This window comes from Rattus norvegicus, chromosome X (assembly GCF_036323735.1).
Source record: "Rattus norvegicus strain BN/NHsdMcwi chromosome X, GRCr8, whole genome shotgun sequence".
Lineage (NCBI taxonomy): Eukaryota > Metazoa > Chordata > Mammalia > Rodentia > Muridae > Rattus > Rattus norvegicus.
In genome coordinates, this window is record NC_086039.1 from 157,020,984 (window position 1) to 157,154,829 (window position 133,846).

At 40.8% G+C, this 133,846-nt stretch overlaps 4 protein-coding genes across 10 annotated transcripts; 3 read left to right on the forward strand and 1 right to left on the reverse strand.

Moving 5' to 3' along the window:
- Positions 1 to 26,512: 26,512 nt before the first annotated feature.
- On the forward strand, positions 26,513 to 28,160 carry LOC120099185 (protein Mis18-beta-like). Its single transcript, XM_039100173.1, has 2 exons — positions 26,513 to 26,570; positions 27,709 to 28,160. Exons 1-2 carry the CDS (start codon positions 26,513 to 26,515, stop codon positions 28,158 to 28,160), a joined length of 510 nt encoding a protein of 169 aa, XP_038956101.1.
- A 7,211-nt stretch (positions 28,161 to 35,371) lies between these two features.
- Positions 35,372 to 55,733, forward strand: Opn1mw (opsin 1, medium wave sensitive). The gene is made up of 6 exons (NM_053548.2): positions 35,372 to 35,508; positions 40,690 to 40,986; positions 43,830 to 43,998; positions 45,195 to 45,360; positions 48,612 to 48,851; positions 55,526 to 55,733. The coding sequence occupies exons 1-6, from the start codon at positions 35,412 to 35,414 to the stop codon at positions 55,634 to 55,636; spliced, it is 1,080 nt and encodes a 359-aa protein (NP_446000.1). The 5' UTR covers positions 35,372 to 35,411; the 3' UTR covers positions 55,637 to 55,733.
- A 107-nt stretch (positions 55,734 to 55,840) lies between these two features.
- On the reverse strand, positions 55,841 to 90,005 carry Tex28 (testis expressed 28). 5 transcript variants are annotated; one of them, XM_039100082.2, is made up of 8 exons: positions 84,744 to 90,003; positions 83,589 to 83,665; positions 82,346 to 82,366; positions 81,402 to 81,429; positions 75,967 to 76,056; positions 72,055 to 72,779; positions 57,269 to 57,404; positions 55,841 to 56,426 (listed from the first exon to the last, which is right to left on the reverse strand). In XM_039100082.2, the coding sequence occupies exons 5-8, from the start codon at positions 75,976 to 75,978 to the stop codon at positions 56,070 to 56,072; spliced, it is 1,230 nt and encodes a 409-aa protein (XP_038956010.1). In that variant the 5' UTR covers positions 75,979 to 76,056; positions 81,402 to 81,429; positions 82,346 to 82,366; positions 83,589 to 83,665; positions 84,744 to 90,003; the 3' UTR covers positions 55,841 to 56,069. The 5 variants fall into 5 exon arrangements, with proteins under 5 accessions (XP_038956010.1, XP_063136382.1, XP_063136383.1 ...); XM_063280312.1 differs by lacking the exon at positions 82,346 to 82,366; XM_039100083.2 differs by lacking the exons at positions 55,841 to 56,426; positions 57,269 to 57,404 and adding an exon at positions 58,384 to 58,869 and having other exon boundaries at positions 84,744 to 90,005.
- Positions 84,472 to 117,527, forward strand: Tktl1 (transketolase-like 1). Of its 3 annotated transcripts, none has more exons than NM_001109534.1 (13): positions 84,586 to 84,719; positions 88,409 to 88,526; positions 90,624 to 90,721; positions 92,194 to 92,385; positions 92,464 to 92,591; positions 94,199 to 94,392; positions 95,557 to 95,721; positions 101,078 to 101,234; positions 110,856 to 110,986; positions 113,750 to 113,833; positions 114,733 to 114,829; positions 115,007 to 115,126; positions 116,703 to 117,522. In NM_001109534.1, the coding sequence occupies exons 1-13, from the start codon at positions 84,586 to 84,588 to the stop codon at positions 116,873 to 116,875; spliced, it is 1,791 nt and encodes a 596-aa protein (NP_001103004.1). In that variant the 3' UTR covers positions 116,876 to 117,522. The 3 variants fall into 3 exon arrangements, with proteins under 3 accessions (XP_063136378.1, NP_001103004.1, XP_038956008.1); XM_039100080.2 differs by lacking the exon at positions 84,586 to 84,719 and adding an exon at positions 91,095 to 91,144 and having other exon boundaries at positions 88,501 to 88,526; positions 116,703 to 117,527; XM_063280308.1 differs by lacking the exons at positions 101,078 to 101,234; positions 110,856 to 110,986; positions 113,750 to 113,833; ... (1 more) ...; positions 115,007 to 115,126; positions 116,703 to 117,522 and having other exon boundaries at positions 84,472 to 84,719; positions 94,199 to 94,521; positions 95,557 to 95,693.
- The last annotated feature ends 16,319 nt before the right edge of the window (positions 117,528 to 133,846 follow it).

The following is a 133,846-nucleotide window of genomic DNA, read 5'->3' on the forward strand; positions in this document are numbered from 1 at the left end:
CACACTGAAACTAGCAGAAGTTATGAACCAAATGGATTTAACAGACATCTATAGAACATTTCATCCTAAAACAAAAGAATATACCTTCTTTGCACCTCATGGTACCTTCTCCAAAATTGTACGTGTAATTGGACATAAAACAAGCCTCAACAGATACAAGAAGATTGAAATAATTCCATGCACTAAGGCTGGTCTTCAATAACAACAAAAGGACAGAAAACCCACATACACATGGAAGTTGCAAAATGCTCTACTCAATGATAACTTGGTCAAGGAAGAAAGAAAAAAAGAAAGAAAGAAAGAAAGAAAGAAAGAAAGAAAGAAAGAAAGAAAGAGGAAGAAATAAAGAAATTAAAAACTTTTTAGAATTTAATGAAAATGAAGGTACAACATACCCAAACTTATGGGACACAATGAAAGCTGTGCTAAGAGGAAAACTCATAGCGCTGAGTGCCTGCAGAAAGAAACAGGAAAGAGCATATGTCAGCAGCTTGACAGCACACCTAAAAGCTCTAGAACAAAAAGAAGCAAATACACCCAGGAGGAGTAGAAGGCAGGAAATAATCAAACTCAGAGCTGAAATCAACCAAGTAGAAACAAAAAGGACCATAGAAAGAATCAACAGAACCAAAAGTTGGTTCTTTGAGAAAATCAACAAGATAGATAAACCCTTAGCCAGACTAACCAGAGGGCACAGAGACAGTATCAAAAATAACAAAATGAAGAGGGAGACATAACAACAGAAACTGAGGAAATTCAAAATAAAATAATCAGATCCTACTACAAAAGCCTATACTCAACAAAACTGGAAAAATCTAGATGAAATGGAAGATTTTCTAGAGAGATAACGGGTACCAAAGTTAAATCAGGACCAGATAAACTATCTAAACAGGCTCATATCCCATAAAGAAATTGAAGACATTAAAAACCTCCCAACCAAAAAAAAAAAAAAAAAGCCCAGGGCCAGATGGTTTTAGTGCAGAATTCTATTAGACCTTCCACAAAGACCTAATACCAATAATTCTTAAACTATTCCACAAAATAGAAACAGAAGGAGCACTGCCTAATTTGTTTTATGAAGCCACAGTTGCTCTGATACCTAAACCACACAAATACCCAATAAAAAAAGAATTTCAGACCAATTTTGCTTATGAGTATCAATAAAAAACCCTCAATAAAATTCTCACAAACTGAATCCAAAAATACATCAAAATGATCATTTACCATGATCGAGGAGGCTTTACCCTAGGGATGCAGGGATAGTTCAATATAAGGAAATCCATCAATGCAACCCACTATAAAACAAACTCAAAGAAAAAAATTACATGATCATGTATGTCATTATATGCAGAAAAAGCCTTTGACAAAATACAATACCTCTTCATGTAAAAAGCCCTGGATATATCAGGAATCCCTGGCAGATACCTAAACATAATAAAAGAAATATATATCAAGCCAACAGTCAACATCAAATTAAATGGAGAGAAACTTGAAGCAACCCCCAAATCACATACAAGACAAGGCTTCCCACTCTCTCCTTATTTATTCAATATAGTACTTGAAGTTCTAGGTAGAGCTATTAGACAACAAAAGCAGATCAAAGGGATACAAATTGGAAAGGAAGAAATCAGGTATCACTATTTGTGGATCATATGATAGTATATGTAAGTGTCCCCCAAAATTCTACCACCCCTGACACTGCTAATGATATTTTGCTGTGCTTTCAGAAAAGAGCCTAGAATAACCATCACCAGAGAGGCTTCACGCAGCAACTCATGTCAACAGATGCAGAGATTCACAGCCAAACATTAGGCAGAGTTTGGGGAATCCTGTGGAAGAGGTTTCTAAGAGCCAGAGGGGATTCTAAGAGTCAAGGATCCCACAAGAAAACCTACAGAATCAACTAAACTGGGCTTATAGGGGTTCACAGAGACTGAATCAACAATCAGGGAGCCTACATGGTACTTAGACCCTCTGCACAAATGTTACAGTTGTGTAACTTGATCTTCATTCGAGACTTCTAACAGTGGGAGCAAGAGCTGTCTCTGAATCTGTTGCCTGCTTTATGACACTTTCCTCCTCATTAGTTGCCTATACAGCCTTAATAGGAGAGGAGGTACCTAGTCTTATTGAAACTTGACATGCCATGGTTGGTTGATACCCATGAAAGGCCTGATGTTTTCTGAAGAAAAATGGAGGATTGGATGTGGTAGGGAGATGGGGGAGGGGGACTAGGACGAAAGGAGGGAGCATTAACTGATTTTATTCTTTTCTTTATCTTCATAGCTTTTCACTTCTATGTTATGTTTTGGGATAGCAACTTCTCAGATACTTGACTTTCTCATCATTTTCCATAATTTAATGTTCACTGTCATTCTTCAGACTGTTCCACAAGTCTAGACATCATCATCTACCATCTTGGCATAGATTAATTGACATAAGTTCTAGAATGTTTCTTGTCAGATAATCACTTATTCCCGAAATAAAAATGATTTCACACAAAGTAGTTACTAAAGACATGCCTTAGGCCTGCATAAACTCCAGGAGCTCACCATTGTAAAGAATGGCTTAACTGCTCTGTTCCTCAGATTCAATTAATTTGAACTATTTGAATTCTTTTGAGATCTATCTGTTCTCTACAGCATCCTTTGGTTTGGCAAACATGTGTAAATCAATGGAAAAATATTAGCTTCTGACAGAGGAAGATTTAAAGTACACCAAATGATATTAGAAATACAGCTTTTATTTTGAAACAGGGTCTTGACATGTCACCCTAGGCAACCCTTGAACTTGTAATTCTGCTTGTCTCTACTTCCTGAGTGCTGGGATCACAGGTGTGGGCTGCCACATCTGGATCTAGAAAGTATAATTTTGTCAGTGATAAGACCATTTGGGCACAAAGAGAACTGTAATGAATTGTTATGAGCCAAGCAGTCTTTCATTCAAGGAAAGAAAGGAGAATTTGCTGGAATATTTGAAGAAAAGATGGACAAAAATAACAGAGTCTTATTCTTGAGGCAAAAGTCAGGAGAAAGTATAACCTGGCTAAAATTACAACCCATGACTTTGATTTTGTATGTACCATGTCCACAATAGAAAATGCATGTTTTCTAGTTCCAATTAAAAATTTACCAAAAATGGCATTCTATTTATTATTCCACAAAAGAAGTTGGACAATTCCTTAATTGTCTCAGCCTCACTCACTGGACTTGAAACAGAAGACACCACTGTTACAACTACTATGTCACTTAGTGGGCTTTGCCTCTGTCTTAGTTAGGATTTCTGTTGCTGTAATGAAGCACCATGACCGAAAAGCAAGTTGTGGAGGAGAGAGTTTATTTGGCTTACACTTCCATCATTGAAGGAAGTCACTGCAGGAATTTAAGCAGGGCAGGAACCTGGAGGCAGGAGCTGATGGTCATGGAGGGGTGATGCTTACTGATTTGCATGGTCAAGGCTTGCTCAGCCTGATTTCTTATAGAACCCAGGACCACCATCCCAGGGATGGCAACACCCACGATGGGCCCTCTTCCACTGATCACTAATTGAGAAAATATCTTATAGCTGAATCTCGCAGAGGCATTTTCTCAACTTAGTCTTATTTCTCTAGGATTAGTGTAGTTTGTGTCAAGTTGGCACACAATGAGCCAGTATAGCCCTTTTCTCATGATGTTACAGGATCTAAAAGTATGTTTGTTAAAGATTCTTCAGGTATATTAGCTTTTGTCTTCTCTACTGAAAGGAAAGTGCCTCCGCCAGGCGTGGTGGAACTAACTCTCTTCTGTCTCTGGACTCTTCTGCTTCAGACGGCCTACTTTCAAACCTGGGGCTTCATTCAGGGAAAATCCTCGTGCTGGGTTACCCTCACCTCTGACCTCTAGAAACATTAGATCTTAATAGTCCTTGTCTTGCTTGGCTTTGACAGGACATAGCCTCCAATTCTTCAACAGTACCTCTAGAAAAAGTGATGGGATATTATTTTTTGAGAACTAGCGTATCTGACAATGTTTCTATTCTGACTTTTGATGCCATTGATAATTTGGCTACTGTCATGAGTGCACTATGCCAGAAACATAGAAAATACATTTGTGTCTCTCCAAAATATCAAATTCTATCACACATACACAGAATTTATAATAACAATTTACAAAGGTTAGTTGTTTCAACTATAGCAATTTTTCATATTACACCTACCTTGTTAGCCTGGCTGAGGCAAATGTAGGTTCTTGTATTCCAATCTCAATTACTAATATTAACTCTCGTATCACAAATCACTCATCACATAGTAAATGCAGCTGCATATCTGCATGCATATATACTGTTTATAGAACAAATACAAGAGGCTACAGCTGGATTCAAGAGGTTTCAAAAGTGGGCTAAGAAAGAGTTTGTAATTGATAAAATAATGAATCAGACCATTGCAGGAGGGAGATATTGATGTTGGAGCTACTGGAGTCAGGGTTTGAGAACAAAGCTGTTCCAGTTTTCAGGTGAAAGTCTAAACCAGGGTCCAAGGATAGGAAATGGTGGATTCAGGTCCAAGTACAGATATGTGACCAGGTGAATGGTCTGGCAGCCATGTAGACTGTATGAATAGTGGGAGACTGAGCTGAGCTGAACTTCCAGAGACAGTCAGGGAATTGTCTACTTGTTGGTCTTGACATATACAGTAAGTATCAAGATAAGTTGATGTGGGGCCATGCCATCATATTATGAGGTGTACATTCATTATGGGTCTAAGGTGAGGGAACAATACCATTTCCTTGGTCTGCTGTGTCTAATAAGTCCTTGGGCCGCTTTCCCTGATAAGATTTTAATATGCCCAGTGTCCCCATAATCTCAGTTCTCCATTCGCTTACATAGTGGTTTCCTTTCTATTCTCAGTAAAAAGCCATTCATCATCCTGTGCCACATGGAGTTACCTGGCAAATGAAGCAGTTTCTGTGTACATCCAGGGGCTCCAGTCATTCTTATTCCCCAAAATGGAGTCAAAGGATACTTCTAAAATGGAGTTTCCTAAGGCAAGGCATAGCTTGAAAAACCCCCACATTTTTTATACAATGACTTAGAGTAGGGTATAGCCTGAGCCCAACAACCACCACTTTGTAAACTGAAGTGGAAAGTTAAGGGTTCTTTGGAAAGTCAGTTGTGTTGGATGGTGTTTTGCTGGGGCAAGCATGTGAAGGAGTGTTTTCCTGAGGTGGACACAGGTGAAAGGATGTTTTGTTAAAGCAAGCACATGAAAGAACATGTGATGAAGGATTCTTTGCTAACAACACACATGCATTGGTCTACCTTACATTGGATAGTTGAGCTCCATTTGTCATGACTCCGTAGAGAGAAATGCACCAAAAATCTTCTGGTGATGTGCTGGCAGCTTCTTGCTGCTCCATTGGACTCTGGCCAATTCACAGAGTGATGTCAGCTGATACAGACTCATGTAGAGTTTTGCTAATACAGACTCACATGCTGAGGCAAGACCCATGGAGGACATGTCATGTTTGGAGGGATATAAATAGGACAGTGACAGAGGCTTGGCAAAGAAATTCTCCTGGTGTCCCTAGTGGTCCTGATTTCTCCTGCTGACTCATGCTAATCTGGCTGAAGCCTGGTTGTTTTTCACACACACACACACACACACACACACACACACACACACACACACACACACCACATGACAAAATGAAAATGAAAATGAAAAAAAGACGTAAAAATCAGAGGATTTATTGAGAAGAGGTAGTGAGAGGGGGTAAGAGTGATAGAGATTAATGGGAGTAAAATGACCCAAATGTATACATGTATAATATTTTCAAATAATAATAAATAAGGAAAAAGAGAAATGAAGAGAAATGGAAGAAAGAGACAAGGCTGGGAAGAAGAAAAGTGGACAGGAATAGAAAGGGACTTTTCTTTTCTTCTTTTTTAAATTAATTTATTCTGTTGTGTATTGCATCCTGATTGCAGTTCCCCCTCCTTCCTCTCCTCCTAGTCCTCTTCCATTTCCCTTCAGAAAAGGGCGGTCCTTCCATGGATATCAACCAAACATGGCATATCAAATTACAATAAGACTAGGCACCTCTTCTCCTATTAAGGTTGCATGAGGCAACCTAGTAGGAAAACAAGGGTCCCCAAAGCAGGCAAACATGTCAGAAACAGCTCCTACTCCCACTGTTAGGAATCCCACAACACACCAAACTACACAACTATAATGTATATGCAGAGGGCCTAGGTCAATCCCATGCAGGCTCCCTGATTGTTCAGTTTCTGTGAGCCCCTATGAGTCTAGGATGATTGAGTCTTTGTTCTCCATTAATTTATTTATTTATTCACTTTACATCTGATAACAGCCCACCTGTAGCCCCCTCCTCACATAGCCCCTCCTGCTTGCCTTCTTATCTGAGATAGGGAGGCCCACCCTGGATACCAGCCTACCCTGGCATATCAAGTCACTGCAGGACTAGGAACAACCTCTCCCACTGAGGGCAGACAAAGTAGCGTAGTTAGGGGAAGGGGATCCACAAACAGGCAACAGATCAGGGATAACCCCAATCCAGTTGTAGGGGGACCCACATGAGGACAAAGCTGCACATCTGTTACATAAGTGAGTGTGTGTATGTGGGGTTGGTCCAGCCGGTGCTCACTCTTTGATTGGTGATTTAGCCCCTAAAGATCCAGGCTAGTTAACTCTGTTGTCGTTCTGTAGAGTCCCTATCTCCTTCAGGTCCCTCAATCTTCTCCCAAGTCTTCCACAAGACTCCTGGAGCTCTCTAATGTTTGGCTGTGGGTATCTGCATCTATTTCTACAGGTGGCTGGATGGAGCATCTCAGAAGACAGTTATGCTAGACTCCTGTGTGCAAGGATTCTGTGGATATTTTTGTGGTGTTCTTGACCTCTCTGGCTCCTGTAATCCCTCTTCCCCCTCTTCAGCAGGATTCTTCGAGCTCTGCCTAATGTTTGACTGTGGAGGTTTGCATCTTTAATGCCAATCTATGAGTATAGCAGAATAGCATTAGGAATCATTTAATTGACTTTCTCCACCATTTGTATTTGGTTCAACCATGGGTCTGTAGGCTATCCAGCCTCTGCTCCTGGCATTCCAGGCACTGTCAGGGGATCTGCTCCCTCTGGTGGCACAGGTTCTAAACTAGTCATTGGTTAGCCATTCCCACAATTTCTGTGCCACCTTTACCCTGCATCACATCATGCTGGGCTAGTTTTCAAAATATATAAAAGATCGTCACCGGGTTGGGGGATTTAGCTCAGTGGTAGAGCGCTTGCCTAGGAAGCGCAAGGCCCTGGGTTCGGTCTCCAGCTCCGGGAAAAAAAAAAAAAAAAAGATCGTCACCAACCACACATCTGACAGAGGGCTGATATCCAAAATATATAAAGAACTCAAAAAACTAGAAATCAACAAACCAAATAATCCAATTTAAAAATGGTGTACAGAGTTAAACAGAGGAATCTCTAATGACAAAAAAGCACTTAAAGAAATGTTCAACATTGTTAGCCATCAGGAAAATGCAAATCAAAACAACCCTGAGATTCCACCTCACACCAGTGAGAATGGCTAAGATCAAAAACTCAGGTGACAGCAGATGCTGGAGAGGATGTGGAGAAAGAGGAACACTCCTCCATTGTTGGTGGGGCTGCAGACTGGTACAACCATTCTGGAAATCAGTCTGGAGGTTCCTCAGAAAATTGGACATTGAACTGCCTGAGGACCCAGCTATACCTCTCTTGGGTATATACCCACAAGATGCCCCAACATATAAAAAAGACACGTGCTCCACTATGTTCATAGCAACTTTATTCATAATAGCCAAAAACTGGAAACAACTTAGATGAACCTTAACCAAAGAATGAATGAAGAAAGTATGGTACATTTGCAAAATGCAGTATTACTCAGCTATTGAAAATAATGACATAAAATTTGTAGGCAAATGGATGGACCTAGAAAAATATCTTTACTCTAATGTAAGTTCTAGTTATTGGTTATTAATCAGCATATCTATTCAAGCCCTAAAAATAAGTAGTCCCAGTTTTGTTTTATTATTTCTCTTCCTTCCTTTTTTTTTCTTGGTATAGTGTCTTACTGTGTAGCCCATAGTGGTCTTGAATTCAGTTTGAAGCACAGGCTGATCTCAAACTAAAAATAAATAAATAAATAAAAATCCCCCAACTAAATATAGTAGCACACATCTTTAACACCAGCACTCAAGAGGCAGAAGCTGGAAAATTTCTGTGAGTTCAAGGTCAGCCTGGTCTACATAGAGAAGTCCAGTCCATCTAGGGCAACACAATGAGACCCTGCTCCCCATAATGAACTCTCACAACTTAACAACAAAAACAATCCAAATTGGGCTGGAATGATGGCTTAGCCATCAAGAGCTATAGCTCTTCTTGCAGAAGACCTTCATTGCCCAGCAACCATATGGTGACTTAGAACTGTTGGGATCTACACTTCTGGGAGATATGATGAACTCTTCTGACCTATCACTGGCTACTCTTCCAGAGAACCTGGGCTTGATTCTTAGCACCCACATAGCAGTTCATGCTTGTCTGTAAATCTAGTTCCAGTGAGTCTGACACCATCTTCTGCCCCTTGCTGGTGCTTCATACCTGTGATACACATACATACAGGCAGGCAAAACACCCACAAACATAAAAATAAAATCTCGAAAAAAGTAGAAAGAATGACACAAAAATTCCATGCACTTCATTCTAAACTCAAGACAAAAGGCATTTCCTCCAAAATGAAGCAGAACTTCATTATTAGAAAACATTGGATTATCATAATATAGCCACAACATCTAGCTCCTGTCATATCTTACAGATACTCAGTAATAGTGATGCTTAAAAATTATTTCTGATTAAGTTTCCGTAACCTTCAAGACACGGTATGACACACCTATAATCCCAACATTTGGGAAGCTAAGGCAGGAAAAGCAGAGTTCCAGGTCAGCCTGAGCTATAGAAAGAAGGGAGAAAGGAAGGGAAGAGAGGGAGAAGGAAAAAAGAACAGAAGAAAGACAAATGACAGAGAAAAGAAGGAAGTCCCATATCTGGTGTTTCTAGGAGATGTATCTGTGTCAGTGTGATTCAAGTTTAACCCACACAACTCATAAATACAGTGTAGGTTTTTGTTGCTTTGAGGTATGGGCTCACTATGTTGCCCACAATAATCTTGAAATGTTGGGCTCAAGTAATCCTCTGCCTCAGCCATCCAAGTACCTGGAACTACAGGTGCTTGTCATCATACCTGGCTGACTTGCAGAGTTTTAGCCCGTGGGTAACTAACGTGCTGTGCCTATTAAAGTAACCACCTACATACTCCTTTCCTTTTGAAGCCTGGGAACTATACCTCTGATGGCTGGCTGCTTCACTGCACTTGGACACATGCTCAGTGCTTCCTTGGCTGAGATCACAGCCTACACAGGTTAGAAGTTTCCCCCAATGTCACTGGCCTCAGGCTACTCGATATCTAAGGAGAGCACTGGCATGGAAAGTTCTTACCAGGCACTTGGAGGGGCTGGGTGTTACAGTCTCCCACTCTCCTCTCTAGGAAGACTGCTACTAATGAGGTGATATACAGGGAAGATGGGAAAAGGTCTTATTTTCAGCCATTGAGTTGACTTCTAGGTTCTTTGTCTATAGAAGTCTGAGAGTCACTAGTCTTTCTGGTCCTCTGAAGTTTTTGGTTAATTACCTTTACATTTAGAAGTACAGAGCAAAAACCCTGATTCTAGAAGGGGGAGGGGGTGGAGGGATGGCTTAGTTGGTAAAGTGCTTATCTGAAAGAACAAACTGAGCTTCATTCCCAGAAGCTAATTAATAACAGCCAAGTGTGGCTGCTTGTTTTTGAAATTCCAGTGCTCAGGAGAAAGACAAACAGAACTCTGGAGTAAACTGGCCAGCCAATCTAACTTACTTGGAGAGTTCCAGGCCAAAAAGAGAGCCTCTGATCTCCACACAGATGAGCACACCTATACATATGAATATGCATGTACATTTATACAAACACAAAGTCCTGTTTCTGGGAATCTCAGTTATGTTCCAGAATATAAACATGACACAATCCCTTGGGACATTTATTTCCAGCTTAAAAACTGAGTCCAGACACTCGAGCCTCGCTGGAAAGGACTGTACCTGGTGCTGCTGACCACCCTGACAGCTGTCAATTCTCAGCCCTCACCAGCCGTGTACTAGCTGTTGGGGCTGAGAGCTGGGACCTAGAGGGAAATTCAGTCATGTTTGTCCTGGGTTCTATCAAGATAGGTGTGGGATAGGCTTGATTTCCATTACAAATGATGTAACATTGCATATGTTAGTACTCTTAACACTTCTTGGGACTGTGCCTCAGGGATCACAGTCCGTATAAGCTTAGAAGTTCTAAAAGCTAGTCATGACCTTGGTGGATAGGCTTGGATAGTGTCCAGGTTAGAATCCTCATGTTAAGACTACAATACCAAGCTGTTATGCTAGATGAAGCTGAGTTCTCCATGAAGTTCTAGGATTAGAACTATTAACAAAAAAAGAAGAAGTGGGGAATGAAGGATTAAAAATTAATAATAAGCCGCCTAGCTACCCAAAAAGAAGAGGTAGGGTCTGTGAGAACATGAACTTTTCACCCCTCCCTTGCTGTACAATGGTTCCCGGAACATTCTTGCATGAAAAGTTTCCTGGAACAGCCACAATGACCCATAGCCTCCGGCCACAATGGTTCAATGGCCCTGAAAATGTCACTACCCCTAATCACAATGTCACAAAGTCCTGGGTGTGTTGCCTAGTGTTACACATGACTAGCATATGGCCTAAATGTATGGGCAGTTTGTGGTTTTGGAATTCCCCTCCTCCCTCCCTCTTGATCCCCCTGGTTTGTGGTTTTTTCCTTTATAAGCTCTGTGAAAATTCAGGTCGGGGTCGAACTCCTCTACTCCCTGTGTAGTGTATGAGTCTCGACCCCAGCATGCTGGCCTGAGCTCTCGTTTCATCTCGCCTACAATAAATCTTCCTCGTGTGATTGCAAAAAAAAAAAAAAAAAAAAAAAACAGGAGACCTAAGCTGGTGAGATGGCTTAACAGGTAAAGACACTTGTTGACAACCATGATGACCTGAGCTTGATCCTTGGGATATACATAGTGGATGGAGAGAACTGACTCCCATAAATTGTCCTCTAACTTCCACACATAGGCTATAGCACTCATGCATGCACACATACAAACAAACAAGTAAATAAATATAATAAAATATTTTTAAAAGTAATTCTGAGACCCTGTCTCCTTCTGTTACCCTGTCTCAAAAAAGAGAGATGGCTCAGTGGTTAAAAGCACTGCTGCATCTGGGTTCTTTCCAGCTTCTGGCTATTATAAATAAGACTGCTATGAACATAGTGGAGCACGTGTCTTTTTTATATGTTGGGGCATCTTGTGGGTATATGCCCAGGAGTGGTATAGCTGGATCCTCAGGTAGTGCAATGTCCAATTTTCTGAGGAACCTCCAGACTGATTTCCAGAGAGGTTGTACCAGTTTGCAATCCCACCAACAATGGAGGAGTCTTCCTCTTTCTCCACATCCTCACCAGCATCTGCTGTCACCTGACTTTTTGATCTTAGCCATTCTCACTGGTGTGAGGTAGCATCTCAGTGTTGTTTGATTTGCATTTCCCTGATTACTAAGGGTGTTGAACATTTCTTTAGGTACTTCTCAGCCATTCGATATTCCTCAGCTGAGAACTCTTTGTTTAGCTCTGCCCCAATTTTTTTTTTTGGTTCTTTTTTTCGGAGCTGGGGACCGAACCCAGGGCCTTGCGCTTCCTAGGCAAGCGCTCTGCCACTGAGCCAAATCCCCAACCCCCCCCCCCAATTTTTTAATAGGGTTATTTGATTCTCTGGAGTCTAACTTTGTCAGTTCTTTGTATATATTAGACATTAGCCCTCTATCACATGTAGGATTGGTAAAGACCTTTTCCCAATCTGTTGGTTGCAATTTTGTCTTTTGAGAGTGTCCTTTGTCTTACAGACACTTTGCAATTTTATGAAGTCTCGTTTGTCAATTCTTGGTCTTAGAGCATAAGCCATTGGTGTTCTGTTCAGGAAAATTTCCCCAGTGCCCATGTGTTCAAGGCTCTTTCTCACTTTTCCTTCTATTAGTTTGAATGCATCTGGTTTGATGTGGAGGTCCTTGATCCACTTGGACTTAAGCTTTGTACGTGGTGATAAGAATGGATTGATTTGTATTCTTCTACATGCTGACCTCCAGTTGAACCAGTACCATTTGCTGAAAAAATGCTATCTGGGTCTTCATTTCTATTGCACTGATCTACCTGCCTGTCTCTGTACCAATACCAGATAGTTTTTATCACCATTGCTCTGTAATACTGCTTGAGGTCAGGAATGGTGATTCCGCCAGATGCTGTTCAACAGAGGAATGGATACAGAACCACATGAACCTCAAGCAGAAAGAAGACCAAAGTGTGGTTGCTTCTGTCCTTCTTATAATGTTGTCTATAAATTGGCAGCTCAGTTCATAGGTTAGCAGGTATCAGTAGCTCAATCCATTCTCAAATACCTCACAGATACACCAACAGTCCAGTTTGGTAGAGTCAGAATAGCAAATATGAATCAATAGTAGTACTACCTAGTGGAGACAGCCAGGCCTCAGCCTTGGCCTAATTCAGTAGGAGGAATCAGGAGGGAGGCCAGGATAAGTTCTAGGCTGTGCCTCGTTCAGGGAAGCAAGATCAGTAAAGACATAAGACCCACAAATGTAGTATAGTTAACTCTGTAAGCAAGTCAAGCTCAGCGTCTTTCAGTGTCCATAGAGCCCTATTTATATACTCCAAACATCATGTGTACTCCATGGGTCTTGCCTCAGCACGTGAAAAGAAGTGGCAGGAAACTGTAGCACACTATCAGAAGTTTTTCTGGTGTGTTTCTCTCTTGTAGACAAGACAAATGCAGATCAACTACACAATGTAAGGCAGACCAATACATGTGTGTTCTTAGCAAAGAATCTTTCATCATCTGTGCTGTCAGGGGCTTGCCATTCTTCCTCCTGTGTCTGCTTCAGTGAAATGTTCCTTCATGAGTCTGCCATAGCCTTTCACCTGTGTCCACTTCAGGAAAACACTCCTTCAAATGTTTGCCCCAGCAAAACACCATTCAACACAACCAACTTTCCAAAGAACCCTCAAGTTTGCACTTCAATCCTGACTATTTTGTCATTCTTTCTTTCATTCAGAAGAACCCAAGAATTCTGGAAAAGACCATAAATGGGGTCAATATTGTAAGAGAAACTTTTGTATGTGTATGTAGAAAAATGTACAGTTTCTCTACCTGTCAGCTGACCAACTCAACACCCAAAGGCTAGCCATCTAGACCCAGTGTCAGGGGAAGGACTTTTGACCTTGGGTCATGTCTCCTTGGTTGTTCCCTGTAGACTGTTGCTTGGGAAGATGCTTCAGCTGAGAGAGAAGTTTTGTTTTCTCTGTTGGGGGCCAATGCTTGGGGTAGTTTGACTGATCATACTCATGAACAAGAGACTGCCAAACCATCAACAAGTAAACATGTCAGCCAAGGTGGAAGAAAGATTGCTGATCTGTCTATGACTCCAGAGAAACTTAAATTATAAAATCATTGTTAGAACACATGATCAGAGAGTATGCAACTAAAACAGAGAGTGGGATAATGGAGATATAGAAAAGTAGAAAATCTAATAACAACACTAATAGCATTTTGTTGGCTTTTGCTATTTTTTGTTGTACTCATCAAGTTCCTAACACATGCAATTTGTTGTGATTTCTTTTCTTGTTCTAAGTAAACCTACATGTTTGCAATTAATGTTGTGTTCTTTCTTTTCTTTTTTAAAAAGATTTATTTATTTATGTATTTATTTATTATAAGTACACTGTAGCTGTCTTCAGACACACCAGAAGAGGGCATCAGGTTCAGATCTCATTACAGATGGTTGTGAGCCACCATGTGGTTGCTGGGAATTGAACTCAGGACTTCTGGAAGAGCAGTCAGTGCTCTTAACCTCTGAGCCATCTCTCCAGCCTGTGTCCTTTTTTTCTGAAGATGGACATACACCTGTATGTTGCTTCCTACACAGTGTGAATCTTCCTTCCTGTGTACATGGTAACTTAGATACTGTAAATAAGTTAAAGAAGTTAGTTTGTGGATAAAATCAATGTTTTTGGTGTACAAAAGTAACTTCCAAATGCTTCAAAAAGAAGAGAAAAATATCATGTTATAGAATTTTTGGTTGTGATACTCTAATAAGTAAAATTAATAAGTAAAATTAAAATATTTATAAACAAGCATACAAAATCAACTATAAACCAGATGTAGTGGCTCACACTTATAATTCACCTGAGACTGAAGGATTGTCATGGGTTCTAGGCCAACTTGGGATACAGAATGAGACAACAGTAGCAAAAATGCCCAGCTACACTAATAGTTAAAGTCTAAACAGTAGCCCAGTTTCTTATGCACAGCTTTTCCATCAGAAATGGGACAAAATATATTTTTCTTTAGTTGCTCTATTGTCCAGGTCGCTAAGTCACAAAATAAGAAACAAAAAAAGTGCATGTTACTATTAGGTCAAAACTGAGTAGTCATGATGAAAAAGCTTCAGGGATTTCCATTATGTTAAAATCTATCACCAGTATTGAAAAGGCTATAACAACAGGACACAAATAAATGGGAAAGTGGAAAAAGCAAGAAGGAAATTCACTGACCCTAAGCATCTCAATTCTTATGAACCCACTGGGATAATGGTAGGAATGGACAATTCGTGACATTTCATGACTTTCCACCATTCTCATAACTCCATCAATGCTTAAGTCAAAAATTCATTGCAAACTGGTATAACCACTCTGGAAATCAGTCTGGAGGTTCCTCAGAAAATTGGACATTGCGCTACCTGAGGACCCAGCTATACCACTCCTGGGCATATACCCAAAAGATGCTCTCACATACAACAAAGATACATGTTCTGCTATGTTTATAGCAGCCTTATTTATAATAGCCAGAAGCTGGAAAGAACCCAGATGCCCTTCAACAGAGGAATGGATACAGAAAATGTGGTACATCTACACAATGGAGGACTACCCAGCTATCAAAAACAATGACTTCATGAAATTCATAGACAAATGGATGGAACTAGAAAATATCATCCTGCATGAAGTAACTCAGTCACATAAGTACACACATGGTAAGCACCACTGATAAGTGGATATTAGCCCAAAAGCTTGGAATACCTGTGATACAACTCACAGACCATATGAAGCTCAAGAAGAAGGACGATCAAAGTGTGGATGCTTCAGTCCTACTTAGAAGAGGGAACAAAATAATCATGGTAGGTAGAGGGTGGGAAGGACTTGGGAGGAAGAGAGGAGGGGGGTGGGAAAAGGGGTGCAGGATCAGGTGTGAGAGGAGATGGGGGAGATGTACAGAGGGTCAGGAAATTGATCAGAGGTGTGTAGCAATGAGAGATGGGGGACTTGGGGTAGCCAACAGAAAGTCCCAGACACCAAGAAAGCAAGAGGCCCCAAGACCCAACGGGGATAATGTTAGCTAAAATACCCAACAAAGGGGAGAAAGAACCTCCTGAGACCAATCAAAAGGTTAGGCACAGCCCCTGGTTGATGAATGGGGGCCACTCACCCTTCTTAAAAATTTTAACCCAGAATTGCTCCTGTCTAAAGGAAATACAGGGACAAAGAGTAGAGCAGAGACTGAAGGAAAGGCCATCCAGAGACTGCCCCACCTGGGGATCCATCCCATACGTAACCACCAAACCCAGTCACTCTTGCTGATGCCAAGAAGTGCTTGCTGACAGAAGCCTGATATGGATGTCTCCTGAGAGGCTCTGCCAGAGCCTTACTGATACAGATGAGGATGCTTGCAGCTAACATTGGACTGAGCACAGGGACCCCAATGGAGGAGTTAGAGAAAGGACTGAAGGAGCTGAAGGAGTTTACAATACCATAGGAAAAACAACAATATCAACCAACCAAATCCCACCAGAGCTCCCACGGACTAAACCACCAATCAAACAGTACACACGGAGGGACCCATGACTCCAGCCACATATGTAGCAGAGGATGGCCTTGTCCGACATCAATGGGAGGAGAGGCTCTTGGTCCTGTGAAGGCTTGATGCCCCAGTGTCAGGGAATGTCAGGGCAGGGAGGCAGGAGTTGGGTAGTGGGTGGGGAAGCACCCTCATATAAGCAGGGGGTGAGGGATAGGGGAGAGAGTTTGCAGAGGGGAAACCAGGAAGAAGGATGGCATTTTAAATCTAAATAAATAAAATAACCAATAAAAACTTTTACAAAAGAATTGGTTGCAAGAGTCTTTGTCACTGTATTCATCTCTGAGTGACAGAGACTTATTTTTGTGTCACAGTTTTAAGGGTTGGGGTGCTAGATCAGTCAGTAAAGTGCCTGCCATGTAAGCAGAATAATCTAAGTTCAATCCTAAAACCCATGTAAAAACGGAGTATGGTGGCATATGCTTGTATTCTCAGTACTGGACAGACAAAGAGAAGGGGATTCCTGTGGCTTGCTGGCCAGCCAGCCTCGTCTACTTGGCCAGTTTCAGGCCAGTGAGAGAGACCCTCTATCTCTAAAATAAAGGTATACAGTACTAAAGAAATGACAACCAGGATTGCTTTCTGTCCTCCACATACATGTGTACACACACACACACACACACACACACACACACACACACACACACATGCATAAATATCTAAACGTGTACAGCCATGCACACAGGAACATATGCATGTACGTGTACACACACAGAAAATTTTGGAGCTGGTGTAGCGGTAATATACAGGTAACATGCCCATAATCCAAACACTTGGGAGGCAGAAGCATGAGAATGGTTGCAAGTTTTAGGCTAGTCTGGTGTGCATAGAAAGTTCCAGCCAAAGTCAAGTTATATATAGCTGACTTAATAAAGTGTTTTAAAGAAAAGTAAGTTTTAGACTCCACTTACAAACTTGTGGTAATGATTTTACTTCACTTAGGAAAATAAAGCCAAGAAAATAATCAGAACTTCCAAGTTGTTTCAATATTGCTTTGTAAGGGAAGCCCATGAGGGACTGGAGAGGTGTATCAGTGGTTTAGAGGATTGGCTTCTCTTCCAGGGAACATGAGCTCAACTTCCAATACCCACATGGCAGCTCACAACATCTATAACTCCCGTTTCATGCATTCTTAGCACCATCTACACATCTTTTACTATATATCTATTACTGTATATGTATATATTTACATAACTTCTGCTCCCTTCTGGCTTCTGTGCAGGCACAAATGTGGTGCACAAACGTACATGCAGGCACATGAATTGATTTTTTAAGCTGATGAAATAAGCTAGAGATGCAACTCAACGGTAGACACTTGCCTAGAATGCATGAGGCCTTGATTCAATCCGCAATAGCTGAAGAAGTTCTGCAAATAAATTAAATTGCTTTCTTAACTTCCATTTTAAAGATAGCTTGATATCTTCTTTGCAATTTTATCTTTTTGCAGTTTGAAATCTAATGCAAATGATGTTTCAGGGATGGTTTTTTGCACAACTTTAGATATATTTGTTATTAATTTCTTACAGAAGTCTTTATTAAATGGGTCTTTGTAATACTTTTTTCATTCACAAAATAGCTAAAGTTATTTAACAAAGGAGTTGAACTAAATTAACTTTTAATGATGTCTTTAATATCATTTTCTTTTTATTTTTTTTTCGGAGCTGGGGACCGAACCCAGGGCCTTTCGCTTGCTAGGCAAGTGCTCTACCACTGAGCTAAATCCCCAACCCCAACCTTCCCATTTTAACCATCCAACAATGGCAGTAACTTATGTAGACCCACCCATTTTGTAAAGCAAGTAAAGGTTTGAAGTGTCCTATTTCTTTGTCAGTTGTTAAAATGGTAATTTTTAAAATGCATATAACTGTTTTGCCTTCATGTACATGTGTGCAATACCCTTTGAGGTCAGAAGAAGGCATTGAATCTCTGGAATTGCAGTTTTAGACCATTGTAAACATCCATGTGGGTAGTGAGAATGGAACCTGGGCCATTTAAAAGAGCAGCAAATATTCTTAACTCCTGAGCCATCTCTCCAGTCCCTCTCTGTCCAGCTTGGATTCATGATCTGTGATTATATTATCCTTCCATGTTGCCTTACCATTATTTTATCTTGTTTACTTTGACTAATCAATGAATAAATATTTACTTGGACAATATTAAAAGAATAAAAATACTTGTGTGTACTTTTCTTTTTGAGATAGGGTGTTATGTATAACAAGCTGGTCTTGTTTTTTTTGTTTTTTTTTTTGTTTTTTTTTGTTTTGTTTTGTTTTTTTTTCGGAGCTGGGGACCGAACCCAGGTCCTTGCGGTTGCTAGGCAAGCGCTCTACCACTGAGCCAAATCCCCAACCCCCAACAAGCTGGTCTTGAACTTACCCCTGCACTTCTTTTTTTCCAGCCTTCAGTTCCCAAGTGCTAGGATTACAGATGGGTGCCACCACACCTAGTTTATGTAGTTGTGGGGATCAAGCACATTGTGATATGTGATAAGCAAGCACTCAACCCCCTGAGCTACAGCTCAGCCCTAGTTTTCACTTATGCATTCTTAGCACCATCTACACATCTTTTACTATATATCTATTAGTGTATATGTATAAATGTACATAAATACATGTAATTGTGTATTAAGTTAAAAATATTTATAAAGCTTCTTACAATAGAGGTCTGAATGAGCAGAGCCCCTTTAAATAACTAACATAGAAGCTAAAAAGATGACTTAGTAGTTAAGAGCACTCACTGGCTGCTCTTCCAGAGGACCTGGGTTCAATTTCTAGCATCCATATAGTAGCTGACCACCATTTTAACTCTAGTTCTAGGACATGTGATGCCCTTTTCTGACATCCTTGGGCATGAGGTATACAGACATAGAAGAAGAAACACCTATACATATAAAATGAAAATGAAAGAAAAAAGTTTAAAAACCAATATAGAACTTGGGCATGGTAGTGAAATGGCTATAATTTCAGCATTGGGAAGGTAGAGGCAGGAGGATCAGAGGTTGGTTACATGGGGAATTTTGAAGCCAATTCAGACTACACTAGATCCTGTCTCAAAATAGCAAATGAATGAATCAGCAAGTGAGTGAATTATCAAGATATTTTAATTTCATCTTTTTTTATTCTGAGTTTCATTTCTTTTTCTTGTTTTTTAAATTATTTATTTACTTATTATTCTTATGTGCACTGGTGTTTTGCCTGCATGTATGTCTGTGTGAGAGTGTTGGATCTTCTGGAACTGGAGTTACAGAGAGTTGTGATCTACCATGTGGGTGCTGGGTATTGAACCTGAGTAGAGAGCAGACAGTGCTCTGAGTCATAACTATTGAACCATTATCTTCTACCCCAATATCTTTTCAATACCAGATATTTACCCAAACCCAGAGGGTTTTATTTTCACTACACAAGGAACTCACAGTACCTCCGTTCTGTCAATAGAGATGCCTGAAAAACATGGACATACATACATATACACATATACATATGTATATATATTTATATGTGTGTATAAATAAATATGTGAACTATTGCCACTTATAAGAAAAAAGGCATCAAACTAAACAACGGCTAAAGTTTCACTTTCTGGAGGATCTAATTCTTACTCAATTTTCAATTATCATCTTACTGTCGCTTCTGGTAAAATATTGTGAGTCTGTGCACTGCCAGAGCCAGGATTTTATTTGTGGAATCCAGATCAAATGTAGGTATCTTTCTCTATGGACCTCCACTTTATTTTTTATTGTTTTAATATTTTTATTGTTAGTTTTTATGTGTGTTTTGTCTACATATATGTTTGTGAACCATGTATGTACTTAGCAGAGGCCAGAAGAGGGAAATGACTACAGTTATAGATGGTCGTGAGCCATCAAGTAGATGCTGGAAATCAAACTCATATCTTATGGAAGAATAGGCCATTCTCTTAACCGCTAAACCATCTCTCTAGCCACTCTGCCTTATTTTTTTTTAAGGTAGGAGGCTCTCACTAAACCTAGAGTTCTCTTTTCATATGGAGTTTTACATGCATGTGACATCACTCCAGTTGGGTGCTGTGAACTCAGGGACTCATACTCACACAGCAAGCACTTACCATTGACCCATCCCTCTAGCATCCCATATCTTTTTTAATCAAAAAATAGTCTCACTGCATAACCCTAGATATCCTAGAACTCTATGTAGAGATCAGGCTGACCTGGAACTCACAGACATCTACCTGCTTCTGCTTCGTGAGTACTGGGATTAAAGATGAGCCTAGACTCCTTTTATTTTTTAAAATAAAAAAGCAATGAGAAAAAAATAAATTTCTGGGTTCAGGAAACAGTAGGAATACAACAAAAATCCTAACATTTCGTATTCTTCTAAAAGCATAAAAAATACAAGGAGAAAACAAATGTTTTTCTCTCTCCAAGTACCCGACAATCTACAATTTTCAGGAACGCAGGATGCATACAACTGGCAAACTCCAGATCAGGATGCGGAGCCCAGGAAACCAGAAAAACCAACTACTCCACGACACCAGGGTGTGGCAAGGCAGTGGGAAAGTACTAAGGGTCTCAGAGATTACTAGGACGAACTAACTTGGACCCAGTACAGCAGGACACTGCCCAACTGTACTTGAAAACACCAGCTGAGATGAGGCCCCCAACACATATACAGCAGAGGACTCCCAGGTCTGGGTTCAGTTGGAGAAGATGCACCTAACCCTGAGAGACTGGAGGCCCCAGGAAGTTTAGAGGTCTGATGGGGTGGGGACATCCTTGGGGAGACATCACGGGGTGGGGTGGGGAGGAGAGGTATGGGATGTGGAACAGTTGGAGGGTGGACTAGGAGGGGAATAAAATCCGAAGTGCAAAAATAAATAAATAAATAAATAAATAAATAAATAAATAAATAAATAAATAAATAAATAAATAAATAAATAAATAAATATTTTTTAAAAAAAGAAAGAAAAGAAAACACCTGCGTGCAGATGAGCTTAGGTCCAGTCAAATGGCTCAGAGAAGCAAAAGTGAAGAAAATATGGGTGGTCATGGTATGAAAGCCCAAGAGGCGCTGAGACCAGGAGAGGGCGCCCGAGAACCGAAGCAGCTGCAGATCTCTTGAGTTCCCCAGGGTGTTGCCTGTGCTAAGGCATCTAGGAGACCAAAAGTATTCAAATACCAGCAGCGAGAACAAAAGCAAAAAAAAAAAAAAATAGTTAAAGTGCTGTATTTGCACAAAGGAGAAAAAAAGCCCATAAAGTAAGCAGTCTAAGCAGTAACAAACAGAAGGTCACCAGCAATGGCTTTAAATGTTCTCAGTGACTCACTGTTCTTGAGTTCATGGATTTTTTTTTAATTTATTTAAAGATTTATTTTAATTATTAATAAAAATTTTATTTGTTTTACATCCTGATTGTAGCTTCCCCTCCCTCCTCTCTTCCCAGTCCCTCACTCTCACCTTCCCTCACCATAATCTACCCTTCCTACTCCTCAGAAAAGGGGAGTTATACCATGGATATATCAACCAGCCTTGGCATAACAAGTTGCAGTAAGACTAGACGCATCTTCTCCCATTGAGGGTAGACAAGACAGCCCAGTAGTGGGAAATAGTTCCAATGGCAGGTAACAGAGTCAGAGACAGCCACTACTCCAGTTGTTAGAAGTTCCACATGAACAGTAAGTTGCACATTTGTTACATATATGCAGAGGGCCTCTGTCCATCCCATGCATGCTCACTGGTTAGTGCATCAGTCTCTGTGAGCCCCTATGAACTCAGGTTAGTTAGTTCTGTAGGTTTTCTTGGGGTCTCCTTGACCCCTCTGGCTCCTTCAATCCTTCCTCCCCCTCTTACACAGGATTGTCCAAGTTCCACTTTATATTTGGCTGTTGATCTCTGCATCTGTTTCCATCAGTTGCTAGATGAAGCCTCTCTGATGAACATTATGCTAGGCTCCTGTCTGCAAATACAGCAGATATAGCACTAACAGTGTTTCATGGCATGAGTCTTAAACAGTCATCGGTTGTCCCCTCCCTCAAATTCTGCTCCATCTTTTACCTCTGCTCAACTTGTAGGCAGGAGAAATTGTGGGTCTAAGGCTTTGTTGGCGAGTTGGGTCCCAATCTCTCCATTGGAAGTCTTGCCTGGTTGCAGGAGATGGCTGGTTCAGTCTCCATGTCTCCCATTGTTAGGAATCTTAGCTAGGGTCACCCTCATAGATTCTTGGGAGTTTCCAGTGTCCTAGGTCTCTGCCTGGTCCCAGAGAGTCCCCACTATCAAAGAATGGATAAAAAAGGTGGTACATTTACACAATAGAGTATTGCTCAGCCATTAATAACAATAACATTATGAAATGTACAGGCAAATGGATGGAACTAGAAAATATCATCCTGAGTGAGGTAACCCAGACCCAGAAAGACGACATGTTATGCACTCATTGATAAGTGGATATTAGTCATAAAGTACAGGATAACCATGCTATAATCCACAGACCCAAAGAAGCTAAGTAACCAGGAGGGCACAAGGGAGGACTCTTGAATGTCACTCAGAAGCAGAAATAGATTAGATATTGAAGTGGATGGAGAGAGGTGACTGGGTGGGGAAAGGTTGAAGATAAGAATAGAAGGGATGAGGTGGGGGATGTAAGGAGAGTGTACTGAAAGAGACAAGTAGATTGGGGAGTTGATATTCTTCATGGATTCTCTGTGTTTAAATCAATTCTTGCTATATGACTTTTTTGTTCTGTTTTGAGTGTGGGTGCCACGCAGCCCAGGATGGCTTCAAACTCACTATGTAATACTGGTTCAGGCCAGAGGAGACTATCAGGTTCCCTGAAACTGGAATTATAGATGTTTAAGAGCTAACATATGTTTACTGGGAACTGAACCCTAGACCACTGAAAAAGCAACAAGTGCTCTTAACAACTGAACCATGTTTCTAATCCCTATAAATTATTATTTTTTGGTTCTTTTTTTTCGGAGCTGGGGATCGAACCCAGGGCCTTGCGCTTCCTAGGCAAGCGCTCTACCACTGAGCTAAATCCCCAACCCCAATTATTTTTGATATATAATTTGTCATGTTGGCCAGTGGATATGCATTCCCAAGGGACTTTTGTGTTCTTGCCATCAGTTCTAATGCAACCAAGATGCTTGCAGCTCACCACACATTTGTTTTAACAGACAGTACTAGGAAATGTGAATCTAGTAAAGCAATTCACAAACACATTTTTAAACATGAGTTCCTATTAAAATGTCCAATTTCCAGTTTTTATTAGATTTCTTTCCTTTTTACACTGAAAACCAGGATCTGTGGAAATCATTTCTTATTTTCATTGGCTTACAATGTGAAAGCTTGAAAACAATACATATATGAAAGGGGGAAGACTTCTCTGGGTACAGTAGCTGCTCCCACCTGAGAATTCAGAAGAGATCATCCACACTTTGGTCGTCCTTCTTCTTTAACTTCATGTGCTCTGTGGATTTTATCTTGGGCAATTCAAGCTTTTGGGCTAATATCCACTTATCAGTGAGTACATACCAAGCATGTTTTCCTGTGATTGGGTTACCTCACTCAGGATGATATTTTCTAGTTCATTCCATTTGCCTATGAATTTCATGAAGTCATTGTTTTTGATAGCTGAGTAGTACTCTATTGTGTAGATGTACCACATTTTCTGTATCCATTCCTCTGTTGAAGGGCATCTGGGTTCTTTCCAGCTTCTGGCTATTATAAATAAGGCTGCTATGAACATAGTGGAGCATGTGTCTTTGTTATATGTTGGGGAAGCTTTTGGGTATATGCCCAAGAGAGGTATAGCTGGGTCCTCAGGTCCAATTTTCTGAGGAACCGCTAGACTGGTTTCCACAGTGGTTGTTACCAAGCACAAGGTAGTTAGAAGTGACTCACCTGACCCTACCCAGCTTTAAGTTCATAACCAAATATAGTGCAATGCATTTTGTATTTGGTCTGGCAAAAACATGGCTCACACTCTCAGATTTATATTTATCTACTGGTAAAAATGAGAATAGTTGAACCTGGCAAATATTAGTGTCATTATTGTAGACCCACCCTCCCTACCTCCTTGCTGAAGGATCCTGTCTTTGTTCCCCAACTGTTAAATTCAGTAGTGAGGATTCTAACTTCATCAATGAAATAACCTACTAATGGAGTCAAAATTTGATAGAATTCTTGGGAGATTACCAAAAATATGTTGGTGAAAATGAGTTGCTAGGTATGTACCTTCAAAGGGTATCTTGTCCCTAGGCCTTTCGTTTTTCTCTGATTACCAGCTGCCATCAACTCCTATAGGTGCCTACCTCCATGACGTGTTTGCCCTGATCCAAGCCTACAGGAGACTGAGCCCATCCACCAAGGGCTAAAGCCTGCCTTCCTTATAAATTTTTAAGGGTATTTTTAACATCAATAAAATCTCTGATTCTCATGTGACTTTTCCTTAAGGAGACATGAAGAAATGTCTACTCACTCCAGATAAAGAAGGCACTGACAGACCAAAGAAAGTGTTACATCTTGGGAAATAAGTGAGTTCATTGGGTTATTCCCAGGAATGTGGGTGACTCAAAGAGAGCTACACTAGTGGAAAGCCCCTGGGCAATTTGTGGGCAGCTACACCACTAAAGAGTCCCACCAATAACATAGGTGACTCACAGGAAGCTGTAGCACTAAAAAATGCCACCCACAGCATGCACAATTCATAAAAATCTATACCACTAGTCCCTTCAACCTTCCATCTCCCACACAGGACCTGTGAGCCCCATGATCTGCCTGTTTCTCTCTTCATTAGTGAAGGTTGTTTTGGGGTCATTCACAGCTATTCTGATTCAATATTGCAATTGCCATGTCCATACAGTACTAATATACTCCTATCAGAGGCTTCAGTGCCAAATGTTTGATGACTTTTTTTTCTCAACCTTTTCCCTTGCCTTCTTTCACATCCACCATGGGCTGTGGGAGGCTTAGGCTTTTTGTTTGTTTGTTTGTTTGTTTGTTTGTTTTGGGGGGATTTTTGTCAACTTGACACAAGGTAGGGTCATCTGGGAAGAGGGAACCTCAACCAAGTAAATGCCTCCATTAGTCTGTGGGGACATTTTCTTGATTATTTATTGATGTCAGAGAGCCCAGCTCACTTTAAGAAATGCCACCCTGGGTAGGTGATTCTGAGTGTTATAAGAAATAAAGGTAAGGGACCAGGGAAATGACTCAGCAAGTAGAGGCACCTACTGTCAAAACTGACAATCTGAGTTCAATTCCTAGGAGCTAGCTACATGGTAGAAGGAGAGAACTGACTCCCACACATTGTCCTCTGACCTCTGCATACACAAAAATATTAAAATATAATTTAAAGAAGGCAGGCGAGCTATGGGGAGCAAGATAGTAAGCAGTGTTCTTCCTTGGTCTCTGTTTCAGTTCCTGCTTCCAAGTTCCTACTTGAGTTCCTGCCATGACTTCCCTCCATGATGGACTGTGATATGGAACTATAAGCCAAATAAATACTTTAGTTTACAAGTTACTTTTGGTCAGTATTTTGGGACACAACAGAGCAGCTAACTAGGACAGGCTGAGATGCGGTTGACAGTATAATGAAGAGTCTAAAGATGTTTTAATATTTAATTGTCATCAAATGAACACAATATAAACTTTACCATGTTAAACATTTCTAACCGTGTAGTTCTGTGGTGTCACATATGTGCACATAGTTATGAAACATCACAACCCTCTATCACCAGAGCCTAAACATCTTGCCAAATAAGACTCTGGTCCCATGAACCACTAACCCCATGCTGTTCTCTCTAGGCCCTGGCATCCATCCTTCCTTATTTTTATGAGTTTGGCTACTCAAGGGACTACTAGTAAATGGAATCAAATTGGAACTGAGTTTGAAAAATTATCCCTTTTAAAACATTTATAAACTAAACAAGAGATAGTAATCAACGGGGAATTCTGTACAATCTAAAGGCTTGATTCTGCACTAGATTGCAAAAATAAATCTGGTTTGGAATGTGACACTTTTTCAAGCAAAAAAAAAAATGTCGGGGGTTGGGGATTTAGCTCAGTGGTAGAGCGCTTGCCTAGCGAGCGCAAGGCCCTGGGTTCGGTCCCCAGCTCCGGAAAAAAAAAAAAAAAAAGAAAGAAAAAAGAAAAAAAAATGTCGAAAAACTAAATCTCCAGCACCAGTATAAAAAGGCTGGCATGGTAGTGCCCAGCACTGAAAAGGTCAGAGGATCCAGAGGCTTTTTTCATTAATTTTTATTACATGTATATTCCTAAATATAACCTGCTCAGTCTGTATGTTACTTGAATGGCATAACCAGTTTTCATGTTCTTCCCTAGGGAAGACTGTTTCTCTTACTCTCAATGTTGCTTAGTGTCCTTTAGTTCTTTGTCAGGGAGACCAAGGGTATAGCTTGATAGTAGAATGCTAGCCCAGCATGCATAAGTTGCACCCCAGCCTCAATATCCTTTTCAACTTCAGCCTGAGTCAGAAAGGCAACAGAATTTTTGTGTGTGGAGGGAGAAAGCTGAAATTGTGGGTTAGCAAAAGATGCTCCTATATATAATAAGGACACATGCTCCACTATGTTCATAGCAGCCTTATTTATAATAGCCAGAAGCTGGAAAGAACACAGATGCCCTTCAACAGAGGAATGGATACAGAAAATGTGGTATATCTACACAATGGAGTACTACTCAGCTATCAAAAACAATGACTTTATGAAATTCATAGGCATCCTGAGTGAGGTAACCCAACCACAGAAAAGCACTCATGGTATGCACTCACTGATAAGTGGATATTAGCCCAAATGCTCAAATTACCGAAGATGCAATCCTCAGACCACATGAAGCTCAAGAAGAAGGACGACCAAAGTGTGATGCTTCAGTCCTTCTTAAAAGAGGAAACAAAAAATATCCATAGGAGGGGATATGGAGACAAAGTTTGGAGCAGAAACTGAAGGAAAGGCCATCTAGAGCCTGCCCCACCTGTGAATTCAGTATATATATATATATATATATATATATATATATATATATATATATATATATATATATATATATATATATGCACTTCTTGGCATCAGCAATATTGTCTGGGTTTGGTGACTGTATATATGATTCGAAGAAGTGCATGCCGACAGGAAACTGATATAGCTGTCTCCTGAGAGGCTCTGCCAGAGCATGACAAATACAGAGGCAAATGCTCGCAGCCAACCATTGAACTGAGAATGGGGTCCCCATTGGAGGAGTTAGAGAAGGGATTGAAGGAGCTGAAGGGCCTTGCAATCCCATAGGAAGAACAACAATGCCAACCAACCAGAGTTCCCAGGGACTAAGTCCCTTACAGCTGGTTCTCATTGAAGCATTTTCTCAACTGAGGCTCCTTCCTCTCTGATGACTCTAACTTTTGTCAAGTTGACACACAAATCTACTAGTACTTGTTATTGCTTGTTTATGTTGTTTGGAGGGTTTCATTCCTTCTCACCTCACCATAGCCTTTACTTTCTGATTTCCTTGCCCTGTTCTCCACCCTGCTTATTGTAACTTCCTTTAAGAAGGCACAATGGGGGGGGGGGGCAGATGGCAACTTGCTCTCGCCACCGTCTCCCTGTCGTCAAGACCCAGTTTTGAGTCACGAACAATGTTGTTTTGTTAGAGCCCCTTTTGGTTGGCATAGAAGGTTCTCTCAAATCCAGCACATACAACCTTTTATTCTGTAATTCCTGTGGGGCTCCTGTTGGTTTCCATTTATATTCTACCCATACTGCTCTCGCTGCCTTGAGAGGCCATTTCTGCCTTTCTTGTGATAAAATGCTGTGTTATCTGTTAAAAACAAAGGCCATAGTAAACACATCAGAGATGGGTATTCCCAATGTACCTTTACCAGAAAAGATTGCAGAGCAGAAAGAGAAGATAATGGTAGTGCACACTTGTTTCAACTCACTGACGAAGATTCTGAAGGGAAAACTCCTCATCAGTCTAACCAAGAAAACTGAACAAGCAAGGAAACAGCACAATCTTGGGCTTCACAGAATGATCAAAGATCTTGCAACATGTGACTCTATTACTTTAAATTTATTTTAGTACATTGATTACATAATGCCTATCTCTGAAAATATATTTCACTACTAATAACCAATTAGCATGCAGTGTCACTTGTGTCCACTGATGAAAAAAATGAACAGTTGGCCTGGATAAAGAGATGGAGTTAATAGAGATGGTATTTCTACATGCCAGTGACATAATGATAAATACTTGTATTTGTTTTGAGACAGGGTCTTTCTCTATAGCTTTGTCTGCCCTGGAACTTTCTATGTAGACCACGGTAGCTTTAAACTTACAGAGATCCACATGTGTCTGTTTCCTCTGCTAGAATTAAGGAAGAATGTCATTGAGAAATCATTTTTTGCTTATGTAAAATAGATATGTACATTGGAAGGTGGTGGTGCGTGCTTTTAACCCAACACTCAGGAGGCAGAAGTGGGTGGATCTTTCAATTCAAGGCCAGTGTGATCTACGGAGTAAGTTCTAGGACAGCCAGGTCTACACAGAGAAACCCTGTCTGGAACAAAACAACAACAAATATATATTGTAATAAGTAACAGTTAATAAATAGAATACAATGCACAATTTAAAAAAAGAAGGCAAGATCCTCCACTTCTGTGAAACAAATATTAAATATAGTACTCTGTCATCGTGATACAGGCACGACTACTTTGCTTAAGATCACAAAAGTGAATGTGGTAACAGCCAGAAAACCAGGGCCTTACAAGGCTTGTAGCAGTTTGGGTGAAATAACTGGTTCAAGGTGAGAATTTTGGATGACTGAAGAAGCAGGTTGTGGGAATTCACACCAGGTACCAGAAGCATGTTGTCAGGTTCTGAGATGAGCCATGCAGAAAACTCACAAAAATAATGAAATGATCCAATCTTCACCTTTTTGTTTTTTGAAGTAGCTCAGGCATTGCCTTGAAGTGGAAATAACATAGAGGATTCCTTGAACCCCTGATCCTCCTGCCTCCACCATCCAAATGCTAGGATTAGAGGTGTGTGCCACACATGATGCTGGATTCCGCAGTAGCTCTTTTGCTTGCTTGCTCTCTTGTTCTCTCATTCTCTCATTATCTCTTTCTCTTCTTCCCCCTCTCTCCTATTGGTTTACTTAAGATGTGTTTTCCAGGGGCTGAGAAAATAGCTCACTAGTAAAGTGCTTGCCATACATGAATTAGTGAACTCTAGATTCAGTGAGAGAATTGCTTCAAAAATAGGATAGATAGAAAAGACACCCACCAATGACCTAGGGGTTCAACACACAGACACAGACACACACACACACACACACACACACACACAAACACACACACACACAAACAAACAAACACACACACATTTTTAAAAGCCAGGAACAGAAATTGAAACATAGTCATACTTTACTATGTAAAAAAAAATCAATGTATTTGAATCTATTCCAAATCCAAAGTTATGGGCAATGGATAATTCTTACAGACATGATGCGTAGTGAAAGAAACCAAGCAAAAAAAGTATAAATATTGTATAATTTCACTTCTAGGAGGTCCCCAGAGCAGCCAAACTAACATAAAGTAGAGGAATGGTTGCCAGTGGTTGAAGGGAGAAGGAGCAAGTAAATAGTGCTTAATATGTTCTGAGTTTCAGTTTTGCAAGATAAAAAAGTTCTGAACTTGGCTGGGCTTGGTGGTGCCTCAGTGTCATGAACATATTGAACTGTACACTTTAAAACAATAAACACAGCTCCTAATATGTTATATATATTTTTCCATGATTTTTAAAATATCAAAGAAAATTATCAAATGGTTCCTTGTTCTTTAGCAAAATCAGCTACTGTCTGTTGCTGATAAAGTCCTTGACCTGCCAGACGAAGATGAGAGCTGAATGAAGGTGACAGGCAGCTTCCAGAACTCCTAATAGGCAATCCTTTATAGAGTCATTTAGAAATAGTCAGATTAGAGATAAGTGTGACATCTAATCTTCCAGGCTTCCAGGATACCAGCTGGTACAATGATGCTGGGATGAGGCAGAAAGGAGGATGCTGACACCAGAGTTCTTTCTTTTTTCACCCACACCATTGCCCTTGTTCCTCTACATTCCCATTTTTCTCTCCACCTTCACTTTTCATTTCCATTTCCAAGGCCTCTCTCCTTCCACCCACCCTTTTGCTAGAGCCCAAGGAATTGTCACTAGAGCTGGGGGACTCACATGCCCTCACACATGTTTGGGTACTTTCTAAGGTAGTAATCTGCTTTAAGCTAAATAAAGACTTGATCTTCTGTTGGCCCTAATCATCAATTAGTACCCAACAGTGCAGAAACTCCAAGACTTAGAACTCAATACCTTATTCTACCTTCTCTTCCCCCTCCCACTATTAAACTCCTTCCCCAGGGTTTTGAGGCACTACAGTAAGATATCATAAGCATAATATTGGACAAGTACAGGCAAGGAAAAACTAAGAGCTAGCTCTGGAGCTCAGGCAAGGTGGAAGTTCTCCCAGACACCAAGTTCCTGTGCACGTAGATAGTGCTTCACCTTCACAAGAAGAGATTATTAGGAGTTCTCAGAGCTTCCTGCCACTTTCTTCAATTCAGCTTTTAGTCTCTCTCTCTCTCTCTCTCTCTCTCTCTCTCTCTCTCTCTCTCTCTCTCTCTCTCTTTAGGACTTCTGGCGGATACCTGTCTCTTCCATTGAACTCTGAAGTTCATCAATAAGACCAACTACAAGACAAGGAATCGTTTGACCTTTTGTCTTTGACATCTCCAAAATAGTGATAAAACATAAAAAACCTACCATCCTAGCCATTTTCAGATGGACAGTCCACTGGGACTAACATGATCTTTTTGCTGGGCAGCTGTCAATACCTCCAACTCCAGAATCTGTTCATTTTAGACAACTGAAAGGCTGTACCCATAAAACACCAACTGCCCTGCCCCCTAACTCCTGCCAATCACCAGCCTACCTGCTACAAATATGGCTACTCTCGGGACCTCCTAGAACTCAAGTACTTGTCTTTTAATGCCTGGCTCATTTCATGGGGTTTCATGACTTCATGGACATTCATGTTGCTGCATGTATCAGAATGTCCTTTTTAAAAGATGAGTAATGGATATGCCATGTTTTGTTGAGTCATTCATCTGTTGCTGCACACTAGACTGGCACCCACCTCATCTCAGAAAGGAATAAGGCTGCTGTCAAGATAGCCGTACAAGTTTTTCTTTGAAACTGTCGTAAGACCCCGAAGTGGCCTCACCTCAGGAGGACAACCCACAGAGCACATATTAACAAAGTAACTGCTGCAATAGCATGAGGATATAAGGTTTTTAATCCATGTACGTGGGGTTGCTCATCCACGCAGGGAGAGGCAACCCTGAACCCAAAAAGTGCACAACTTTTATTCGTTACAGAGGGCAGACTTCAGCAGCAGGGTTAGGTGGCCCATTCTCATTGGTGGTACACAGGACAAAGGATCTGGTCAGGTATTGGTTGGCCTGCTCAAGGGGCTGTTCTTAGCTCAATTAGTCACTTTCCTCATCCAGCCCTATACCTGGCCTTGGTGAATCACTGGGAAAGAGCTAAGTTGGCACATCCCTTGGGGGAGGCGGTGAACTGGGTGGTCAAGCAGGGTCAGGATGACATAATGCCGCTGTTCTCAGAATTTACCACAGGGAGGGGTAGGGGGTCTTTCTGAGAACAGTTGTTTTTGTTTTGTCTTAATTAGCTTAGTCAGAATTGCCTCAATATCTTGATCACCAAAACTTTATTATATTACTGGGCATCCTGACGTCAGCTGTATCTCTCAGAAAGATCACAGGTTTGTCAGGGGCATCCTGACGTCAGATGTATTTCTCAGAAAGGTCACAGGTTTGTCACAGGCATCCTGACGTCAGATGTATTTCTCAAAGCCTTGTTTTTACAGCTTTGTTTTTCACATCTGTGAAACTTTATTTCTTCAAAACCCTATTTTCAAATCTTTTGGATCATATGATAATTCCATGTTTAAACTTTTTCAAAAGGGGGCTGGGTCTGTTAGTAGGGTACTTGCTTGGCATACAAGCCCTGGGTTCAACCCCCGGCACCACATAAACTAGGTGTTGTGGTTACAATCCCTGTACTTAATGGGTAAAGAGAAGCAGATCCAGAGCTCAAAGTCATCATCAGCAAATTTGAAATCATCCTGGAAACCATGTCACAAACAAAAACCTCCCCTATTTCTTGCTGCCAAACTGTTTTGCACAGTGCTTGCACCATCTCTATCTAGTTCTAGAACACTTGCTTGACCCCCAAGGAATTCCCAGTACCCATTGGAGAATTTTTACACTCCAGATTTTATTCCCCTTCCAGTCCACACCCCCTGACAGTTCCACTTCCCATACCTCCTCCCCATCCAACCCCATCCACCTCACCAGACCTCCCCACTTCCTGGGTCCTCCAGTCTCTTGAGGGTCAGGTGCATCTTCTCAGACTGAACCCAGACCTGGGAGTCCTCTGCTGTATATGTGTTGGGGTCCTCATCTCAGCTGGTGTATGCTGCCTGGTTGGTGGTCCAATGTCTGAGAGATCTCGGGTGTCCAGGTTAATTGAGACTGCTGGTCCTCCTACAGGGTTGCCCTCCTCCTCAGCTTCCTCCAGCTTTTCCCTAATTCAACCACAGGGTCAGCAGCTTCTGTCCATTGGTTGGTTGCACATATCTGCATCTGACTTTTTCAGCTGCTTGTTGGGTCTTTCAGAGGGCAGTCATGATAGGACCCTTTCTGTGAATGCCCCATAGCCTCAGTAATGGTGTCAGGTCTTGGAGCTGGTGTCAGGACCTTGAGCTGGATCCACCTTTGGGCCTGTCACTGGACTTTCTTTTCCTCAGGCTCAGTATCTATGCATCACATGTATACAGAGCCCAAAGGTCCCAGAAGAGGGCAATAGCTCCCCTAGAACTAGAGTTACAGACAAGACTCAAACACTTTGTAAGTGCTTGGAATGGAACCTGCGTCCATAGTCCTGTGATCCTGTGATTCATTTGGCTGCCAGAAAACATGTGACACTCTGTGATTCATGCTGCTGTAGACTGCTATGGACAAGGAAGCTTCTTTTGCAGTGGTTTCAATGACTGTAGGCTCATAACTGAGAATTGGAGACATTGAAGGTTTCTCCAACAATGTCTCTCTCCTATGCCACAAAAAAGAAATAATCTAGACAGGAAGCTTTTGAAGTGTTCTTTAAAACTGTGATAATGATGCTTAAGTGTAATTTTTCACAGTTTGATGGCTTTTTGTGATGGTGGTAAGTGGGGAGAACTGAGTTTTCTTTAAGGAGCTGGCCACAGGGAGTTCGACCATGCTCCAATGAATATACATATATATTCATATATATATTCACACACACACATACACACACACACACACACACACACACACACACACACACACACATATATATATATGCAGCACAAATTGGACTTGATAGGGGTTTTTAGGAGGAGGGTGCAAGGGTGAAAAGGCAGACCTGAGAGGAATGGAAATCAAGTGATCAGGGTTCATTGTATGAAATTCCCAAATAATTAATAAAAATATTATGTTGGGGAAAAATAAAAGTAGTAAGTCTTTAAAAATATTCTAGATATTGGTAAAGGAGAAAGGTAAACAAAGGAGGTTGGGTTTGAGCAGTGCCTGTGTTGAAATCTTATACCTAATTCTTCTAATATATAAATCAATACATGCTACTAAAATATTTTTAAAGTCTTAATCAAAAGATTTATCATGAATAACCAAAATTAAAGCATGCAGAGCGGTGTTTAGAGTAATTTTCCATAAATCTTTCAAATGATTAGAACTTCGATGCATACATTCTAGGCTTCCTAGTAAATTTTTCAATAATATAAACGAATACTTTTCAAAATCCTGTATCACAAATGCCATTTAATTAAAAAGATATCTTCAATCACCTCCCCCTACACACTGCAGGAACTTAGAAATAAAGACAAAATGACAAAAAAAAGTTACTCTCATCTCCCTTCCTCGAATGTACTGGTAATAACTTATTTACTTTCTGTCTCTACGGATTTGCCTTCTCTTTATACTTGACATCATAGAACCATATCTAAATGACTTTTGGTGTGAGTTCTATGTAAACATATGCTTTCCAGGCTGCTGCTGGGCAAGCTGTGACCAGGATTAGGTTACACATAGAGCCTCTAGCTTGGTTCTTACATGGGTACATCAATTAATTCCAAAAGTCATTCTTGGGATGGGTAACTGCAAAGGTTCTACCTGGCTCCCAGGTTAAGGGTGGGGTCAAGAGTAGAATGATATTGTAGAATAATAGCACAGAGAATGGAGATATTAATTCCACCAACCCACGAGTCTTTACTGAGCCCAAGAAACTAACTCAAATGAGATTCCTTAAGGCAGCTGGATTCCAGGACCAAGAAGAGAGGAGCTGGTAGAAACCTTAAGAAAGGTTGTGCTTCCTGAGGATGCCACAGCAAGAAAGCAGGAGTCTTTGCTTGGAAGTGGCCATGTTCAAGGAATTAGTGTCTCCTACTAACTGTGAAGCCAGCAGCAGCCACAGTGCTATGAAGACAGTGAGGCACCCTGCCTAGACATATTGTGCACTAAAACAAGCAAAAGGGAAGTACCAAGTAAGCATCTTCAAGTGCTGTGCTATGCGTCTGGGAAGACCTACATGGGTTCCTAGTGACAATAAGAGCTGCAGCTGGCAGGGGTGGAGGAGAAAAAGGGCTAAAACTGAGAGAGGCAGTCAGCTCCTACCCCCTTTCCCATGGGGTTCCCGCTAACACACACTCTACCCTCGGGGCCCACTGACAAACTGCAACACAGTTGTGTTTTTGATGTCTGCCTGAAAGGTTTCCAGGAGCGGCTTTCAGCAGAGCCAAAGAAAGGAAGTAGATGAGCTGCTTCCCTACTCACATTCTGGTCCACAAACCCCATTTGCCTGACCCATAGTAGTACAAAGAGATGGAAGAGAAACTCTTGTAAACAAGCAAGGGCTGCAGTGGCTCCCACGAGTTCTATTGCAAGCCAGGAACGGGAAGGGTAGGGTGTGTGCATTATCCAGGTTTCATTGCAGGCAAATGGCCCTGAGCCACCCCTGTGGGTTGGACTCAGAAACATGGAAGTGAGGGTAGGGGGGGTGATCTAAGTCCTGGGCCCAATTAAGAGATCAGATGGTGAAGGGTTTGGGGGCCCTTAAGGTAAGGAGGCCTTGGCTGATCCTGCTGGCTGATATAAAGTCCTGTAACTCCATAGGCAATATGCCAAGTCTGACAGGTTCCAGAGACAGTTTTCCACAGCCATGGCCCAACAGCTTACAGGTGAACAGACACTGGACCATTATGAGGATAGCACCCAGGCAAGCATCTTCACCTATACCAACAGCAACAGCACCAGAGGTGAGCAAAAGGTGCACTGGAGGTTCAGTCAGCAGACCAGGTCTCTCCTTAAAGGTTCCCTAGAACCTGGGTTTGGCATTGCTGGAGCCATCACTGTAGGAACCGGGACCTCATGCCAAGTATAGCTATGTTTCTTACTTCACCTCCGCAGGATTGTTTTGGTACCTGTGGCTTCAATGAGACCCAACACCTCTGTTTTCTGATGCCAGAGGGTTTGTTTTGTGAAAAAGATTCAAGTGTATATCAAAGTAATGGAAGAGTATCATGAACTCAAGCCCTTATCATAAAACCATAACTTCCATAGGTTTTATCTTAGTTTATCTGTCTCCCTTCCAACCCCTTTCCTCCTGATTATTTTTATTTTAAAACTTACATATATTATATATGAGAATGCATATATATATGTATTTAAGTATAGAGATACCTCTATATAAGTATATATATATATATAGAGAGAGAGAGAGAGAGAGAGACAGAGACAGAGACAGAGACAGAGACAGAGAGAAAGACAGAGAGGCAGAGACAGACAGACAGTTGCATATAGACATCAGAGGACAACTCGGGAACATATGTATAGAGGTCTGAAGATTACTTTGGGCAGTCAGTTCTCTCTTTCCTGGAACGTCAAGCTTGTCAATAAGCACCTTAAGCCATCTCACTGGTTCCTCCTGATTCCTGCTTCTTAGACACAAATCTAACACATCATGTGTTATTTAAGTTTATTTTTTATTTATTCTTCAATCATATATTCCCCTCTCTCCACTCCTCCCAGTCTCTTCCCTCTAAGATGATAGGGTTCTACAAAACATAACTATGATGTCATCCTAATACCAAAATTTCAACAATGTTTCCTGGATAGTTTGCATTATCTTAATTGTTGCTAGAAAGATCTTACTTTCAACTGGTCATGGCAGAAGATGCTTGTATTTCCAGCACCTGGAGATAGAAACAGAAGGATCAGAAGTTCAAGCTACATATGGAGTTTGAGGCCAGTCTGTCATATATGAAACCCTGTGTCAAAGTAAATTAGCCAATAGTAATGGTGTACACCTTTAGTTCTAGTACTTGTGAGGCAGAGATAGGTGGATCTCTATGAGTTTGAGGCCAATTTGTTCTACATAGGAAGTTCCTGGCTAGCCCAAGGCTACATAGCTCAAGTTCTCAGCTACATAGCTCTCAAGACTGTGTCAAAAAGATCATGTTTTGTTTTGCATTCAAATTTAGTTATATATCAGAGATGGTGTATACCAGAACACCCACATAGAAGTCAGAACTTGTGAAAGTGCTGAGTTCTTTTCCAGCATGTGTGTTCCATGGACCAAACTCAGATTGTCACTGAGTTCTATCGACACACCATACTTTGTTTGTTCATTATGTTTTGTATTTGTATTTGTATTTGTTTTGAGTCAGAGTTTTCTTATTGTTCTGAAACCATCCTGGAATTTATAGCCCAAGGTGGCCTTGAACTCATGATCTTCTGCTTCATACTCCAGATTTCTGGGATTATAGGCATGTACTACTATGACCAGAAAAAGTGTTTTATACTTTTTTTTTAAAAAGTTGACTTGAATCAAGGACCAAATGAAATGAACAGATTCATGTTGATCACTAGATCAAACCCACTACCTCATGGATGTACTCTCCCATGTATCTACTTCCCCAACCCAATTGCTACATCTTTCATTTCCTTGCAATTTTTTTTAAAAAAGAAAATAACGCTTTCCTTTTCGGCTTCAAACATTGCTGGTGACTAGCCTCTGAGTTGTATTCATCATCACCTTTTTTTCCTGTAAATTAACAGTTGATTTGAAAGTCTGACTGGTATGAGAGGTATCTTTTGGCAGAAGTAATAGAAATAAAAGCAAGTTCTGTGTCAGGAGCTTCTGAGCAAAACCTTTGTTGGGGCTCAACTCAAGCAGAACACTCTCACCTTGAGTAAAAAGTATTCAGTATTGATACAAAAAGAGGTCAGGCTGCTCTGCAGACGGAGTAAGAGAGGCAAACTTTTCTTTGCTTGCTGGTTTAGCCTGAAGATTTTCTCCTGGATATAGCTTTGGTCTCAAAAGATGTTCTATTTTTCATTTAAGACACTGGTTAACCCTAGAAATCCAGGTGCTGCAGATCTATACACAGAACTGAATAGACTCTGACTCAAAGGTTAATGCAGTAAGGGGGAAGACCGAAGTCAAGCCGTATCATCCCATCCCAGTCATGCTCTCAGACACCTGCAGGCCAAAGTAAAGAGACAGAACTCTCAGCATAAACAGCCTTCAGGTCCCTGAGCAGTAACCTAAGAAACTGTTGCCACAACCCACACCTCAGAGTTGTTCTCTGCATTGAAGGTAGTAAGAAATGACCTTCAGAATTAGTGATATTTGAGCTGAAGAAGAGAATGAGAGCACTTACTGTTCTTCCAGAGGACCCAAATTCAAATCCCAAAACCCACATCAGGTGTCTCAGAACTGAAATCTGTAATCCAGATTTCAGATCCAGAGAATCCGACACCTCTATACTCTGAGGATAAATCTTATAAAATAAGAATTAGCAAGAATTAGCAATCTTTTTTTTTCTTTTCTTTTTTTCGGAGCTGGGGACCAAACCCAGGGCCTTGCGCTTGCTAGGCAAGCGCTCTACCACTGAGCTAAATCCCCAACCCCAAGAATTAGCAATCTTGAAGTTAAGTGAGAGCCAGCAAAGCCAAAGTTCTTATTTAGTTTTCTTGCAGTTGTTAGATCAGCATCCAGCTACTATCTTTTTGTCTTAGTGATGACACCCTTCAGAAGCATCTCTTGGAGAATAGCAAGTTGCTGGTGCACAATGCCTACACACATAAATAAAATATTTTAAAATCTTTTAAATAGGATTGTTAAAGACCTAATATTTGTACATGCCTTTTCACACTTAGGATGTATGTCCTTAATTGTGTAGTTGAGACACTGTGCTTTCAATTCCCATCTTGGAGCAATGCAATTGATTGGATGTATGCATTTAGGGTCACTTGGTGGATTTTTTTTGTTTGTTTGGTTTTTGTTTTTTTTGGGTTTTTGTTTTGTTTTGTTTTTGCTAACCAGAAATAAATTTTTAAACAATAGACATGCGCCAGCACGCCTCAAATCAGATATTACATTTTAAGTTTAAATTTCAGGTCAGGCATAAGCCACTTTGCTTGTAATCCTAGTACTTAATAAGTTCAAGGCCAGCTTGCTGTACATACCAAGTTCAAATCAGCTAGGTCTACATAGCTAAACCCTGTCTCAAAATTCTTATTTTATAATTTTGTAATATGTTGGTTATAAGTTTCCAAAGGAGGCAGGCATAGTGGTACATACCTTTAATCCTAGCAATCAGGAGACAGAGCAGGCAGATCTCTATGATTTTGAGGCCAACCTGGTCTACATAGTACAGCACATCCAGGGCTCAGTAGAAATAACTTAACCACAAATAAAAGAAAGATTAAATTTAAATTTTAATAATAATAATGTGTTCCAAAGGAAAATCTAGAACATAAGATACATTTGAAGAAGTCCAGCTTCCATGACCCAATTGTTTCCTTCCCTGTATTCCTTACAACTTTTTTATGTGGGAGCTGACTTTTGATAGCTTTTTCTTGTTTATTTCTTTATGAATCTTTTTCAGGTGGTGGGACAAGCTGCTCTGGTGTCATTACTGCCTGGGCCTGGATACTTACTTCTCTTTATCAGTGCTTGCCTGGTTTGAAGTCTATCATATAGAAGGGGCTCTTGCTTAGAATCTGCAACATTCAATTGCTCTAACCTCTTTGCTTGTCTATAAATTAGAGGTTCCAAATACCACCCAGTTCCCCCTTCTCTGCTCCAGTTAATCTGCAGTGCTTTCTCAGGGGAGATATATTGACAGTCTGAGGGTTCTCTGTTCTCAGGTCTTTGTTTTTCCTTCACTGGATATTTTCTTTTTTTACTTTTCAAATGTTATCCCTTTGCCTGGCTTCCCCTCTAGAAACCCCCTATCACATTCCCCTCCCCTCTGCTTCTATGAGGATTGCTCCCCCACCCACCCACCCACACACTCACTCCCTCCTGCCTCCCCTCCCTGACATTCCCCTACACTGAGGGTTCCAGCCTTGGCAGGACCAAGGGCATCTCCTCCCATTGGTGCCTAACAAGGCCATCCTCCATTACATATGTGGCTGGAGCCATGGGTCTGTCCATGTGTACTCTTTAGATAGTGGTTCAGTGACTGGGGGCTCTGGTTGGTTGGTATTGTTGTTCTTATGGGGTTGCAAGCCCGTTCAGCTCCTTCAATCCTTTCTCTGATTCCTTCAACTGGGACCCCATTCTCAGTTCAATGGTTGGCTGCTAGCATCAGCCTCTGTATTTGTCATGCTCTGGCTGAGCCTCTCAGGAGACAGCTATGTCAGGCTCCTGTCAGCATGCACTTCTTGGCATCAGCAATAGTGTCTGGGTTTGGTGGCTGTATATATATAAGCTGGATCCCCAGGTGGGCAGGCTGTGAATGGCCTTTTCTTCAGTCTCTGCTCTAAACTTTGTCTCCGTATTTCCTCCTGTGAGTATTTTGTTCCCCTCTGGTCTTTTAAAAGCCCTATTTCTTCGTACTATTTTCTACAGCATAGAGACTAAGACTCTGTGAGTCTGGGGTTATGAATGGCCTGTTCTTACATCTCATATTGGGGGGTTCCTGGAAAGCTGTGCAGGGATTCCTTTTAGAATCAAATGGGGCCTGTACACAGACTGAAGCAGAGGTACCACAGGATGTAAATGTGCTGGAGATGAGATTTACCTGTCCTGTTTTTCTTGATCTGTTATGTTTTAGGGGGTTTGGTGGGTTTTAGGGGGTTGATGGGTTTCGTTTGCTTTTTGTTGTTTTTTTTAAATTTTTGTTTTGTTTTGTTGGAATGCATAGACTGGAGAATTCTGGGTTTCTTTGTGTTTTCCTAATGCTGTGAAGCCTTATTATCCAGTAACAGAGATTGGGTCTTGTGACCCTATCCAATTTTTCTGGCAAATGGCAGCAATGGCAAATGTCCCCATTTTATAAGGACACACATCCAACTGGATTAGGGCCCACCCCAATTGATTTATGTACAGATCTCACATAGAGCAAGGAACGGTGGGGTCAAGGTGCTAGTGCAGCTGCGTAAAGCTTTGTGCAACTTCTCCTATATTCTGTACCTCTTCCCCACAGGTCCCTTTGAAGGTCCCAATTATCACATTGCTCCAAGGTGGGTGTACCACCTCACCAGCACCTGGATGATTCTTGTGGTCATTGCATCTGTCTTCACAAATGGACTCGTGCTGGCAGCCACCATGAGGTTCAAGAAGCTGCGTCATCCTCTGAACTGGATTCTAGTGAACTTGGCAGTTGCTGACCTAGCAGAGACCATTATTGCCAGCACTATCAGTGTTGTGAACCAAATCTATGGCTACTTTGTGCTGGGCCACCCTCTGTGTGTCATAGAAGGCTACATTGTCTCACTATGTGGTAAGCTAAAAGAGACACAACCTGGTATAACTAAAGGAAATCATACTTCAAACCCTGAGGTTTGAACAAATGGTGTTCATATACAAGGCACACAGCATGACAGGAGATACTCATGGTAGAAGCTGGATCACAGTCAGCACAAGGGTTGGAGGACAGGTTTACAGGATTCTGAAGATTTCCATCTGAGCACACATTTTCAACTTAGTTTGCTTGAGTTCAACATGAAGACAAGTTCTGATTGTATGTACCCAGTTTGTAGAAAGAGATAGATATTGAGCCAGAGAATTCCAGAAACATATGGAAGACAGCCTCTGGGCACCTTGAATATACTCCTACCTAATTCAGGGATATATGTGTTTTCATCCTATCTCTCAGGCTGGTTAATGGCACTATATGAGCTGTTCTCAGAGAAAAACAGTTCCCAGAGCTTTTTATTTATTGACCAGATTCTAGACACTTTTCTTTACAAACATCGCTAAGGCTGGTTGTCTATGATTTGCTTAGGATAGGTAACAAGGGATGATGAGATGGTTTGATGGGTAAAGAAGCTTACTGCCAAGTCTGATGAGTTGTGACTCCTAGGATCCACATATTAGAAGAAGAGAACAAACTCCAGGAATTTGTCCTCTAATCTCCATATATACACCATGACTATACCTACATACAAACCCTAAAAAGTAGTAGCTAAGAAGTACCAGTATGCTAGGTTCTATGCCAGAAGTGGGCCAGTAACCAGATGGGGACCACACAATGCCTCTGTTTCCCCCTCTCTTACCTTATCTCTAAATGGGGAAGGAGAATCCAGGAGTAGTAGCCAGTCTGGAACACAGGCTTTGCTCAGCATATATGAAAAGGGAGGGTTTGAATGTCATGCATATAAGCAGACACTTTGAGAGGTTCAGACTGGGGGTGGGTGACCGACAAATGGACATGGTTGGAACCCCACTTACCTAGCTATATATCTATAGCATATATCTATCAGTAGCTGTCCCTGCTTTTGGTTCCCTCACCATTGTCTCTCCTTGCCCCTCATCCATTTGGCAGATAAAGTTCAGACCAGAGGGAGTATGAGGCAGTATCCCAAAAGCATAGGGGTAGAATAATCAGGAAAGATCAAGTAATAAAATTTATCTCCCAGGACCAATTGCTTTCAGTTATAAATATGTGCCTTGGTGGGTTACATGGCCCTTCCTAAGTGGCATCCTGATGTCTGGCTCTGCTTCTGCTAGGCTTGCCTTTGTCCTACTCACAGTGATTCTTGGTTCACTCAGGTGTCCAGTAGCCAGCATATTTTGGTGTCACAGATGCCTTCACCATCAGAAATGTTTACAAACGCACAAAATGAAATCCATAACATTAGAAAGTTAGCAATTACATTGAAAAACAGTTATCAAGGTTTTAACTATTAGTGACATAGTCTTTCATGGAAAAAAATATAAGTATTTCTGGGCAATGGTGGTACACAATTTTAATTCCAGCACTCAAGAAACAGAAGCAGGCAGATCTCTGAGTTCGAGGACAGTCTGGCCTACAGAGCGAATTCCAGAACAGCCAGGGCTACATAGTGAGACCTTGTCTCAAAAGAAAAAGCAAAACCAAAATGTATTAAACTATGGACTGAAATGGAGCTGGAGAGATGTCTCAGTGGTTAAAAGTATCAGTTGCTCTTTCAGAGGTGCTTCGATTATGTAGCATGTACAATTGCCTAGTTATACATGCACTAGGCATACACACATGCATATATTGCAGGCGGAACACCCATACACTCAAAATAAAAATAAGTACTTCTTTAAAATTCTTCACTAAAACATTAGCAACAGAGTTATGAACTAAAGTATTTCAAACAAGGATATGTTCTGATTACAAAAAAAAACAAAAAAACAAAAACAAAAAAACAAAAAAACCTCAGTTGAGCGACAATGAATAATAATGTAAGGTGATAGGATGAGAATATCTGTCACTTTTCTATCTAGGTGACTGAGTCAGGGGTATTACTAATACTGCCAATTTCATAATAGAAGTTAATACAGAATGTCCTTTAGAGGTTAGGTGAATGAAAGATGGTTTTCTCCATCCTGGTTTATGGGTCCCTGAGGCCTGTGTACATACCTTTGAGTGTAATACAGAGTGGGAACCTGTGCCACCCTACAATTAGAGAGAACCTGAGCTGTCCCCAAACATTTAAAGAAACAGCAAATGAACAGGAATGGTACAGATCACATGTTCTGTTTCTTTGGAACAATAACACCTCAGTGTGATCATGCCAATATGGACATGTGTTTCCAGGAATTTCATCAATGACATCAGAGGAAGACAATCTCAGAGGCCAAGGAGACAAAAAGTGTTTGCAGGGACCCTATGGACAAGGCAGCCATATCATAGTTCTCTCTTGCCTTCTTTTTGGTGATGAAGTATGCAGGCTGAGGTTGAGGAGAGAGAGCTATGAGAGTTCTAAGTTACTAGCCTCAGGATTCTATGACTCAGTAACTAAACTGAGAACTAAGACATCCTGCTCCAGAGCACAAGCAACTACAGTTAGAAGGAAGGTGAGAGAGTAGAAAGACAGAGAAGAAGAAGTCAAGTCACTGGGTTTAACATGGAAGCAAAGCAGATGAGCCTAAAAGAGATGGGGAAAGAAAGTGAGATACATATGTCATTAAAATGGATTGAAAAAATATCCATTTACCTAAAGGTCCGTGGTACTCTGAGTCTAAAAACATTTCCAAGGATTTGGTGTGGAAGCTAGGAGTCTTGAAAGCTGCCAGCCAGAAGGAGGAGGAGGAAACTGTATGAATAATTCTTTGTTTGGCTTGAAGCCCTGGTCTATCTCTTCTTCTCTATAGGGATCACAGGCCTCTGGTCCTTGGCCATCATTTCCTGGGAGAGATGGCTGGTGGTCTGCAAGCCCTTTGGCAATGTGAGATTTGATGCTAAACTGGCCACTGTGGGAATCGTCTTCTCCTGGGTCTGGGCTGCTGTATGGACGGCCCCACCAATCTTTGGTTGGAGCAGGTAAGGGTGTAATGATGCTAGAAAGGTAGCCCCTGTAAGAGCAAGTGTGGAAGGTCAGACTGTGATCTTCAGGGAAATCACTTCTGGTTTCTGAGCCTGTGTGGCTCCTTGCTTACAAGAAAGAGGGAGGAAATTCCCTCCAGGCTCCCAGTGACACATGCACATGAATGTATGGATGATGTATTTGCCTATGGCATCAAAAGAGGCCTTGTGGCACACTCGCTAGGTTATGAAAATGTTTAGCAAGTATAAGAAACAAGAACAGTAGGAATATTTAAAATGCCCATCCTAGGGCTATGGTGTAAATGAACACTGAGTACGCTTAGATTTCAGGGCCCTCTAAAAGCTCTGTGCCAGGCCTTTTTCATACATTTTACTCACCACCTTCAGAGGTTTTTTAGAAGGTACAGGAGGTCATGGAAGCCATATATATCCTTGCCAGACTCATTCTTTGGGGGAAATACTCAAAACTGGTAAGCCAATGGCTTAGATGTTTGGCTGGGAGGAATGAGACATGGGCAATTGATTTTACTGTTGTACATGACAATCTTAAGTGTGTGTCCCTGTGGTATTTGGACAGGGAATGTTCTTTCTTTGGGAAGCTTCCATCATTCTGTGAAATAAGCCTTGTAAACAGCTTGTCTTTCCCCAGAACCACAATGAATGCCAGTAATTAAGAATGTCCTAGTGCTAGTACTGGTGGAGGCTTAGACTGAATGTTTTCATTTCATTTCCATAGTTACCAAGTGAGCATGCACCTTCATTACAGCCCTAGCACAAACTAGCTTCATAAAAATTCAGATATTCTTAGGTGTTTCTAAAAAGGAAAAGAAAGAAGAAGCCTCTTCACCTCCTTATGAAAATATTCTAGAACCAAGTAGTGATAATTGCACAACCTTGAAAAAGTCTTTAATGTCATAATGGCAAATTTTATATTATGCATATTTTGCCACAAAGAGAAAAGATGGACAAGGATTTACCAAAATCCTACTAGAGAGTTTTAAGATGATCAGAATACTCTGGAAGTACAACACTGTGTAGATATGAAATGTTATTAACTTGTTTACTTCTAATTGGTTAATTTCTTCTCAATTTAAAAACCCTCTGATTCAAGTCAGGGGTGTGCTCTGGCTGGTTGGGGAGGTTACAGGTTGTTCCAGCTTGAATTGGGATGGGCTGCTGGCCCTTTTCTTTAGGTACTGGCCTTATGGCCTGAAGACATCGTGTGGTCCAGACGTGTTCAGCGGTACCTCGTATCCTGGGGTTCAGTCTTATATGATGGTCCTCATGGTCACGTGCTGCATCTTCCCACTCAGCATCATCGTGCTCTGCTACCTCCAAGTGTGGCTGGCCATCCGAGCAGTAAGCCCTTTACCCTCCTACCCTCATCCCAAACTGGCAAGATATGTAGGCAAGCTCAGAGGCACACCTGGTAACTCTCCTGCCTCCACACCGCTCTGATCTCAAATCAATCAGTCCACCAGACTCTCTTAAACACACCCCCCCCTGTATTTTTGGAGACAAGGACTCAGTTGTGACTGGCCTGAAATTTGCTATGTAGATTGGTTTAGATTCAAATTCACAGAGATCTACTTACCTCTGTCTCTTGAGTGTGTACTCCCATGACTGACTAGCTTAAACTTCTTTTTATCAGCCATGAGTCTTTAGTTGCTGTTAAGAGACAGCATGCTCAAAGCTTACTCATATAAAAACATGTAATTGGGGTCTTGCTTACAGGTTCAGAGGCTCAGTCCATTATGATCATTGTGGGAATCAGACAGGCATGGTGATGGAGTAGTAGCTGAGGACTATATCCTGATCCGAAGGCAAAGAGAAGAATGCTGGCCTGGTGTAGGCTTTTGAAACCTCAACTCCAGTGATATACTCCCTCTAACAAGATCAAACATGCTCTAACAAGGCCATCTCTCTTAATCCTTCTCAAATAGTGCTACTCCTTGATGACTAAGCTTTCAAACACCTATGGAAGGGGCATTCTTACTCAAACCACCACATCATATAAGCAGATCCAATCCCTATAAGAAAATATTAAGAACCAATGGTATGGGACAGGTATAATACTTGCCTAGCATGTATTGAAGCCTTGGGTTCCATCCTAAGCACCAAATAAATTGTGAGTGGTGGCTCTTAGGCAGTGAAGGCAGGAGAATCAAAAAAGTTTAAGGTTTTCCTCTATTATATAGCAAATTCAAAGCCAGCCTGATATCTACATAGAGTAAGGAAATGCAGTGAGTTCCTTTTGGAGATAAATTTAAGGGATTTTTATCATTTAAAAAGTATGTACAATATTTTTATCATACTCTTTCCCGTATCCCAACTCCTCTCAGATCCTCCCCACCCAACTTCATGTTCTCTCACACTCTCTGTCCCCTCTCCCTCTCTATCCCTCAGGGAGAAAAAAAAACAAAGATCAAAATAAATTAACAAGCAAAATTCATTAAGACAAAAATTACCCAAACGAAAAGTTCACAAAACCAAACCAAACAAAAAAACAAACAAACAAACAAATAACAAACCAATCATGGAGTCCATTTTGTGTTAGACAGCTACTCCTGGGCATGGAACCTACCTTGGAGTGTGACAGATATATCTAGTGACATTCCATTAGAGAAAACTGATTTCCCCTTTCTCAGCAAGTATCAGTTGCAAATAACTTCTTGGTTAGGGATGGAATTTTGTGCTGAAATTTCGTATGGATTGAACTTTACAGATCTTCTGTGTGCCATTACAGCCCTTAATGCAGAAAAGGAGTTAGAAATATTGAAAGATGTAGAGGCGGTGAATAGTTCCAATGAAACAGTATCATCAGACCCAACAGGATTGATATACACATAAATGAAGTTCTTGTAGTCTCATAACCTGGCTTCCTTGTTCTCACTCCAATGAGATGGAAAGTGACTGCCTGCCCATACCTAGAGGACTCAGTAAGGGGGCAGAGTTGTCTGTGCCTTCCCCCTGGCCCTCCCATGGAGCATAACCTACAGAACACCTGCCTCCTCTTTGCAAGTGTTTTAGTTACTATTCTATTGCTGTAAAAAGACACCATGACCAAAGCAACTTTATTTTTTAAAAGTGTTTGATTAGTGGATGCTTACAGTTTCAGAGGTTGAGTCCATGACAAATGTGGTGGGGAGTGTGGCAGCAGGAGTCAGGCATGACACTGGAGCAGTAGCTGAGAGCTTAATCCTACTCTGTAAGTTGAAGGCAAAGAAAGATAGATTGTCCCTGGCATGGGTATTTAGAACATCAAAGTTCACCCTTCATAATGCACCTCCTCCAAGAAGGCCATACCTCCTAATGTTCCAAAACAGTTTCATCAACTAGAGACCAGACATTCAAATACATGAGCCTATGGGGGCCATTCTCCTTCAAACCACAAGGAGGCTCTTGGGGAAGATCAAGAAGTGAACTCCAGAATGCCATTTACACCTAGACCTGCTCAATACTGTCCTATGTCTGGTGTTCCATTTTTAGGAAGCCAATTCTGTCAAGAGTTCCTATCTCACCAACATTCCTATCCAGGCCAGGTTATCACTGGGGAGACTCTACAAAAGATGAGAGTAAGAGAATGTGTAAGCTGGGTACTGAATGCTGAGAGCTCTGTGCTCCTCTAATGGTCTCCTTCCCCAAAGCATAAATTAATTGTCCCTTGGTTAAACAACTTTCCTACCATTTACTTCATGTACCATTTGTTCAGTGCCCCAGCACTGTTAGCACAGGTGGCAGGAAGTCCCTTAAGGTGGTGCTTTACCAATATTAAGGTGTTTTGTGCTCACTCCTGCATGAACAGGTATTTATAAGCTCTTTCTGAAGAAGACCATGAGCTCTACCAGTAGGCACCATTCACCTTCATGTCTTGTAATGAAGGCTGCAAATTGGCTCCTGGGGGGTCGGTGATCCCATATCAGAATCAATGTATCTAGTTCCCAGTGTTTCCCTCCAGCTTTAGTAGTATTAGCTATTGGCTAGAAGAGTCCATCACTGCTGTTCCAGCTCTTCCTGTATTATAACCTTCCTGATTCCTTTTACAGCTGTCTGTCATCAGTAAGCCTTCCAAGGTAGATAGTGGCTAGCCTCTAGCCTCTAGCAAACCTGTAGAAGTGTATACGTGGGTCTTGCATTGCCACTGGGCACCTGACAATTACCAGGCCTGGTTTAGTTAAAGAAAACTTCACTTCTAGCGCTCCATTCAGGACTCCAGACTCAAACCTGAGCACAGGACTAGATCTTGGAAGGAATCAGATACAGACTAAACTCAGTCTCCTTAGTTCTCCTTCACAAGCTTCTGTGAAACTATAAACAACAACTTCAAAGGTCTGGTGTAAGGGTTGTCCTTGGCCAGGTCAGCCACTTGTTCCCACAAGGCCTACAAAAAGACAGCTCCAGGACCACTCTGGCTCCCAAGTCAGGTCATTCTCTGATTTAGGGTGGGAGGCACGATTGGAATACTAGGTGGACCATTTCCTACTCCCCTTAGATTCCTAGGTTTTCCTCTCCTTGATAGTATCATAACTTGGTACCTGAGCAATGCTAATAGTCCCTCCATATATAGAGGCCTATCTGAATAATCCATTCACTGTCCTTGTCTTCTTTAGGTGGCAAAGCAACAGAAAGAATCTGAGTCCACCCAGAAGGCTGAGAAGGAGGTGACACGCATGGTGGTGGTGATGGTCTTCGCATACTGCCTCTGCTGGGGGCCCTATACTTTCTTTGCATGCTTTGCTACTGCCCATCCTGGCTATGCCTTCCACCCTCTTGTGGCCTCCCTACCATCCTACTTTGCCAAAAGTGCCACTATCTACAATCCCATTATCTATGTCTTTATGAACCGGCAGGTAAGCAAGAGCCTGTGCATATCAAACCCAAAATGGCCCAGAACTCAGTGAAGGTTCTTACCTGGAATCAAATTATCAATGAAAAATCTTTATAGAGAACCTGGGAGTCGGGGTTAATGATGGTCCTTCAAGTAAATAAGCATGGAAAGGCTCTACATGTTACCCACCCTAGTCTGACCTCAACTCAACCATGACCTCTGGTATCCTTGCACTATCTCCACTTGAGTCTAGTAATTAAGAAAGTTTGGTACACTGCAGGTTCTTCACTTCTGATAACCCCACAACTATGGATAAGAAGCTTCTAAAGGCGCTACTAAGCATTCAATGAGCACACAATGATCCTAGCTAATTCTGTTCCTCTTGTGTTTACAGATTCAACTCTAAATTTTTTTCATTTCAAACCTTGATTTTGGATTTTTGCCTCCTTAAAAGTTTAGCTTTTCTTGGTTACACTAGCTAAGAGTTCAAGAGCTTTTATGAGCTCACAAATTAGTTTAGAGAGAGCATGCTATGGCGTTACCCAAGGTCTTCTCTGATGGTAACCATCCTTAGCTGCCATATTGGACTGTGACACAAGTTGCTTGTGGCTCTTAGAATCCCCTGGTTGGTGAACCTTATGAGGCTCAATACCTTCTGAGTGCCATTTGCCTTCCTCTTTCTTGAATATATCATATGCACTTCATTAAGGAGCATCTACTGTGTGAGTTATTAGTAATCAGAAGTGTTCAATGGAGCCTCTCATTTCATTAGACTCAGTGAATCCTTCCAACTGACTTTTCTTTCCTCTCTTATCTTTCTTCATCTGGTGCTTGGGATGGAACACAGGCCCTGGTGCATGCCAGGCAAGTAATCTACCCCAGATCTCCTCTTCTAAAAAGCAGTACTAGAAAGAAATCCTTGTTAAAGACAGGAAACCAGGGTAGGAATTGAAACACATTCTTCTGGGCAGGTGCACAAATGTTGCTTTCACCCATTCTGCTGTATTCCAAGAAATCTGGAACAGAGCATTTCATTCTTGTTCACTGCTATATCCTTCCAGAATAAAGTTAGGGTCAGGCATAAAGTGAAAACTAAGTAGATCTGCCAGCTTTTCAGCCACATTCATGTTCTTATTCAGCCTATCTCTAATGTTCTCAATGTCAACACTTAAGTATTTTCATTTTCAGGGCTTTAATGTTACAGGGAATGGAGTTAGTCACAAACAGAGGTGAAATTTTAGGACACTTTTAGTTTGGGTTCTCAAAGCTTTGTAGTTAGGATCCTTAGATGGCATTGTCTTTTTTAATCACTGCCTAAGTATCCTGAGGCTATCACAACAAATTCCACAAATTTCATGGCTTAAAATGACAGAATTATATAGCTCAGTGGAAGAGTACTTGCCTAGTATACACAAAATCCTAGGCTAAGTTCCTACCTCTACAACAAACAAACAAACAAACAAACAAACAAACAAAGAAAATAGAGCTGTAGAACAAAGGAAGCTAGGAGAGAGACATTAAATTTCTCACAGTTCCAGAGGCCAGAAATCTGAGGTTTGGGTATCATCTGACCTCTGGAACTGTGAGAAACTTACTGTCTTTCTCCTAACTTCTCTTGTTCTACAACCCACAAGCATGCTGCTCCAATATTATGCTTCACATAGATCTTTTTCTGTATGTGTAGTGCTGTAGAAATTATTTAATTCTGACTTGGTGTTTCTACCCTGCCTTTGATCATTTATTTAGTTCCCAAATAAAAGACACACACAACCTTTATATTTACAATACGCCTTAGACAGTACAAGAGCTAGGCATATACCTAGCCTCTTTTTGATATTAGAATCAACTTCCTAGATAACTCTGAATTATAACTTACTACTCTGGGCTGCTCTTAACTCCAATTGACCCCCCCTCAGGGACACGTTTTCTTGACTCCTAATCTATGGTGGCCTCTCTGTCCTCCTTCTGCACCTTCTTCTTCTTCATGGTCTCTCTCTGATCCCCAAGCCCAGGAAACCTAAACCCCACCTATGTCATCTATTGGCAGTTGGCCTCTTTATTCACCAATCAGAAATAACTTGGGGCCAACTTGTATATTCAGACTCTCTCCTCTCTGTGAAAACCAGGACTTTAGGGCCTGCCCTTAGCATTACAATAGACAGCAAAAGACCAAACTTGAACAATTCCCTCTTTAGTTCAAAAAAGGCTCTTTTCTCTCAGATACAAATTATTTAAATTATGCAAATTGAGCTGGAGAGATGGCTCAGCAGTTAAGAGCACTGATGGCTCTTCCAGAGGTCCTGAGTTCAATTCCGAGCAACCACATGGTGGCTCACAATCATCTGTAATGAGATCTGATGCCCTCTTCTGGTGTGTCTGAAGACAATGATAGTTTACTAACATACATAAAATAAATAAAAAATCTTTTTAAAAATTATGCAAATTATAAGGTATAGTATATACTTATATAACATCCAGTCCATTATATTTGGCAATTTAGTTGAACTATTTTATCATCTATCCTAACTTAATGAGTTTACAATCCTGTACCTCAACCATGTTTGATTTTTAACTTGTATTACCACCTGAAAACCATCCTTTTTCATCTAGAACACCTTCTTTAATGCTAAACAACTTAAGTTCAATTGTGAGACTATAACTAGTCTTCAACCCCATCAAAGATTTAAGAAGGAATATATATTTGAGTATGGAGGAATGTAGCTTCCAAATTTAAACAATTAGCAGAGATGGCTGGACAGTCCCCAACATTCCTTATAACATTGTAGCATCTATCTTCAGCCTTCTGACCCACACCTGACAGACCTTAAGTGAAGCAGGAATTATGAAAGACTAGTTTATCCTGTCTCGGCAGAGCTTAGCCGTTGACTACCCTGTGTCCATTTGTCATTTTTGGACAGCATTCTGTTTGTAGATGAAGTTAGGTCATTTCATGTCCATTGGGTAGCTTACCACAGTTGAAGCTACTCCACACGGAGGTATTGATGCCCATCACCTTCCTTATAGTGGAATGGAGGTACTGTCAGGAGCAGACATGTCTCATAGTCGAGAGATCTTTTGATAAGGAAATAACATTATATGCCATATTCTGTGGCTCTCCAGTGCTTTTGAGCTATTTGAGCTAAACATCAATTACTTTTAGCTATTTACTATTCGAATAACCTTGAAAACATTTTATTGTAATTAACTAAATTAGAATCTAATATGACCATGAGTGACTATCTGACTCTTGTATTACTTAATTATTCCAAACAGTTTGTAATACCAGCTATTAAAAGGGCTGGGTCTAAGCCTTGTATTCTTTTTTTTTTTTTTGGTTCTTTTTTTTTGGAGCTGGGGACCGAACCCAGGGCCTTGCGCTTCCTAGGCAAGCGTTCTACCACTGAGCTAAATCCCCAACCCCAAGCCTTGTATTCTTAAATGAGTTGCATAGGCATAATGCTTATCTAAGAATAACAAAATTAATTTTAAATTTCATATCAACATACAAAGATTTATACCAATGAAAACCTTAAACTGCATTGATATACAAATTCTGTACCAATGTAGTCAATTCTACATTGGAATATAAAAATTTCTACCAATGTAAGATTATGGCTATAGAATGATTTAACAGTAAATTTAATAATACATCCATATTTGTTTAATTTGTTTTAATATTACTGTATTCCCCTTTTTTAATTCAACCCCCTTCTCTTTACCTAAAAAAGACAGAAGGATAGAGAAGAGGAAAGAAAACATAGAAATCCCTAAGTCTAAGCTTTCTTTTAGTTTCCTCCCTGTCCAAAACTATAATTATTTGTAAATTATTCCTTAAAATGACAACATATCTATAATTCATAAAATGGTGAAAACCATCCACCCCAAACTTAAGAGATTGGGACGATGACCTTTTATGATTGCTTCTTGCTTAATTGGGGTAAAGAATTCCTGTTTGGAGCCCAAGGGAAAATGGTTAGTTTTTTAAAAGCAAGCTGTAGCATTTTTGCCCAGTTTCTGTGTTATCCAGTCTCAGTATTGTCTGTCAAGCCTGTGTGTGTGTGTGTGTGTGTGTGTGTGTGTGTGTGTGTGTGTGAGAGAGAGAGAGAGAGAGAGAGAGAGAGAGAGAGAGAGAGAGAGAGAGATCATTTGGGCTAGCCCTTTGAAGTTGATTTGCATGCATATTTTGGAGAAATCAGTAACTGACCACAGTCTGTGAGAGTGAATCACCTGGGCTGCTTGCTCTGTGAAGGCATTCATGTCTCAGCTGATAAGAGGTTTTTCAGAGTCAGATATAATTTTTATAAGTTTTGTTGGTAACCATGTTTTTTCATCCCTGTAGATACATAAACATGACCACACCCCCATCTTAAAACTACTGCAGGTTTCCATTCTGATGTCAACACAGCTTTTTGGATAACCAGAGTTATCAAAGCATTTAGTTTGTCCCTGGGGATTTTCTTTCTCCTTTTTAGTTTAACAAGCATCTCTTTTAAGGTACAATTGCCTCTTCCTATAACTGTGTGTCCTGTGGGATTGTGTGGTATACCAATAACATGCTTTATATTATAATATGCAAAGAATTGCTTCATCTTATTGGATATATGTGGGAACATTGTCAGTTTTGATTTGTGCAGGTATCCCCATAATTGTCATTATTCCCATTAAGTGTGCAATTACCCAATCAGCCTTTTCAGAACTTAAAGCAGTTGTCCATTGAAACCCTGAGTATGTGTCAATGGTATGGTATATGTACCTCTGCTTTCCAAATTCTGCAAAATGGAAAAAAATTCAACTTCCAGATGTCATTTCTTTTGGTACACCTAGTGTTACTACCAGCAGGTAGAGGAGTTTAGTTGTATAGATAACACATAGGACACTTGGCCAACAAGACATCATTTGGTGCCCAGCAATGAAAATTTTTTTCTTTAAACCTTTCCCATTAACATGTTTTTCATGAAATTTTAAGGTTTCTAACACATTTCCTATTAGTAACTGGTCAATTTCATCATTTTCTTGAGCTAATGGACCAGGCAAACCTGTATGAGACTGAATATATAATATAATATAAAGTGGATGGTTTCTACTTTTGATGGCTTGTTGCAATTGTATAAATAACGAAGTTAATTCTGAGTTACCAGGTACAAACTCAGAAGTTTCTATATGCAAAACAACTGTTTCTGCATATAAAGAATCAATAACTATGTTAAGAGACTTAGGATAATCTAATAATACCATAAGGATAGCATACAACTCTGATTTTTGAATCAATATATATGGACTTTTTATCACCTTGCTTATTTTGTCTGACATAATAACCTGCCATCTTCATCTTGTTTGCATCAGTATAAAATGTTGGTACCTCTGGAATTGGTGTTCTGTTTACTATATGTGGAAAAATCCAATTAGTTCTTTTTATAAACTCCATATGCTTTTAAGATATTTGCTATTAATTTCACCCAAGTAGTTACTATAAATTCTTTGCCAATCTTCATTGATCACCCATAATGACATAATTTCAGCATTTGTAAGAGATACTACAATTTGGGCTGGATCTTTTTCATGACAATTGACGTAGTCTTATTCTACCTTTTATAATTAATTCAGAAATCTTTTCTATAAATGTCTTCAATGTTTTACTTTGTTTATGAGCTAAGAAAAGCTATTCCATAAGACTATCTTCCCCTTGCACAATGAGCCCAGTAGGAGAATGAGTTAAAGGTAAAATGACCATAATACAATCAAGTTTAGAATTGATTTGATTCACATAAGCTTCTTGCAGTCTCTGTTCTAAAAGACTTAACTCTTTTTACTGCTTCAGCTGTTAGACATGTTGGACTGTTTAAATTGGAATCTCCTTGTAATGTTTGAAACAAATTACTTAACTCATATGTACTTAATCCAATTGTAGACCTCAACCAGTTAATATCTCCCATTAATTTTTGAAAATCGTTAAGAGTTTGTAATTGATCCCTACCGATCTGTACCTTTTGTGGTCAAATTTTTTGTTGACTGATTTTATAACCCAAATAACTAAGTGGATTTCCTCTTTGTATTTCTTCTGGAGCAATCTATGGCCCCCAGCATGGCAGAATTATTTGTGTTACCTTAAACATATTCTCTAAAACATCTTTGTCAGAAACAAGCAACAGAATGTCATCCATATAATGATATATAATAGATTGAAATAATTGCTTATGAATGATTTCTGATGGTTATTGCACAAAATACTGACATAAAGTTGGACTATTTAACATTCCATGTGGAAGTACCTTCTAGTAGTATCTCTTTAATGGATGACTATTATTCAAAGTAGTTCTAAATCTTTTTCTCATGAGAACACTGGTCACTGGACTAGTAACAATGCTAATCTATGAACTCATTGAAACATACACATGCAAAGACCCCCATCCCAAAAGAGGCAGTCACAGGTTCCAGTAATTTGAATTTGCCATATTTTAGAAGAGGTCATAATTCAGCTATAATCACCATTAACTGATGAATTGGATGATTCAGACCTCCTCCATTCATATGTGTAAAGAACAAGCTGAGCCTTCTTCATCCCACTCCTAATATTCTTAATGGGAGAAGGGAAGTTGTATATCCACAAAGTGACAGTACAGAATGACCCAAGCTTCACTTTTAGCACAGTATACTAGCCCTTTCTGCTTTGCTGAATAATGGTTTTTGTCCTTCTAGTTTCGAAATTGCATCTTACAGCTCTTTGGAAAGAAAGTTGATGATAGCTCTGAACTTTCCAGCACCTCCAAAACAGAAGTCTCATCTGTCTCTTCAGTGTCACCTGCATAAAGTTTGCCTCCAACCTGTTGCATCTACCAAAGCTTTGGCCATGTCCCTTCTCATCCATCCTAATGAAATAAACATAATTTCTCCTTGCCCAAACCATCAAAGCCCCAGAGATGTCTACAGTTTGAGGTTATCTAAAGCGGCTGGATATTCAGGCACCAGACCTGGAGGGAATACAATGTAGGCAAAGATACCAGACCATATGTGGGGTTTTTTTTTTCATTTTTAATTCAGTCCCCATGTTTGCAGATATTATGAAAAGAGCATGAAAAACTGGAATAAGAAGGCAAGTTGGCATCTGCATGTATGTCACTGGGCTTGCAGTTACAGAATTAAGAAAATGAGACCAACAAAGTACTTTCTAAAGAGGTCTTACTGGATGCCATCAACAACTTAAAGGAAGGAAGAAATTCAGGCAAATGGCACTTCTTACCCCTCAGTGTCTAGCTGATGGAGGTTTAGCATCCTTTAAGTCTGATCTCCACTTAAAGGGGACCCAGGCCTGCCAGTCAATAATAGAGATGACATGCCGCTTCTGCCAGGCCAAGGTCCCAAGCCCAATGATCATAAATACAATGAAGATGCGCAGGCGTGAGTTGAGCAAGGGCAAAGGGCAAGAACACAATGTAGAGACCACGACCAAGAGGATAGTGGTCAGAGTGAGAAGCAGGCTTATGAATCTGAAGAAAAAGTCCTTGGGGCGGGTTCTGAGGCTGGCCATCATCTCCAGTTGGGTAGCTTGCTGTAGAGTTTCTAGCTTTGTTATTCTGTTCTTGAAAGTCTCCATTACATCCTGTAGGGAACACATACATACACACACATATACTCACCAGAAGTCAGACATAAATGTGCTTATCTAGCAATTATTTGCTTACGGGTGTACAAGAAGTACTGTTAAGATGTTTTTCTCTTTTTTTCTTCCTTGTTTATTTACTTATTTATTTGAGGCAAGATCTCACTCTATAATTCCAGCTGGCCTGAAACTTGTCAGATAGACCAGGCTGTTCCCAAACTCACAGATATCTGGGATCTCTCATGTCCTGGGATTAAAGGCATGTGCTATTTTACCTGATAAATTGAATCTTTTAGGAGAGATGGGTAGACTCTCTTGGGTATGCACAGCAGAGACAGACAGTTGCTGTGGAATGCTGGGCTGATGGGTCCTGGTGAGAATTATCTACTGCTAATACTGAGGACCTAGGTGGAAAAGGTCTAACCAGGGACAAGAATAGGAAACAGCTATGGTTGTGGAAAGGACTGAGGGGCAAGAAGCTAGACTCCAAGAAAAGATTCCCAAAGACTCTCTCTACTAGTCATGCAAATACCCCAGCATCCCTTGGGCTTGTCAAACCTCACCCCTGATTTATAGGTCACAGAATCCAGGGTATGGCTCAGTGATTGCCCCTACAAGATGAGAACCACTGTCCTAAGCCTCCAAAGCACCTTGGCTGCATGATAAGGAATGGAGCTCACACTGGCGTGCAGGGTGGACACTGCTGTCAAAGGTACAGGTTACTATTGTACCATCAGGCCAGACACAGATGTATCTTCTTTTGCCTTGGCTTGGGTGCATCCAAATAGATCTATTCATCCCCACATCCTTCTCACTAGTCCTTTCTCCCCAAACACCCTCACCCATATTTCCTTGGCTCTTTCATAGGACAAATAGGCCATTTTCTCTTCAGTGCATGCCAGATGCTGTTTGAGGTGGCAAATCTCATCCAGGTATCTCTGCAAGTGATCATTCACATGTTCTTCCATCAGTGATTGTCTAGGATACAAGAGAGAAATTAACACTCCCTCTGCACCCTTACTCAGAGCTCATTGGCAGTGAGTACCCTGAAGCTGGATTTACTAACAACACCCTACACACACACACACACACACACACACACACACACACACACACACACACACATCTAGAATTCTGTCAAAGGAGGGGTGGATCCTCAGATCCTTGACCTCTGCCTGGGAATACTTACACTAATAGATCTTATTTACAATTATTGTCAACTAACTATTTTACCAAATATGCAATAGATTAGAAAGTATAGAAATGACAGTTTAAGCTATCTGTTTGTATATGTTATCAAATCCCCCAAATGCTCCCAGGAGCAGTGTTGAGGATGAAGTAGTTACTCTATAAATGAATCTTTATTATAAAGCATGGAGAGTGACAAAAGTCCACATTGTATAAAGTTCCATTTCTATGCAATCCATAAACACAAATCATATGAGTGGGTGCCAGGAACTGGGAATCAGGGGTGATAAGAAATGACTGCTAGAAGGGTTTATTGTTTCAATAATGATAAAAATGTAAGATTAGATAGTAGATTAACTCTGAAGATACTAAGACCCCACTAAAATTGTATGTTTTGGTGGGGAGATAGAATCTCACTCTATAGCCCAAGCTAGCTTTGTACTTGTGATCCTCCTGCTTCTACCTCCTGAGGTCTAGGTTTGCAGGCATGTGCCACTAGACCAAGCTGAACTGTATTCTTTAAATGAGTAAAATGAATTGGATGTGAACTGTAACTCAATAAAGTTATTTAAATAAAGCAAACATTGGGTTGTATTAATGGTATCACAACTCAATAAATTTAATTAAAATCATGGAAATACAATTAAAATGGTGCATTTCATGAAATGTAAATTAAATCTCAACACAGATGTTGAAAAATATAAGCAAAATTATATATACAAACATAGATAAGAAAAGTATTATAACATGTATAGAAAAGATTAACACCCCAATGAGGGTAATGAGGTCAGACAAAGGGGCTGGAGTAAGAGGTACCAAGAGAGTGTCTATGAATCTCTGTGAATGCATGCAGGTGCGTGCGTGTGTGTGTGTGTGTGTGTGTGTGTGTGTTTTACTGAGTTTGAAATCCAGATCCTTGCACATACTAGACAAACACCTGCACAACTGAATCTTTTGAAGTTTTATTTCTTTAAATAAAATATTTGAAGAGAGTGTGTGGCAAGTGTTAAAATTTGATTTACAACAGAAAAAAATTTTGAAGTCTTTCCTATAAACCCCATGAATGATAAATCAGAGAATAGAAGCCAAGCTACCACAGAGGACTCCCTGATCTTCCTATTCCAGGCAGAGCAGAAGCAGGTCTGACCTGAGTTAGTATTGGTGACTCCTCCATGAAGCATTTAGAAAGGCAGGGTTGCCACAAAGGTCAGGGAGGAGAGTCACACTCTAGCATGACAGGCCCTGGATTCAATCTCTAGAATGACAAACAAAACAAAGCAAAATAAAACAAGCTTTACTCTACCTAAAATAAGTAATTACTTTCAAAGGTAGTGTTGGCACATTTCTGTGAAGTGGCTATTATCATCTTCAATTACAATCCAATGGCTTTCACCTTGGAGCTGAAGTCCAAGACTGAGAGCTAGATACAGAAGGGGTCATGTAGAACAGACATGCTAGTTACTGTGTCACCCCAAGCCAAGATACAAAGTAAAGCCATGGGATTAAAATAAAAAGGGGGGCATGTAAAACAAGAGAATTTCCATGATAGTTGACTCAACTAGAGTCCAGATTAGAAAGTGTTTGAAGAAGGTATAATGGCAACAGGCATCAAATATAATTGGATAGTGAAACAGGCGATGGAGTTAGTGCTGATAGAGTAAGAACATTAATCAGGAGCTTGAGGTAGGTGATTATAGGGTAAGAGCAGAGTGGAAGCTGGAAAACTGAAAACTGAGGTGGAGTGAGTGGCCAGGGAGTCACGAGGATGGATGGAAACACCTCATCAGAAGTCTGTCTGGGGACTGATAGAATCCAGTAATGCATGTGGGATGAGAGTTATATGAAAGACACTGTTTGCCTAATATCCCACCCAAAAACCCCATGTGGTATCACACACCTCTGATTCCAATACTCAAGAGACCAAGACAAGAAGATAATAAATTAGAAGACAGTCTGGGCTACATAATGAGAACTATCTCAAAACAAGTAAACAAATCTCTAAGGAGCGTAACAGGCTTAGAAAGCAAATATTGCTGTTGTTACCCCATGGTCAGAGATTCTATTCTTACTGCTCTTCTTAAGGACCTAGGTTCAATTCCCAGAACCCATATGGTAGCTCACAACTGTCTGTAACTCCAAAGCCAGGACCCCTCTCTGAAGACTGCACAAACATGATACACAAAAACTCATGCAGGCAAAACAGCAAAACACATAAAATTTAAAAAATAAAATCTAGCTCTCATCCCTTAATAATGAAGCTACTTTTTTTTTATTAACTTGAGTATTTCTTATATACATTTCGAGTGTTATTCCCTTTCCCGGTTTCCGGGCAAACATCCCAGTCCCCCCTCCCCTTCCTTATGGATGTTCCCCTCCCAACCCTCCCCCCATTGCCGCCCTCCCCCCAACAATCTAGTTCACTGGGGGTTCAGTCTTAGCAGGACCCAGGGCTTCCCCTTCCACTGGTGCTCTTACTAGGATATTCATTGCTACCTATGAGATCAGAGTCCAGGGTCAGTCCATGTATAGTCTTTAGGTAGTGGCTTAGTCCCTGGAAGCTCTGGTTGCTTGACATTGTTGTACATATGGGGTCTCGAGCCCCTTCAAGCTCTTCCAGTTCTTTCTCTGATTCTTTCAACGGGGATCCTATTCTCAGTTAAGTGGTTTGCTGCTGGCATTCGCCTCTGTGTTTGCTGTATTCTGGCTGTGTCTCTCAGGAGCGATCTACATCCGGCTCCTGTCAGCCTACACTTCTTTGCTTCATCCATCTTGTCTAATTGGGTGGCTGTATATGCATGGGCCACATGTGGGGCAGGCTCTGAATGGGTGTTCCTTCTGTGTCTGTTTTAATCTTTGCCTCTCTATTCCCTGCCAAGGGTATTCTTGTTCCCCTTTTAAAGAAGGAGTGAAGCATTCACATTTTGATCATCCGTCTTGAGTTTCATTTGTTCTAGGCGTCTAGGGTAATTCAAGCATTTGGGCTAATAGCCACTTATCAATGAGTGCATACCATGTGTGTTTATCTGTGATTGGGTTACCTCACTCAGGATGATATTTTCCAGTTCCAACCATTTGCCTACAAATTTCATAAAGTCATTGTTTTTGATAGCTGAGTAATATTCCATTGTGTAGATGTACCACATTTTCTGTATCCATTCCTCTGTTGAAGGGCATCTGGGTTCTTTCCAGCTTCTGGCTATTATAAATAAGGCTGCGATGAACATAGTGGAGCACGTGTCTTTTTTATATGTTGGGGCATCTTTTGGGTATATGCCCAAGAGAGGTATAGCTGGATCCTCAGGCAGTTCAATGTCCAATTTTCTGAGGAACCTCCAGACTGATTTCCAGAATGGTTGTACCAGTCTGCAACCCCACCAACAATGGAGGAGTGTTCCTCTTTCTCCACATCCTCTCCAGCATCTGCTGTCAGCTGAGTTTTTGATCTTAGCCATTCTGACTGGTGTGAGGTGAAATCTCAGGGTTGTTTTGATTTGCATTTCCCTTATGACTAAAGATGTTGAACATTTCTTTAGGTGTTTCTCAGCCATCCGGCATTCCTCAGCTGTGAATTGTTTGTTTAGCTCTGAACCCCATTTTTTAATAGGTTATTTGTCTCCCTGCGGTCTAACTTCTTGAGTTCTTTGTATATTTTGGATATAAGGCCTCTATCTGTTGTAGGATTGGTAAAGATCTTTTCCCAATCTGTTGGTTGCCGTTTTGTCCTAACCACAGTGTCCTTTGCCTTACAGAAGCTTTGCAGTTTTATGAGATCCCATTTGTCGATTCTTGATCTTAGAGCATAAGCCGTTGGTGTTTTGTTCAGGAAATTTTTTCCAGTGCCCATGTGTTCCAGATGCTTCCCTAGTTTTTCTTCTATTAGTTTGAGTGTATCTGGTTTGATGTGGAGGTCCTTGATCCACTTGGACTTAAGCTTTGTATGGGGTGACAAGCATGGATCGATCTGCATTCTTCTACATGTTGACCTCCAGTTGAACCAGCACCATTTGCTGAAAATGTTATCTTTTTTCCATTGGATGGTTTTGGCTCCTTTGTCAAAAAAATCAAGTGACCATAGGTGTGTGGGTTCATTTCTGGGTCTTCAATTCTATTCCATTGGTCTATCTGTCTGTCTCTGTACCAATACCATGCAGTTTTAAAAACTATTGCTCTGTAATACTGCTTGAGTTCAGGAATAGTGATTCCCCCTGAAGTCCTTTTATTGTTTAGGATAGTTTTAGCTATCCTGGGTTTTTTGTTATTCCAGATGAATTTGCAAATTGTTCTGTCTAACTCTTTGAAGAATTGGATTGGTATTTTGATAGGGATTGCATTGAATCTGTAGATCGCTTTTGGTAAAATGGCCATTTTTACTATATTAATCCTGCCAATCCATGAGCATGGGAGATCTTTCCATCTTCTGAGGTCTTCTTCAATTTCTTTCTTCAGAGTCTTGAAGTTCTTATTGTACAAATCTTTTACTTGCTTGGTTAAAGTCACACCGAGGTACTTTATATTATTTGGGTCTATTATGAAGGGTGTCGTTTCCCTAATTTCTTTCTCGGCTTGTTTCTCTTTTGTGTAGAGGAAGGCTACTGATTTATTTGAGTTAATTTTATACCCAGCCACTTTGCTGAAGTTGTTTATCAGCTTTAGTAGTTCTCTGGTGGAACTTTTGGGATCACTTAAATATACTATCATATCATCTGCAAATAGTGATATTTTGACTTCTTCTTTTCCGATCTGTATCCCCTTGACCTCCTTTTGTTGTCTGATTGCTCTGGCTAGAACTTCAAGAACTATATTGAATAAGTAGGGAGAGAGTGGGCAGCCTTGTCTAGTCCCTGATTTTAGTGGGATTGATGAAGCTACTTTTTAAAGTAGATTTGGATCATAGAGAAAAATCACAATTGGTCAAAATGCAGAGGTCACTGACTGTGGGTGCCTGTCCCCAACCAATATATTGCAATACAACTCCTACACTTAAGACTCAGGGAACATGGTGGAAGAGGTGGCAGAAAGATTGTAAGAGCCTGAGGACTAAGATGGGTGCTTTAAGATAGTCTTCTTTAAAAAAGAAGAGGAGGAGGAGGAGGAGAAGAAGGAAGAAGTTGTTGAAGAAAATGATAAGATCATTTGGGGAGTGATTGCATCTAGGTAGGTATTGGAAAATACTAAGAAATGAATATAATTATGATACATGAAATTTTCTAAGAAATAAGAAAATATATGAAAAAAAACAAATGGGCAGGTTTGGAGAAAATAGTTCAGGACTGGTTTTGAGATCATTTCAACCTAAGATAGAATATTTCTAGCACCTGATTTGACAAGCCATTGACTCAATTTGTACTTTAAAGGTTGAGGGTAGAGAAGAGGAGAGAGAGAGAGAGAGAGAGAGAGAGAGAGAGAGAGAGAGAGAGAGAGAGAGAGAGAGAAGCCGTGGCAGGACAATGGAGGCTGACATTAAGATTCTGCTCTGTGTATTTACAGGTTGTTATTAATGTTCCTAAGGGATGGATGGTACCAGGCTTTGTATGTTTAAGTGGGCAATTATATCTTATCAATTGGATCTAAGATTATTGTGTTGTGTGTTCTTTTATGTGAGGGTTTGAGTGTAGGAAAGTGTGCGGCAGCTGGAGACACTGGGCCGCAGTGGAGTTGGGATGTGTTTCCGCCAAGATATCCAGCAGATATCTTGGGGCACCGCAGTGCAGGACCTAGCGGGATAAAAGACAACCATACTTTTTTACTTTTATATTTTTACAACAACAGATGGTGAACCAATGTAATGGGCAAGAATCCAGTAGTAATCCTAAGTGTTGAGAGAAAGTTTTTATTTTCTAAGTAAGAGGAGGCCAGCACCATGTTAAGTCATGTGATATCTCAAGCGCAGGAATTTAACAAAGAAACAGGGAAGTAGCCTGGCCTGGCAGGCTGTAGGTCCCAGGCTGTGTGATAAGTAATGGCAGATCAGAGAGTTAGAGGTTAAAAGCTGCTTTTTAAAGAAAGTTGTTTAGAAAGTCTTTCAGGATACTCATATTCTTTTTAACGTGGGCTCCACAGGAATTTTGGGTTGAAATCCTAGTTAGACAAGCTACTTCTTAATTACAGGTATTATTAAAAAGTGATTAAGTTTGTTTTTAGAAAGAAGAGAGTAAAGAGATTACCTGAATCAGGTGGGGATTTTCATCCACGGTTCAGAACTTAGACAGGGAAAAATTAGTCACTAACTCCAAGTAGAGAGTTGTGATGAATGTCTGTAACACCAGGCAGAATGAGTGCAGACATATATTATAGAAGTTATTAAGGTTAAAGAAAAATCTGTGGCTCTGGGTAGAGAGCTTAACAGATGGATATATTTTGGGCTAAAGTCCTGAGTTGCTTATTGGTTTTAGAATTGATAGAAGGTGTTTAAGTTTGTTTTAAGGAGAGTAAAGAGATTACCTGAATCACGTGGAGATTTTCATCTATGGTTCAGAACTTAGGGAAAAATTGGTCACTAACTCCAAATAGAGAGTTGTGATAAATGTCTGTAACACCAGGGAGAGTGAATGCAGACATATAGAAATTATTAAGGTTAAAGAAAAATCTGTGGCTCCAGGTAGAGAGCTTAACAGATGGATATATTTTGGAATGAAGTCCTGGTTTGATATGTTGCTTATTGATATTGGAATTGATAAAAGGTGTTTAGTTTGTTTTATGAATTACCCCGCTAAAGGCCATATGGCTCATTGATGCTGGCTAGCGAGGGTTTGTGGTTACTTTTGATATTTACCACAACAGGAAGCTCGAATTCTCTTAACGTGGGCTCCATGGGAATTTTGGGTTCATTTCCTGATATCAGAGTACAAAAGCCTATCAGGTTCATTGTTTAGCTTGCTTCCTTTTTTAAAAAATTGTTTAATCTTCATAATGGGTGTGACTTTGAGTTTTATGGTTATATTACTCTGGGAGACAGTGCAAGATACAAGCTTTTCTGGTTACAGACTAAGGAACACAGTATTTTGGGAGAAAAATTTTGTTTTTGTGTGTTTAAAAAGTGTGATTACGCTCTGGAAACCTCACAGAGTCATATTGATCAAATTTGATAGAGGTAGACCGCCTGAAAAAATTGATTCAGGAGAATCAAACAAAAAGATATCCTGATTCTAAACTTTTGTCTTGAGAGTTGTATTTTACAGAATGTGCCTACTTGGATTCCTGGTCCCAAGGACTTTCAGCTGGGTCCAGTCAGGACACATCGGCTACAGCATTTGCTTCATTCTTCCTACCCCCTACCCCCAAAGATATCTCAATGGCCATGTACAGCTTGAAGAAGTTATAGAGAAGTCGTCGCCCCAATTCCCTGGACTTTGGGGATCTGAAAGTGGTTATTCTAAAGTTGTTTTTATGGGGAATTTAGAAATGGTTGTAATTTAACAGGGAGGAATTAGGTAGACTGAGTTATACAGTCATAATCTCATTTGTTAACTAAGCTAAAATCCTATCTTTGCTTTGATATAGAATTTATTTGTTAAAAGTTTAAAAGTACAAGGTTTAAAGCAAGTCCTTCTATTGATGTCATTACAAACTTCTGAGTTGATTACACATGTGAGTTAAGGGCCAAATAGCAAACATATTGCTGACTTTGTGAGAGTGCTTTCAAGATATTATTAAGATATAATGACAACAGTCCAGATTGTCTTATATAGGTAGATGGTTTTCAAAAACGTCAGAAACCCACAAAATTTGAGATTTAAGGTTATTTATCTTTTGTTGAGACATATCTGCTCCTAACAGTTCCCCTCTGGTGGATTTAACGAAGAATTTAAGCATCTCTACCTCCAGGTGAGGCAATACTTTGTGGCTAGGCAGCCACTGGACAAAACTGCCTGTTTCATCTGCAGACTAATACTGTCCAGAAAAGGACAAATTATGCAGAGTAGTTGACTGATAAACTCTGCCAAGACAGGGTGATCAGTCCTTCAAAATCTGCATTTCAAGAGTCTGTCAGTTGATTTTGGGCCAGAAGGCTGAAGACTTGTGCTCACATGTTGCTAACAGGGGACTATGCTAGGGGAGATTTGTCTCTACAACCTGTCAGTTCTGGAAGCCGTGTTAGGCATCCGGTGTGTATAGATATTTGGTCATTCTCAGATTTCTGATGGGATTGAAGACTGATTATAGTATAGTCTCACAGCCTATTAGGCTGTTTAACTCTGAATATACATATTTTATTGGATAATTATCAGATAGTATACAAGCTAGCCAAGATATAATATAGATTTTAAGCCTTTCTTAAGCTGGAATAGATAACCGAATGTTCTGTTTAATGGATATAGTGATGGACTGGGTGTTGAGTATATCATATGTTTTATAAATTGTAGAATGATAATAATTGTACTCAATTTATATATAAGTGAAAAGGCTTTTTAACTGGACAAAAAGGGGGAAATGTTGTGGTTTGCCTGGAGTTATCTGTATTTTGATGCTAATTGCACTGCCCCCAGGAGAGCTGCCTAGTCACATACTCAGGAATCAGGTGACTTCACCAGAACCTTCTCCCCATTGAATTTTACAAATACAGGTGAGGGGCAGGTACAGGATAGAAGGAAGCCTGTCATTGGAGGAGAGGGCAGGATGGGTGGAGAGAAGTTAGAAGGAAGGGGAGGAGACTAGAACAGAGGAGAGGAGAGGAGAGGAGAGGAGAGGAGAGGAGAGGAGAGAGAGAGAGAGAGAGAGAGAGAGAGAGAGAGAGAGAGAAGCCACGGCAGGACGATGGAGGCTGACATTAAGATTCTGCTCTGTGTATTTACAGGTTGTTATTAATGTTCCTAAGGGATGGATGGTACTGGGCTTTGTATGTTTAAGTGGACAATTATACTTTATCAATTGGATCTAAAAAAAGGTTGAGGGTAATAATAATAATGAATATTAAATGATAAAAAGCTTACTAAATTGTAACTGTGAAGTGGCAAGGTAAAGATCTCAGTGGGTTAACGAAGACTAAAGAACAGATAGCAGAGGAATGAGAAACTCTAAGAATTTGGGCAAGGATAGTAGCAAGAGAAGTCAGAGCTTGAAGATGCCAGGGATAAGTGATGTCATGGAGGACTAGCAAAGTTTCTGCAATGACTCAGGGACAACTAGCTGACTAGAATAGAATAGAGGTAAAAAGCCACTGGGCCTGAGAGTCTAAAGTGTCTAATGGGATCCTTGACCTTTGTAACAGACTGTGCTACCTCTACTTACCGCAGGAGTTTCCTGTCAACTGGCATCAGATTCATCAATCCAACATCCTCCATTTTCCCTCCTCCCCCATGACAGTCTGAGATGTTCTAGTCACCATCTGGTGCCTACTGGGCTTTTTTTTTGTGAAACCCAGAACAAATTGAAGCAGAATGAGCTGTAGAACTTGGCTGACTGAGGAATTCCCATATGTAAAGGTCATATAAAATAGGAGAAACTAGCAAGAGAACAAGAATAAAAACAGGACTCAGAGAAAGAACAACATTTAAGAAGCATCGTTGAAAGAGAGTAAAATTACATACTGCATCATCACAGCAAAACCAAGGAACAGCAAAACCGAGCAAGTTCAAGGTTAGCCAGACCTACACAAAGAAAACCTGTCACAAAACAAACCCTATAAATTCCAAAAAAGAGCCATAGGAAAATAAAACTGATAATATTCAAAACACCACCATCAAAAACAGCAGCAGCTAATGGATCAGCCTGGCTCCATCTTAAGACTAGAAGCCGGGGTTGGGGATTTAGCTCAGTGGTAGAGCACTTGCCTAGAAAGCTCAAGGCCCTGGGTTCGGTCCTCAGCTCCAAACAAAATGAAAGAAAAAAAAAAGACTAGAAGCCATCTTATTACAAGGTCAAAATAAGGTCATTCCTGTTTTCTGCAAAACTCAAGTTTGGCCATGTCTTGACCCACTTTTTGGAATTTAACATGTTTCACACAATATACTCTAACTATACCCTGACCTTCCACTCTGATAAGATGTTCTGCCAAATAATATTCAGATGTCCTGAAAAGTTCCTATATAAACAAAAATCCTTAGAAACCTCCTAACCTTGCAGGGTTTGTGTGTGTGTGTGTGTGTGTGTGTGTGTGTGTGTGTGTGTGTGTGTGTGTGTGTGCTTTATATAAACCCCATATTCTCCTATGTTCAATGCTATTCTCTCAGACCTCACTTCAGGAAAGTATCCCTGTCTGACAGAAAATAAAGCTTGTTTAGTTTGACCAAAACTTTGGGTCGATGGTATTTACTCTCATTTGTTAGGATTAACACAGCCTTTTCAACACACAAGAGAAGCCAGAATGGATAGCTTTCCATATGCATAGTATTTAAAAGAAATAAATTCTAACCCAGAATGCTAAGTCTAGCAAAGATATCCTTTAGAAATAAAATAGAGGTACAATGGCTCTGCTGGTAAAGGAAATTGCTGCTAAGCCTGACCACCTGAGTTCAATTCCACATGGTGGAAGGAGAGAACTGACTCCTGAAAGTTTTTCTGTGACTTCCACATGTGCCTAAATAAATAAATAAATAAATAAATAAATTTAATTAAAAATCTTTTAAAAGGAGAAAGAGAACTAAGTATGAGCATTTATCATTCTTCGCTCCTGACTGTGAGTGTCCTTAAGCTCCTTCTGCCATGAGTTTCCTAAAACGATTACCTTTACCCTCCAACTGTGAGCCAAAATAAGCTCTTCATGAGAAAAAGTAACACACCTTGGAAGCACTCCAAGGTAAGGAAGCCAGACAGTTCATAAAGAATGAATGTGATAGCTGAGGATTCTGCCCATTGCCATGGAGGAGCCATCAGAGATATTTGACCCAGTTATGGACCCAGAAACTCCTCATGAAGAAGAACGATTCATAAGTCCCACAACCAGAAGGAATGTTAGCAAGTGTCTTGAAAAAGCTGACCACCAACTCCAATGCCAAGCAGTTAGTACATAGTTGCCATTGTAGGATTGAGAACAGACCAGTAAAGAGCAGAAGTGAAAAAAACTTAGGGGAGGTTCAAAGTGCTTTACCCAGAAGGATCTACCCATTATTGTTGATGCAGAGAGATCCTGTAGCAAAGAAGAAAGAGTTTTTTGGATTGAGAAGAAACTAAGAAGTCTTAATGGAAACAAGTATAGAGAGAACAGTGAACTAAAATAGTCCATTTAAATTGTACACTGTCCTTACTGCTAATAATTCAATGCAGCAAATGTGAAAGCTTTTTTCTTTCTTTTTTATTTTTATTAATTATTTTATTTATTTACATTTCAAATATTGTCCCCCTCTTCCTGGTCCCCCCTCTACCAGTACCCCCACCATCTCCCCTTCCTTTCACCTCTAAGAGGGTGCTCCCTACCCACCTACTCCCACCTCACCCCTCTAGCATTCCCCTTCTCTGAGACATCAAGCCTTCGCAGGACCAATTGCATCCCCTCCCACTGAGGCCTGAAGAGATGGTTCAGCCTTTAAAGGCTAAGCTCACAACCAAAAGTTGTTTTTCATTTTATTTAAGATTAAAGTTTTCCTGGTGCTGGAGCATCTCCTCTAAACTTGTTAACCTTTATAAGAATGTGTGAAGTTTGAATGCATGTGAATGACTTAATTTTAATTTGACCCAAAGAAGCAAGAATGAGTCTAAAGTATGCTATGAGCTTTAGAAGCCTCAAGTCTGGGATAAAGAAAGAATGTAAATAGAATGTGGGGTAGTTTGGTTTAGAAAATAATTGGAATAAATCTTTGGATTATCTAGTTTGCAGAAATTTGTAATAAAGGCAATCTTGTTATTTAATTTTTAGCAATAAATACACAGAACAGATTAAAATGAACCATTGACATTTGGGAATTGTTTTTACATGTGTATGTGTGGGCATGCACACTCTAATGCATGTGGAAGTCAGAATAATGTGTCAGTATTTTTCCACCTACAGGATCAAACTCAGGTTGTTAAGCACCTTTAATCATTGATCGATGTAGTCCCCTGCCATAGTTGAATATCCCAACCAATGAGAACAGGATGAATGTACAACAGTTATAGACATCTGATTTTTTTGACAAAAAATGCAAATGTTAGAGAAAAAGAGCACCTTCAACAAAGTGTGCTGTGAACACTAGAATAATGAAACTTCGTTCCTTTCTCTTACCCAATTAAAAAATATCAATCTCAAATAGACCAATAAAACATAACGTAAGGACTGGAGAGATGGCTCAGTGGTTAAGAGCACTGACTGTTCTTCCAGGTCCTGAGTTCAAGTCCCAGCAGCCACATGGTGGCTCACAACCATCTGTAATGGGATCTGATGCCCTCTTCTGGTGTGTCTGAAAACAGCTACAGTGTACTCATATAATAAATAAGCAACTCTTTAAAAAAAATGTAAGACCTGAAATGCTGAAATTATAAAAGAAGAGGGTAGAAAAAATGCTTTAAGACTATAGGCATAGTCAAGGACTTTCTGAATAAGACAGCCAAGTCCTTCTCAGCCATGAAAGGAATGGAATGACATGGTTCCCACTCCAGGAAGAGAGCCAGCAGAGCATGGACCTCCACAAGCGTTGATGGTTACAGTATGTATAAGACTTGTTTGTATGAAAATATACATAATTTTATGTTTTATCCTTCGAGGAATGTCCTCTCTGTCAAGGTTAATGACTCCAAGATAACAGAAACAGCATGAGTCCGAGAGGTGAGGGTTTGGCTAATGTCTCAGCAAAATGGTAAATGCTGAGACCTTCAGGACAGCCCTCGAGGCTGTGGGAAAGAACTCTAAAAACATAGGTTCAAAAATATATAATTTCTCAACTCTGCAATATATAAGGATGCAATATGAATTATATGAGGGGCTATTCAGACTTAGAAAAATAGAGGCAACTGTACTATGAACCAGCTTGTCAGAAAGATACCAAGGGAGGAGAAAAAGATTTAAGGAGTGATGATCACAGGGCAAGATCCCACCTAGCTATCTTATTGTCTGTGCTTGTACTTGCTCTCTTTCTAAGAGTCAAGGGGCTAGGGTCATGGAATGCTGATTCATGGGATAATCAAAAGGAAACCTGGGGTAATGCCTGTGCTGATATGCAAATAAAAGACTGGGCTTTTGGTCCCCTTGAGATGAGCTAGCAGAGAGCTATCGAAGTTCTTTAGAATTCTTTTCTAGTGAGAGCTGAACTGTCTGAAGATCACTAAAGAGCAAATATAGCTCTATAAGAGTTTTTTCTAACAGGATGGCTGATTTTGGTTGGAAAATCCATGGAGAGCTAACACGGTTCTTTCAGAATTTTTCATAGCTCTTAGGATTTTTTCTAACAAGATTTCTGCCTTGTTTTAGAAATCCCAAGAATTAATTAGAAATCTAACACAACTCCTTTAGAATGCTTTCTAGCAGCTATCCAGAGAAGGCTGTTTAGAGAACAAACATAGCTTTTAGAATGTTTTCTAGCTTTCTGATTTTGATCGGAAAACCCAAGAATTATTTTTAAAATTTTTCTAACAGGATTTCTGATTTGGTTGGAAAATCCAATAATTTTTATAGTAGCTTTCTGACTTTGATTGGAAAATCCATTTGCTATCCTGGGAGCTTTTAGAATTTTTTTTTCTATCAAGAGATCTGTCTCAAGTAGAGAGAGCTATCTCAAGAGAGCAACTACAGAGCCAAGAGCTATCTACAGAAAGCTTTCTAGAAGGCCATTTTGAGCAGAACATAGACTCTCAGCTTGGACCCATAATTTGACTTCAAGTCCTTCCCTCTCTTGCTAGGCTGTTAAGAGGATTTGTATTAATGGTTGCCTGTGGTGATAGTGACATGTGACAGAGCAAGGTACACAAGGCTGGTGAGATACCAAAGAAGGAGCTCAATAGGAGTGCAATGGGTCCATTGAGGGATTATATTTATATATTTTGTTGTTTGTTATTTTGAGACAGGAACTCACTGTGTATTGAAAACTGGCCTTGAAATCACTACATAGCAAATTCCTGGCTTGCTTCTTTTTACATTGGTGGATCTGTTTTGCCTTAGAGAAAAATACTGAAGAAAACCATCCACAAAAGGAAGTCACTATTGAACGGAATTTCCAATACATCCAGTGCTTAACATACTTCAGTTCAGACTTAAGTCCCAACAAACTTCCCCAGGAAATGGGACATAGGGAACATTGCCTCTCTAATACTAATGGTTTGCTAGGCTCTCACTACACCTGGATGCCTCTGTTACCCCACTGCACCAGAGTCACCCTAATTTAACCAGCAAGGGACAAAGCATGGGGTAGCAAGAAAAGAACCATTCATTCCATTGTAGGTAAGTCACCAAAGAAGAGCACATACCTGCTCTTTTCATCTGTCCTCACCCTGACTCTCTCCCTGGCACTTTCCCAACCCTTCATAGGTGAATCTCAAATTATCTCTTGACTGCTTCTTATTTTGGGAACCAAAATGTAAAGGGGGCTTTCCTTACCTGGTTTTCTTTTCCTGGAGTGACTCCAGTATCCTCCGCACATCAATCATATGACTTTCCTTGAGGTTTTGATGGGAGAGCTGAAGGCTAGCATGAACCTTCTTGGCTTCTGTCAGTTCTTCTTTCATCTTCTGCAAAAGTAGTTTTTGTTGCTGGGCCACATACTTTTTGTCTGAAAATTTCCTCTGCTGCATGCCTGGCAAGTGACTCTCTAGAGTAGAGGACCTAGCAACGTTGATGGGCAGGCTATCTTCCCCATCTGGCTTGGACAACTTGGAATATAAAATCTTCCCACCTGGCTGCTTATGGCTGTCCATCCCACTGTCCACATTCAGCACTAAGCTTGTGGGACTGCAGCCCTCTTCCAACTCCTTCAGCTGCTGATGACACTGATAGAGTTTTCGTTCTATGTGAGCAATAGTGGCAGAGGTGCGCTGGTTCACCCTTTCAAAGGCCTTCCGGATGTGTGGGGCCTGGTGCCGGTCAGCTTTGGATATCAGTTTGAGGTAGCTCATGGTATTTTCATCCCTACTGGCCTTCTCCACTCTCAGCTGCTCTGAGAGGTAGAAGATTCGGTGTTTGACACCTTCCCTCACATTCCGGGCAAGCTCGCCATCCGAGAAGCTAGTGTGACTGCTAGGGCAATCCTCATGGGAGGAAGACAGAGACCTGTAGGAGGGCACGTTGGGGGGGAAGGTTGCACTTGAGCTCTTGGTACTTTCCACCTGCATTGGGAAATAAGAAAACATACACAAGTGCTCTGTGAGCATCAAATAGAAGATTTGAACATGTATGGAGTCACTTCAGAAAAATATACGTGTACATTTGACAGTATTGTGTATGTGATTTGTGTATTCACAATAGGCCCAATGCAGACTATGGGGAGGTGGGGTTCATTTTCTGGGCCATCACTCCCTCCTTTTCAAAACCTACTCCTTGCTGGTACCCTAATACAAATCTTAGATGGGTATAAACTGATGTCTACATCAGCCTTACCTGCCCTTGAACCTCTCTTCCTAGTATCTATTCCAAGAATTACCAATTATGTCTCTCATTTATTAGGAGCTGTTATAAAGTAGCAGTACACTTATTCCCATTAATCCATATGGCTTTCTGTATTACTATTTCTGGGAGATAGGAGGAGAGGTAGAAGGAGACATAGGTAGAGAAATTTCTATGCTAACAGGTTTAATCATTTGCCCCACTTGTTATTTACTGAGCATTAATGAGACAAGGTAGGTAGAGAGTCAGATGAGGGTAATGTACTGCTATACAACAAAGGAAATGAACCACAATATTGAGGTATATGAAGGAATATGACGAGCATATTGGTGAACCGAAGAAACCAAACAGAAGACTTCACATGGTATCTGGTTCTGTTTAGATAAATTTTAAGACCATGCAAAACTAAGCAATCTTACATAGGAATGTCTACATAGGTGACAAACTATAAAAGCAAAAACCTAGTAATGAGTAGCATAAATGAAGTAGAAACTTGAGGGTTCTTTGGAAAGTTGGTTGTGTTGAATGGTGTTTTGCTGGGGCAAACATATGAAGGAGTGTTTTCCTGAAGTGGACACAGGTGAAAAGCTAAGGCAGACTCATGAAGGAACATTTAGCTGAAGCAGACACAGGACAAAGAATGGCTGAAAAGTACCTAAAGAAATACTCAACATCCATAGTCATCAGGGAAATGCAAATCAAAACAACCCTGAGATTCCACCTCATACCAGTCAGAATGGCTAAGATCAAAAACTCAGGTGACAGCAGATGCTGTCAAGGATGTGGAGAAAGAGGAACACCCCTCCATTGTTGGTGGGAGTGCAAACTTGTACAGATACTTTGAAAATCAATTTGGTGCTTTCTCAGAAAACAGAATAATTCTATGTCAAGACCCACCTCTACCGCTCCTGGGCATATACCCCAAAGACACTCCAACATCCCACAAAGACACTTGTTCAACTATGTTCATAGCAGCTTTATTTGTAATAGCCAGAAACTTGAAACAACCTAGATGTCCCTCAACTGAATAATGGATAAATAAAATGTGGTACATCTACACAATGGAATGTTATTCAGCTATTAAAAACAAAGACAATTGGATTTTTGCAGGCAAATGGATGGAATTAGAAAATATCATCCCAAGTGAGGTAACCCACAGCCAAAAGGACATGCATGGTATGTACTCACTAATATGTGGATATTAGCCATAAAGTACAGGATACCCATGCTACACTCCACAGACCTAGAGAAGCTAAACAAGAACGTAGTCCCAAGAGAGGAAGCCTGACTCTCACTTAGAAGGGGAAATAAAATAATCATAAGAGGTAGATGGAGCAAGGGAACTGGGAAGGAAGGGGGATGGGGAGGGGAATGGGGGATTCAGAATCAAGTGTGGGGAAGGACAGGAAAATGACTCAATGTCCATGAAAATGAATGGAAATCTGCAACTGACAGGGGTATGGAGGTAGGAGGCATCTCCAGGATGAGACACAGACCTGAGATAAGGGAGGCACCCAAGAATCAATGGGGATGATCTTAACTGCGGCTTACTTCATTGGCCATATGGAACCTGAAGAGGCCACCTCCTGTAGCCAGGCCCCAGTGGAGCAATAGAGACACCAACTCACCCACAAAACTTTTGACACAAATTCTGTCCCCTCTACAAGAAATGTAGGGACAAAGATCACAGACTGAGTGAATGGCTAACCTATAACTGCTTCAAATTGAGACCCATCCCATGGGCAAGCACCAATCCATGACACTATTATTGATATACTGCTATGCTTGCAGACAGTAGTATGTTGTCCTCTGAGAGGCTCCACCCAGCAGCTGACTCAGACAGATACAGACACCCACAGCCAAACAGTGGATGGAGCTTGGGGACTCTTACGGAAGAATAGAAGGAAGGATTAAAGGCCCGGAAGCGGATAGAAACTCCACAGGAAGACCAACAGAGTCAACTAACCTGGACCCTTGGGTCTCTCAGAGTCTGAATCACCAACCAAAGAGCATGCACAGGCTGGACCTAGGCCTCCCTGCACATATGCAGCAGGTGTGCAGCTTGGTCTTCATGTGGGTACTGAACAACTGGAACTGGGCTATTCCAAAAGCTGTTGACTATATGTGGGATATGTTCTTCTAACTGGGCTGCCTTGTCTGACCTCAGTGGGAGAGGAAGCACCTAGCTTTGCAGAGACTTGAAGTGCCAGGGGATTCCCAGGGGGCCCCTACCTGCCCAGAGGGGGAGGGGGAAGGATTGTGGGAGGGGTCACCTGGAGGGAGGCAGTGAGCAGGATCTAAAAGGGAATAAGTAAAAAAAATTAAATTATTTTTTAAAAGAAAAAGAAATAGTATCTGATGAATGCTTCGTTTTAAAATATTTATTTATTTATTTATTTATTTATTTATTTATTTATTTACATTCCAAACACTATACCCCTCTTCCCAGTCCCCCATCACAGAGACCCTCCCCTTCTCCTTTTCTTAAGATATATATTTATGTTTTCTGGACCTTTGTGTGCTTATGCTAGATTCTGCAATTTTAAAAAATGTTTTAAATGTTTAATAGATGGATTTAATAGCAGATTTTATATGACTAGAGAAAACTGGTAAATAGTAAAATAGACCTGGAAAAGAAAGGTATCAGGAATCCTGCACAGAACTGTAAAGAAATAGAAACTTTAAACAGATACAGAAGACAGAATGAGGAAATAAAACAAAAATCTTCTCACTATACCAGTGTGAGAAGATAGAATAAATATTTGAAAAGAACTTTTTATAACTAACAAAAGTCACAAATCAACACATTAAGAAGCTTAATAAATCTCAGGTAGAATAAAACAAACAAACTCAGAAATAGATCTGTATCAAGAGACAAGGTATTAAAACCAGAGAAGGGAAACATATTACCTTTAAAACCATGACTTTTAGACTGCAATCTGACTTCTTAATAGCATCAATAAAATCAAGAATAGTATCCTCAATACCAGAAGAGATATACTGTTGGAGAAAAATAAATTGAGTTAGATTCAAGGAATTGGAATTCAGAATGTCGTCAGACTTCAAAGGCTGAAGTAATGCCTTTGAGGCTTGAAGAATAAATGATTTCCAACCTAGAATGTTATACTAAAGTCATTTTCTAAGATAGGGACTTTTCCCCCTTTCCTTCCTTTTCTCCTCTCCCTTTTGCTTTTCTGTTGCCTTCTTTTCTATTGTCTCCCTCACCTCTACTTTCTTTCCTATACTTTTACATGCAAGGGATTGACCCAGGGCTTCATATGAGGTAAAACTTGCTGCTTATATTCCAATGCACAGGTAAACATTTTCAGACATGAAAGAACTCAAATAGTTTACTTCCTCTACAATCTTTCTCCAGATTGACTTAGAAAGCAGGGTGCTAGATGGAGGAGTGAAGAGAGGAAGGAGGAAAGAGAGAGGAAAATATAATTTTCTATTTTCCAGATAATAAAAAAGGAGCCTGTGCTCCTGACTGCTGGGAGAGAAAAAAAAGGTTCCTTTGGGAATAAGGAAATGGCTCAGTGGGTAAATTGAGGGCCTGATGCTGGATCCCCAGTGCTCGGGGTAGAAACAGGAGGATCCCAGTGGCTTAATAGCCATCCGACCTAGCTTAATTGGTGAGTTCCAGGTTCCGTGAAGGGGGAGGAAGGAAGGAAATGCTGGAGGGGCTAGAGCGAGAGATTCATCAATGGTTAAGAGTACTTGTTGCTTTTTCACAAGACCAGTTTGGTTCCTAGCACACACATGGTGGCTTACAAATATCTGTAACTCTAGTTCGAGGGGATCTGATGTCTTCTTCAGTCTTCCTGTATTAGGCATGCATATGGTGCATATACATACATGCAGGCAAAACACAAATTTACATAAAATAAATGTTAAATAAAATTTGTAAAAAAAAATTTAAGGTAGAGATGAGAAAGATAACCTGACATCTACTCCTGGCCTGAATACATGCAAATATGGGCAAATGCACACATATAAGCACAAAGTTCTTTCTAAGAGCTACTGGGAATCAAGTGACTAGAATACTAGACATCTTTAAACACATAGGTAGGAGATTTTTACATGGACACTTGGTAGAACTGCTGAATTCGAGGGAGTACAAATGTTGACTCCAGAGAAAATAAAATGTTAGATAAGGAAGGAAAAGAAGTTACACTAATTATTCATTTGTGACTAGTATTCCCTTGGATTTGAGAATTTGATAGTGTAAACCCGAAAAAAATATGATGCACTTGAAATCATCAGTGTGCACTGGGCAAGAAGGAAGGCCAAATATGAAGTATGTGATAGCTAGAGAAGAGATAGGTGAAAGAGCTACATCATCATCTTTCCTATAAGAAATCGACCAACAGTTCCTAAAATACAAAAACATAATTAAATAGGATTCCATAATTAAATTGTTTAGATAACTGGAGGCAAATGCCAAGCAAAACAGCAAAAGTGTGGAAAATTTTTGATTCTGGAGAGTGGACAGTGGGTAGTTAGAACCTGGATGTTGATAATGTTTTTATGTTAAGTTATATCTTCCTTTAACTGAAAACATAAACTTGCCCTCACCTGAACAACAAAGTAGAGTTGGTCCTGGTTGCAGAGGGGAGGGATGGATGAGGTGAGTTAACTCTGAGAGTCTGAGAGTGGGAGAGCTGACCCACCCCTTGCTTGCTGCAGGAACTTCACGTGGATAACATAGTACAGCTGATTCTGATAGTGTGGGCACAGATGAGTCAGCCCCGAGGGCATAAGAGCAGAAGGATTGGTACCCCTTGCCCACTGTGGCATTGGATGAGCTAGTCAGAACAGTGCTGGAGAACCTACCCCAGTGGCGTGGTTACAGGAGAGCTCGCCAGCTGACCATCTCAGCTACTACCCAAGCCCATATCCAGGGCTTTGGGCCGGCTCACACCAACATCTACTCCATTGATGAACAAGTGTATGAAGGGGCTGGTGCTACAGATCAAAAAACTACAGGATCCCTGACACAGGGCAACAACAGATATCGAAGAGGAGTCTAGGTGAGGATCTAGTACTGATAGTGTAGCAGAAGCCAGGGGCCTCAAAACATTCCCACGACTCATTGCAAGTAAAAATGTATGGACTAAAGTGTATACTGTAGGACACACTGGAACAGATTATAATTTCCACAAGATTTTTTCTTTGGGAGGGGGAGCTGCAAAGATAGAGGGTAGGTACAAGGGGACAGGGAGACGAGTGAAATGTGAAATTCACAGAGAACCAATAAAAAGCTTTTTAAAAAATAAAGTTGCTAAGATTTTTTGGTAATAAGTTTAGTAGAAATACTTAGCTGTGGCACCAAGAATTGTCAAAATCTACCATGTAGGTCCACTACTTGGTTTTGAATGGCATGCAAACATTAATGCCTTTTCTTTTTGAGACAGAATCTTTCTGTGAAGCTATGGAATTCTCTGTGTAGAGCAGGCTTGCCTTTAAGAATTTACAGAGATCTGCCTGCCTGCCTCTGCCTTCTATATATGCCACCATTCCAGGCTTACATTTATACCTTCTAAAGAGCTGAATTCCTAACAATGGAAGTAGGGGTTGTCTCTAACTCTTCGCTTATGGGACCCTTTTCCTTCTACTGGGTTACCTCATCAGTCTTGATGTGCCTGGTCTTAATGTAGCTTGTTATGCTGTGCTTGGTTTGTGTCCCTGAGAGGCCTGCTCTTTTCTGAGGGGAGGCAAGGTGGCAAGAAGAGTGGATGTGGGGGAGAGGGGAGGTACAGAGGAGAGACTTGGGGTAGGGAGGGGAAACTGCAGTCAGGATGTAATATGTGAGAAAATAGCTTTTAAAAAGTACATTTTTAAAAAGAGATTTTAAAAAAGTGGAACCAATCAGAACATACAAAAATTATGAGATTGAAATAGCAAGGACAACCAGGGCACAGAGAAACCCTGTCCCAAACAAAACAAAACAAAAGAAGAAAAAGAAACAAAGGAAAGAAAAGGTATTTGTCTAGGGCCACATTAACTTCCCCACCATCTAAGGCACCTTTGAAGTTACAAAGGCAGAGCAAAGGCATTTCAGCAAATACCATAACTACCTAAAATGCTATCTGGACATTTACAGAAAACTTTGTTGACTTAGGCTTAAATTATGTTTATGTATACTTTGGCAAGTGAAGGAACTAAATAACTTTTTAGGGAAAATAAAATTTTGCTTATAACTTATTCTGGGGGGAATTTTATAGACACAATATAAAATCAAAATTGAAAAAATTAAAATCAAAATCGAAGGCAAAATATGTCGGTGTAAAAGGTTAAAAGTAAGGAACTCGAGAGATGACTCCATGGATAACGACAGAAGCATGAGGACCTGATTTCAGACCATGGTACCTATGTAAAAAGAGAATGAGCCAGGCAGTGGTGGCACATGCCTTTAATTCCAGCACTTGAAAGGCAGAGGCAGATGGATCACTGTGAGTTTGAGGCAAATCTGATGTATAGAGCAAGTACCAGGACAACCAAGGCAATACAAAGAAACCCTGACTCAAAACAAATAACCCCCAACCCCCGTAATCCCAGTGCTATAGGAGAGTGGAAACATGAAGATTGCTTGGGCTTACTGGACACCAGTGTAGGTTCAGTGAAAGGTCAAGTATCAAAGGAATAAGATGGAGAGTTACTAGAACAGGAAACTTGACAACCTCCTCTGGCCTCTGCCATGTGTGCACTAGTGCACATACCCGCACATATATGTATATACACCACACACACTACAAGACACACACACACGCAAAATCAAAAGTAACTACTAACCACTAGAAGAACAGAAACTACATACATAAATTCCAAATAATTAAGACACAAAAATGGAACTTGCTTAGTCCAGAAGAAAGAAAGAAGCCAGACATGGGGATACACACACGTAGTCTCAGTCATTCAGTAGTCTAAGCCCAGGAATTTAGGGGTACACAGTGACATGCACACAATAATAACAAATAAAATAAATTTATATTTAAAAAAGACAGGCTAGTGAGACAGCTCCTAGGATAACAATGCTTGCCACTAAGCCAGATGACCTGAGCTCCACTCCTGGAATCTACATGGTAAAAGAAAATAACTGATTCCCACTAAGTTATCCTTTGACTCTGTGTATTAATACTCGAACACTCACAGCCTCCCCACCTCTGACACACACAAATTACTAAAAAAAATGCTAAGGATATTGCTCAGAGGGCCCATCTAACACACCAAAAGTCCTGGGTAAGATTCCACAGCACTGCTTAAAATAAGGTAATTGAGGTGCATAGGTCTTTAACCTCAGCACCTCCAAAAAAGGAAGAGCTAGAGGAGCTCAACCTCAGCCTCAGTCAACTTGAGGCTCCCCTTGGCCACATAGACCCTGTCTCAAATCAACAGAAAAAAGGTTCAATCTAAATGTAAACAAACAAAATAACAAAACACAAATCAAAATTGAAAAAAAGAATTAACCTTTCTTTACTTTGGCCTACTTCCTTTTCCTTGGAATAATACTGTCTGTTAATAAAATGACCCTGCTTTTGTTATTTAAAAAGCAAAGAAAGAGATGGCTCAATGAATAAGAGCACTGGCTGCTGTTCCAGAGGACCTGAGTTCAATTCCTAGGACCCACACAGCAGCTCACAACTGTCTATAACTCCAGGGGATCTGACATCCTTATACAGACATACTTGCAGGCAAAATAACAATGCACATAAAATAAATATTTAGGAAGGAAAATAAAAACAAAACAAAATCAGGAGAAGGGTTGGCAAAAAAGCCTTCGTGGATTAAAAAAAAAAATCTCTTGCTTCGAAGCCTGATGACCTGAAATGGATCCTAAGAACTTATGGTGTAAAGAAAGAACTACTAAAAGTTGTCCTCTTAAACACCCACAAATGCACAATGGAATTATATACTTCTGTATTTGTGCATGCATACACACACATATTCCATACATGTTAATTAATAATAAAGTATATTTACAGATTTAAATAAGAAAACATAGCCTAGTGGCATACCTATATGTAACTCTAGAACTTGGAGAGCTCAGACATGAGGATCTCCAGTTTCAGGCCAGCCTAGGCTACTGATACCATGTGTTCTTTTAAAAAAGCCAAAGCAAAACCAACAAAACGAAACAAATAAATCTACAAGAAAAGCCAGCAAGATGACAAAGTGGGCAAAGGTACCTGTTATGCAAGCCTAGAGACCTGAGTTCAATCCACAAAACCCGCAAAAACGTGGAAGAGATCCAACTCCACAAAGTTGTCCTACATACACACATGCATAAACACTAATGATTTTTTTTAAGAACTGGGAGTGTATCTCAGGAATAGAGGGCTTACCTGGGATTTGTGAGGACTAAGATTTGATCTCCATCACCACAAAAAAAAAAAGAAAATATAAAGTAAGATGTTAATAAGATGTGATTATTAATAGCTATATATCATTATCTTAGGGAGATTAATTAATATTATAAATGTCCAGATATATATCATTCCATTAAATGACAGTTAAAAATCAAACAGTGCCGTGTATGGGGGCACATGCTTGCAATCCCATCACTTGGGAGACAGGAGCAAGAATTCAAGGTCAGCCTGGATCACACAGTGAAACCCTATCTCAAAAAAAAAAAAAAAAAAGCCAATCAAATGAACAAAAAATCCAATTGAGAGTATCTTGTGAGTCTCAAATTAACTGACTTCAAAGTTTAGAAGAGAAAATGCAAAGTATCTGTGAACTTTTTGGGTGAGGGGATACTAAATTAGATTCTTAGGCTACTCAAAGAGTATAGTGCTACTTTATGTATAGTATGAGACTCCAGACAGAATAAAGAACTAAACATAAGAAGTACAACTATTAAATACTAAAAGTACATTTAAAATGGCTCAAGGCAGCGCAAGGCCCTGGGTTCAGTCCTCAGCTCCGAAAAAATAGAAAGAAAAAAAGATGGCTCAAGGCACGCTTAGCAGTTAAAAGCATTTGTTGCTCTTACAGAGAACCTGAGTTTAATTCCCAACACCCATATGGTGACCCGCAACCATCTGTAACTCCACTTTCTGGGGATCTGAAGCCTACTTCTGATGCCCTCAGGCACCAGGCATGGATGTGGAGCATACACATATATGCAGACAAAACACCCATACACATAAAATAAAATAATTAAATAGTTAACTCAAGAAAAGTTAAAAGTATATAATAAACATTTTTACAATCTTTGAATAGAAAAGACCTTTCTAAGCAATGCTCAAGCCCACATGCCATAAAAATTATTTACATATTTTATTACCTTAAAAACTCTTGTGACCTACTGTATAGAAGGAAAAATAAAGTTAAATTTTAGGTTTTGTTTAACTTTTTGTTTAACTTTTTCTTAAAAATAAAGTATCTAGCTTACCATTAAAAACTAAAAACAGGGGGCTGGAGAGATGGCTCAGCAGTTAAGAGCATTGACTGCTCTTCCAGCAACCATATAGTGGCTCACAACCATCTGTAATGGGATCTGATGCCCTCTTCTGGTGTGTCTGAAACAGTGTACTCACATACATTAAATAAATAAATCTTAAAAAAAACAACTAAAAGATATAGATTAAGGGTATAAAGGCTAAATATTTATAATAAATGACTAATCAGCATCATACTTAAGGAAATGATATAAATTAGTAATCTAAAAACAATATCACTAAATAAAATATGAGAAAATAGTATCAAATATTTCAGATATTCTGAACTTTGAATAAATAACAAACAATAGTTTTTTTAAAAACTGGGAAAGGAAAAAAACTGGGAAAGGGACTGAAGAGATTGCTTAATAGTAAAGAGTACTCCTTGCTATTATAGAGGTTAGATTCCCAGCACCCAGATGGTGGTTCATAGCCATGTTACATTCCTGTTACAAGGAATCCAAATCCATTCATTCCTGTTACAAGGGATCCAAAGCCCTCTTCTGATGTCTTCTGGCACTAGGCATGTACATGTTGCACATACATGCAGGCAAAACATTCATATGCATAAAAATAAATAATTTTTAAAAAGCTTAAAAATAAAGTGATCAGCAATTTGTAAATCAAAGCATTAATTAAATATATTCACTTACCAATCAGATTGCTAAATTAAAATTAAAATTAAATTAAATTTAAAAGTACTAGTAATATTCAGTAGTTATGAGAATGGAAGGAAAGGAATACTCACATACTCTAAGTAAAATCAATTCAGATTCTCTACCATGCTAAATCAGGCAGCTGGTTTTTAGGCATACTGAAAATTTAAATGCAGGAACCTTTTAACCTAGCAAGAACAGCAAAGTCCAGTGGGTGGCACTTAAGTGACAAATTTGGGGGTCTTACACAGGAATTCATAACTTTTGTGTCACGATACTGCACTAGGACTAACACGTTACTGAAACTGGCACATCACCAGGTACCAAGACAGTGTGAAAGGTTATCCCAAGTCTTTGAGATGAACCATGTCTTGGGACATAGCCCAAGAGTTAAAAAAAAAAGCCCAAATATTCTGCCATAATGAAAACTCACCCAAGTCAGGCTCCACAGTCAAGTTACGGGCCGGTTTTGGACTAAACAGTCACTCCAGGCTTGTTGGACAGAAAGGTCTAGAAAGGAAAATAGCTCAGAAACATCTTAAAGTCTAAAGATGGCCAGCTCACCTCACCAGCTAAGAAATCTGATTAGAGGCTGGACTGCCTTATGTGAGGCGTAACCATCAATACCTTTGGAATTCCAGGATGTACTTTTTAATATGGTGATAAAATGTGAATATCAACATCACTATTACAACTATTTTAAATTTCACAATGTTCACTCCATTCTCTACATCTCCAGCCATGACTACACTCTAATTACAGAACTTTTTTTTTTTTTGCCTTCAAGGAAAACTGTACCTGAACATGGTGGTAGTCCCTTTGAGAAATTCATAACACAAAGAAAATATATAGGAATAAAATTGACGTGTATGGTGCTGAAAATGCAAGTGACAAATGTTCAAAATTCTCTTGAAATGGCCACACAGAAGCAGCATATAGTCGTGTGGCAGAGGGGCAAACTTGTACTGAAAAGCATACACATCTGTGAAAAGCGGAAGGATACATTCAGGGGAGAGATACATGTGCAACAACGGTAGACTACACGTGCAGTGAGTGCAGTGGAAGGCTACATGTACAACAACAAAAGAGTACATTCATGATGGAGGGATATATAGAGATACATATATACACATATATACATATATACACATACATATATACATATAATATATATTATATAATATATTTATGTCGGGACACACATAACTGAGATAGACTTGTGTGACCAAGTAACGGACTTGTGGCGGAGGGATAGACAGGCAGAGTTGAGGCATAAGCCCCCATTAGAAAGCGTGTGCGCGTGCGCAAGTGCGGAGGGATCAGTTGGTGACAGGGCAGGGCGTGTCTGGGCGGGGCATGCCAGGGCCCTTTAACTGAGCGGCAAGGCTGAGTCAGCCATTTACAGCGGCGGAGCGCAACACAGAGGACTTATGTCAGAAGCTGAGGCAAGCGTTGGGATGGCCCACGATGCTGGGCCTGATGAAAAGACATTGCAGGTGTTGCGGGACATGGCCAACCGCCTGCGAATCCGTTTTATCAGGACCACAAGTTCCTCGACCACTAGGTAAGGAGCCTGGGAAGGCCTTACCATGCGGTTCTTTGGTTCTTTCTGAAACTGTGAGGTGAAGGGAACCTGTGGTTATCCTCCATTTTCTGCCTTCTGGGAGCCACCCTACTGCTTCTAGATGCCCATGAGGTTCAGTCCTCTTCAGCCCTGATAGTAGGGGTACACCCCTGACTACATTGTGACCAAAGTTCTGGAAGCCTATAAGACTTCCTTAGTAAAGAAAAATCTAGAACCCAATTGGGTGAATGTGCAGTGTTCCTGGTATTTATCAAGCTAGCTCTAGTTTGGCATTTTAGCTAGAAATGGCGTTTTGTGTATAAGCAATTGCAGTGGAGTTGGGGTTGGTCATGACTGTGTGACCATTACTCAGGAAAATAAATTCGACTCTGTTAAGATCACCAGAGGGGCAGTGCTCCAGAAGGTGTGGCAGGAAAGAAGAAATGTGAGAGGCAGCACACAAGAGGTGTATTTTCAAAAAAATAGTGGATAACTTGTAAAAAAAAAATACTGGTTAGTGGGTTTACTGATATTTGTTGAAGGTAATTTTGCATTGATATTGATAAAGAACAGGTTGTTTAGTCTCTGTAATTCAGACCATCCCTGAACTGAATCCAAAGGATTCTCCTGCCTCCACAACATTTGGGATTAAGGCCAATAACACTGCTTATCTGCTGTTTTTTTCCCCTCACAGTTTTTTTTGTTTTTGTTTTTGTTTTTGTTTTTGTTTTGTTTTGTTTTTGGTCTTTTTCTTTTACGGGGTTCTTTTTCGATATATATGTATATCTCACAAAGATTCTTCTGCTTCTGCCTCCTGAGTGCTGGGATTAAAGACAAACACCACTACACCCATCTTCTCCATAGTTTTTCAATAAACTAGTTCTTGTATGTCTATTCAGGCTTACTACTACTAGCCAGGTCTTGTTAAGTTTTCTGTTTCTAGGAATTTTTTCAGTTATTTTGATTAACAAAGTTTTTTTTTTCTTTTTTGGATACAGTTGTTGGTGTTATTGTAAAATTTCTTGTTTATTTCTGTAGGATGACAGAATAGCCCCATTTTCATTTTCTGAGTTATTTCAGTCTTTATAGTTTTGCTTTTTCTGTTCTAACTAAAGTTTTGCTAATCTTTCACAAGAACCAACTTTGGATCCTGCGGATTGTACTTCAGAGCAAAGCACTTGCCTATGCTCTTGGTCTTGATCACCAGCATAGCACAAAAAAATTAGTTTTGCAGATTTTTCTCCCTCATTTGCCACACCATTTTTTTTTATTTCTGCTATGATCTTTATTATTCTTTCCTTCTCTTAAAGACTTTTGGTTTAGTTCTTTTGTAGTTCCTTAAGTAGTAAAGTTAGGTTGTTGATTAGAAATTGTTAAAAATAGCCAGGCAATGGTGGTGTATGCCTTTCCTCCCAACACTTGGTAGGCAGAGGCAGGCAGATCTCTGTGAGTTTGAAGCCAGCCTGGTCTACAGAGTGAGTTCTTGGACAGCCAAGACTACACAGTGGAACACTGTCTTAAAAAACAAAAGAAGGAAGGAGGAAATTGTTAAAAATGAGTTTTAGCTATACATTTTTCTTTGCACTACTTTTTGCATAAAATTTGAGTTTTGCTTTTATTTTGATGCATCTGTTTCTAATTTTCTTTATAATATTTTTTCTTTTGGTTTGTATGAGTTCATTATTTAATATCCACAACTCCGTTGGATGTTTTCTATTTTTCTGTTAGTTTCTAATTTCATGTCCTTGTAGCCACACAAAATACTTTGCATGTTTTTTTTTCATCATGCCCTGGGATTGGGAGTGCATCTCAGTTTTAGACTACTGCCTAGCATGTGGGAGGCTGTAAGTTCCATCCCCAACACTACAAAAATAATTTGGCCTAAAACCTGGACTATGACATTAAGAGGACAAGGTAGTTAAGACTCAAGATTTTTTCTGTTTTAGGTTTTTGTTTTATGCCTCTTAATGTTATCTCAGGTCTACCACCATGACCATCACCCCCTACTGAGGTTATAGTTACACAGTATATCACACTAGGCTTTTCTTTTTTTCTCGAGACAGGGTTTCTTTGTGTAGCCCTAGCTGTCCTGAAACTCACTCTGTAGATCAGGCTGGCCTCTAACTCAGAGATCTGCCTGGCTCTGCCTCCAAGTGCTGAGATTAAAGGCATACACCAACTGTCCATCCAAGCTTTTTTCTTTTTTTAATGAAGCAAATACATTTATTTATGTCTTTTAATTTTATCAACTACAGAGAAATGGGTTTAAGGAGGCAAATATTAAACAGGCACGGTGGCAGTGGCGGTGTATACCCTTACTCCCAGAACTTGATAGGCAGAGGCAGGCAGATCTCTGTGAGTTGGAGGCCAGCCTGGTCTACAGAGTTCTGGGGCACTCATTTAAAAAGAAATGCTTATCACAAGCCTACCTTATTCTGAAATAGATTAGATAGTACAGAAATTGCTCTCCATTGTTTTGTTTTGTTTTGTTTTTTAAAGCTTGGGTTCTTGTGATTGAACTGGAGTCCTTGGTTTTACAAGGCAAACACTTCTTTGTTTTTTTATAACAATTTTTTTGGGTGGGATGAGACAATATTTCATTATAGTTGTTTGTTTGATCTTTTTGATGCTGAGGATCTAAGCTAGCTTCCAGCTTCAGCCTCTTGAATCCTGGGATTACAGGTATTGGCCATCATGCCTAACCCTTATTGTAGTTTAGATTTATATGTTTGATAACTAATGATGCTAAATATTTTTATATAGTTGTTGACCATTCTTACATCTTTTTTTGAAAATCTATTTAGACTATTTGCCCACTTTAATTTGTCATTAAATTTTTGAGTTCTTTGTCTTTTGAATATTAATACTCTGTCAAATGAATAGCTGGAAAATATTTTCAGAGAGTAGGTTTTATCTCCTGTCCTGTTCTCTCTCCCCTATAAGAGATTCATTTTAGGGGTTGGGGGGGGGGAATGGCTTAGCAGTTAAAAGCAGTGGCTATTCTTCCAGAGGTCCTGAATTCAATTCCCAGCACGCAGATGGTGGCTCACAGCCATCTATAACTGTACTCCCATGGGATCCAGTGCCCTCTTCTGGTGTACAAATGTATTTTTAGACAAAACACTCATATACATAAATTACAAGAATCTTTTTTTTTCTTTTTCCTTTTTTTTTTTTTCCGGAGCTGGGGACCGAACCCAGGGCCTTGCGCTTGCTAGGCAAGCGCTCTACCACTGAGCTAAATCCCCAACCAAGAATCTTTTAAAAAAGAAATTTATTTGAAGTAGTAGAATGCAATCTATGTGGTGGTTCTAATAGAATGAAGCTTGTGAAAGTTCTACAAATAATAGCATATGAGTGAAAGATTGCTCAAGTCAGTCACTTGAACATAAGCCCCAGTGCATGGTGCTCCTCTGATAGAAGAGTGCTAGGTTCAGACTGTGTCACTGTGTGCAGAGAGAAAGAGGGATTGAGAGATTGTTGACCTCTCAAAGATGACCCTTAGTGACTCAAGCATGGGGGATCATGACCCAGCATTCCTGATTTTTGACTGAATTCAGTCAGGCTAGGGAAAATGACTGTTGCTTCTAGTTGAAAGACACAGTGTACTGCTGCTACATAAAAGTACATGATGCCCATTGGGAACCATTTGCCTCTGAGAAATGACTTGAATCATATCTGCGTTTCAGCTATCTCACACCATGCAGCAGTGCTGCTGAGATCATGTCTGTGCTATTTTTCTATACAATGAGATATAAACAGGAAGACCCTGAAAACCCAGACAATGACCGATGCATCCTTTCAAAGGTATGGTGATGGGAATACTGCTGCTTGTTGTTTTTGTTTGCTTGGAGTTTTGGGGGTTTTTTTGTTTATTTGTTTATTTTGGCAGTGGGGCTTTGTTGGTCTTGTTTGGATTTTTTTCCCGTTTTTCAGAACAGGACAAGGTCTTGTATAGCCTAAGCTAGCCTTCAGCTCACCATGTAACACATGAACTACCTTCAACTCCTGAGTTCTGGAATTATGGTGTGTAATTGGCTTGAAGCTTGCTTCTTAACATACTCTTTAAAGGAACCATGTATTAATAGGCTTGAAATGGGCCATTTGCTCCTTATTTTTATTTACAGTAAAAAATTGTTCTAGTGAGGCCCACTTGGACATGTGTGCCAAAAAAGATGGCATATAGCCGTCTTCTCTTTCCTCCCTTCCTTCCTTTCTTCCTTCCTTCCTTTCTCTTCTTTCTTTCTTTTTCCTTTTTTTTTCTTTTGGCAGTACTCTACCTTACTACCTCACTCCACCTAGTCCCCATTGGCAGATCATACTTCTCCCATCCTCTGTTAGGCTTTGAGATTCACATGACTTCAGTGAATTTGCCTTGCTGAACCTGCAGAAAACTGAGAATGACTTGGAAGAAGCATCAACCCAAAACTGAAGGGATTTTGCCAACTTCATTTCTAGCTAAGTAAGCCTAGGAAGTAGCCAAAAGATCTTTGTGTGAACAATGTCTTGAAACATGCTTGTGCTTGGAGAAAGATAAGCACTGCCTGGGAGCAAATTCTTCCCTTTTATTCTAGCCATTACCACTCCCAAGTTGTGCCCCTCAATGCATAATAGTTGATAAAAAAAAAAAAGAAAAGAGGGGTTGGGGATTTAGCTCAGTGGTAGAGCGCTTGCCTAGCAAGCGCAAGGCCCTGGGATCGGTCCCCAGCTCCGAAAAAAAGAAAAAAGAAAAAAAGAAAAAAAGAAAAGAACCCTAGCTGGGTGTGATGACACACACCTGTAATCTATACACTTAGACAGCTGAGACAGGAAAATTACCAAGTTTGAGGCCAGACTAAACTACATAGTCCCAGGCCACGCTGAACTACAAAAATAGACTATTTAAAAGAAATGTGGGATAAGAAACAGGGCCCTTGTGCCATATCAGGCTTCTTTCTGGTACCCAACCCATAGTCTCAATCTGTCCTATAGTCTCCTACTCTTAAGTGGAAGTTCTGACTCTGTGCCAAAAAAACAAAGTCCTAAGGCGTATTTGCCTTCAGCTTCACAGCTAGGAGGAAAAGATAGAAGAGCATGTAAGACATCTGGTAACCAGATCTTGTTACTCTAGGTGTTTCTCTGTTATTAGTGAAATACTCTGACCAAAAACAACTTGAGAAGAAATGTTTTTTGGCTTAAACGTCCATGTCACAGTCTATCATTTAGAGAAGTCAAAACAGAAACTCAAGCTACTTTACTCATACACAGTCATCTTTCCATTTTTAAAATTTATTTATTTTTATTCTTTAATCTTTTTTTATGATCTAGACCTCATCCCCTACCAGTCTGCCCCCCCAATTGCTCCCCATCCCATACTTCCTCCCCACCCGCACTCCCCGGCTCCTTGAGGATGTCCATACTCCCACTCCCACCCCACCAGGCCTCCTCACTCCCTGGGGCCTCAAGTTTCTTAAGGGCTAATTAGGTGCATCTTCTCTGACTGAACCCAGACCTGGGAGTCCTCTGCCGTATAAGTGTTGGGGGCCTCATATCAGCTGGTGTATGCTGCCTGGTTGGTGGTCCAGTATCTGAGAAATCTTGGGGGGCGGTCTAGGTTAATTGAGACTGCTGGTCCTCCTACAGGATTGCCCTCCTCCTCAGCTTCTTCCAGCTTTTCCCTAATTCAACCAGAGGGGTCCCTGGCTTCCATCCATTGGTTGGATGCTAGTATCTACTCTTTTAGCTGCTTGTTGGGCCTCTCAGAGGGTAGCCATGTTAGGCTCCTGTCCAACGGGTAAAAAGGAGTAAACTGCACTTGGTACCACAAATGGGTACCTATTGGAACTATCCCTCCTACCACAAATCTGCCCAAAGCTCATGTCCTGCAGCTCTTCCTATATTCACTAGGTCTCTTTTCTCTTACAGGGAATACCGTTTGTTAAAGTAGCAACAGGATGGCCTGGGCAAGGACTAGGAGCTGCCCGTGGGATGGCATATACTGGCAAGTACTTTGACCAAGCCAGGTAAGGAGCTTACCAGAATCTACTTCACTGCCCCACCCCTGCAGTTTGCCTCATTGGTTTGAGATGCAAGTGATGGTTTTGAAAGTTCTGGTTACATGGTATTGAAGCAAAAAATAAATTACATTTATGGAACTGTTCTAGCATCTCTGATTGGATGTTAATGGTGACTGCAATATTAGAACACTAATATTTTCTGAGACAGCTTCATGTTTGTTCTGAAAATTTCACAGTGGAATGAACAACATGTACTTTGCATTGGGAGCCCCAAAATGTTAGTAACACAAATATTAGTTACACAGGTCCTTTACTGGGTTGGTTCACAGTCTCTTTTTTTTTTTTTTTTTTTTTTTTTTGGACCCGTAATGCCTGCAAGTGAAATGCCTGGTTTAGACCTGGAACTTCCTGCAGCCTCTACTGCCTGTGGTGAGCTCCTCTGGTTCAGTTTCTCCAGGGTGTGGTGCTTCACTTTCCCAGGATCTTAGAAGATAGCTATCTAGATCTCTGGAAACTTTGTTTCAACTTATAAAATCCCTTTGGAAGTACTTTGTTGTGTTTCCTCCACCCCTACAACAGCCTTATTGTTCCGTTTTCTCAGAACTGCTAAAAAGTTTTATCCATGATAGCCTCTTAGTTACTACCTTGATTTTAATAACTGTTCTTAAGAGATAGGAAGATAGGTGGCTTAGCAGTTAAGAGCACTCACTGGTTGGTCTTCCAGAGGACCCAGATTGGATTCCTAGCACCCACATGGCAGTTCACTACTTTCTGTAACTTCAGTTCCAGAGAATCTGACACTGACTTAGACATGTACACAAAGAAAACATTCATACACATAAAATAAATAAAACTGTTGTAAAAACTGTTTCTTAAACCCACAGTACTTTCATGAGGTCTAGGGTGCATTTTTCTGGTATAAATGTATCATGTCTCTGCTGCAGAGAAATGTACTGTTTATAGTGGAACAAAGCTCCCTAGGTAGGATGTTTCCATACTATGATGATTATAAACAAAATTTTAAGTTCAGAACTAACTGCTTTAAAAATGGAGCTTTCTGCTAAACAAAACATATGTAACTTGTTTACATGTTTCAGGAACCTGCTTTCTCATTCCCTCTTGCTTGCTGACAAACCAAGAAAGGGAACAGAAGCAGCTTAAAAAATAGTATTAGAACTGTAATGAGACTGCTGTTCAAACGTAAAATTCATCTCATGAGGCTCAGATTTTGTTTCCTCCGCTGCTAAGCTAGGGAAGAATTGATGAAGAAAATTATCTTAAAGGCATTGGGGTCTGAAGCACCTCCCAGGATCTCTCCCTTCCTCCCTCCCTCCCTCCCATCCTTGGCCCCTCCCCACTCCTATCCTCCTTCCCTTCCCCTCCCTCCCCACTCTCTTTATATCTCCCTGAAATACATTTGCTTGAGTGGCCCAAGTGAGCCCCAAAAGGCTCCTAACTATTTCTTGATTTGTTTCTAGCTACCGGGTGTTCTGTCTTCTGGGGGATGAAGAGTCCACAGAAGGCTCTGTTTGGGAGGCATTTGCCTTTGCATCCTACTACAATCTGGACAATCTTATGGCAATCTTTGATGTGAACCGCATTGGACACAGTAGCTCCATGTCTGTTGAGCACTGCGTTGGCATCTACCAGAAGCGTTGTGAAGCCTTTGGGTAATTGTGCCTCTGTTCCTGTGTCTTTTTTCTGTCCCATCTTCCTTCTTCATTGTAATATAACCTCCTCAATGACAGGTGGAATACTTACGTGGTGGATGGCCGTAATGTGGAGACCCTATGCCGTGTATTCTCACAGGCAGCTCAAGTAAGAGGCAAGCCCACTGCTGTGGTTGCCAAAACCTTCAAGGCCCGAGGCATGCCAAGTAAGTGTTTTCTTCCTGTGAGTATTCAAAACATTTGTCCATGGAGTAGAACAGGCAGAGTCATTGACTAGGCTGACGATTTCTATAGTGAACAACATTAATGCTGATTACATGCTAGAGGCTGCTTCTCTCTTGACTTCACTAGCTAATATGTTTGTTTAGGATAGGAGGAGTAGCCAAAACCCCTTCTACCAAGTAAACAGTGCTTTTTTACACTTGTAAGGGAGTGGCTAGTGGAACAGTTCACAAGGGAGAACAATTCCCTAACAGAGAAGGATTTGTATGCTTCAGAGTCAGAAAGTATGGTATATGTAGGGGTAAGCCCATGAATAAAGTGATATATGCATATTCACTTGTCTAGATCTAGACTTTCTGGAAGAACGTAAGAGAACAGAAGATTGGGAACTGAGGGGTAGAGAAAGAGACTTATTTTTTAAATAAAGTAATTTTATTCTAATTAACTCATTTTTTAAATATTTATTTATATGAGTACACTGTAGCTGTCTTCAGACACACCAGAAGAGGGCATCAGATTCCATTACAGATGGTTGTGAGCCACCATGTGGTTTCTGGGAATTGAACTCAGGACCTCTGGAAGAACAGTCAGTGCTCTTAACCGATGAGCTGTCTCTCCAGCCCTCTAATTAACTCATAAATAAGAACATCAGCTAGTTTAAGGAAGCCACTCAAATACTTGCCCAATCCCAAACTATACAGTTAGTATGGCCATTCTGAAACAGTGGAATTTCAGTTCAGATTTTTCACTTTCATTATTATATTTTTTTATTTACTTAATCCACTGGAAAGTGGGAGGACTATGAATAAGTTGAAATTAGAGAGGAAATAAGACAAGATGTAACTTTGCAAATTTCAAGATTGTCATCTGAAATTTTCTACCTCAAATTTATTTTCTCAAGTTTAAGTAGTTGAAAAATATAATGGGTAATCATTTTTAAAATGATGTAGATATTTTAGAATAAAACTGATCTGTGACTCCTCCTCCAAAATACAGCCTTATTCCAGTTCTACAGATTTGATAAATTACAACTTTAACAATGAGCCCCTTCAAGAACTTGAATGTTTTCCTTTTACCTGTGCCTTACATGCCTCCTTACATACCCAGTTACTTAGAGTGTATCTCATATACATTCCCTCCTCCTTCCCTACTACCTTAGTTGTCACGAAGTCCCTATTGTCTTTATTGAACTTCATGAAGAGTCTGCTTCCTGATCACTCTTGCAAGCACAGTACTGCAACAGCAATCTTTCTATAACATCTGATCTTTCATTCCTCTTCTAAACCTTTTTTTTTATTTTAATCTTGCTTGGGGTAAAAACTCATATGAATAATTGTCACTCTCATGGTCTATCTTTTCAGCCTTGTTTCCTTCATTAAACCCTCCATTCATCAGCAAATGAATAAATGCTTCCCTCAGAAGTCATAGGACATTTCTTAGGCTTTTTCTTACTGCAGTTGTATGCCAGGATCCACCCTATGTTGGGTCCTTATTCCTATGATTCCTATTCAGCTATCGTTTCCCCCAAGGTGACTTTCAGATGATCTGGCTTATTAAGCACCTGGAGTAACTATCCTTTGTTTTATTGCAGATGTTGAGGATGCAGAAAGTTGGCATGGAAGGCCAATGCCAAAAGAAAGAGCAGATGCAATTATCAAATTAATTGAGAGCCAGATACAGTCCAACAAAATTCTTGTACCTTCACCCCCTATTGAGAACTCACCTCAAATTAACATCATGGATATACATATGGCCTCGCCCCCTGCTTATGTAGCTGATGACATGGTAGGCAAAAGATGTAGAATATTGAATAACATATATTTTATAATTGTTTTTTTCTTCCTTAATACACAGGAATCGTCATTTACCAATTAGACAATAATGGAATTTGACTGATGGTTATAAGTTGTAAAGGTAATATGCCTCCTCTTACTAACTCTGACTTTCTTCTTGTTTTGGCTGGGTGAGTTGATTGGTTCAAGGAAGGTTTTTGTTTTTTTGAGGTTTTTTTTTGTTGTTGTTGTTTTGAAATATGGCCTCAACTACAGCCCAGGCTAGACTTGAACTTCTTGAGTTCTGAAGTTACAGGTGTTAACCACCTTATGGATGATTCTGAAGGAGACTATTAGTACATAAAATTTATTTTTCTTTAATTTTTCTTTTACAGTCCAGATTCTATCCCCCTCCTGGTCCACCCACTGACTGTTCCACACTCCATACCTCCTCCCCACCCCACCCCCATCTCCATGAGGATGTCCCCACCCCACCCACCCTACCAGACCTTCCCTCTCCCTGGGGCCTCTAGTCTCTTGAGAATTAGGTGAATCTTCTCTGACTGAGTCCAGACCTGGCAGTCCTCTGCTGTATTTGTGATGGGGGTCTCATATCAGCTGGTATATGTTGCCTGGTTGGTGGCCCAGTGTCTAAGAGATTCTGGGGTAGAGGGAGGTCCAAGTTAGTTGAGACTGCTGATCCTCCTATAGGGTCACCCTCCTCCTCAGCATCTTCCAGCTTTTCCCTAATTCAACCACAGGGGCAGTCAGCAGCTTCTGTCCATTGGTTGGGTACAAATATCTGCACCTGACTCTTTCAGCTGTTTGTTGGATCTTTTGGAGGGCAGTCATGCTAGGCCCATTTTTGTAAACACTCCACAGTATCAGTAATAGTGTCAGGCCTTGGGGCCTCCCCTTGAGCTGGATCCCACTTTGGGCCTGTCACTGGCTTGTCCTTTCCCTCAGGCTCTAATCCATTTCCCATCCCTGCAGTTCTTTTAGATAAGAACAATTATGGGTCAGAGTTTTGACTGTAGGATGGCAACCCCATCCCTCACTTGATGTCCTGTCTGGTAAATCAAATTTATTAAAGATAACAATTTATAATTCTATAAAGTACTAACTTCCTTCTAAGTGTACTCCCAAGAAAATCTAACCACTTGACTCTTTGTTCAAGGTGTCTACTCAAAGAGCATGTGGTTTGGCTCTGGCTAAACTGGGCCATGAAAATGACAGAGTTATTGTGCTGGATAGTGACACCGAGAACTGCAACTTTTCTGACATATTCAAGAAAGAACACCCAGAGAGGTTCATCCAGTGTTATATTGCTGAACAAAACATGGTGAGTGTATCATGCAGATCTCTCAAGTCCTTTCTCATTAACTGTCAGCAGTCTATGAAAGGATTTGTACATTCCAGGGAAATAGTACTAGTCACCTAAAGTCAAAGAGGTTCTTTCTATGTCTTATGGACAGGGTGTATGTAAACTGCCCAACACCCTCTGGGCATCCTGTTCATACAGATAGAAGGCAGAAGGCTGCCAACTCTAGATCTGAAGTGTCCTAAGATCCCTAGTGGCCCTTTCAGTCCCATCTAGCCTATAACTAGACAGTTTTACGGCCACAAAGTGACAGATAGATTAAGTAACTACCAGATCTCTGTGAGTTCAAGGTCAGCCTAGTGTATGAAGTGAGTTCCTGGCCAGCCAATGAAAAATAGGAACACCCTGTCTTAAGCAATTTCTTGTAACTAAAATAATACCAATATGGGGCTGGGGATTTAGCTCAGTGGTAGAGCGCTTGCCTAGGAAGCGCAAGGCCCTGGGTTCGGTCCCCAGCTCCGAAAAAAAGAACCAAAAAAATAATAATAATACCAATACTTAGAAATTGTCAAATAATATAAAAAAAGGGGATACAAATAGTCAAAGAACCCAGGGTAAATCTGCTCTGCTTATCTGTGCCTCTTTCTCTACCAAGAGTGCAACATTCTCTTTCATTTTTTTGTTTGGGGGCAGAGAGGTTGAGACAGGGTTTCTCTGTGTAGCCCTGGCTATCAAAGAACTCATTCTGTACACTGGGATGGCCTTGAACTCAGAGAGTTGCCTGCCTCTGACTCAAGAGTACTGAGATTAAAGGTGTGGGCCACCCCCACCTGGTCCTGCACCTTTCTTAAGAAAAAGGAATTGATGCCAGGAAACCCTTGGAACTCTAAAACCAAGACCTACCCACTTAGAGAATGATAGCTTTCTCTTGTCTTTACATTGCAGAGGCTTAAAAAACCTCTGACAACCACATTGGGGGTTTTGTTGTTGTTGTTGTTGTTGTTGTTGTTGTTGTTGTTGTTTGTTAGACAAGGAACTAGACTAGCAGAGTGCATGTGGATTTTAGATTTTGAAAGAAATAGTTTCCAACTTTTTTTAAAAAATGAGTTGCGTATTGAAAATTCAGAGGATTTTACATAAAATCCAAATTTCTAGATTCTCTTGGAAAGAAGAAACTTCCAGTGGGTTGGCATTCCCTCATGAAAGCCATTGGCTGGAGTCAAGCATCATACCTGTTTAGATGGTCATTCCAGCCAGCTCTTTAGGGTGCTATAGTCTGCTGACCACATAGTTATTTTTTCTCTTTTCTTTTCTTTTATGGGATATTTTCTTATTTACATTTCAAATGTTATCCACTTTCCTAGATTCCCCTCTGGAAACCCCCCATTCATCCCCCAATCCCCTCCCTCCATGAGGGTGCTCCCCTACTTTCCCAACCACTTCTACCCGCCTCCGCACCCTGGCATTCCCCTACACTGGGACAATGAGGCTTCACAGGACCAAAGCCCTCTCCTCCCATTGGTGGCCAACAAGGCCATCCTCTGCTACATATGCAGCTGGAGACATGGGTCCCTCCATGTGCACTCTTCGATGGTTTAGTCCCTGGGAGCTCTGGTGGAGTCCAGTTGGTTGATATTGTTGTTCTTCCTATGGGGTTGCAAACCCATTCAGTTATCTCTGTCCTTTAGCTAACTCCTCCATTGGGAACCCTGTTCTTAGTTCAATGGTTGGCTGTGAGCATCTGCCTCTAAATTTGTCTGGCTCTGCAGAGCCTCTCAGGAGACAGTTATGTCAGGCTCCTGTCAGCATGCACTTCTTGGCATCCCCAATAGTGTCTGATTTGGTAATTGCATATGGGATGGATCCCAATGTATGGCAGTCTCTGGATGGCCTTTCCTTCCACCCCTGCTTCACATTTTGTATTTCTTCCTATGAATATTTTTATTCCTCCGTTTAAAAAGGACTGAAACACCTGCACTTTGGTCATCCTTCTTCTTGAGCTTCATGTGGTCTGTGGATTGTATCTTTTCTGATCCAATCTATTCCAAGTTCTATAGGTTTCTTGTATGATTATGGGCATCTGTTTCTTTAGCTTAGGGAAGTTTTCTTCTATAATTTTGTTGAAGATATTTACTGGCCTTTTAAGTTGGGAGTCTTCACTCTCTTCTATACCTATTGTCCTTTGGTTTGATCTTCTCATTGCGTCCTGGATTTCCTGGATGTTTCGGGCTAGGAGATTTTTTGTGTTTTACATTTTGTTTGACTCTTGTGTTGATATTTTCTATGGTATCTTCTGCCCCTGAGAGTCTCTCTTCTATCTCTTGTATTCTGTAGGTAATACTCGAATCTATGACTCTTGGTCTCTTCCCTCAGTTTTCTATCTCAAGGGTTGTCTCCCTTTGTGATTTCTTTATTGGTTCTATTTCTATTTTCATATCCTGGATAGTTTTGTTTAATTCCTTCTCCTGTTTGGTTGTATTTTCCTGTTATTCTTTAAGGGATTTTTGTGTTTCCTCTTTAAGGGCTTCGACCTGTTTACCTGTGTTCTCTTGTATTTCTTTATTTATGTCCTTCCTAAAGTCCTCTATCATCATCATTAGATGTGATTTTTAAATCAGAATCTTGCTTTTCCTATGTGATAGGGTATCCAAGACTTGCTGAAGTAGGAGAAATGGGTTCTGATAATGCCAAGCAGCCTTGGTTTCTGTTGCTTATGTTCTTGGGCTTGCCTCTCACCATCTGGTTATCTCTAGTGTTACCTGCCCTTGCTGTCTCTGACTGCAGCCTGCCCAACCTGTGATCCTGGTTGTGTCAGAACTCCTCAGAGTCCAGCTGTCTCTGGGATCCTGTGATTCTAGGATCCTGTGATCCTGAGATCCATGTTGGGTCCAATCTCTTGGGAGATAAGCTTCCTCTCTAATCCTGAGATCCTGGGCATTTCAGAGCACCTCTGATCCTGGACGTGTTAGAGCACTGGGAGTCCAGCTTCCTCTGGGTATTGTAGTGTTGTAGTGTTGTAGGAATAGGTGCAGAGCCCAAGTATGCTCAGGGCACTGGTTCAGACCAGAAGGGCCCTATTGTTCTTTTATAGCATTTTTCTAACCTCCCAATACTGTGGAATTTAGGGGGGAAATAGGTGGAATCATATTTTTTCAAAATTGAGCTCCCTGTCAAAAAAGCTTGCTGGTACGATTGCTTCACTGATTACTTCAGTCAACAACCACATGTTTTGTGCCTCCCTTTGGTAGGCCTCCTGCTAGGAACTTATTACATAGCTAAAAATTAATCATAAACGTTTGATCTTCATGTCCCTACCTCACAAGTGCTGGGATTACAGGTGTGAGCCACAGTGCCTGGCTCAACATGATTATTTCAAATTGTTTACTGTTTGATCTGAAGGTTCATACTCCAGAATGCCACCCACTATAAAATCAAGGTGGGTGTAAACATGTTTTTTGACAGTTTGTTAGCTGGAAGGTGGTTGGCAGAGAGACAGTGGGAAAAGAGACCCTGGGTCCTTTCTCAGTATCTTGATTTTGGAACCAGCCACAACCACCATCCCCCTTGGTAAGTTCCAGTTTGCTTCCAGAACAGAAAATCAGGTCCTAGCTTAAAGCCTTCTAGAGTATATAAACCTGGAGTGCCTACCAGAGGAGCTGTAAAGAATAACAGTATAAAGTGGATACCATTAATATGCACACCAGGGGCTGGAGAGATTGCTTGACTAAAAGATCTAATACCAATGCTTGGCAGCCTCCAGCTCCAGGGAATCCTTAGTCTCTTTTTGCCTCTATGTGTTGCAGTAAAAATAAAAAAGTGGCAGAAGTTCCAGGTTCTAGAGTACCCTGACTGTTGCACTCTCTGGATAGTTCTGGCCATTTGAACTAGTGCTAATTTATCTCAGATTAGTATCTCTCCGGGAGGCTCTCTGCTAGCCTCAGAACTCTCTGGTTCCAGCCACCGGGTAAAATCAAGACTCAACAAACTGTAACTCAACAATCAGATGTACATGTTAAATTCTCAATCCATAGTACATCCATACAGTAAACTTACACAACCAATTGATAAAGATATAAACCACCCACCTAGATAAGCTATAATTTGCCCATCTGGACAACACAAAATCCTGTACATATCCATCCCTTAAGAATAGTCATAACAACCTGTAAATGTACAGAAATAAATCTTAATATCTGCCTCCATGTTCTCTGGACTGTCTCCCTCCTCCTCCCTCTAGCCTCCTCTGCCTCTCTAAAACTTTTCTCCCCACATCCTTCATCGGGGCACCCCTCTTGAGGGAGCAGAAAATATACTCAGCAATCCACAACAGAGGGGGGGGGCAAAGGGAGAGGAGAGAATTTTTTTTAAATTGTGCCAATCAGACAGTCTCCCAGACCCAGTGGCCCAAAGAGGAAGGATGAGCACAGAACTTGGAGAACTCACTCTATATGCCCATCAACAAGAGGTGTGCATACTCTAGCAACCTTCATAAGGCAACAGGACTGGTCCTATTACAACATGACAGAAATCTGAAGCATGATGGTCCTTGTGCCAAAGAGCCGATTTGTTCTGAATATGAGTAAGAGGTCAACTGTGATGCCACTCAAGGTCAAGAGACCACTTGGAAAGATTTTAACTTTAGGGTTTTCATAGGAATGGAGGCCTAAATTAATGTAGGCCATGGAAAAAGGAGAAAATGGGGACAATGACTAGATGACTTTTTGATAATTTTTCTCTAAATTAGAACCAATTAGGGGCAGTTTCTGGAAGGAAGGGTAAGGTGGAATGGGAAAGTGGAGATAGAAGGTATTGACACATAATTGAATGGCAACAGATGACTTAAAAGAAAGTGAGAAATTGTTGAAAGGGAGGGAGTCATGGGATTAGAGACACCACCTAGTAAGAAGTTTGGGATGTAGGATGAGCATTGGGCAGACTATTCACAAGGTGTAGGTCAGGGGATGGAAAAGCAGATGACAGACACTACAATTCTCAACTTGGTCTCTAGGAGGTGTGAGGTATTTATACCACCAGAGGTGGGTAAGAAAAAAGATGGGCTAGAGAGATGGCTCAGTGATTAGAGCACTGACTGCTCTTCTAGAGGTCCTGAGTTCAATTCCCAGCAACCACATGGTGGCTCACAACCATCTGTAATGGGATCTGATGCCCTTTTCTGGTGTGTCTGAAGATGGCTACAGTGTACTCATATGAATAAAAATTAATAAAAAAATGAAAAGTCCAAAAGACAGACATGCTAAGACTGCAAAAACGTTGACCATGTACAGAAGAAGTTACATCATGTAGTCTGTGTGCTTTAATGGGCAAAGGGATTAAGCCAAATCCAGGGATGTTCTGCTTCCTGATCTTTGTGTTTTAGGTGAATGTGGCTCTAGGATGTGCCACCCGTGACCGGATCATTGCTTTTGCTTGCACCTTTGCTGCCTTTTTCACCCGAGCATTTGATCAGATTCGAGTGGGAGCCATCTCTCAAATCAACATCAACCTTATTGGTTGTCACTGTGGGGTATCTACTGGTATGTAGTATTCTGAACATTTTCCTGTTGATGGCTTTGTTTAGGCCTTGCATTTTCTTACTGTTCACTAAAGGAATTTATTTTTGAAAAGTTGTACTGTGTTTCAGATACTCTGGGTACCAATCCAGATGAGGCATATTAGTATAATGTATCCACTCAGGCATCAAGAAATACTTGTCTGCGGTCTTTTCTGAAACTTGCTATATATCAAATCTGAATAAAGACAAAAATTGTTTTCTATGCTCTGTGTGGTCACAAGCTAATTGGAATAAGCAACATGGGTAGAGGGAAGGGAGGATTGTGAGCAGCTGAACACATATTTAGGTAGAAGCAGAGCAAGATTGCTGTTCTCCCTTTTTGTATTCTGGGGTAGTAATCTTTGAGGAATATTATGCAGGAAATTATGCTAATGAAAACTTCATTCTAGTATCAGTAACCTGCCAAGGATTGCTGGAAATAGAAAAGTCTGAAAAAGGATTGAAAAAAGGTGGGAACTAGCCAGAGTGTAGAAACTAAAGGTGGCCCTGAGAGAGCGTAGTAGTAGTAGTAGTAGTAGTAGTAGTAGTAGTAGTAGTAGTAGTAAATGTTACTGACTAACAGAAGATATGGAGCTATATAAAAAGCAAAAAAGCAAGTATCGGCAGATCTTCCTGGTTGCTGCCGCCGCAGAGAGCTCGTGGGCAGCACCCCGAGAGCAAACTTGAGCCTCGGGACCACAGGTAAGACCAACTTTTCTGCTGCAAGTGACCTGCCTGGTGAACTCAAGACACAGGCCCACAGGAACAGCTGAAGACCTGTAGAGAGGAAAAACTACACGCCCGAAAGCAGAACACTCTGTCCCCATAACAGGCTGAAAGAAAACAGGAAAACAGGTCTACAGCACTCCTGACACACAGGCTTATAGGACAGTCTAACCACTGTCAGAAATAGCAGAACAAAGTAACACTAGAGATAATCTGATGGTGAGAGACAAGCGCAGGAACCCAAGCAACAGAAACCAAGACTACATGGCACCATCGGAGCCCAATTCTCCCATCAAAACAAACATGGAATATCCAAACACACCAGAAAAGCAAGATCTAGTTTCAAAATCATATTTGATCATGATGCTGGAGGACTTCAAGAAAGACGTGAAGAACTCCCTTAGAGAAACACAGGAAAACATTAATAAACAAGTAGAAGCCTACAGAGAGGAATCGCAAAAATGCCTGAAAGAATTCCAGGAAAACATAAATAAACAAGTAGAAGCCCATAGAGAGGAGACACAAAAATCCCTGAAAGAATTCCAGGAAAACACAATCAAACAGTTGAAGGAATTAAAAATGGAAATAGAAGCAATCAAGAAAGAACACATGGAAACAACCATGGATATAGAAAAACAAGAGAAGAGACAAGGAGCTGTAGATATGAGCTTCACCAACAGAATACAAGAGATGGAAGAGAGAATCTCAGGGGCAGAAGATTCCATAGAAATCATTGACTCAACTGTCAAAGATAATGTAAAGCAGAAAAAGCTACTGGTCCAAAACATACAGGAAATCCAGGACTCAATGAGAAGATCAAACCTAAGGATAATAGGTATAGAAGAGAGTGAAGACTCCCAGCTCAAAGGACCAGTAAATATCTTCAACAAAAGCATAGAAGAAAACTTCCCTAACCTAAAAAAAGAGATACCCATAGGCATACAAGAAGCCTACAGAACTCCAAATAGATTGGACCAGAAAAGAAACACCTCCCGTCACATAATAGTCAAAACACCAAACGCACAAAATAAAGAAAGAATATTAAAAGCAGTAAGGGAAAAAGGTCAAGTAACATATAAAGGCAGACCAATCAGAATCACACCAGACTTTTCGCCAGAAACTATGAAGGCCAGAAGATCCTGGGCTGATGTCATACAGACCCTAAGAGAACACAAATGCCAGCCCAGATTACTGTATCCAGCAAAACTCTCAATTAACATTGATGGAGAAACCAAGATATTCCATGACAAAACCAAATTTACACAATATCTTTCCACAAATCCAGCACTACAAAGGATAATAAATGGTAAAGCCCAACATAAGGAGGCAAGCTATACCCTAGAAGAAGCAAGAAACTAATCATCTTGGCAACAAAACAAAGAGAAGAAAAGCACACAAACATAACCTCACATCCAAATATGAATATAACAGGAAGCAATAATCACTATTACTTAATATCTCTCAACATCAATGGCCTCAATTCCCCAATAAAAAGACATAGATTAACAAACTGGATACGCAATGAGGACCCTGCATTCTGCTGCCTACAGGAAACACACCTCAGAGACAAAGACAGACACTACCTCAGAGTGAAAGGCTGGAAAACAACTTTCCAAGCAAATGGTCAGAAGAAGCAAGCTGGAGTAGCCATTCTAATATCAAATAAAATCAATTTCCAACTAAAAGTCATCAAAAAAGATAAGGAAGGACACTTCATATTCATCAAAGGAAAAATCCACCAAGATGAACTCTCAATCCTAAATATCTATGCCCCAAATAAAAGGGCACCTACATACGTAAAAGAAACCTTACTAAAGCTCAAAGCACACACTGCACCTCACACAATAATAGTGGGAGATTTCAACACACCACTCTCATCAATGGACAGATCATGGAAACAGAAATTAAACAGTGATGTCGACAGACTAAGAGAAGTCATGAGCCAAATGGACTTAACGGATATTTATAGAACATTCTATCCTAAAGCAAAAGGATATACCTTCTTCTCAGCTCCTCATGGTACTTTCTCCAAAATTGACCATATAATTGGTCAAAAAACGGGCCTCAACAGGTACAGAAAGATAGAAATAATCCCATGCGTGCTATCGGACCACCACGGCCTAAAACTGGTCTTCAATAACAATAAGGGAAGAATGCCCACATATATGTGGAAATTGAACAATGCTCTACTCAATGATAACCTGGTCAAGGAAGAAATAAAGAAAGAAATTAAAAACTTTTTAGAATTTAATGAAAATGAAGATACAACATACCCAAACTTATGGGACACAATGAAAGCAGTGCTAAGAGGAAAACTCATAGCGCTGAGTGCCTGCAGAAAGAAACAGGAAAGAGCATATGTCAGCAGCTTGACAGCACACCTAAAAGCTCTAGAACAAAAAGAAGCAAATACACCCAGGAGGAGTAGAAGGCAGGAAATAATCAAACTCAGAGCTGAAATCAACCAAGTAGAAACATAAAGGACCATAGAAAGAATCAACAGAACCAAAAGTTGGTTCTTTGAGAAAATCAACAAGATAGATAAACCCTTAGCCAGACTAACGAGAGGACACAGAGAGTGCGTCCAAATTAACAAAATCAGAAATGAAAAGGGAGACATAACAACAGATTCAGAGGAAATTCAAAAAATCATCAGATCTTACTATAAAAACCTATATTCAACAAAACTTGAAAATCTTCAGGAAATGGACAATTTCCTAGACAGATACCAGGTATCGAAGTTAAATCAGGAACAGATAAACCAGTTAAACAACCCCATAACTCCTAAGGAAATAGAAGCAGTCATTAAAGGTCTCCCAACCAAAAAGAGCCCAGGTACAGACGGGTTTAGTGCAGAATTCTATCAGAACTTCATAGAAGACCTCATACCAATATTATCCAAACTATTCCACAAAATTGAAACAGATGGAGCACTACCGAATTCCTTCTACGAAGCCACAATTACTCTTATACCTAAACCACACAAAGACACAACAAAGAAAGAGAACTTCAGACCAATTTCCCTTATGAATATCGATGCAAAAATACTCAATAAAATTCTGGCAAACCGAATTCAAGAGCACATCAAAACAATCATCCACCATGATCAAGTAGGCTTCATCCCAGGCATGCAGGGATGGTTTAATATATGGAAAACCATCAACGTGATCCATTATATAAACAAACTGAAAGAACAGAACCACATGATCATTTCATTAGATGCTGAGAAAGCATTTGACAAAATTCAACACCCCTTCATGATAAAAGTCCTGGAAAGAATAGGAATTCAAGGCCCATACCTAAACATAGTAAAAGCCATATACAGCAAACCAGTTGCTAACATTAAACTAAATGGAGAGAAACTTGAAGCAATCCCACTAAAATCAGGGACTAGACAAGGCTGCCCACTCTCTCCCTACTTATTCAATATAGTTCTTGAAGTTCTAGCCAGAGCAATCAGACAACAAAAGGAGATCAAGGGGATACAGATCGGAAAAGAAGAGGTCAAAATATCACTATTTGCAGATGACATGATAGTGTATTTAAGTGATCCCAAAAGTTCCACCAGAGAACTACTAAAGCTGATAAACAACTTCAGCAAAGTGGCTGGGTATAAAATTAACTCAAATAAATCAGTTGCCTTCCTCTATACAAAAGAGAAACAAGCCGAGAATGAAATTAGGGAAACGACACCCTTCATAATAGACCCAAATAATATAAAGTACCTCGGTGTGACTTTAACCAAGCAAGTAAAAGATCTGTACAATAAGAACTTCAAGACACTGAGGAAAGAAATTGAAGAAGACCTCAGAAGATGGAAAGATCTCCCATGCTCATGGATTGGCAGGATTAATATAGTAAAAATGGCCATTTTACCAAAAGCAATCTACAGATTCAATGCAATCCCCATCAAAATACCAATCCAATTCTTCAAAGAGTTAGACAGAACAATTTGCAAATTCATCTGGAATAACAAAAAACCCAGGATAGCTAAAGCTATCCTCAACAATAAAAGGACTTCAGGGGGAATCACTATCCCTGAACTCAAGCAGTATTACAGAGCAATAGTGATAAAAACTGCATGGTATTGGTACAGAGACAGACAGATAGACCAATGGAATAGAATTGAAGACCCAGAAATGAACCCACACACCTATGGTCACTTGATTTTTGACAAAGGAGCCAAAACCATCCAATGGAAAAAAGATAACATTTTCAGCAAATGGTGCTGGTTCAACTGGAGGTCAACATGTAGAAGAATGCAGATCGATCCATGCTTATCACCCTGTACAAAGCTTAAGTCCAAGTGGATCAAGGACCTCCACATCAAACCAGACACACTCAAACTAATAGAAGAAAAACTAGGGAAGCATCTGGAACACATGGGCACTGGAAAAAATTTCCTGAACAAAACACCAATGGCTTATGCTCAAAGATCAAGAATCGACAAATGGGATCTCATAAAACTGCAAAGCTTCTGTAAGGCAAAGGACACTGTGGTTAGGACAAAACGGCAACCAACAGATTGGGAAAAGATCTTTACCAATCCTACAACAGATAGAGGCCTTATATCCAAAATATACAAAGAACTCAAGAAGTTAGACCGCAGGGAAACAAATAACCCTATTAAAAAATGGGGTTCAGAGCTAAACAAAGAATTCACAGGTGAGGAATGCCGAATGGCTGAGAAACCACTGAACTGAGAATAGGTCCCCCGTTGAAGGAATCAGAGAAAGAACTGGAAGAGCTTGAAGGTGCTCGAGACCCCAAAAGTACAACAATGTCAAGCAACCAGAGCTTCCAGGGACTAAGCCACTACCTAAAGACTATACATGGACTGACCCTGGACTCTGACCTCATAGGTAGCAATGAATATCCTAGTAAGAGCACCAGTGGAAGGGGAAGCCCTGGGTCCTGCTAAGACTGAACCCCCAGTGAACTAGACTATGGGGGAAGGGCGGCAATGGGGGGAGGGTTGGGAGGGGGACACCCATAAGGAAGGGGAGGGGGAAGGGGGATGTTTGCCCGGAAACCGGGAAAGGCAATAACACTTGAAATGTATATAAGAAATACTCAAGTTAATAAAAAAAAAAAGAAATGTTCAACATCTTTAGTCATAAGGGAAATGCAAATCAAAACAACCCTGAGATTTCACCTCACACCAGTCAGAATGGCTAAGATAAAAAACTCAGGTGACAGCAAATGCTGTCGAGGATGAGGAGAAAGAGGAACACTCCTCCATTGTTGGTGGGGTTGCAGACTGGTACAACCATTCTGGAAATCAGTCTGGAGGTTCCTCAGAAAATTGGACATTGAACTGCCTGAGGATCCAGCTATACCTCTCTTGGGCATATACCCAAAAGATGCCCCAACATATAAAAAAGACACATGCTCCACTATGTTCATCGCAGCCTTCTTTATAATAGCCAGAAGCTGGAAAGAACCCAGATGCCCTTCAACAGAGGAATGGATACAGAAAATGTGGCACATCTACACAATGGAATATTACTCATCTATCAAAAACAATGACTTTATGAAATTCGTAGGCAAATGGTTGGAACTGGAAAATATCATCCTGAGTGAGCTAACCCAATCACAGAAAGACATACATGGTATGCACTCATTGATAAGTGGCTATTAGCCCAAATGCTTGAATTACCCTAGACGCCTAGAACAAACGAAACTCAAGACGGATGATCAAAATGTGAATGCTTCACTCCTTCTTTAAATGAGGAAAAAGAATACCCTTGGCTGGGAAGGGAGAGGCAAAGATTAAAACAGAGACTGAAGGAACACCCATTCAGAGCCTGCCCCACAGGTGGCCCATACATATACAGCCACCCAATTGGACAAGATGGATGAAGCAAAGAAGTGCAGACGGACAGGAGCCGGATGTAGATCGCTCCTGAGAGACACAGCCAGAATACAGCAAATACAGAGGCGAATGCCAGCAGCAAACCACTGAACTGAGAATAGGATCCCCGTTGAAGGAATCAGAGGAAGAACTGGAAGAGCTTGAAGGGGCTCGAGACCCCATATGTACAACAATGTCAAGCAACCAGAGCTTCCAGGGACTAAGCCACTACCTAAATACTATACATGGACTGACCCTGGACTCTGACCTCATAGGTAGCAATGAATATCCTAGTAAGAGCACCAGTGGAAGGGGAAGCCCTGGGTCCTGCTAAGACTGAACCCCCAGTGAACTAGTCTATGGGGGGAGGGCGGCAATGGGGGGAGGGTTGGGAAGGGAACACCCATAAGGAAGGGGAGGGGGGAGGGGGATGTTTGCCCGGAAACCGGGAAAGGGAATAACACTCGAAATGTATATAAGAAATACTCAAGTTAATAAAAAAAAAAAAGAAAAAAAAGCTGAATATATTACAACAAAAAAAAAGAAATACTCAAGTTAATAAAAAAAAAAAAGAAATGTTCAACATCTTTAGTCATAAGGGAAATGCAAATCAAAACAACCCTGAGATTTCACCTCACACCAGTCAGAATGGCTAAGATAAAAAACTCAGGTGACAGCAAATGCTGTCGAGGATGAGGAGAAAGAGGAACACTCCTCCATTGTTGGTGGGGTTGCAGACTGGTACAACCATTCTGGAAATCAGTCTGGAGGTTCCTCAGAAAATTGGACATTGAACTGCCTGAGGATCCAGCTATACCTCTCTTGGGCATATACCCAAAAGATGCCCCAACATATAAAAAAGACACATGCTCCACTATGTTCATCGCAGCCTTCTTTATAATAGCCAGAAGCTGGAAAGAACCCAGATGCCCTTCAACAGAGGAATGGATACAGAAAATGTGGCACATCTACACAATGGAATATTACTCATCTATCAAAAACAATGACTTTATGAAATTCGTAGGCAAATGGTTGGAACTGGAAAATATCATCCTGAGTGAGCTAACCCAATCACAGAAAGACATACATGGTATGCACTCATTGATAAGTGGCTATTAGCCCAAATGCTTGAATTACCCTAGACGCCTAGAACAAATGAAACTCAAGACGGATGATCAAAATGTGAACGCTTCACTCCTTCTTTAAAAGGGGAACAAGAATACCCTTGGCAGGGAAGAGAGAGGCAAAGATTAAAACAGAGACTGAAGGAACACCCATTCAGAGCCTGCCCCACATATGGCCCACACATATACAGCCATCCAATTAGACAAGATGGATGAAGCAAAGAAGTGCAGACCGACAGGAGCCGGATGTAGATCGCTCCTGAGAGACACAGCCAGAATACAGCAAATACAGAGGTGAATGCCAGCAGCAAACCACTGAACTGAGAATAGGATCCCCGTTGAAGGAATCAGAGGAAGAACTGGAAGAGCTTGAAGGGGCTCGAGACCCCATATGTACAACAATGCCAAGCAACCAGAGCTTCCAGGGACTAAGCCACTACCTAAAGACTATACATGGACTGACCCTGGACTCTGACCTCATAGGTAGCAATGAATATCCTAGTAAGAGCACCAGTGGAAGGGGAAGCCCTGGGTCCTGCTAAGACTGAACCCCCAGTGAACTAGACTGTTGCGGGGAGGGCGGCAATGGGGGGAGGGTGGGGAGGGGAAGACCCATAAGGAAGGGGAGGGGGGAGGGGGATGTTTGCCCGGAAACCGGGAAAGGGAATAACACTCGAAATGTATATAAGAAATACTCAAGTTAATAATAATTAAAAAAAGCAAGTATCTAGGAGTTTCTTGGTTGACAGATAGAATCCTGCTCATGAATTATAGAAATTGCATGAGAAAGATAAGTCAGCTGGTGACAAGTTATTTAGATAGTTGTGGCAGCTTATGTTTGTTGCTAGAATGCTACTTTTTTGTACATTCAGGAACCATATAAGTGGCTCCCTGGGAGAATGAAACTGTAGAAAACAGCTCTGACATGAGCTTGGAGTGGAAATAGCTAGGTGAGTGAAACTGAGGCACAGATGGTAGCCCAGGGAGCAAATATAGCTGAGAGACAAGGCATCTGAGACATAGAAGCACTGTATTATGGGTAGGAATAGCAGTATGAGAAAGGGCCTTAGAATCTTCAACCAGAACTGGATTCAGTGAGAATTTCAGCCTACAAAGACAAGTGAATCTATCATATAGAGAGCATTTGGGTTTCTGAGGTTAGACAGTTGTCCTAGGCAACACAGTGTACAGAGGATACTCCTTTTCCAAACCTGAAAGAAATAGGCTGCTTCTCAGTACATTGTGATTTCTGTATACTGATTCCATGTACTCAAGGGCATCCTTAGTTAAGCAGCATCCTAGGATATCCCAAAATTATGTTATTCAATACTTGACAGGCAAAATGAATAAGACACTTCAGTGTGAAAAATTCTAATTTCTTGAGGTTGAAAAGTAGATTAGGCCAGAAAGACAACACTTTGGGAAGCTCTTAAGGAGAGGAGGACACAAGATCAGAGACTAGTATGGCGAGATAGGTCTGACTCGGGAAGAAAGGGCATTGGCTTAACTTGGACACAAGTAGTACAGTGTGGCCAGCCAACTAATTACTGAACTGAAAGATGATTTTCTAACCTAACCCAGAATATTATAATGAGCTTTCAAGGAGAATGGATATGTAAAAACTCAATATAAATTACAGCAAGTGTGGGGTTGGGGATTTAGCTCAGTGGTAGAGCGCTTGCCTAGCAAGCGCAAGGCCCTGGGTTCGGTCCCCAGCTCCGGAAAAAAAAAAAGAAAAAGAAAAAAAATTACAGCAAGTGTTTAACCATGCAATGCTTTACTGCAGTTCAGGTACTCTGGAGCAATAAGAGTAGCTGCTTCTCAAGAATGATGGAAGGAGTTCAGGATGAGTTTCTGGTAGGGTTCTATTCATGTTTTTGTTGGTCTTTGATTTTCTCAGGTGATGACAACCCCTACCATATGGCATTGGAAGACCTGGCAATGTTCCGAGCAATTCCTAATTGCATTGTTTTCTATCCAAGTGATGCTGTCTCCACAGAGCATGCTATTTACTTAGCAGCCAATACTAAGGTATGTTTAAAGGATGCCAGCTCAGTCAGAAAATACTACAAGTTTTGAACTGATGACAATTTTTTGTTTGGTTTTGTTTTTCTAGCATAAAATATAAAATTTTGTGCTAGAAGCTGAGGATATAACTCAGTTGCTAGCAAAATTGTGTAGCATGCATGAGGTCCTGGGTTTGATCCCCTATACCATATAAACTGGTCATGGTGGTACATACCTAAAATCTTAGCATTTAGGAAATGGAGCCTCGAAAGTCAAAGTTTCAAGGTCATATTAAGATATATCAATAGTTTTAAGCCAGCCTGGGATGCATGAGACCCTGTCTCAAATTAAAACAGCTTTTACAACAACAGATGACCATGTACATGAATGCATTGGTATTGTAAAACACTCAAAGTAAAGCCTAGTATAGGGCTAGAGAGATGTCTCAGTGGATAAATAGCTACACAAGTAAAAGGACCAGAATTCAGGTCTCTAGAACTCACATAAAAACTGGGCAGGGCCAACATATAACAAAGACACATGCTCCACTATGTTCATCGCAGCCTTATTTATAATAGCCAGAAGCTGGAAAGAACCCAGATGCCCTTCAACAGAGGAATGGATACAGAAAATGTGGCACATCTACACAATGGAATATTACTCAGCTATCAAAAACAATGACTTTATGAAATTCGTAGGCAAATTGTTGGAACTGGAAAATATCATCCTGAGTGAGGTAACCCAATCACAGATAAACACACATGGTATGCACTCATTGATAAGTGGCTATTAGCCCAAATGCTTGAATTACCCTAGATGCCTAGAACAAATGAAACTCAAGACGGATGATCAAAATGTGAACGCTTCACTCCTTCTTTAAAAGGGGAACAAGAATACCCTTGGCAGGGAAGAGAGAGGCAAAGATTAAAACAGAGACTGAAGGAACACCCATTCAGAGCCTGCCCCACATATGGCCCACACATATACAGCCATCCAATTAGACAAGATGGATGAAGCAAAGAAGTGCAGACCGACAGGAGCCGGATGTAGATCGCTCCTGAGAGACACAGCCAGAATACAGCAAATACAGAGGCGAATGCCAGCAGCAAACCACTGAACTGAGAATAGGATCCCCGTTGAAGGAATCAGAGAAAGAACTGGAAGAGCTTGAAGGGGCTCGAGACCCCTTATGAACAACAATGCCAAGCAACCAGAGCTTCCAGGGACTAAGCCACTACCTAAAGACTATACATGGACTGACCCTGGACTCTGACCTCATAGGTAGCAATGAATATCCTAGTAAGAGCACCAGTGGAAGGGGAAGCCCTGGGTCCTGCTAAGACTGAACCCCCAGTGAACTAGATTGTTGGGGGGAGGGCGGCAATGGGGGAGGATGGGGAGGGGAACACCGATAAGAAAGGGGAGGGGGAGGGGGATGTTGGCCCGGAAACCGGGAAAGGGAATAACACTCGAAATGTATATAAGAAATACTCAAGTTAATAAAAAAAAAAAAAAACTGGGCAGGGATCCAGGTGTGATGGTACACATGTTTAATCCTAGCACTTGAGCTTGAAAATGTGTGCATTCAAGTTGACAATAAAAGTATATTTATACCTTCTGATTAGAAATGGCTGGGTCACTTCATATTCACATGTTTAAAGTCTATTGATGGATGAATCATTACTAACTATATTGTGGCGAAATTAATTTTAATGTGTTTTGAGCTTTCATGTCAACGCAAGTCAGTGCCTCTGCCCTGACTTTTTGTTCCATGAGAACAGGAAATGTCAGTGCATATTTTGGAAATCTTCCCAAACCAAAAAATGGAACAACATAGAAAATATCAGTGAGGACATTACTAGGGTCCTGCTTGAGAGTTCCTGTGTCCGTAGCAAAGTCAAATGTTGCATTGGCTGGTTTTGTGTGTCAACTTACACAAGCTAGTCATCAGAGAGGAAAGAGCCTCAGTTAAGGAAATGCCTCTGTATGATAGAGCTGGAAAGTATTTTCTCAATTACTGATGAGTGGAAAAGGGCCCAGGACAGAAACCCTGTCTTGAAAAAAGAAAAAGAACTGTTCACTCCTCTGTTCTAGTGTTAGATGGCTTATTACCTGGAAATTTGTGGTTTGGCTTAATTTTCTTTTTCATTTTGAGATTATAATATAATCATTATATTCCTCCTTTCTCTCAACTCTCTCCAAGCCCCCTCCCATATATCCCTCCTTGCTCGCTTTCAAATTCATGGCCTCTTTTTTCATTAAGTGGTGTGGGGTGTGTGTGTGTGTGTGTGTGTGTGTGTGTGTGTGTGTGTGTGTGTTATTATAATGTTACCTGTATAATGTTACTTGTACGTTTATGTTTTCAGAGTTGACCAGTTGGTGTGCTTCTCCCATTCTGAGCATTCCTTAGTTACTTGTAGTACTTTGTGTAAGGTTGAGACATCCTCCTGGGCTTCCCCACCCACATCCATGTTAGCTTATCTATTATCATTGTCCATATTCAGCTCATGTTTAGGCAGACATGTTAAGACGTTATGTGTGTTGCTTCTAACATTCCTAGGAGAGACAGTCTCATGGACCACTTCATGTTACTCTAGTTCTTACGGTCTTTACACCCCCTCTTGGTGTTCCCTGAAGTTTACATTCGGGGAGTGTTATGTAGATGCATTCATTGAGACTGGACTCTACAGCCCTGCATTTTGATTGGCTGTGGTTTTCTGTAATGATCTCCATCTGTTGCAGTTTAATTTCCTTAACTGTGGTTTCTGGTTTGCACTCATGCTACAGGAAATGTGCTTCATTCATACCAGCCAAGCAGAAACAGCAATTATTTACACCACTCAAGAAACTTTTGAGATTGGACAGGCCAAGGTAAGGGCATAAGTTTTCCTGTATTGTCCAGTATCCATCATATAAAGAGCCATTCTAACCCTTAAATGATGTGTTTTGGTCACTTTTCCTTTACTAAGTCTGCTGTGATCTTTACCTGCTGGATCTGTACTTCTTTCCAAATGGAGTCTCTTTTTTTGTATTTTGTTTTGAAACAGTATCTCATTTTGTACCCCAGGCTGACCTCAAACTTAGACTTTCTGCCTTACTCTCCCTCCCATGTGGCAGCACAGCCAGCTTTTTTGAATCCTTTTATAGAATAAGGGTTTGTTTGGGTTTTGTGGTGCTAGAGATTAAGATCCTTATTGGCTAACCAAGTACTCTCTGGGTCATTGTCAGTCAGTTTTTCCCCATTTGTTTTTACTAACTGTATGTGTTTGTGTGTGACGGGTGTATCACTGCACACAAGTGTCCCAGGCTTTCTTTGACATCTCTGCTTGGCTGTCCTTGGGTGACAATAATATTCAGATAACAGTGTTTCCTTTTCCACTGAAATTCATCCAGTCTGAATTGGCATTCAGGTGTGGAGGTCACAGGACAATCCTGGGGTGTGATTGATTCTCTCTTCCCCCTATGTAGGTCTAATGAATAGAATTCAGATTATCAGCCCTGGTGGCCAGCACCTTTATCTGCTGAGCTATCTAGGCTATACAATAAAACTTTCTTAAAGTTTTATTTTACAATAACGTCTCACAAAATTGCTCATTCTGTCCTTAAGCTTGAAATCTTCCTGCCTCTGGTTCCCGAGTGACTGGGAATGTTGCACCTGGCTTGTAGGTGAATTACTTTACTAATAAATTTGTTGGCATTAGGTCAAAAGTAAAGTGTCTTTGAGAAGACTTTCATAGTAACCATATTCTGTTTCGTTGATGCTATACCAGGTTGTCCGCCATAGTAACGATGACAAGGTCATAGTTATTGGAGCAGGAGTCACTCTGCATGAAGCCCTAGTAGCTGCTGATGAGCTCTCTAAAGAAGGTCAGTTGATTGTGTAAACGTTGAAGTTATAAGCTGGGAACAAGTAGAATGTCAGCTATTTAATATACTCAGACTGATCTCTGCTTCCTGAGTGATGGAATTAAAGTCATGTGCTGCTACCGCCACCCAGTAGTCTCTGTTTCTTAAACTAAGCTGATACTGTTTTTTTTCCTCCAGATATTTCTATCCGTGTCATTGATTTGTTTACCATTAAACCTCTGGACAGTGCCACCATCATTTCCAATGCAAAAGCCACAGGTGGCCGAATTGTCACCGTGGAGGATCACTATCTAGAAGGTAGGTTGGGTACTTTGAGTATGTATGCTTTTGCAAGTTTTTTTTTTTGGTATAAAGTGTTTTTGTTTTGCTTCACTGTATATATACCATGTTCTCTAAATAGCCTACCACTAGTTCAGTATACCTTTGTTATGATTTTTAACAAGTGCATCTAGGGGGCTGGAGAGATGGCTCAGTGATTAGAGCACTGACTGCTCTTCCAGAGGTCCTGAGTTCAATTCCCAGCAACCACATGGTGGCTCACAATCATCTGTAATCAGATCCCCTCTTCTGGTGTGTTTGAAGAGAGCAACAGTGTACTCACATACATGAAATAAATAAAATCTTAAAAAAAAAAAAGCAAATGCATCTATGTAGGGGCCTCTCAGCCACCTAGTGTATTCCTATCATAGAGTCCAGTCAACTAGGGCAGGTCAGTAGCAGCACTGAGGTGGCTAATTGACAATAGACAGGGAAATAGTCAACACTTCTACAACTTCTTTTGTGTTTTGAATTATTAATAGTTGACTCACATGCCCTTTAAAAAACTAGCTCCTCCTTGGCAGTGGTGGCACACACTTTTAATATAGCACTCAGTCAGAGACAAGGTAGATCTTTGAGTTTGAAACCAGCTGGGTCTACATAGCATGTTCCATACCTGCTGGGATACATAGACCTGTCCTTGCAAACAAAACAGCAAGTGGCAAAAAATAAAGAGTATTTCAGGGAAATAAGGCTTGGGCTATGTTTGGGCCTAGAAAAATAGGTAGGAGAGACAACATTCTGTTTTTATAACACAAGGCTCTAAGAGCACACGCATCTCATTGGGTATTTCTCTGGAAGGGCTCCCAAATCCAGCATACAAGTGTGAGAACCTCTGGTAGAGATGGGAGAGATACATACCCCCATGAAGGGTACAAGGAACACTTCCTACAAAGACCATGTCTTCCCAAGGGTACACAAAATCAAAGATAGGACACCCCATGATTCTACTGAAAACTAATATGTTGACAGTTTCTACCAGAAATTTGTATCAAAATTTACCTGATTCTTGGCAGAAAAATGAACAGTTGTTGTAGCCTGCATTGTTTGTACACATAGCCTAGGCACAAGGGCTACCTATGAAGAAGGAGAGGTAATAGCAGTGAAGAACACTTGTACCAGCCAAAGGCCACCCTATCACTAGCTATGTGTACAAACAATGCAGGTTACAACAAGATATGGATTAGAAATGAGAACTCTTGGGGGCTGGGGAGATGGCTCAGCGGTTAAGAGCACTGACTGCTCTTCCAGAGGTCCTGAGTTCAATTCCCAGCAACCACATGGTGACTCACAACCATCTGTAATGAGATGTGATGCCCTCTTCTGGTGTGTCTGAAGAGTGACAGTGTGCTTATATACATTAAGTAAATAAATAAATCTTTAAAAAAAAAGAAATGAGAACTCTTTAAGCCAGTTACAACATGACTATTTGAGTGAATCAATGAGTAGTGAAAGTACTTTGCCCTAGAATGGCAGATTTAAAAAGTCTATATCACATGAGTTTTAAGGTTTACTAGCCATTTGGGAAAAAAGTTAATATCCTTTATTTCCATAGGTGGCATTGGAGGAGCTGTCTGTGCAGCAGTCTCCATGGAGCCTAACATTGTGGTTCATCGGCTCGCAGTGATGGATGTGCCTCGGAGTGGAAGATGCAATGAAGCACTAGATTTTTCTGGAATCAGTTCCAGACACATCATTGTGGCTGTGAAATGCATCTTAATGAACTAAATTAGCTGTTGGCTTTGGTCTTAGAATATTAGCCTCTTCTCTGTATGTTTATGCTTATGCCAAAACCATAAGTTAGAAATGATTGTGCTTTGTTTTCCTTAAAGGCAAAACCAGTTAACAACTTTGTTCCACATTCAGAAATTCTAATTTCCGTTTAATCTGTAACTACATATACAAATATTACTGTTTTAACCATCAAAATGGGTCATAAAATTTATAATGGCAGAATAGCTAACAAGACAATCACCTGACACTGAACTTTCTCATTAGACTGAATATAAATGGATTAAGGAACACTGTAGAAGTGTCAGTTTAAAAGTATTTCCTTCATAAGTAAAGCAAATGTGTGTGGAATTGTAGTCCTCAGACCACCTGTCACAGAACTAGACCCCTGAGATACATAGTGCTGTTCAACTAAAGTTAACATGTATACTGCCTTCCTACCTGCAGCTTCCTGAGTTATGTGTAACTTCAGATGCTCTTGACTTTTCTCTGCTATTTCCCTTTATATCCCCTCTACAGTTCACAGGTCGATGAACAAAATAAAAGCAGTTAGGATGACTTCTGCTGTTCTGGTGACTGTTCTGTGAAGACATAAGGATACTTCATCTCCACACTATCCTGTTTGATGTTAATAAAGCATTTAAAACTACTTTATTCGGTCTGTGCCTTCTATAGGATTTGGATCCCTCTTGCAATAGTCTTAAAGGAGGGACGTCTATCTCAACCAGACAAAACCATGGTCCCTGACATTAAATCTAGGGTAGGGTAATGGGCTGCAGACTAGGCCACTCATTGTAAAATAATATAGCCTTAAAATTTTACCCTAGTCAATTATGGAATGTAAGTTGTGACTGAATTTCAAAGGCATACTGGATGTCATATTTCTTATTCTCATTAAGTGGACATTGGGGACTTGGGGAGGTAAGACCACATTGCTTCTGGAGTTGTAAGCAAATGTGTGGTGAAGATTAATGGGCTAGGTATCATTAGAGCCTGCTCATTCTACTCCACTGATTGGGCATCCTGCTCTGTAAAAGGAAAATCATAAGGACTGAGAAGGTGGGCTGCAGTAGTGGCTCAGTAGTAAAGAGTACTTGCTACCAAGTTTGTTTCCTAGCACCTACATCAGTTGTTTCACAACTGACTATAACCCAAGTTCTGGGGAATCTGATACTTCTGGTCTCTGGGCACCCACACACAGGTAGCATACATTCACAGACATACCATACATACTCTAAAGTAAAATAAAATCTTCAAATGACTGGGTGTGATGACACATGCCTTTAAGCCAAGCACTTACGAGGCAAAGGCAGAAAGTCTGAGTTAGAGGCCAGCCTGGTCTACATAGTGAGGCACAGGCCAGCCAAGGATTAGTAAGACCCTGTATTAAAAGAAAAAAAAGCAGGGCAGTGGTGGCTCATGACTTTAAATCCCAGCACTCAGGAGGCAGATGCTCATGTGTCTCTGTAAAAGGCCAGTCTGGTCTATAAAGGGCATTCCAGGACAGCAGGTACACATAGAAATCCTGTCTTAGGGGGGGAATGTTTGAAATTATTTCGTGATAATCACAGTAGTTTTGGAAAAAAAATTTTCTGGGTACTGAGGCACTTACAGTTCTAGCACTTAGGAAGATTGGAAGCTAAAGGTCATTTCAGCAATGTAGTGTCTTGGAGGCCAGCCTATATACTACTCAACACCTGTCTCAAAACATTATCTTATTTCCCCATCTTGGGGTAATCACTTTCTCATAGAATTTACTCCTTTAAAGCATACAGTTCAAAGGCTTTTACGTACTCAGTTAAGTTTTAGAATTCCATACCCCATTTTCCCTCCCAGCTCTTAGAAATCACTGATTGGTTTTTGGCTGGATTATACTTTTTAAGAGGATATTTTTTAAAAAAATAGAATCAACATATGAGCTTTTTGTGTCTGGCTTTCAAAAAAACATAATGCTCTTTGTATATATGTACATGCACATGGAAGCCAGAGGACAAACTTTGGTAACGTTCCTTTGATGCCCACCATCTACCTTTTTGGCCTGGAGCTCACCAATTAAGCTAGATTGGCTAACCAGTAAATTCCAGGGATCTGCCTGTCTCTGTCTTCCTGGTGCTAAGATTATCAAAGGGGAATCAGCTAATCTGACTTGTTTTACATGAGTTCTGGGGAATCAAGCTCAAGTTCTTGAGCAATCACTACCTACTGAACCACCTCCCAAGTCTCAAGTGTAATGCTTTTGAGGTTCATCTGTGTAGCTATGTTCATTCCTTTTTTTTTTCTTTCTTTCTTTCGGAGCCGGGAACCGAACCCAGGGCCTTGTGCTTGCTAGGCAAGCGCTCTACCACTGAGCTAAATCCCCAACCCCCATATTCCTTTTTTGATGCAGAGGACTCAGAACATCTACTGTAAGGCTGGCCTTGAACTTGCTCTGTAACAGATTGTGACCTCGAATACTTTATTCCCTACCTCTCCAAAGCAGTCATTACTTTTTTAAAAACTAAACGATTATTTTATTTATTTACATTTCAAATGCCCCCCTTTCTGGTCTTCCCTCCATAAACCCCCACCCCCTCTCCCCTCCACTTTACCTCTAAGAGGGTGCTTACCCAACCACCCACTGCCACCTCACCCATCTAGCATCCATCTACATGGGCAACAAGCCTCCATGGCCACATAATATTCTTGTTTACATAAACCCTATTTTTTTTCAGTTACTACTGTACTTTATTGTGTTCAACCAAATCACCATGTTACAAAAATAGCAAGCTGCCATAATAAAAAATAGGGCTCCTCTATCCAGCACCAGATAGCATCATTTTACTTTCAAGCCTAGAAATTGCACACTTGTATATAAACCAATCGAAGATGAGGATTGAGAGTTCATCTTGGTGGATTTTTCCTTTGATGAATATGAAGTGTCCTTCCTTATCTTTTTTGATGACTTTTAATTGAAAATTGATTTTATTTGATATTAGAATGGCTACTCCAGCTTGCTTCTTCCGACCATTTGCTTGGAAAGTTGTTTTCCAGCCTTTCACTCTGAGGTAGTGTCTGTCTTTGTCTCTGAGGTGTGTTTCCTGTAGGCAGCAGAATGCAGGGTCCTCATTGCGTATCCAGTTTGTTAATCTATGTCTTTTTATTGGGGAGTTGAGGCCATTGATGTTGAGAGATATTAAGTAATAGTGATTATTGCTTCCTGTTATATTTATATTTGGATGTGAGGTTATGTTTGTGTGCTTTTCTTCTCTTTGTTTTGTTGCCAAGATGATTAGTTTCTTGCTTCTTCTAGGGTATAGCTTGCCTCCTTATGTTGGGCTTTACCATTTATTATCCTTTGTAGTGCTGGATTTGTAGAAAGATATTGTGTAAATTTGGTTTTGTCATGGAATATCTTGGTTTCTTCATCTATGTTAATTGAGAGTTTTGCAGGATACAGTAACCTGGGCTGGCATTTGTGTTCTCTTAGGGTCTGTATGACATCTGTCCAGGATCTTCTGGCCTTCATAGTTTCTGGCGAAAAGTCTGGTGTGATTCTGATAGGTCTGCCTTTATATGTTACTTGACCTTTTTCCCTTACTGTTTTTAATATTCTTTCTTTATTTTGTGCGTTTGGTGTTTTGACAATTATGTGACGGGAGGTGTTTCTTTTCTGGTCCAATCTATTTGGAGTTCTGTAGGCTTCTTGTATGCCTATGGGTATCTCTTTTTTTAGGTTAGGGAAGTTTTCTTCTATGCTTTTGTTGAAGATATTTACTGGTCCTTTGAGCTGGGAGTCTTCACTCTCTTCTATACCTATTATCCTTAGGTTTGATCTTCTCATTGAGTCCTGGATTTCCTGTATGTTTTGGACCAGTAGCTTTTTCTGCATTACATTATCTTTGACAGTTGAGTCAATGATTTCTATGGAATCTTCTGCTCCCGAGATTCTCTCTTCCATCTCTCGTATTCTGTTGGTGAAGCTTGTATCTACAGCTCCTTGTCTTTTCTTTTGATTTTCTATGTCCAGGGTTGTTTCCATGTGTTCTTTCTTGATTGCTTCTATTTCCATTTTTAATTCCTTCAACTGATTGTGTTTTCCTGGAATTCTTTCAGGGATTTTTGCGATTCCTCTCTGTAGGCTTCTACTTGTTCTCTAAGGGAGTTCTTTATGTCTTTCTTGAAGTCCTCCAGCATCATAATCAAATATGATTTTGAAACTAGATCTTGCTTTTCTGGTGTGTTTGGATATTCCGTGTTTGCTTTGGTGGGAGAATTGGGCTCCGATGATGCCATGTAGTCTTGGTTTCTGTTGCTTGGGTTCCTGCGCTTGCCTCTCGCCATCAGATTATCTCTAGTGTTACTTTGTTCTGCTATTTCTGACAGTGGCTAGACTGTCCTATAAGCCTGTGTGTCAGGAGTGCTGTAGACCTGTTTTCCTGTTTTCTTTCAGCCAGTTATGGGGACAGAGTGTTCTGCTTTCGGGCGTGTAGTTTTTCCTCTCTACAGGTCTTCAGCTGTTCCTGTGGGCCTGTGTCTTGAGTTCACCAGGCAGGTTTCTTGCAGGGGAAAAGTTGGTCCTACCTGGGGTTCCAAGGCTCAAGTTTGCTCGTGGAGTACTGCCTAAGTTCTCTCCTCGGCGGCAGCAACCGGGAAGATCTGCGCCGCTCTTTCCGGGAGCCTCCGTGCACCAGGGTTCCTGATGACGTTTGGTGCATAAACCCTATTTTAATCATTGAATAGACATTTGATTTGTTTACAGCTCTTGCTATTGTGCATAGTGTCATTCTGAGTCACAAATGCAGGTTTGTGCTAGGTAAATTTTCACTTAGTATGTATGATTGGAATTTCTGGGCTATATGGCAATTCTATTTGCTTCTTTGTATGTAGAATGAGTGTGTGGTTAAACCCAATTTTATGAAAGAGTAAATGAAATGGAAAGATTATCAGCAATCTGTAAAGCAAATATAGAAGCCTTTAATACAGTAAAGCCACACTATGCACAATCATGCATTCATCTGGAAGTGCTAGATTCAGAATGTCTGCAATTCACACTGCACATAAGTATACACTAGCAATGTAAATGTGTCAACAAATGTGCCCAATGGAACTATAATTCCAAAAGGCAAGATATAAGCCCTAAAGCCTCAATTCTGGCTCCTAGATGATGCTGGGCAGAAAAGGACAGATAAAAGTCAGAAGTGGACTCAAAATCCATGATCACAGAAAAGAAAAATGAGTCCCATTGCCAGGAGTTCTCATTGCTGCCGTGGAGTAGCCAAGGTATAGTATCCAAGTGATGGGGCTGGTTCCCTAAGCACTTGAGGCTGAAGTTCATTAATTCATGAGGCTGGCAGCTTGTAGGCTCATGAACAGCCCCTGAAAGATGCCATGGACCTTTGCAGTTGGGATCAGCCCCTGAATCTTCTAATTCCCTTGCATGGAGAAGCACCAGTTGCAGTTTAGTGTCAGTAATCTAGACCTCTTAGGGGGAGGTAATTACCTAGGTCACCTTGATATCTCATTTTTTTCATATATAAAAGGGATAATGGAACTGCCAATAGTGTCTGTTTCAGAACTGTGGTCAAGATTTTACAAAACTAAAACATCTGTACTTGGACCCACCCCTACCCATCCTGCTGGGTTCCTGCTTCCCCTCAGCTGCAGCCATATCCCAGTTATCCCACCTCCTCAATTGATTCTTACACTTGCCACTCTCCTGAAATTAACCATATTGGGGTAGCAGCAACTCTGTTTTGCTTTTCCTCTCATTTCCTAGGCTCCCTTGTCTTCAGCAGTGTCTGCTCACCTGCCCCTCCATTCTCCAGGTCTTTCCTCTGATTCTCTCTCTCTCTCTCTCTCTCTCTCTCTCTCTCTCTCTCTCTCTCTCTCTCATTAATCACTCCATTTGTTTACATTTCAAATATTATCCCCTTTCCCAGTCTATTCATGAACCCCCTACCCCATCCCCCTCCCCTTTGCCTTTAAGAGGGTGCCCCATCCCCCACCCATCCCCCATCCCCCCTCTAGCATCTCTATTCTCTGGGTTATCAAGCCTCCACAGGACCAATCACATCCCCTCCCACTGATGTTACATGAGGCAGTCCTCTGCTATATATGTAGCTGGAACCATGGACCCTGGCCCATGTGTACTCTTTGGTTGGTGGTTTAGTCTCTGGCAGCTCTGAGAGGTCCAGTTAATTGATATTGTTGTTCTTCCTATGGGGTTGCAATCCCCTTCAGATCCTTCAGCCCTTCCTTTGACTCTTCCATTGGGTTCCCTGGACTCAGTCTAATGGATGTCTGTGAGTATCTGCATCTCTCTTAGTCAGATGCTGGCAGAGCCTCTCACAGGACAGCCAAACCAGGCTCTTCTCTCTAAGTACACCTTGGCATCAGGAATAGTGTTGGGGTTTGGTGTTTGCAGGTAGAATGGATCACATGGTGGGGCGTCTCTGGATGGCCTTTCCTTCAGCCTCTGCTCCATTTTTGTCCCTGCATTTCCTTTAGACAGGGACAATTCTGGGTTAAAAATTTTGAGATGGGTGGATCGTCCCAACCTTCCACTGGTTGCTGTGTCTATCTATAGGAGGTAGTCTCTTCAGAAGATCTCAGAAGATGGAAAGATCTCCTGTGCTCATGGATTGGCAGGATTAATATAGTAAAAATGGCCATCTTGCTGAAAGCAATCTACAGATTCAATGCAATCCCCATCAAAATTCCAACTCAATTCTTCATAGAGTTAGAAAGAGCAATTTGCAAATTCATTTGAAATAACAAAAACCCAGAATAGTTAAAACTATTCTCAACAATAAAAGAACTTCTGGGGCAATCACCATCCCTGACCTCAAGCAGTATTACAGAGCAATAGTGATAAAAACTGTATGGTATTGGTATAGAGACAGGCAGGTAAATCAGTGGAACAGAATTGAAGACCCAGAAATGAACCCACACACCTATGGTCACTTGATCTTTGACAAAGGAGCTAAAACCATCCAATGGAAAAAAGATAGCATTTTCAACAAATGGTAGTGGATCAACTGGTGGTCAGCATGTAGAAGAATGCTAACTGATCCATTCTTATTGCCTTTTACAAAGTTCAAGTCCAAGTGGATTAAGGACTTCCACATAAAACCGGATATATGTAAGGTTGTGGGTCCTGTGTCTGCTCTGCCACAGGGCATGACTACCCCACACAAGGGGTAGTAGGACAGGTATGGTCTGTATCTAAGCAGTGAGATACCACTCTGAGGGTGGGGAAGCACAGTCTGAGGCCAGGGACAGCTAGAACTGGTTCGGGGTCCCAGGGCCTTTGAAAATGCTGGGGTGGAGGAGTTCCCAGGCTCTTGGATACCCAGGCACCGCTGGAAGTCTCTGAAGAGCTGAGAATTGAATATGGACCCGCAGGCTGAATCTAGCCTGGGGGTTGGGGGATGAGGATGGGGTACAAAAAAGAGGGAGGTCCCACAGTTGTTATTCTTGGCTTGGTGGGTGGTGGCTTAGGCTTGGTGGCAGTTGTGGCTGGGGGTGAAAAGAAGCTTTCTTTGGGAGATTAGATAGCAGCTCTGTAGGCAAAGGCCTTCTCCCTGGCTTCCCCACAGCAGATTCCAATGAAAAGAGATAGTCTGTGGTTCCAAATCATTTATTGTGGTGGGGTGAAGTAGATGTGTAAAACCATACCCTCCCTTCTCAGGGTAAGCCTGAGATTAAATACCTTTTGCCCGGGAAGGAAAACTTATTGGCTAAACCTCTAGGCCTTTAGGCATCTCATTAAAATGGATATCTCTGTCTTGAGCCCATGTGACCACAGGGCTCATCTTTTTCTTTTTTCCTTTTTCTCATCTACATGTGGAGGGCTTGGGGCATTGCCCTTGTGTCACAGATGGCCACAAATGGGGGTGCTGCAACTAGTGACAGGGGCATGGTGCCCAGGAGCAGGCAAAGCTCCTACTGTTCCTTCAAGGTCTCCTGGACTTCTAGCCTTAGTTCAACCAAGGACCAGGCTACCTTTTATGGTCCACTTCCCGACAGATACACTGAATCTAATAGAAGGGAAAGTCAGAAAGAGCCTTGAACACATCAGCACAGGAGAAATTTTTGGTAAAAAAACACCAATGGCTCAGGCGCTTAAGATCAACAATTGGCAAATGGGACCTCATAAAATTACAAAGCTTCTGTAAGGCAAAGAACACTATCAATAGGACAAAATGGCAATCCACAGATTGGGAAAAGATCTTTCCAACCCTACATCTGATAGAGGGCTAATGTCCAATATATACAAAGAACTCAAGAAGATAGACTCCAGAGAGCCAAATAACCCTATTAAAAATGGGGTACAGAACTAAACAAAGAATTCTCAGCTGAGGAATATTGAATGGCTGAGAAACACCTAAAGAAATGTTCAACATCTTTAGTCATAAGGGAAATGCAAATCAAAACAACCCTGAGATTTCACCTCACACCAGTCAGAATGGCTAAGATCAAAAACTCAGGTGACAGCAGATGCTGGCGAGGATGCGGAGAAAGAGGAACACTCCTCCATTGTTGGTGGGATTGCAGACTGGTACAACCATTCTGGAAATCAGTCTGGAGGTTCCTCAGAAAATTGGACATTGAACTACCTGAGGACCCAGTTATACCTCTCTTGGGCATATACCCAAAAGCTGCCCCAACATATAACAAAGACACATGCTCCACTATGTTCATCGCAGCCTTATTTATAATAGCCAGAAGCTGGAAAGAACCCAGATGCCCTTCAACAGAGGAATGGATACAGAAAATGTGGTACATCTACACAATGGAATATTACTCAGCTATCAAAAACAACGACTTTATGAAATTCGTAGGCAAATGGTTGGAACTAGAAAATATCCTGAGTGAGATAACCCAATCACACACATGATATGCACTCACTGATAAGTGGGTTACCCAAGAAACAATTCACAGACCACATGAAGCTCAGGAAGAAAACATACCAAAGTGTGGATGCTTCAGACCTTCTTAGAAGGGGGAACAAAATACTCAAGGCAGGAAATACAGAGACAAAGTGTGAAGCAGAGACTGAAGGAAAGGCCACCCATAGACTGCCCTACCTAGGAATCCATCCCATATACTGTCACCAAACCTAGTCACTACTGGGGATGCCAAGAAGTGCTTCCTGACAGGAGCCTGATGTAGCCAACTCCTGAGAGACTCTGCCAGAGCATGACAAGCAACTAACCATCAGACTGAGCATGGGGACCCAAATGGAGGAGTTAAAGAACTGAAGTAGCTGAAGGGGTTTGCAACCCCATAGGAAGAACAACAATATCAACCAACCAGACCCCCCAGAGCTCCCACAGGACTAAACCACCAGCCAAAAAGTACACATGGAGGGACCTGTGGCTCCACCTGCCTATGTAGCAGGGGATGGCCTTGTCAGGCATCAGTGGGAGGAGAGGCCCTTAGTCCTGTGAAGGCTGGATGTGTAGGGGAATGTCAGGGTGGAGAGGCAGGTGTGGGTGGAGTGGCAGAAGTGGATGAGTGAGTGGGTGGGGGAGCACCCTCATAGAATCAGGGGTTGGGGGGATGGGATGGGGGCTTTCTGAAGGGGAAACCAGGAAAGGGGATAACATTTGAAATGTAAATAAATAAATATTCAATAAAAGAAAAGCAAAAAAGGAGGATGGGTATAAATTTGGCCTCAGCACAGGGATCTAGGAGGAAGTGGGCTTTGATATATATCAATAGGTGAGGAAGTCCCTCTGAACCCCAAAAAGCTGAGCTCACCTTCCATAGCTTATGTAGAAGGCTGGGAAGTCCTAGAAAGACATGAAGTTACCCTACTACTAGTCATGTCATATTCCTGGACCCTGGCAGAGTCATGTACAGGACTCCCAGGGATGAAGCTGAAGGTGGGTCAATAGGCTTCATATTGAAAGCAGCAAAGATTGTCACTGTCTCTAAGAATTAAGAGGTAGATGTAGTGACACTTTTGGAATTTTTGTTTTTAAAAAACACAGAAATATTGTAAGAATATATTGTCATTTTAATCCTAGGTGCGGGGATGTTGGCTGCTTTGAAGCAGCTAACTATGATTTGCCTAATGCTCTAGCAGAGGCATAGTTTTTGCTAGCTGCAGATCATTTCTGTGTTTGTGTGTTATTTGGAATTCTGGGAACTTTTCAGAAGGCATATAAATGATCAAGCCCAGGGGGGTGTTGGCTGCTGTTGATTGTTGTTGTTTGTTGTTTGTTAAGTAGTCATACTCAAAGAGGAAACAAGAAGAAATTAGATATTCTGACAATGAAGATCAAACTTGCCTCCTTAATCAGCAGGAACTAGTGTAATGATAATTTTGACCCTCCTTTACAACCCCCAACTTTGTTTAGAGATCTCTTTCCTTTCCTCTCAATTCTTTTTTTTTTTTTTTTGTTCTTTTTTTCGGAGCTGGGGACCGAACCCAGGGCCTTGCGCTTCCTAGGTAAGAGCTCTACCACTGAGCTAAATCCCCAGCCCCTTCCTCTCAATTCTTATTCTCTCTTATCTACCTTGAGGAGGTTGAAAGTGTGGAAGAAAAAAAGAACCCACAAAGTAGTGAAAGTCCAATTACAGGTGGTTCAAAGAGCACGATTGGAGCTGTCATATTTCAGAGAGCATAATTCTCAGAGACCTAGTAATCAGCAGTAATGAATAAATATTTGATATGTGCTAAGCTGTTCCAAATACTTCACTAGGACGCAATGTGTTCTTCCCTCAGTAGCCCTTACCCCACTGTGTTAGTGTGAATGTTACTCTCTGAGGTTTCTATATGAGCAGGCTTGCTTTGGAAGGAGTCACTGAGGAGACTGGCCAGCATATGAAAAATAGAGAAGGGTAAAAAGAGAAGCACCCTTTTCTTCTTGCTTCATCAGGATGAACTTTACAAATCAAAATAGACATCTTCTTTGAATTCCCATGACCCCAGAGAGCAGGTCTCACTGATGTTTACAGATTCTGATATAAAGCCACACCAATTCCTCAAAATATTCAATAGTTTCTGAGGCATAGAAAAATAAAGATTTAGGGGCTAGGCATATAAGTCAATGTTAGATTGCTTGCCTAGCACATGCAAGTGAAAGAATAAAGATTTTAAACTATCCCCCACTGACCCTGCTGTGAGGATAAGTGCACCTCACAGCAAAGAATAACATGACATGTTTTGGGGATGTAGTCTGGCTATAGCCACCACAAACCATCTGGCCTCGATAAGGCCTGACTCAACAGTCCCGAGAAAAATGAGAATTAGGGTCAGCTTGCCCCAGAAGGAGGGTGGCCTAGAGTTGAACTGAGCCCAAGTTACAAACCAATGAAATTGCTTTGTGTGACTGTTGCCAACTACCTATGTAATTTTCCCTATAAATACCTTCCCCTAATTGGGCTCGGGGTCGACTCCTCTGTCTCCTGTGTGAGATATCTGTTATCCCCAGAGCTCTGGTTCCTCAAATACACCTCTTGTTTATTACATCAAGACTGGTTTCTCGTGAGTTCTTGGGGGGTTGTGTCGTCTCGAGACTTGAGTGGGGGTTTTCCCCACCCCGGTCCTTCAAAATAGACATCTTCTTTGAATTCCCATGACCCCAGAGAGCAGGTCTCACTGATGTTTACAGATTCTGATATAAAGCCACACCAATTCCTCAAAATATTCAATAGTTTCTGAGGCATAGAAAAATAAAGATTTAGGGGCTAGGCATATAAGTCAGTGTTAGATTGTTTGCCTAGCACATTCAAGGTCCTGAGGTCCATCCCAGTACTGAAAAAAAAATCCAAGCATGTTATCCCAGTACTTGCCAGGCAAGGAGACTGCTGAAATTATAGGCCATCTTCTTCTACATAGTAAATGCCAGATCAGCCAAGGCTATATAGCAAGACCCTGTCTCAAAAAAAAAATCTTTTTATGCAGCTTAAGCTGACCTTAAACTCTTAATTGTCTGGTCTCAAACTTATGATTGCTAGAATTCCTACCACAGTTCTGTACCTGGGTTCTGGATCTGAATATTTCTTTAGCTAGTTGTGTGTCTTTTTCAACTAGATTGGGAATCACATTTGGTATAATTTCTGGTTTCCTGAATCCTAAAGCCACAGCTTTTCTCACTGGCAGAAAAAGATGTTATAATACCAGTAGAACAAAAGTTCCATGGTTTCCCATCATCAGACTGGTCGATCCTAGTTTCTTTTTCTGTGCTGCATGTGCTGTGTTCTGCCCAAGACCCTAATAGCTTTGGAGGTTTGAGCATTGAAAGGAACTGCACTCATGATAGTTCATGCCTACCTTCTCAACTCCACTGTAAAACCCAGCTGTACTGAATAGCCATCAGCATTCAGCCTCTAGGCACTCAGTGGTTAGGAAGGGTGCCAGTGTATCTGGGAGCACACAACTGTGAGGCATCTGTGAGGTCAAGGTGAGAGCATTCACTGTTAGCCCAGTGCATTTCCGGGCCTCCGGGCTGTTTAGCTGTGACCAAGTGGGTGATAGTACAAAACCCAATGATGAAATGCTAGTCTGAGTGTGAATTTGAAAGTATTGAGAGCAGGTGCCAACATACCAGTGGCAGGCAGAGTCAAATGGTGGGTAGAGAGCGTCGGAGATTCTGGTTCTATCTCCCTGCTGTTGGGCGTTTCAGCTAACGTCATCCTCATTGGGTCCTGGGACCTTCTCACATCCCTGGTGTCTGGAGTTTCCTAGTGGTTCCCCATCCCCTACTGCTACTTGTTTTTGTTTATTTTCCTGGCCCTCTGGACTTATCTCCTGTCTCTTCCCATACCTGGTTCTGCCTACCCCTTTCCCTCACCCTCCCCTCTCCCACCTAGATCCCTCCCTCCCTCTGCCTCCCATGATTATTTTGTTCCCTCTTCTAAGTGGGTTTGAAGCACCCACACTTTGACCTTCCTTCTTGTTAAGTGTCATATGGTCTTTAAGTTGTATCATGGGTATTCTGAGCTTTTGGAAGTATCTGCTTATCGGTGAGTACATACCATGCATATCCTTTTGGGTCTGAATTACCTCACTCAGTTCTAGTTCCACACATTTGTCTATAAAGTTTGTGAAGTTGTCATTTTAAATAGCTGAGTAGAATTTCATTGTGTAGATGTACCACATTTTTTTAATCCATTCCTCCGTTGAAGGTCATCTGGGTTCTTTCAGCTTCTGGCTATTATAAATAAGGCTGCTATGAACATAGTGGAGCATGTGTCTTTGTTATATGTTGGGGCATCTTTTGGGTATATGCCCAGGAGAGGTATAGCTGGGTCCTCAGGTAGTACAATGTCCAATTTTCTGAGGAACCTCCAGACTGATTTCCAGAATGGTTATAACAGTTTGCAATCCCACCAACAATGGAGGGGTGTTCCTCTTTCTCCACACCTCGCCAGCATCTGCTGTCACCTGAGTTTTTTATCTTAGCCATTCTGACTGGTGTGAGGTGAAATCTCAGGGTTGTTTTGATTTGCAATTCCCTGAAGACTAAGGATGTTGAACATTTCTTTGGATGCCTCTCGGCCATTCGATATTCCTCAGTTGAGAATTCTTTGTCCATTTCCTCCAGATTTTCCAGTTTTTTTTTTTTTGACTATAGGCTTTTGTAGTAGGATCTGATGATTTTTTGAATTACCTCAGATTCTGTTGTTATGTCTCCCTTTTCATTTCTGATTTTGTTAATTTGGATACACTTTCTGTGACCTCTGGTTAGTCTGGCTAAGGGTTATCTATCCTGTTGATTTTCTCAAAGAACCAGCTCCTGGTTTTGTTGATTCTATGTATAGACCTTTTTGTTTCTACTTGGTTGATTTCAGCCATGAGTTTGATTATTTCCTACCTTCTCCTCCTCTTGGGTGTATTTGCTTTTTTTTGTTCTAGAGCTTTCAGATGAGCTATTAAGCTGCTAATGTATGATATTTCCTATTTCTTAGAGAGAGATATACAACTTCAAGGCTTTTAGTTGCAGTCAATAAATAGTTGTGATAATATAAATAATCACGAAAAGGTTATCAACTGGGGATTATAAATTATAATACGAAATATGGAAAGACCAGAGGAAAATGAACTAGCTGGTTTCTATATACATGGAGGACCTCAATGTTTTACTGCTGTACAGGAGGATCACAACAAAAATGAATTGGCATCTGTGTTGCTCTAAAGGTGTATGAATATTACATTGGTGATCCAAAACAAAAACAGAAGATAGAGAAAAGACAGTCTTGCTTAAAGTATCTTTTCCTGGCAATTTTTTCAATGACTTGCTCTAAAAATATGCATGCTAGAATACAACTTGATAATTTCCACTAGACTTACACATCACCTCCCACATGAGCTAGCAACCATTGTCTTGTGCTTTAATTTAAGGAAGAAATGGAAATATGATTCTGCAAAAACTTGTAGGTGGGGCTGGAGAGATGGCTCAGCGGCTAAGAGCACTGACTGCTCTTCCAGAGGTCCTGAGTTCAAATTCCAGTAACCACATGGTGGCTCACAACCATCTGTAATGAGATCTGATGCCCTCTTCTGGTGTGTCTGAAGACAGCTACAGTGTACTTATATATAATAAATAAATAAATCTTTAAAAAAACTTGTAGGTGATTGTTTAACTTTGGATTTTTGTGTAGTAGTTTATAAGTTGAAATGAAGGATTAAGGGTGTAGCTTAGTTAGCAGAGTACTTGCCCAACATGTATGAAACCCTGAGTTCAATCCTCATCCCTACATCAATTGGGCATGCTGGAAAGGCAAATGCCTATAATCCCAGCACTCCAGACGTAGATGAAGATGTTCACGACCATATTCAACTGTATAGTGAGTTGCAGGCCAGACTTGGATACTTGATATCCTGTCTCAAAAAAATTGAAAAACAAAACTCTGGCCCTTTTACTGACCACTGCCAAACTATGGTTCACCCAAATGTGAAGTATTGCACAGCAGTGAAAGGAAGATTTATTGATAAAAGCAACAACTCAGTGGTCTCTTGAAAGCATTAAATTGAATATAAACAAGACTACTGTTAAAGGTTGTAAGCTACATGAGTACACTAAAGGCAACACTCCTTCAGTGACTAAATTCAAGACCCTGAACAGGAAGCAGTTTATACACATTGCCATGGATTGCCAGGAAGAGGCAGAGTCTATAGGAGGGACCCTTCAGCTCAGGAGGCCTATGTCATAGCTGGGATAGTGAGAAAGACCCATGTGGTAAGTTCAAAGGGCTGTTTTTTAAACTGCTGGGGATGGAACCCAAGACACTTACTACTATGCCAGTGCTCTAACACTGACTACATCCTCAGCCCTTCTTAGAGAGCTTAATAGCCACACTGAGGTCAGCAAAGAAGCCCAGAGTGAAGCCAATGCCAGAAGGAGCCACAGGCCTCTTGTATGCCTCTGGGCAACTTCCAGTAAATCTGTGGTTTGTACATGTAATCATAGCTACATTAGTGGCTGAGGCATAGGAAAACAAGTTTGAAACCTTCCTGAAGCAAACAACGTCTAGGAATGGGGGCAGTAAAGGGAAGATTGAGTGAGTTGTAGTTGTTGTTGTTCGTGGTGGTGGTGGTGGTGGTGGTGTTTTAGGGTTGGGTTTTTTATTTTGTTTTGTTTTGTTTTGTTTTTCAAGACAGGGTTTCTCTGTGTCGCCTTGGCAGATCTGTTTGCCTCTGCCTTCTGAGTGCTGGAATTAAAGGTGTGCACCACCAACACCTGGATTGTTTTGTTGTTTTTAGCAGAGTATATAAGCAGCATTCTTGCAAGCATCCCAGCACCAAAAAGGGAAGTGGGAGAATGGATAGAATACACTGAAGCCTCATGCTCTGGAGTCCATTTAAATTCAACATAACTCAAACACTAGACTTGGGAGCTGAACGTTGTACAGCATATTTTAAAGAAGAAACCATTAAGAGCAAGGTGGGGGGTTATTGGGTGGTCTGTAATATTTTGACATAAAAGGATGAACAAGGGAGTTTCCATCAATCAGGATAGGAGCTGGTTCCTGGGTCATGAATTTAGTATGACTCTGACAGCAAGATGGAGAAGTTGTCCTTGAGATGTCTGGACTCAGACAACTGTTTCCTTAAACAGAAGTTGTTCAACTATTGGGAAGTCCCTAGCTCTCCTAGGGCCTGGAACCTTGAATTTAGTTTCTCCCTATGATTAAGTGAAATCTAAAAATGAAATGATAATACCTAAAATAAGTTTCTTTGTTTGTTCCCAACATTCAGAAGTGCAGAAAGCCGCATCTGACAACTAAAACCTCAAACCAACAAGGAAAATACTACTGATATGAAGACAGCAGTGGCCCAAACAGGCAATGGGACAGTTAATTGGGCAAAATAGGCATCCGTTTGAGAGAGGGGCGGAACTTCCGTAGTGGCCTTGATTTCTCATTAGTAGAGCTAGTCAGCCTCAGAGAAAAGAACTTCCGTTGCAGAGCTCAGCCTCTTGAGGTAAAAATGGGGCGGGGTTGGTCACTTTGATGATGCCGTTTGAGTCGCAGGTGGTGTTTTTAACCGTTCCGGAGGTGTTAATTCCTTGCCCAGTGAGAGGGAAACCTATCTCAAGTGCCAAGTCATAGGCAACCTTGTAGATGTGAGTCTGCCTGTTCTCTTTCCCCACAAATCTCATTCTGAGAGGTAATTAGGCCCAGAAGGGCCCCAAAAGTTAGGCTTGTCAGGGAATTGGAGAAACAGGAAGGAGGCTGGCCACATACCCAACCTGGGTAACCATGGAATTCCATCACAGTGCCTCAGCGCACGACAAAGAATTGGTCTTGGAGCTGTCTTGAGCCACCTTTCATGAATCTCAAAGCCATTGAACCCATCTCCCATGTGTCCTGCTCTCCAAATGGTTCGGAGTACAAGTGTAAGAATTAACAACCAAGAATCACTCTCCCGGGCTGGAGAGATTGCTACGTGGTTAGAGCACTGCTTTTCCAGAGGTCCTGAGTTCAAATCCCACCAACCACATGGTGGCTCACAACCATTTGTAATGGGATCTG

Bases quoted from the DNA above. Each gene is read 5' to 3' on its own strand.
- Tktl1 (NM_001109534.1), top strand. From the start codon at position 84,586: ATGTCAGAAGCTGAGGCAAGCGTTGGGATGGCCCACGATGCTGGGCCT. The intron at 94,393-95,556 runs GTAGGCAAAAGA...TCTTTGTTCAAG, and splicing joins CTTATGTAGCTGATGACATG to GTGTCTACTCAAAGAGCATG. The intron at 101,235-110,855 runs GTATGTAGTATT...TGATTTTCTCAG, and splicing joins TCACTGTGGGGTATCTACTG to GTGATGACAACCCCTACCAT.
- LOC120099185 (XM_039100173.1), top strand. From the start codon at position 26,513: ATGCATAAGTTGCACCCCAGCCTCAATATCCTTTTCAACTTCAGCCTG. The intron at 26,571-27,708 runs GCAACAGAATTT...CCCAGTTTTGAG, and splicing joins CTTCAGCCTGAGTCAGAAAG to TCACGAACAATGTTGTTTTG.
- Opn1mw (NM_053548.2), top strand. From the start codon at position 35,412: ATGGCCCAACAGCTTACAGGTGAACAGACACTGGACCATTATGAGGAT. The intron at 40,987-43,829 runs GTAAGCTAAAAG...TCTTCTCTATAG, and splicing joins CTACATTGTCTCACTATGTG to GGATCACAGGCCTCTGGTCC. The intron at 43,999-45,194 runs GTAAGGGTGTAA...CCTTTTCTTTAG, and splicing joins CCAATCTTTGGTTGGAGCAG to GTACTGGCCTTATGGCCTGA.
- Tex28 (XM_063280312.1), bottom strand. The intron at 57,405-72,054 runs GTAAGGAAAGCC...CTTGTATCCTAG, and splicing joins CTCCAGGAAAAGAAAACCAG to ACAATCACTGATGGAAGAAC. The intron at 56,427-57,268 runs GTGAGGGTGTTT...TGTTCCCTACAG, and splicing joins AAAGAGCCAAGGAAATATGG to GATGTAATGGAGACTTTCAA.